At 51.5% G+C, this 102,691-nt stretch overlaps 2 protein-coding genes across 10 annotated transcripts; both read right to left on the bottom strand.

The window, feature by feature from the left end:
- Positions 1-7,980: 7,980 nt before the first annotated feature.
- On the bottom strand, positions 7,981-44,697 carry BTBD16 (BTB domain containing 16). The gene is made up of 15 exons (XM_049790446.1): positions 44,617-44,697; positions 42,439-42,587; positions 38,034-38,107; positions 37,286-37,429; positions 35,499-35,588; positions 34,835-34,949; positions 33,155-33,224; positions 32,450-32,580; positions 26,851-26,970; positions 20,496-20,587; positions 17,668-17,750; positions 13,808-13,885; positions 12,056-12,157; positions 11,193-11,378; positions 7,981-8,049 (listed from the first exon to the last, which is right to left on the bottom strand). Exons 1-15 carry the CDS (start codon positions 44,695-44,697, stop codon positions 7,981-7,983), a joined length of 1,584 nt encoding a protein of 527 aa, XP_049646403.1.
- A 4,236-nt stretch (positions 44,698-48,933) lies between these two features.
- On the bottom strand, positions 48,934-95,099 carry TACC2 (transforming acidic coiled-coil containing protein 2). 9 transcript variants are annotated; one of them, XM_049764415.1, is made up of 17 exons: positions 95,010-95,099; positions 78,053-78,198; positions 74,852-76,154; positions 73,391-73,426; positions 71,013-71,073; positions 69,037-69,292; positions 66,033-66,084; positions 64,794-64,922; positions 63,706-63,871; positions 62,549-62,689; positions 57,783-57,926; positions 56,851-56,927; positions 55,919-55,962; positions 51,650-51,810; positions 51,252-51,358; positions 50,923-51,043; positions 48,934-49,469 (listed from the first exon to the last, which is right to left on the bottom strand). In XM_049764415.1, the coding sequence occupies exons 1-17, from the start codon at positions 95,075-95,077 to the stop codon at positions 49,404-49,406; spliced, it is 3,078 nt and encodes a 1,025-aa protein (XP_049620372.1). In that variant the 5' UTR covers positions 95,078-95,099; the 3' UTR covers positions 48,934-49,403. The 9 variants fall into 9 exon arrangements, 8 of the variants coding, with proteins under 8 accessions (XP_049620372.1, XP_049620375.1, XP_049620378.1 ...); XM_049764418.1 differs by having other exon boundaries at positions 69,091-69,292; positions 95,010-95,093; XM_049764421.1 differs by lacking the exon at positions 73,391-73,426 and adding an exon at positions 61,689-61,781 and having other exon boundaries at positions 69,091-69,292; positions 95,010-95,093.
- Positions 95,100-102,691: the final 7,592 nt, after the last annotated feature.

Raw genomic sequence — 102,691 nt, 5'->3', positions numbered from 1 at the left:
GACACAGTCTCCAGCATGGCTGCAGACTCGGGATAAAGAATGTTTTCAGGAGCGGGACTCGGCAGACAAACCACAGATCTGTTCATTCATCAGGGATCTTTGCATGCGTGGGGGCTGCTACAGAGCCTGTATTCACTGTTTGAGGGGGCAGGGGGTACAGACACGTGCAGAAGCTGCCTCGGCCTTTAGAAAAGGCTCCAAGGGTGGGACCAAGTGTTCCTTTATTTCTCTAGTCACCTACTTTCCATTGTGTGTTCTGCAAGTCCCAGTCTGAGTGGGACTGGGGGGAAGAAAAAAGACTGGGGACCCCATCACCACCACCTCTAGAACAGCTCAGTTGCTTCAGGCCCTGCCACACCTAAGACCCATTTGGGGACTGGCACAGGTTGGAGGAGGAGGAGGAGTCCTCACTCAGCTACTCACTGTGGCTCCTGTCACTGCCCTCCCAGTGGGCCCACACATCTGCATATTCTAGAAGAATACAGCACATCCCCTTGGGGTACCCTCTGAGTAAGGGGTGTGAACCATATTAAGAGCCTCCTGGGCATCTTTCTCTGCTACAGGTGACCAATAGGTAGATCCAAGACATCCTTAGCCCTGGGCTTGCAGAGCAGGAGAAGAAAGTGAGGCTAGAGGGAGAGGCCAGAGAGATGCTACAAGACAGGGCTGAGGAGGAGAATGGGAAGAGAAGGACCCTAAAGGAGGCCTGTCCCTACTCCCTCCTCCCTGACCACGCCTGGCTTCTTCTGCCTACAGAGAAGGGAGAACCATATAACAGTATGACTCTTTGGGCCCCACAGAACTTTCCACTGAACCTTTGACAGGCCGTCTCCGGGGAAAATTACTTCATGAGCTTTGAACCTTTTCTAAAATCTCAGCACTTTTCCAAGATTCCTCAGCCTGGTGAGCTCAGTGAGCAGCATAAGAACAGGAATCTTTGTTTTAGGGGGTCATACATGGGGTGCTCAGGGGTCACTCTTGACACTGGGCCTCAAACCCAAGTCAGTCAGACATGTGCAAAGCAAACGCTGTCCCATTGTACCATTGCTCATGCCCCAGAAGAAGGAAGGTGAGAGAGGGAGAGGCTAGAGAGGTTCAGCAAAGAGCCCCCCCAAATCCTGAAGAGGGTATACATGTGCCTGGAAGGCCAATTCCAGGTTGAGCTGCAAAGGTTCCATGTTTGTAGCTGAGCATGAGAAAGGGGCTTCATAGGGTGTGGTGAGGAGCAAGAGGATGCCTGAACCCTATGAACAAATCGTGGCAAAGGAGGTGCTTGTCATGGTTGACATTCTAAGGAAGCCCAGCCTAGAGTAGGGTTTAGGGGGCCTGGAGCCCTTGACAACACTGGCACATGGGCCTGTCTCAGTATGAAAAGAAGAAACTCTCTAAAGGCACCTAGGGAGCTTCTAATTTCGGGCCATACTCAGCTTGCTCTTGGTTCAATGCTCAGAATCACTCCTGGTGATGCTTCAGAGACTCAAGAGAATCTGGGGATCAAACTCAGGTCTGCTGCAGGCAAGGCATGTGTCCTCCCTGCTAGGCTGTCTCCCTAACCCCTCTCAAGGCCATAAAGAGTCCTGAAGGGAGAGGAGGAGGTGATGAAGGATAAAGTAGAAAATGAGGAGGAGGGGAAAGGAAGAAGAAAAGGAGGAGGAGAAGAAAGAGGAGGAAGGAGAAAAGGTGAAGGAGGAAGAAGAGGTGGAGGAACAGGCAACTCTGGCATTTCTCATACAACTACCCTGAAGCAGTCCTGCCAGGTGAACTGGGTTGGGCTGCCTTGATTCCTGTGCGGCCTATTGAGCCCAGATGTTATCAGTCTTGAATCCAGAGCAGTGTGGAAAGATGAAGGCCTGGCAGGCCACCCCACACCGTCCGTGGGTGCCATGAGGGGGTGTAAGCTCAGTGAAAGATTCCCCAGTGTAGGAGCAAAGAAAACGACTTTCTCCATGACTTTTGGCAAGAGGGACCTTGGTAATCGCACGTCCCCCAACCTCTTCCCCCCACTCCCCAGCTAGCTTCTAGAATTTCCCTCACAGGAGGCTGAAGAAGCCCCAGGACCCTGAGCTGTGATTCTGCCTGTCTAGATTCAGGGAGGGATCCTGGAGAAAACACAGGGCTCCCACAATTGGGATGTCAGGTCTGTTTTAGGTCCTGTTTATACTAAAAATACTACACATCATACACCTTGAATTCTAGTTTTCCTGAGGTGCCTGTATTTTTTTTTGTTTGTTTGTTTTTGGGCCACACCCAATGGTGCTCAGGGGCTACTCCTGGCTCTGCACTCAGGGATCACTCCTGGCAGGCTCAGGGAACCCATAGGATGTCAGAGATTGAACCCAGTGGCCACGTGCAAAGCGAACACCTTTCCCTCTCTGCTATTTCTCTGGCCCCACCTGTATTTTCCTTTGCCAAATCTTTTCCTGAAATAAGTTTCTTATTTAGAAGGAGAATTTTAAAGCCATCTAGGGCCAATCTGACCAGAATCTCTGTGCTGGAAAGCTGTTTTTTTTGAACAGTGAGAATGGGGTGAAAGGGAGTGAGCAAGAAAATAAATAAATACTGAAGATGACAGGGAGAAGCTCATGTGGCTGGCAAGGGCTAAGACCAGAGGCCGGTGTGCCCTGCCCAGGGCCTGAAGACTGAAGGCAGCCCCAGAGCAAATTCCCAAACTGGCTGCTTCCTGCGGGCAGGGTTCCTGGTCCCTAGATGTGGAGTAACCAAGTGGAGACACTGGGGACTGTGATGGTCTGTAATTCTCTTGGCCATCCCTGGATGGGTGCTCCAGGACACATTTCAGTTACCAGAGGAAGCACTCCCCAGGGTCACGTGTGAGTTTTATGTGGACCAGCCATGTTAGTCCAGGTTAGGCGTGGTGGTGAGGGTGAGGGCGTGGCAGGGCCTTGGGGCAGGAAACCCATCTGTGATGGCATAAAGACTGGACTTGATTGATGGCACAGCAGGGAGGGCATTTACCTTGCATGCAAGCCAACCTGGGTTCGATCCTCAGCATCCTATATGGTCCCCTGAACCTGCCAAGAATGATTCCTGAGCACAGTGCCAGGAATAATGCCTGAGCACCACTGGGTGGTCCATAGGCTTGTCTCAGAGCATGGGTTGCCCATTGCTGGCTGGTGCCCAGCCCATGGACTCCCCACCCTACTCCTTGCACTCTCCACCTTATCTCTGTGTCTGAGGCTAAGTGCCCAGGGCCTCCTGACAGGCCCAGAAGGCGGCATTTCTCCCTGGCCACCTGGGCAGGGAGCCAGGCGGAAGCTGAGGTCGGCAGCCATGCCAGGATGTGCCAGGCAGTGCTGCCTGGGAAACAGCCCCGGCTCCTTACCCCGCCCCGAGCCCTGCCTTGGCCTCGAGCTCCAAAAGGCAGCTGGTGGATGACCACGTCCCTGTAGTGTCTGAGTTGGGGCCTCTCCTCTCTAGCCTGGGTGGAATCTGGGTGACCTGCAGCCTGGGGCCATGGCAACCCCCCCCCAACTCTCAGCCACTCATAGCCCTGCTCAGGGAGTTTCCCTCCCTGCAAACCAGTTTGTGCAAAGAGACACCCTCAGGGACTCCCACCTGCTTCCTTTCCCACCACACCCCTTATCTGACTGACATCAGCTCTGAAAGCCATTTTTTCCAGCTGCAGTGCAGGTCAGCTCTAAGGTAGAGCTGAACACACACACACACACACACACACACACACACACACGTTTGGGAACTCCCACAACTCCTATCGATTCCAGGGATCAGGGCACAGAGACCATCATTCCCTTCATCCTTGTCAATACTGTGGGAGGCTCAGAGAGGCTGAGCGATTTGGTGAAAGCCACACAGGTAGAAGTTGCAGGGAGGGGAGGGGACTGAAGGTCTGGACCATTCCAAAGGGATTAAGGGAGTAGAAGCCAGTGAGCTGGGAGCAGAGGACATGTCACCCCTCAGTGCCTTTCTCCTCCTTGGCCTTCCTGCTCCTCGTTCCCAAGCACTTCCAGTCTGTCCTACCCCCTTTGGCAAGGCCTGAGGCTGCCCTAGTTCAGGGGTGACCCACTTTCAGGGAGACAGAGCTGGCAGGTCACAGCAAGACCTGACTCCCTTTAGCCATGCTCATCCGCTCCCGTCTCCACACAAGGGATGCCTAGCAGCAAGACCCCTTGATCTGTATCCCACACCCAGGAAATGGGAACTCAGCTCTGCACAGCTGAGAAGGCAGGGAATAGAGCCACGAGGGAGCAGAGACCTCCACGGTCATCACAGAATCCAGGGAGCCCAGAGTTGTACCCTAAGACTGGGTCCATCCCTTGGGGGATGGGGAGCCTAGTGCCGGCTCTGTCATTCTGGGATACACAAAGCATTGAGTCACAGAGTTCCAGATGCTCTTTGTGGGGCTCCCAGCTGGGACAAGGAACCAGTTCCCCAGACCCCAGCTGAAGCCTCTACCTAGTATGCTGAGGATTTTAGCCGGTCTCATCTGTGGCCTCCTGCTGGGTTTTTATCAAGCTTAATGTTCCCAAGCATTCCTTCTCCTAAAAGGAGCCCAGAGGGGAGCCAGAAGCCAGAAAATCCTGGGGGGAAGGTAAACCAGGGGGTTTCTGTCTTAATTCAAAGCCCCATATTTCAGATTGGCCCACCTGTTTCTGCAGGAAGAAGTTGAGCGGGTGTGAGCAGCAGACACCCACCAGAAAAGATGCACTTAGAGAAGTTTGTTACCAGCTGAAGCTACGAGAGACTTGGGCCATCTGGATTCAGATAAGCATATCTGAACTTGGCAAAATAATTTTGCTGGCTGGAAAGGTCAGTGGTTTTTCTCCAAGGGCTGAGTCCTGGTTGGTTCTTTGTTTTGTTTTGTTTTGTTTTGTTTAGTTTGTTTTTGTTTTTGGGTCACACCCGGCAGTGCTCAGGGGTTATTCCTGGCTCCAGGCTCAGAAATTGCTCCTAGCAGGCACGGGGGACCATATGGGACATTGATGACCTCCTGCGTGAAAGGCAAACACCTTACCTCCATGCTATCTTTCCGGCCCCATGGCTGTTTCTATTTCTATTTCTAATTTGTTTCTTGGGACAGCTGCACCTGTCAGTGCTCAGGGCTTACTCCTAACTTTGTGCTCAGGGATCACTCCTGGCTCTGTGTTTAGAGATCATTCCTGGCAGGGCTCCACACATCTGCTGGGGTGCTGGAGATTAAATTGGAGTCAGCTGCATATGAAGCTATTGCCCTACCCACTGTGATATCACTCTGACCCCCTTGAGTTTGTTTTTTATTATTTACATGAACACCTCTAAATCAGATGGACCCGAATCCAATAAATATCAAGTATCAAGAGCCTCGTATGACCCACCCCAAATTTTGGAGCTTAAAATAAGAATGAATTCTTTCCTGTGATGGGGTGGGGGGGGGGGCAGTTGGAGACCCTCTGTGGTGTGATCTGCCTTTGGGGTGTCTGATGATGTTATTGCTGAATTCTTTGGTTCATAGGAAACTTGGGCTGCCCCAGGCTACAGGGGGCCTCCCCCCTGCATGTCCCCGGCATCCCATAGGGTCTGTGCCTGCCAGGAGCATTTTCTAAGTGCAAAGCCAGGAGTAACCCCTGAGTGATGTCTGGTATGCCCCCCCCCAACAAAACAATAAAAAGGCAATTTTTTTGGGTGCTCTTCTGTTGAATTCTGTGCCCCAGCTGTGTTTCACTCTAATCTATAGCAACATTAGTGGCCTTAGGTCTTAGTGTGGGGATCTCCCACACATACCATAACTGCCCCCCAGAGCTGAGTTTTGCTTCTCCTTCCTCTATCAGTGGCTCCTACTCATGGGACAAGACCTTCACTTTCGGTGTAGTCAAATATCAGGGGTGACCTCAGGCTGAATGGTGCCTGGTCCATCCCCTCGAGACAGGTGGGTTCTCTGAAGGCCTTGAAAATTTAGAAAGATCAAGTCTTGGTCCCAGTAAGGACCATGATCCCCACCCTGAGTCCCAGCAGAGTATTTTAAGCTCTGTGTTGCACAGCTAGTGGCAAAATGGGCCTTTTCCACCAGTGCAGACACTTTGGGACAGGTCCCAGAGGCCAGCAAAAGCATATTTCACCTGTGTCTTTTTTGGAGTTCATCCTCCAGGCCTGCCAGTTCTCAAGGAAGCCACAGAAGCAGGAGGCCATCCTCTACCAGCCCTTCTAAGAACAAAAGGGTACAGGAGTCCACCCATTCCCTGGGCTAGCCTGACTTTGGCTCCAGTGGCTGGACATGACCCCCAAGAACCCTCTTATCTTTATGATCAGAGGCAGCAGCTTTTCTAGGGAAGGAGATGAGAAGCCCATTTTCAGGAAGGATGGGTGGATATAAACTCTGGGTAACAGGGCACCCATGAACTCGCTCAGGGACCGATCCTCTGAGTACACTTCCTTTGGGACTAATAATCAGAATTTCTTTCCTTTAAAAATAATTGTCTTGGCCCCACCCAGAAGTGTTCAGGGCTCAGCAGTACTTCTGGCTTAGCTTGGGGAACCCTATGGGATGCTAGGGATCGAACCCAGGTTGACCATGCCTGGAAAGGCAAATGCCCTTTCTACTGTTCTATCACTCCTATCCCCGGAGGTTTCTGATAGAGGTTTCAATCCTCAGATCCTTTAGGCCAAGATTGGGGGGGGGGGCATTCCCCAATTTTCAACCATTCTTGTCCAGGCAGGTTTTCCGGTTTTGAATCCCAAATTCAGCTTTTCATTTCTTCTGTCCTGTTCCCCACCTTTCATTGGGCCCAAGGGGGAAAACTCTGAGAAGGAAAGACATTTATTTGGTCAAAATCATACAGCTCCCTTCTCATCTGCAAGGAGTACCTGATTTTAAGCATAAGGACTAAATATACTGTAGAAAGGGCTTTCATGCATTTTATATCAATTTTTATTTTTCTTTGTTTTGGGGCCACACCTGGCAGCACTCGGATTACTCCTGGCTCTGTGCTCAGAATCACTCCTGGCAGGTGAGGGGGACCCTATGGGATGCCGGATGAAACCCAGGTGGGCCCCCTGCAAGACAACACCCCCTCCCCCATCGTGGTATCGCTCTGGCCACTTAGATAAGTTTAAACAGTTACTGCAAGTCTTGGGGTCAGTTTCCGATAAGATCTGGAGATTCAGAAAAGTTTGGTCAACTTGCCTTAGGCCACACAGTAAGTAAGGGTCAGCCTTAGCATCCAGAAGGAGTTCTTACTGGGAACTTTCAATTTCCTTGTTAATCACATTCAGGACTTTGGTCTCAAGACGCTTCCCCAGTGTGTGAATGACCAGTGCCTCACCCAGAGCCTACAAAATATCTCTTCCAGCCACCACACCAAGTGGACTTGGCCCAGGAGAATCTAGGCTGCAAATTTCTGCCCGCCCCACTGGCTCCTGTTTGGGCGCAGTTATCGCCCCCTTCTGGGCAGGGATGGACATGACGGGCTCCCTAGGTCACCTCCCAGTTTTCTGTGTTTCCCAAGAAAACACCCTTCAGAAACTAAACCAGCCCCTGTGGCCAAGCTACGAGTCCAGGGTCTTCTCTGTGATGTTAGCCAGACTCTCAGACCACATTCCTGGTGACAGTGAGGCTGGAAAGAGCCGTGTTGGGGTTTTCAGGCAGCAGTGGGCCCGGGAGGAAGGATATGTGTATATGGGACACCAGGGAGTTGAACTCATGACCATATGTTTGGGGTTGCTTCACACTGAACCTTGGGAAGAGGCTGCCTCTGAGTACTGTGAGTGACCCAGAAGAGGCTGGGAGGTTTACCCACCTCATGGGTCTGGGGAGAAGCCGCGTTGATAAAGTGGGAGGGCATCCCCATGATGTGGCATCCCCAGATGCCACACTCTGTCCCCTCCCAGGCGGCAAACTGAGCCTCAGTTTGATAACCCACAGTATAGGAAATGGCTAAAGTTTGTGTGGCAGTTTCAGTTATGGCATTTTATTGTCTTTTATGCAGTCTGGGGAGAGTGGAGAAAAATCCCACAGAATCTTCTGAAAACTTAAGATAGTGGGAAGAAGAATGAGAAGCTTGCATAGATAGGGGTGCCCACAGTTTGGATTTTCAGGATCTAAAAGAGGAAACAAAACGAAGTAAAATGAGAGATTTCAGAGTTGTTTCCCCTCCCCCCCCCAATTGCCTTCTAGAAGCAGGAAGGGGCTAGAGAGGTCGGATTCCCACAAAGAGGTTAGGAGAAGCATGAGCCACATAGGTAGGTCTTCTCACCCTGGCTCCTTATTTCCTCGCCTGGGGGAGACATTTTAATTCACTTAAAAGAAGCTGTCTTTTGGGGCCAAAGAGATAGCACAGCTGTGGGATGTTTGCCTTGCCTGCAGTTTGATTCCCAGCATTCCATATAGTCCCTCAGCCAGCCAGAGGCGATTTCTGAGTGAGAGCCAGGAGAACCCCTGAGTATCACCAACAGCTAATCAGTCAATCAATAATTTTTTTTTGTTTGTTTTTGGGTCATAACCCAGCGGTGCTCAGGGGCTACTCCTGGCTCTATGCTCAGAAATCGCCCCCGGCAGGCTCCAGGGACCATATGGGACGCTGGGATTTGAACCACGGTCCTTCTGCATGCAAGGAAAACGCCTTACTGCTGTGCTATCTCTTGGCCCCAATAAAAAAAATTTTTTTTAAAGATATTGTCTTGGGGCAGGAGCGATAGCAAAGTGCTAGGGCGTTTGCCTTGCACGTGGCCGATCCAGGATGGACCTTGGTTCGATCCCTGGTGTCCCATATGGTCCCCCAAGTCAGGAGTAATTTCTGAGTGCTTAGCCAGGAGTAACCCCTGAGCGTCAACAGGTGTGGCTCAAAAAGTAAAAAAAAATGATATTGGTTATTGGTTTAGGGATTACACCTGGTGATGCTCAAGGTTTATTCCTGGCTCTCTGTGTTCAGAGATGACTCCTAATAGGGTTTGGAGGACCCTATGGGATGCTTGGGTCAGCTGTTCTATCTCTCTGGCCTTACGTTTATTCTTTTTTGGGGGCACACCTTGTGACGCTCAGGGGTTACTCCTGGCTATGCACTCAGAAATTGTTCCTGGCTTTGGGGACCGGATGGGGCCATGGTCCTTCCTAGGTCAGCTATGTGCAAGGCAAACGCTCTACCACTGTGCTACCACTCCAGCCCCTTGTGTTTATACTTAAAATCTTCTCTATTTTCAAAATAAACTTTAGGAACCAAGAGATAATGCATCAGGGAAGGCACTTGCCCTGATATGGCCTCAGCTCAAATCCTGGCACCATATCTGGTTCCTGAGCACCACTGGGATCCTCAGCACAGAATCAGGAATAGTTCCTGAACTCCTTCAGGTAGAATTCCAGCTCCTTGGAATCTATTTATTTAAAGTGTATAAACTTGAACTTTTATTTATTTTAAGTTTAAAAATTTAAATGTAGTTTATTGAAAGTAAATAAACTTAAAATAAGTTTAAATCAAGTTGAAAATGCATGTCCTTTTCTTTTTCCACACCTGGTGATGCTCAAGGGACCAGAAATGGTGCTGAGAATCAAACCAGAGTGGATTATGTACAGTGACTTATTTACTGCATGTTTTGTTTGTTTGTTTTTTGGGGTCACACCCGGCAGCGCTCAGGGATTCCTTCTGGCTCTACACTCAGAAATTGCTCCAGGCTGGCTCCAGGGACCATATGGGATGCTGGAAGATGAACTACGACCTTCTGCGTCTATGGCAAATACCTTACTGTTGTGCTATCTCTCTGACCCCCCAAAGGGATATTTTAATGAGCCCAGGCCTGGGTGGTCTCAGCCATTGACTATGCAGCCCCAAGAACTGCCCAGGGACTCCAGGTAAAATCCAATCCCTGCAGAACAGTAAGAACCCTGATGTCCTAGAACCCAGAGCCCCCAGGACCACAGAGAAGATTCTGACAGTTCTGCATATGACCTTCAGGAACCAAAACATCCAGATGGCAGAGGAGGAGTGGCAGTCTTGAGTCCCAGCCCTGCTCCTCCACTGCTGCAATTGTAATTTCCCCCTGACCAGCCCAGGCTAGCAGGGAGTCAGTGGGTTTAGTGGCCCTTTCCTCATTTTTCCCTCCTCTCCCATCATCTCCCCTTTCCCCTCCACTCCTTTCGGCCTCTCCCTTCCTCTCTCCATTCCTTTCCTTCCCTCCCTTTTCCCCTCTCCTCCTCTCCTACTTCCCTCTCTTCTCCTCCCTCTCCCTTCCCCTCTCCTCCCCTCTTCTCTCTCCCTCCCCTCCTCTTCTCTTCTTTCCCCTTCTCTCCTCTCCCCTTCCCTCCTCTCTTCCCTCTCCCCTCCCTTCTTTTCCCCTCCCCTCTCTTCTCCTCTTTTCCCTCCCCTCTCCTCTCCCCTCTCCCCTCCACTCCTCTTCTCTCCTCCCTCTCCCCTTTCCTATCCTCTCTCACCTCTCCCCTCTCCTGCCTCTCCCCTCTACTCCCCTTCTCTCCTCTCTGTCCTCTCACCTTCCCTCTCCCTTTCTCTCTCTCTCCTTTTCCTCTTCTCTCCCCTCCCCTCTCTTCTCCTTTCCTCCCTTCCCCTCCTCTCCTATCCCCTTCCCTCTCCTCTCATCCCTCTCCCCTTCCTACCTCTCCTCTCCCCTCCCCACCCCCTCCTCTCCTCTGCTCTCCCACCCCCTCCTCTCCTCTCCTCCCCTTTCTTCCTTCTTCTCTTTTTCTCCCCTCCCCTCCCTTCCTTCTCCCCCTCCCTTCTCCTCCCTTCCCCTCTTCTTTCCTCTCCTCTCCTCTCTTTCCCTCTCCTCTCCTCCCTTCCCCTCTTCTTTCCTCTCCTCTCTTTCCCTCTCCTCTCCTCCCTTCCCCTCCTCTCTCCTCTCCTCTCTCTTCCCCTCCCTTTCTTCTTCTCCCCTCACTTCTCTCCTCTCTTCTCCTTAGGCAGAGGGATTGTGCTCAGCTGTGCTTCAGGGTGACTCCTGGCTCAGTGCTCAGGGATCACTCCTGGCAGTGCTCAGGGAGCCATACACAGTGCTGGGAATTGAACCTAGGTGACCCCATGCTGTTCAAGTGCCTCACTCCTGTGCTATCCATCCCCCAGGTTCCAGCCCAGATTTTCTTTCTAGAAGGTTCCCTTAAGGTATCCTCTGGGGCAGAGACTGACAAAGACTCTTCTTAGAGCTTTCAAGCACCCCCCCCAAAGGAGTCTGTGTGAGGAGAATAAATGACCAGTGGAAACAGGGGCAGAGAGCAGAGGGGAGGGAGAGGGGTCCCTCACGTGGCTCCTGCAGGAGGGCGGGTGGAAGCCGAACTTCTGGGTGATCTCTCTGGTCCGGAAGGCCTGCCACACGCCACCAACCTGCGTCTGGGCACTGATCTCGTACCTGACCAAGCGCTCCCTCCGCAAGCTCACTGTGCCCGAGTCGCAGGCCGAGCTTGGCTTCAGGTCCCTGTGTCTGACTCTCTGCAAGGAGGGGGGCACGTAGGGGAGGCCTGGGAATCAGGAAACCAGGCCTTGTGGAGTGCCAAGGTCCAACAACCGCCCTGTCCAGGTCACAGGGCCATAGGTCCTGGTATTCCCTACGCCCCGGCTGGTCCAGGGCGACCCCAGAACAGAACTTGAGCAAAGCTGATGGAGTCCCAAGGTCCTGGCTCTAACAAAATCAAAACCCTGTGCAGGGAGGGGCAAGGCAGAGAGGACAGCGGGGAAGGAGCTTGCCCCACATATGGCAGAAATGGGCCTGATCCCCAACATTTGAGCCCTGCCAGGAGTAATCCCTGAGTATGGGAATGCTCCCCAAGTGCAGAAATGATCCCTAAGCAGGAGTGCTCCCTGATAGCAGGAGTGATCCCTTAACGCAGGAGTGATTCCTTTTTTGTTTTTTGTTTGTTTGTTTTTTTTTTTTTTTGGTTTTTGGGTCACACCCAGTGGCACTCATGGGTTATTCCTGGCTCTGCACTCAGAAATCGCTCCTGGCAGACTTGGGGGACCATATGGGATGCCGGGATTCGAACCACTGATAGTCCTGGGTTGACCATATGTAAGGCAAATGCCTTACCGCTGTGCTATCTCTCCAGCCCTAGGAGTGCTTCCTGAGCACAGAAATGAGGGGTGTGGGCTCGTTCTTGGGTGCTCCTTACATGCATGATGAAACTGTAAGAGGTCGGGTTGTGCCTGATTCCCTTTATCTCGAAGAAGAAACCGTAGAGGGCGACCGTTTGGGAGTGAGCCACATCTTCGTCCTCCTAACTCAGCAGGGGGAAAACAGTGCTCCAGTATCCCAGCAACAGGGCAGGATGACACACAATCTTGTTATCACAACAAAGATGACTCAGTGTGAAGGGCAGATGGCACAGCAGCTGGGGGAGCCAGACGGGGGTAGTCCCGCCCACCCCACGGGGTGGGGGGAGGCTCAGTGAGGGCATTTTTCACCCTGCCCATCTCCGGCAGGGGAAGCACCCTACCCACTCTGCTACCCCTCCCAGCCCTGTTTGGGTGCAACTCGGAGGCCTCCAGGGATGCTCAAGGAACCACTTGGTGTCAGATGGACCCGGGGATAGACCACTCACCTTCCCCACTGTGCTTTTCTTTGAGGTCACTCCCAGGGAGGCTTTAAGGTGAACTGCAGATGAGGTCCCTCCCCCTTGGGAAAGATTGACCCCCACTACAGACAGCCCTACTAGTGCCCAGTGTTTATGGGCTCAGCCTAGAAGCCCTGTCGTTTCCTGCAACCTTCCTGGGAATGTTGTGCTGTGCCTGTCCTTGAGTCTGGCCTTCCGACTCCCCAAAACACCAGGACAGCTGGTGACGCTGATGAGGAGCGGTGGGTAGAACATCCCTTTTGAGGATTTTTTTTCTTGACAAAACCGCCACCTAAAGCACCCCTTTTGCCCTGTCTGGCCTTCCTGCACTGGGGACAAAGGGGTCAGAGTTGACATGTAGGTCCCATTAAAAAGTGTGTGGGTTCTTAACTGAGCACTGGGTCCTCAACCTAGAACATGGGCCCTTAACCTAAAACGTAGGGCCTTAAACTAGAACATGAGCCCTTAAAATAGAACATAGATCCTTAACAAAAAACATGAGCCCTTAACCTAGAACATAAGTCCTTAACCTAGAATATGAGTCCTTAATCAAGAACATGGGTTCTAACTCAAGAATGTGAGTTCTTAATTGGGCAGAGTCCTTAACAGAGCACTGGGTCTTAACCAAGAATGTGGGTTCATTCCTTTTTTTTTTTCTTCTCTTTCTGCTTTCTTTTTTGCCTTTCCCCTTCCTTTTCTTTCTCTTCTTCTTTCCTCTTTTTTCCTTTCTCTTTTCTTTCCTCCTTCCCTTCACCCCTTCCTCCCTTTTCTCTCTTTCCTTCTTTGCCTTCTTTTCTTTCTTCTTTCTCTACTTCTCTCCTTTCTTTTCTTTTTTTTTTTTTTTTGGGTCACACCCGGCAGTGCTCAGGGGTTATTCCTGGCTCCAGGCTCAGAAATTGCTCCTGGCAGGCACAGGGGACCATATGGGGCGCCGGCGGGATTCGAACTGATGACCTCCTGCATGAAAGGCAAACGCCTTACCTCCATGCTATCTCTCCGGCCCCTTCTCTCCTTTCTTGTCTCTTCCTTGATTTCCTCTTTTCTCTCCTTCCTCCCTCCCTCCCTCCCCCCCAATCACTTCCTCTCCGTGTAATGATGCTCAGACCTTACTCCTGGCTCTGCATTTAGGAATTACTCCTATTGGTGCTCAGGGATCTTATGGATGACGGGGATCCATGTAATGCTAGCCAAGCACCTTACCCATTGTACTATGTGCCAGCCCCAAGCATGTGGTGTGCCCCTAACCCAGCACACAGGTCTGTTATCAAGCGAAACCAATGCTTGTTCCCCTAGTCAGGCCTAGTGTTGTACCTGGTTGAAGAGCAAACCAAAGCGTACAGCCTGACTAGTGAGGTCCTTCACATAGCCCATGTCGCCCCCATTCTCCAGCTGGAAGAGAAGAAAGGGAAGTGCATCCACTCATCTCAGCAACCTGACCCCACCTCACTCCTATGGGGTCATCATCCCATGCTTTCCATTGTCATTATATGGGGATGTCTTATTTCAGCTCTGAAAAAACATTAACTTGGAAACATGGGAAGTTAATATAAATTCACAGAGGAAGAAATACCCATGGAAAAAAATTATATTTCTTGGTCATCAAAGATATGCTAATCTGGGACCGGAGAGATAGCATGGAGGTAAGGTGTTTGCCTTTCATGCAGAAGGTCATCGGTTCGAATCCCGGCGTCCCATATGGTCCCCCATGCCTGCCAGGATCAATTTCTGAGCGTGGAGCCAGGAGTAACCCCTGAGCACTGCTGGGTGTGACCCAAAAACCACAAAAAAAAAAAAAAAAAAAAAAAAGATATGCTGATCTTTTTTGTTTTGTTTTGTTTTGTTTGGGGGGGTCACACCCAGCACCACTCAGGGGTTACTCCTGACTCTATGCTCAGAAATCCCTCCTGGCAGGTTCGGGGGACCATATGGGATGCCGGGATTTGAACCACGGTCCTTCTGCATGCAAGGCAAATGCCTTGCCTCCATGCTTTCTCTCTGGCCCCAGATATGTTGATCTTATTGTGAGATGCCATTGGGTCAAAGGAATCTCAGTGAGATACCTGCCAGGTGAGGCTCATTACCAGGGGTGAGGAACTTGGTTTCTGAGGTGCTAGCATCATCAAGAACAAAAATGAAAAAAAAAAAGAACAAAAAGAACAAAAACGACATGTTCCCTTGGGGGGTTGTATTTTCTGATCTTGAGAGTCTCCTATGGAAAAATAATTCTAAGTGCAACAAATACCCCATTCCATGGTGTTTCCCATGCAGCCATTTCTTTTTTTTTTTTTTTTTTTTTTTTTTTTTGGTTTTTGGGCCACACCCGTTGATGCTCAGGGGTTACTCCTGGCTATGCGCTCAGAAGTTGCTCCTGGCTTCTTGGGGGACCATATGGGACGCCGGGGGATCGAACCGCGGTCCGTCCTAGGCTAGCGCAGGCAAGGCAGGCACCTTACCTCCAGCGCCACCGCCCGGCCCCTCATGCAGCCATTTCTAATAAGTTCTTAGAAACACCAAGTTTCCCGCATTACAAAGACATGACAATGTGGCAGTGTTAGAAACACATGTTTTATGGGTTGCATTAAAATTAGTATTTATTAGGGCTGGAATAACACAGCAAGTAGGGCATTGACTTTGCATGCAGCTGACCAGGGTTCGATCCTCAGCATCCTCAAGCACCTCCAGAAGTGGCTCCTGAGCACCACCAGGTGTGGTCCCAAAACAAAAAAATGGTATTTGTGGGGCCAAAGAGATAGTACAGGGGTTAAGGCATATGCATTATCCGTGGTCAAGCTAGGTTTGGTCCCTGGAATTGTCTGGTCCATGAAGAACCCCCATAAATGGTGCATCTAAGTCAAGTTTATCAAGGCCCCCATGTTCCTCACAGCATTATACATTGAAGCAAAGAGAAGGAAACATAAGGGCTGGAGCACTGTACAGCAGGCAGGATGCTTGTCTTGCACACAATCTAGGTTTGATCCCAATACCTCATATGTTTCCCCAAGCACCTTCTAAGCGATCTTTGAGTGCAGAGTCAGAAGCAAGCCCTGAGCATTATTGGGTATGACTTAGAAACAAAATAATGTGGCATATATGTATGTATGTATTTATTTATTTTTGGTTTTTGGGACACACCCAGCAGTGTGTGGTTACTCCTGGCTGTCTGCTCAGAAATAGCTCCTGGCAGGCAGAGGGGACCATATGGGACACTGGGATTCGAACCAACCATCTAAGGTCCTGGATCGGCTGCTTGCAAGGCAAACACCTCTGTGCTATCTCTCCAGGCCCCGGCATATATGTATTTAATAGAAAACTATTCAGCCATAAAAAATAAAATCCTGTCATTCTAATAATATATATGAATTTGAAAGAGCAGAATAAAATAAGTCAGATGGAAGAGCAAAAACTCCATGTAATTTCACTCATACATGGAAGATAAGGAAAGAAAAATTAAAAACAAACCAAATAAAAGCAAATACAAACTGTTATGTAAAAACCACAATAGTAGTTTCTAGTGGGGCAGAGGGTCTGGGTGGGAGAAACCCCATTAATAGAATTTCATTGTATAAAGAAGGATGGAAACAAGATTTTGGAGGATAAACATAGTTACATAGATGTGGATTTTTTTTAACTTTTGGGCCACATCCAGCAGCACTCGGGTTACTCCTGGTCTGCACTCAGGAATCACTCCTGTAAGGCACGGGGGACACTCTGGGATGGCAGGGATCCAACCTGAGACAGCCACTTGCAAGGCAAACACCTTCCCTAGCGTGCTATCACTCCAGGCCCATATGTGGATTGTTAATACTCTACCCCTGACTCCTATTATAATGCCAAGAATTAATGTTATTTCAACCAAAATTTTATTTAAAAAATGGTGTTTTGAAGCACATCTAATTACATTTAGCTTTAAAAAGATAAAGCCAGGGCCAGAGCAATAAAGCAGCGGGGAGGACTCTTGCCTTGGATACAGGCACCCCATATACACCCTTGCACCTACTAGGAATGATCGCCGAATATGGCCAGATGTGGCCCCAAAATAAACAAACAAAAAACTAAAACCTTGAGGCTAAAGCAATAGCACAGTACATTTTAGGAGAGATCTTGCATGCAGCCTACCAAGTTTGATCCTTGGCATCCCATATGGTCCTCTGAACCCTCCAGTGTAACCCTTCCCCCTAACTTCCTTTTATCTAAGCTTTCTTTTGAGATATTAATTTCACCTGGATGATTAGAACCTGCCCACACCTGGGATAGGACAGGCTGTTTCAAATAAAAAATAAAAAAAAGTCTGGCTGGGGGAAGTAAGAGAGAAGCAAAAGGGGGAGAAGGAAGGGCAGCAAAAAAATAGCAGAGAAAGCAGATGTGAGAAAATGCACATGGTGAACAGAAAAGCAAAGCTGACTACGATGAAACTTTAACTAATTGCTTATGAATTATTTCTCAGCTACTACCCTTCATCAGACCTGTTGACCAAAAGAGTTAGAAACACAGTGCCTGGGACAATCTCACCCAACAAGTGAATCTCTGTCTGTCTGTCTGTCTGTCTGTCTGTCTATAATTTTTTAACCCCCTGGTTTTTGGGTCACATCCAGCAGCGCTCAGAGGTTACTCCTGGCTCTACACTCAGAAATCACTCCTGGCAGGCTCAGGGGACCATATGGGATGCCAGGATTCAAACCACTGTCCTTTTGCATGCAAGGCAAACTCCATATCTCCATGCTATCTCTCCGCCCTATACTTATATTTTTATTCTACACTCCAGGATTTACTCCTGAGCACAGAGCCAGGAGTAACCTCTGAATGTCCTTGAGTGTGGCCCAAAAACAAAAACAAAACTTAAAAAGAGAAAGTCTATACCAGGCAATGAGAAGTTAGTGGTGCTTGAGTGGGAATGATGATTCTGGGCTTTTTCTTTTCTCTTTTCTAAATTCTCTCTTTGGCGTTTTTCCCTATCATCAAGTTACATTCGTGTTGCTCGAGTTGGCAAACTCAGTATGCAGAGCAGTCTGGCTGGTTCCCCTACCCTGTCCAGAACGAATAGTTCAAGCACCTGGTTCCAAGGAGGCTGGGGGGTCTTCCCCTCCCTCCTTCCCTCTAGTGGGCTCCCCCAACTGTCCCAGCTCAAAAGGATCAGGGGTGTGAAATATAAAGCACATTTCCAGAAGACTCACCGAGTTGTAATGGTTGGCCATGACCCTGCCCAGCCAGGACTCAGGGAAGAAGTTCATGTATTTAAGCTCTTCCAGTTCCCTGCCTGTGAGACATACATCAGACTTTATACTTCATACTTCAGACATTTGCCCAAGCTCACTCATGGGGAGGAAGAAATGATCATGGAAAAGGGGAGGATATGATTTCCCTTTGGTGGTTTCAATGGGAAGAAAACTTTGTAGAAGAGATAGGGCCATGTGACTAGTTCAGGATTTGGCTTTCTAAGAGAATGCCTTTATTTTTCTTTTCCTTCTTTTCTTGGTCACACATGGTGGGGTCAGCTGCATGCAAGGCAAATACCCTACCTATGCTATCTCTCCAGCCCCTTTAAGGGAATGTCTTAAGAACACTGTAGGGGAGGAGGGAGTGGTAGTTGCTCTCGTAGTGCTTACTTTGCTTGTAGCCAACCTGGGTTCAGTATCTGGCACCACCATGTATGGTCCCTTGAGCACCGCTAGGATTGATCCCTGAGCATAGAAGCAGGACTAAGTCCCTGTGCTCAGTATTTCCCAGATGCCCAGGGCAAAGTCCCTTCAGGAGTTGAGAGCAGGTCTCACTCATCCCCTGGGATGCTTGTTGATAGGCATTTTTTTTGTTGTTTTGTTTTTATTTGAGGAGACCACATCCAAGGTGCTCAGTGGTTAACATTTTTTTTTTTGTCTATCAACAAACATCCCAGGGGATGAATGAGACCCGCTCTTGACTTCTATTTTTATATTTTATTTTATTTTGGTTTGGAGGCCATACCCAGTGGTGCTCAGGGGTTACTCCTGGTTTTGTGCTCAGAAATTGCTCCTGGGGCCGGAGAAATAGCATGGATGTAGGGCATTTGCCTTGTATGCAGAAGGACGGTGGTTTGAATCCCGGCATCCCATATGGTCCCCTGAACCTGCCAGGAGCGATTTCTGAGTGTAGAGTCAGGAGTGACCCCTGAGCGCTGCCGAGTGTGACCCAAAAACCAAAACTAAAACAAAACAAAACAAAACAAACAAACATAAATCGCTTCTGACAGGCTCAGGAGACTATATGGGATGCTGAGATTCGAGACAGCATTTGTCCCAGATTGAACTCTTACAAGCAAGGCAAATGCCCTACCACTGTGCTATTGCCCCCTCAACCCCACTTCTATTTTTTTTTTTTTTTTGGTTTTTGGGTTACACCCGGCAGAGCTCAGGGGTTCCTCCTGGCTCTATGCTCAGAAATTGCCCCTGGCAGGCACAGGGGACTATATGGGATGCTGGGATTTGAACCACCGTCCTTCTGCATGAAAGGCAAATGCCTTACCTCCATGCTATCTCTCTGGCCCCCCAACCCCATTTCTGTAGGGACTTTTCTACCCTGGGTATCCAGAAAATGCTGGATGGATACAGTAAGTTTCTTTTGCTGTAGTTGAAATATTCCCAACTATTTCACAGGATGTCAACGTTCGTCCATTCCTGGAAGGTCCCTGGAAAGAAGCTTCCAAAGTCACCTTCACCAATAACTGTAAGACAGTTTCTGCTCTTGGATTGGTAGAGAAAAGACAATAATACCCCCAAGTAGGAGGACATTGAGGCTACATATTGGGCCTCTCAAAAATTGCCCACGGTCATGGCAATAAGACAGCAGGGAGGGCATTTGCCTTGCACGTGGTTGGCTCAGGTTCAATCCCAAGCACCTTATATGGTGCCTTGAACGTATCAGGACTGATTCCTGAGCACAGAGTCAGGAGTAAGCTTGGAGCACTGCAAGTGTGGCTACCCAAAAAAATCCAAAAACAAAAAAGGGAAGGAAAAGACAAAGGGAAGTGGTAGGAGCCAGGCAAAGTACCAGTGGACATGCATATACTCGAGTATGCATGACTCTGGAGTTTGTTTCTTTTTTTCTTTTTTTTTTTTGTGGGGTGGTCACACCCAGCAGTACTCAGGGGTTCCTCCTGGCTCCATGCTCAGAAATTGCTCCTGGCAGGCACGGGGGACCATATGGGACGCTGGGATTCGAACCGATGACCTTCTGCATGAAAGGCAAACACCTTACCTCCATGCTATCTCTCTGGTGGGGTTTGTTTCTAATGCATGATCCCCTCAAATCCCAGCTGTGCCATCACCCAAATGCCTCTGATCCTTGACCTTGTGCTTGTGGGCCGAGAGCCAGAAGCAAACTGGACTTTAGCCTTGCCATGTGGGACCTGCTTCAACCCCTGACACAGCAAGGTTTCCTGAGCACCATCAGAGCCCAGCGAAGCTTTTGAGCACCCTTGGGTGTGGGCCCTTTCCAGACAGACAACTCTTTGTATGTATGTTGCTCCTTACTATTTTCTAAGTGCTAGGAGTCACTGGTGGGGCCCATGGGTGGCATGGGGAGGGCTCTCAGATACTTGGTGTCCTTGAAATATCACAGCAACTTGGACAAAACAAAACTCCAGCCTGTCACCTCCCTGCCTGCGAACTGTGCGTACCTTCGGAAGTTCTCAAATGTCTTTCCTGACAGGTCAAAGCTTGCGACTTCCTCATTGCGCCAAACTCCCCCATCACTCCCACCTCTTTGGGAGTCTTGGTGGCTTTGGGGGCCCAGAGCATGGTTGGCAGCGCTCAGGGTCAAGCTCAGATCAGATTTTCAAGTGTGGGGCACCCAGGGCTTCTGGGGAAACTTTCCACAGCAGCTATGATGAGCCCCAGTCCAGACAAGGAGTGGAACCATTAGGGACAGAGGGACACCCTCCAAGCAGTGGAGGGTGGAGGGCACCCTGGAAGTAGGGTGCCTAGGGAGGAGGATTCCCATGGAAGAGGGTGCCCAGCTTGGAGCTCACCTCGGGTGACCCCGTGCAGGCGCAGACAGAGGAAGATCGGCAGTAGGCCCTTCCCCAGGTCCCGGTCCAGAAAGGCAAGATTCTTGGGGAAGCTGCAGAAATGCAACAAGCAGAGGAGGAGTCAGAACCTCATGGGGTGTCTGGGCTGGAGAGAGCTGCGCCCCATGGGTGTGGAGCTATACAGACTAGACAGTATGTTAGAGAGACAGCCGGTTTTGTTCCCTGCACCCTGCGTTCAGCTGGGTTCCTCTGACAGGAGGGGAAGGGACACATGATCCATGTGAGGCTCTCAGCTTCAGTTGGACCCGGGGCCACATGTCCAGCACCATTGTACACACAAAGGAGAGGCAGGGACAGTAGGACTGAGACTGGGAATTGAGCTGCGGGTCTGCCAGAGGTCTGGGACTCGGTGAATACATGCGTACACATAGGCAATGCTCACACCCACACTCACATACACACATGATCCCATACACATTCATAGGCTCAAACATGCTCCTGCACACTCATTCATATGTGCAAACTCATATGCAACTCCTTCATTCACTTGCACACACAAGCAATACCACCCGAATGGCAGGCAGACTTGCACACACTTCTCCACAGAAGACCTGTCAATGGCTCACAGACCCTGAGCAATGCTCCCTTGTATAGTTCAGGAAATGCAACTGAGTCCCGTTGAAGATACAATGAGATACCCCAGGACATGGTGAGAACAATCTAGGACAAAAGAATGGTCCCTGTGTGTGGTGTTGGAGAGCAGGAGCTGTCTAATGCAACTGGGAGGAAGAAAATGGATGCAGCCACCACAGAAAAGGTATGGAGGCATCTCAAAGTCTATAAACATCCTCTGCATGCCCAGGAGTGGCCCAGGGCCCCCTCCCCAAATACTCTGAGTTGTAGCCCCTATTGAAGATGAAGAAGCCTTGTGCCAGCCCTGGAGGTGCCAGCACATCTTTGAAAGATGTTTGGTGCCACTCTGCCTATCTGTGTACTACTCCCTGTACCCGCTGGTGGGGAGACACAGGGACATGATGGGTCATGACTGTGTCCAGACACCAAAGGGGGCTGTTTGCAGAGCATGAGAGCCAGAGTGGCTGGAGCTGAGTCAGTAGGTAGGAAAGTGGAACAGGCCACAGAAGCAAGGCCATGGCAAGGCCAACTCTGCCCCAGTGAGAATGTGAAGTGAGAGGGGCGGGCAGAGAGGGATCCATCTGGCAGTGAACTGGAGTTGAACTTGGGATGCGGGGAGCTTGTGTTGAATTTGATTGAGGCTAAAACAGGCAGAAAGAAGAGATCCTAGTCCCAGTTTCTTTTTCTTTTTTTTTTTGTTTTTGGGCCACACCTGGCGGTGCTCAGGGGTTACTCCTGGCTGTCTGCTCAGAAATAGTTCCTGGCAGTCACGGGGGACCATATGGGACACCGGGATTCGAACCAACCACCTTTGGTCCTGGATCGGCTGCTTGCAAGGCAAACGCCGCTGTGCTATCTCTCCGGGCCCTAGTCCCAGATTCTTAGAGACTGTCAATCACTGCTCCATCCACACAATTCTAATTTCATTTTATTTATCTTATTTACCTTTTAAAAACATTTTTGGGTTCGGTGGCGCTCAGGGATTACTACTGGCTCTGCATTCAGGAATCGCTCTGGCAGGCACGAGGGACCATATGGGATGCCGGGATTCGAACCACTGTCAGTCCTGGATCAGATGTGTGCAAGGCAAACACCCTACCACTGTGCTATCTCTCCCGCCTCTATTTATCTTAAAATTCCAGATTTTATTCATTTGTATTATTACTTTTGTAGGGCTGAGGGGTTCATTCTAGCAAAGGTGGGGGAGTCAGATATCAAACTGAGGCTGGCCTCATGCAAGTCCTCATGCCTAACTTCTCTCCAGCCGACACTTTCCATTTTATTTTACTATCATTAGAGTTTTATTTTGCTGTTGTTTTGGGGTCACACCTGCTGGTGCGTAGGGCTTACTCTTGGCTCTGTGCTCAGGGGTCAGTACTGGTGGTGCTGACAGAATCAAATGAGCTGCTAGGATGAAACCAGGTCAGCAGGATGCCCGGCAGTGCCCTCTTTGGGACTCTGTCACTCTGGCCTGTAGTTTTCCTTTTAAACGAAGCCTTCAAGTGAAAATTTCTACTGCCTCTGGCTATTCTCTGTGAGTGATTTTTTCCAGCTTTCCTGAGCTGCCCAGACAGCCCCAGGAATCTAGAGTGGCTTTTCTATCCCAGGACAAGGCTACACTTTCCTCTCATTTCTGTTTTTCCTGCAAAGAAATGTCAAGTTTCGTTCTGGACAGTCTGTTTTTTCAAAATGAGTCACTGCCAGGAAAACAGGCTTGAGGTGTGTGTGTGTGTGTGTGTGTGTGTGTGTGTGTGTGTGTGTGTGTCTGTGTCTGTGTCTGTGTCTATTTGTGTTCGTGTGTGTCTGTGTGCCCATGTGTGTCTGTGTGTTTCCATGTGTCCTTTTGTATTCATATGTGTCTGTGTGTGTCAATGTGTCCATGTGTCTATGGATGTCTGTGCTTCTCCCCCCACTCCTGCAGTTTTCAGCCCCTCTTGGACAGACTTTCCCCCTCAACTTTCCACTTGGGAGGGGAGGAATCCCATTTATTGGGTTCACTCCCACTCCAACATCTCCTTTTAGGACACTTTACAGTGGTGGTTCATTCCTTCCCATGCAACTATCCCACTGCTAGGGAGACCCTGGGAAGGCATCATACCCTGAACCTCCTCATCAATAGAGGCAACTTCCAAAGTGGCCAAATAGCTCCTTAGCTCCTGCCCAGACCAGGGAGGTCCCTGAGGGCCAGCTTCTCTGTCTTCCATCCTGTAACTGCTGCTGGGGGTCTCTGTGGACCCAGCCAGGGCAACTGCCCCTTTGACCTAACTGAACTGAGTCTTCAGTCACCCTAATTGCTGGCTCTGGCACAGGAGGCCTCACTGCCATGGGCTCTGTCCTCTTCCACCATAGAGAACTACAGAACCTCCTAGAAGCAAATTCTTCTGGAATTGGAGCCAATCCTTTTTGAGTCAGATCCTTCTAGAAGCCGAGCCTTGGGCCCTCCAGCCTCCTAGACCAGCAGCTCTGAGACCCAGTCTCACTCTGGTGAGCCCCAGGATGCTCAGGGGTGGCCAGCCCATGGAAGAGAGGCCTGATGGTGCAGAGGGGACACCATGACTGAGACAGACCACACAGATATTAGAGAAGTGTCTAGAAAGAAAAGTTCCTTGGCCTCAGGGGCCACCAACTCCACCACAAGCAGGCCCCTGCCAGCCACCCTGCTCCTTCACATTGGAGCCCTCACAGGAATGGGGTGAGGTCACTGAGCCATCAGTAAGCTGTTAGGGTGGTGGAGGGCAGGGAGGAGTGGCCCAGCCCTGCACCTGGACATTCCAGAAACTGGTCAGAAGGCTCCTGGGGTGCCTCTACAGAAGGCAGAGTGGGGTGCTTGGGTCAGCTGGACCATGAGGTCACCGATAAGGACACAACTCAGCTGCCCACTGTGCTGGCCAGGGAGAAGCTCCCAGGCTCTCCCAGTTGGGATGACAATAGTGGGCTGAGAGCAAGGGAGTGGGAGAGTCAGGGGTCAAGTTAGCCCAGCTTTTTCCCTGGGGACACATAGCCTGCTTGAGGCAGCTCTGGGGAGGGACTCGTGGCTGTCGTTGGATAGGTCAGTTGCAAACACGCAGGCACTGAGGGAACTGCTGCGTGGAGGTATTTGGGGGATCTGGAGGGAACCAGCACAGTAGATGCAAGAGCAAAGATGCTTCAGCATTGAGCCATGTCATGGGCCTCCCCTGAGAGCCTACCTCAAACAGGCCGTGGAACCCCACTTTCCAGGAGCAAAGCCTACACCTTGGTCCCCGTGCCCTTGAAAACAGGGTGATGACTCACCCCAACTCCGGCTCATTTCCTATCTCCAGGGCTCCGATGCTTCCAGGACAAGCGCAAACTTGGAGCCAAGGAGCAATTTTTCCTGGGGTGCATGAGTCACAGGAAAAAGTGTCTCTGGGGCTATTAAAAGAATGGTGGGGGGGACTGAAAACATTTGGGTTCCAAGCAAATTATATAGAAGCCAAGTGAAGAAGCTGTAATTCTAGCACTGAATACCGCTTTCCCCAAATAACAAGCCACGGGAGAAGGGCGCTGAGGTCATGTGCGTGTATGCTCCGGAAAGGCGCTGACTGTATCAGACATACAGATGCAACTTCTCTGGGCTGGGTGAATTCACTGAGGGCTAGTGGGAAAGTCATTTAATCAATGGGTTATTGGCAGATGTGCCAATAAAGTGGTGATTGAGGCCCACGAAATAGTCCAGAGGCTAAGGCATTTGCCTGACATGCAAAGCAGCCATCCTGGGTTCAATTCCTGGCATCACATATGCTCCCTCGAGCAATGCCAGGAGCAGTCCCTGAGCACAGAGTCAGGAATAACCCTGAACTACCACTGGATGTTGCCAACCACCCCTGAAAAGAAGTTGGGGCTTGACTTTTCTGAACAGGACTTGCTGTGTGTGAAAGTCACTTCCGTTGACTGGGGGGACCATAGACATAAACTTGATCATACCACTTTCAAGGGCAGAACCATTCAGGGCCACGGGACTGCCTAGAATCTACGCCTCTGCAGTTGGCTGCATGACAGGGGTGTGTCAGAGCATGTGAATAGAGGGCATGGAGACCAAAATGGAAAACTCTAGCTTCAATCCAACGCTGCCATAGTCAGTCCATGTTGCCCACAAGCAGCTCTGGGCTAGCTGGAGAGAAAATGTCCACAGGGAGAGAGAGAAGGGTCCACACAGCAATTTTAGGGAATAATCAGCCACATGATCCTCACAGATGCAGCCAGGATCTTTGTGGCCTGGGGAGATAAAAGGGTCCATGGAGGGACCCCATTGCCCATAAACAGCAGACAGACTCAAGATTTAGATCTAGCAGGGCTGGGTGTGAGCCATTACTTTCCTTCTCCTCTCTACTTTGTCTCAAGCTCTGTTTCTCCCTCTGTAAAATGGGCATGAAGCAGCTGCCAAGCAATAAGCAGAATGAATGAGGTCACATAGTGGAAGCAGGTGTGAGGCAGGAAATTTCTTTTTACCACTGCTCTGCCATCTCCAGTTTTCACCACAGTGTTGAGAACTTACAATTAAATGTTTAGAAAGTAGGAGAAGGGTTTGAAGGCACAATCCAGGAGTTAAGGGCTTCCCTGCTGTGCAGCCAACCCTGATTCCAACCCCACAGAGTCCTCTGAGCACCACCAGCAGTGATCCTTCAGTATAGAGCCAGGAGTCAGCCCTGAGCACTGCTGGGTATGGCTCAACCTCTCCTCCTCCACAGTTTAGAAAGTTGGAACTGGATTAATTTAATGGGATCTTTTGTCTACTCCATTGCCTGCATTTCTCCAGAAAGCTGAGAAGTTCCTTTTGCTTACCTGCTTACCCCCTGAGACTCAAACACCATCTGACTGATGGTAGGACCACCTCAGAAAGAAAACCCCAGATTCATTCTGGTGCTGAGAGAAATCCCATCCCCATTTTATCAAAAGGATCTAATTTCAATATAAAATTTGGTGTTTTTTTCTTTCCCCAATAAATAGATATGCTTGTCCTTAAAAAAGAAAAGCAAGGGCCCGGAGAGATAGCACAGCAGCGTTTGCCTTGCAAACAGCCGATCCAGGACCAAAGGTGGTTAGTTCGAATCCCGGTGTCCCATATGGTCCCCCGTGCCTGCCAGGAGCTATTTCTGAGCAGACAGCCAGGAGTAATCCCTGAGCACTGCCGGGTGTGACCCAAAAACCAAAAAAAAAAAAAAAAAAAAAAAAAAAAAAGGCAGAGAGATAGTACAGCAGGTTGGGCATTTGCCTTCCACATGGCTGACCCAGGTTCAACCCCAGCATCCCATAGGATCGCTTGAGCCTGCCAAGAGTGATTCCTGAGTGGAGAGCCAGGAGTGAGTGTTGAACACTGCTGGTGTGGCCCCCCAAAAAGTCTGTTTTATACCCTGTGTTTTCTGGCACATGGTAAATTCTTAAAGGCACATACTTGTAACTTGTCACTGGCTTTGCACTTTGTGTTCATGAAGCTAAGGAAGTGTGAGCCAGCTGTGTCCCACGCATGCTGAGGTCACCAATTTTCTCAGATACCTTCCTATTATCCCCCTTTTTCAAGGAATCAATCTCAGGGTTCTCAGGTATCCTGAACCCTTAGGCCCCATGAGAACCCCAAGTTCTCTGCAGCCTGGCAAAACTGAGGAAAATCTCCCCCAAGAGCCTTTCTTCCCTCCTACCCTCAGCTTTCTCCACACAGCCAGGCCCCAATGGTTCTCCCCCATGGCCTAGCCAGCTTGGTTACCTGTGGAAAAATGCCAGCATACTCTCGTGGACCGGAACTGTCTGTGTTCTGTGGTTGAGTTGCAGGTAGACCCACAAGATCACAGTTTTCAGCAGGTGGTACTCGCTGAAAGTGAACAGGCTGAGCAAGAAAAGGTGGAAAAGTTTTCAGACAGGACAAACAGAACACCCGGGCCAACTGGTAGAGACATGTCGGGGGGCCAAGGAGCAAAGCTGTTTCAGCCCCAATTTCATAGGTACTTTGGAAGTGAACCCTATGGTCTGATGCACCCCATAGCTTGCCACCATGGTCCTTCATCTTTCTGTGGGGAGAAAAGGAACTGGCCAGACTCAGATCTCTGGGCCCTGCAAAGTTGGGATGTTGTCCCTTCTTTCTATAGGTTGACCTTGTATTTCTCAGAGTCTCAGACTTTGTTCACATAATCATCCACATTCACTTCTTTTTATTTATTTTTTGTTTTGTTTGTGTGTTTGTTTTTGGACCATATCCAGTGGCACTCAGTGGTTACTCCTGGCTCTGCATTCAGAAATCACTCCTGGCAGGCTTGGGAGACCACATAGAATGCCGGGGATCAAACCCGAGTTTGTCCTGGGTTGTCTACAGCAAGGCAAATACCCTACCACTATGCTATCACACCAGCCCTCATTTACTTCTCTTTCATTTATTGATTTGGTTTTGGGGGCCATACCTGGTGGTGCTCAGGGCTGACTCCTGGCTCTGTGCTCCAGGAGCACTCCACTTGGGAACCCTAGTGGGTGCTGGGATTAAACGCAGGCCAGCAAGTCCAGTGCCTTCCCTACTGCACTCTCTCTTTCTCCCAAAATTTTACAAATTTATTTTAGGCTGGAGCAATAGCACAGCAGAAAGGGTATTTGCCTAGCATACAGACAACTGTAGTTTGATTCCTGGTATCCCATACAGTCCCCAGAGCCTACCAGGAGTGATTTCTGAACACAAAGCCAGGAGTAATCCCTGAGTGCTACTAGGTGTGGCCCCAAAACAAAAACAATATATTTTAAATATCCTTGGTTTGGGGGTCATACTAGGCAGTCAATACTCAGGGCTTCCTCCTAGCTCTGTGCTCAGAGATCACTTCTGGTTGTGCTCAGGTGCACCAGATGTGAGAAAATGCCTTCAGTCCTGTATTTTCTCTCTAAACACCCTCCAAAATTTCTTTGAGACCTTTCCAAAGAGGGGCTAGTAGCAATGTGGAGTAGCAGAGATCCCCAAATGCGAAGGACTCTGGTTCAGACCTTACGTGGGAAGCCAGGGAGGCAGGGTCTATCTTTTTGTTGTTGTTGTTGTTGTTGTTGGGGGGTCACACGTGGCAGCGCTCAGGGGTTACTCCTGGCTCTACGCTCAGAAATCGCTCCTGGCAGGCTCAGGGGGCCATATAGGATGCTGGGATTCAAACCACCGTCCTTCTACATGCTATCTCTCAGGCTCCAGGGTCTATCTTTATTTCAAGCCCCGGCCTCAAAGGCGCTGGTTCTGCTGGCAGTGACGTGGCTGAGACTCAAAACCCATGGCCCATACTCAGTGCTCTGCCTGCCTCTCCAGACCAACCCACCACCATGTTCATGGCCCCTCAACAGCAGAGTTCACCCAGGCTGTCCTGCTCACTTGTACATCCTCCCCATCTTCCTCCATACAAGACCACCATTGAGCAGTGCTGCACCTCAGAATGGAAACCATGTGTCTAAATAAGATGCTGTTTGGTCTCGATTTTTTTTCTTTTGGTGAAGACAATTGCCTTTAAGTGACAAATTTAAATCAATAATAAGACCCAGTCCAACCCCTACAAATGAGACAATCAGAATGGTTTGAAGGAGACCACAGCGTACAGGGTAATGGGGCAAGGAAATCTCAAATGCCCGTCAGACACGCAAGGACCTGAAATAACATGCCTGCCAGGCCAGGGCCAGAGCCCAGGACCAAACAGCGTGGCCATGGCACAGCTCTGTGCAGATTTGTCAAACAAGGTGGCATGTTCCCGATACACAGAGGATGAAAGGCTTATCCCAAACCTGCCAGGTATTTTCATGGTCTTGGGAGGAAGGAGAGATGAAGGCAGGAACCTTCTACTGGGGTGGGCAGGTAGCTGCTTTATTACAACATCTGGGTCTTTTGTTTGTTTGGGAGCTTCGCAGGTGGTGCTGTCTATGGGGGTACTTCCAGCCAGTGCTCAGGGCACTCCTGGGAATGCCCAAGGAGACCATTTATGCCCCAGGCAGGACAAGCCCTTTGGTTCTTCTGCTTTTATCTCACCTCAACATTGTATTTGTTGTTGTTTATTTTGGGGCCACACCTGGTCATGTTCAGGAATTACTCCTGGCAGACTCTGAGGACCTTATGGGATGCTGGGGATTGAACCCAGGTTGGCTGCATGCAAGGCAAACACCCTTCCCTTTGTACTATTGCTCTGGCCTACAACATTTTAGTTCTTAAGTTACAATAAAATATTCCCATTTTAGATCCAGAAAAAAAAAGGTTAATATCCTTGCCTTGCTTGCAGCCAAGCTGTCAGGGCAAAGGGTCCCCTGACTACAGAGCCTTTAGCAAGCCCTGAGCACTCCAGGTATGGCCTGTATCTACAAACAAAAATCATCATTTGTTCCTTGGCAGTTTCTAGGTGCCTCCATCTTTAGTAACTTCTCTTTTCTGTTTTTGTTTTTGGGCCACACCTGGTGGCACTGAGGGGATAGTCCTGTATCTGCACTCAGAAGTTACTTCTGGTAGGCTTAGGGGATCCTATGGGACGCTGGAGGTAGAACCTGGGTCAACCATGTGTGAGACATACATCCGCCCTGCTGTGCTATCGCTTTAGCCTTAGTAACTTCTCTTTTAACAATCAAAAACATAAATGTCAACATCCTTTGGCCTTCCATGAAGGAAAGAAAAGTCTTGTGGAGAACATTCCAGAAGGCTGGAGATGTGGGGCTGTGAGACACTCAGCCCTGGGCCAGGTTCAAGCTCTTTGGCCTCAGTGGGGCCATGACCAATCCCTCATCCCTGTCACTGCCTTGTCGCAGGTTGACCTGGGTGATGGTCACAGTTGCTTTGGCAGGCAGAATCCTAGTCTTAGAAGCAAGGCATTGAGGGGCCTGGACCTGCCTCCACAGAGGTTCAACACTCCCCTACCTTGACGCACTTGACTCCTCTCTGCTCTGCCATGGGGTCATGTCATAGCTACCAGCACAGCTTCCCTTACACTGCCTGGTACCCTCTTATCACCACAAAAAGAGGGAAGAAACACCCCATGGGCAGCTGTGGGGGACTAGAAGAAGCCCGATTTGAGCAGTATTTGATTTGAGCAGTATCCTTGGATCCCACTGGGGTCCTGAGTTGGCAACTTTGGTTTCTGCCCAAGACCAGATCCTGCGTTGCCAACCTCCATCTTCCACCCCCAGGCATCACTGCCAGCTGCTGAGTAAATTCTCCCCAAACAGAAAAGCACTTTCCAGACTGAACTTATGAACTCAGGGGGTAAGGGAACTCAGGGTGTATTCACAACCCCTCCAAGCGGGACATGAGTTTGGGAGTTCACACCAAGCGTGGAAAATCCTGGTAACTGGGTCAGAATCTTTCACAGCTGCTAGAGAGTCTAGTCAATGAGAACAGTGGGTGACCGTGAGCAAGAACCCATGTGGGAGGGAAAAGGTTAAACCCTGTCTGGGTCCGAGACATTCGGACTAACGCCAATGCTTCTCACGCTGAGATCATGGCTGCACTTGTAACCATCACGGAAAATTATCCTTTGTGTGAAAATATTTTTCTATTAGCAAGTAAACATCCTAATAAAGGGGGTAAGGGAACATGAACTATAGAACCTGCTCTCCATGAGTTCAGAGAAAAATAATCCATGTATGGGGCTGGGCAGACCATTGCATGGTCAGAAACACATCAGCTGGAGGGTTATTATTGCTACTATTATTTTGATTTGCCTCGCAGGCCATGCCAGGCAGTGCTCAGGGCAAATGTGTGGCTCTGTGCTCAAGGATCACTACTGGTGAGGTATAGGTCTGCATAGGGGTTCTGGGAATGGATCTGGGGTGGGTCAAATGTGAGTCAAGTTTCATCTGGAGAGTGTAAGCCCTAGAACCCCATTACTGTCCCCACTTCCCACTGAATATTACTTGAGAGCACCCCCAAAAAATACCCTCAATGGGGGTTCTGACAGGCAAAAATGAAGAGAACTAAGAAAATTGGAGTCCTAGCTTCCCCCTGTTCCCCTGACTTCTTTGTTCACATTGTCAAATAAGATTATTTTTAAAAATATGAATAAGAGGGGGTGGAGAGATAGCATGGAGGTAAGGCATGCCTTGCATGCAGAGGGACGGTGGTTCAAATCCCGGCATCCCATATGGTCCCCTGAGCCTGCTAGGAGCGATTTCTGAGTGTAGAGCCAGAGTAACCCTTGCTGAGTGTGACCCAAAAACCAAATGTATGTATGTATGTATGTATGTATGTATGTATGTATGTATGTATGTATGTATGTATATATATATATATATATATATATATATGAATAAGAACTACCAGAAGGTAAGCCAGAAAGAAACCCTAGTGGTGGGTTTCTAAGGATTTGATCTGAAGAAATCATCTATACTGAAGACATGAAGGAGGTCACCCAGCTGGCCCCTTATCCACAGACCTGGGAACCCATGGTGAGGGCTGTTTCCATGATGACATGGAGGAGAGGCAGGGCCAGGTCAGGCACCAGCTGGGCAGCCACAGGGCAAGGCAGCAGCGAGAAGCTGGGGCTGAATGCTCGGTCTAAGGCCTAGGCTGGAGATACCACAGGGGTCCAAGAACAGAGGAAAGATCCTGGGAGAGATCCGTGACTGCCAGAGAGGGGAAACAGTGGGGACCTCTGGGACAGACCTCTATGAGAAAAGAAATGTCCACATTTGGGGAGCAGGGAAGGAGTGACCAGAAAAACTCCCAAGCTGCTGGCAAAGGGATGCTGTGGACAGGCAGACAGTGGAGGCCAGGATGGGCGTCTTGCAAGCCCAAAGATGCAGGTTCTGAAGAGGCTGAACTGTTCAGATCAGGGGTCCCACTCCACAAGCAGATAAACTGATTTAAAGTGGATCTTGGTTTTCCCTGGTCCTAAATCTTCCCTGGGGGACGTATTATCGATCCTGAGGGAATCTTTGGTCTCTTCTTGGTGGTGCTCAGGGGTAGGGCCAACAATGCTGGAGCAACAAGCAATGCCAAGGTAGAACAAGATTTCTGCTTGCAGAGCTGAGCTCCAGCCCCTTGCACATCTGCTGAACTCCAAATAGGTCTCTTATACCCCCCAATTTCTGTAGGGTTTGTGATACCAGGGGCCTCCACGTGAGCTAGGCCACTAAGCCACAGGGCACTTTGTTGTCTGTGGCTGCTGGGCACCAAGAGTAGCCCCTTCTGACCCTTTTGCATCCACCAAGCACAGCCAGGCCAAGGAAGGATACCCACGAGTGCAGAGACTTTGGATGGAAGAGGTGCTGCCCATTGCATGGCCCCAAAGCAGGCTCCCTGGCCCCACATCCTCCCCAGCTCCTCGCTCCACCCCAAAATTCCTCCCTGAAACAGCTCCCTGGAAAACAGCCCTGACCTTGGGGACTTCAGCACTTTGAAAAGCAGCTCCTGAGGGATTTTCCGAAGGTAGATCTTCGTTCCCACCAGGGGGACCAAGTTCATCTCCAACCACTTTTCGCAGGCAGCGACCAGCTGCTCTTCCCTGTACTAAGAGGTCAAAAACTGAGGATGGGTGGGAAATTACTGGGCTCCCAGCACCCCCTGTCAGCTAGGGCTGCCACTGCAGGCAGCTGGTGGCAGAGGGTTGAAATCCTGAGAAAATACCTGAGCCAGGGGCCAGAGTCATATAGTATGCTGGCCTTGAACACAGCAGACCCAGACCCAGGTTTGAACCCAGCATCCATATGAGCCCTTGAGCCTGCTAGGAGTAATCTCAGAGCCAGGAGTAACCCCTGAGCATGGGCAGATATGCCCCCCACCCCAAAAACACGTCTAGACTCCTAGCCAGGCTGGGGATTGAGCACAGCCTAGAGGAGAGACACTAGCACTATTGCTTGAGCAAAACAGCACTTCCAGGCTCAGATGGCCAATAAAGACACCAGGAGGGGCCCCTGGGTGTCCCAATCCCGCCTAGGGGGAACACACACTCAAAAATAAAAATAAAACAAAATGCTTAAATCCATTCTGTAGTCTTTCACAAGTCTGGGGAGAAGGGAGTGTTTGAAACTGGGTCCAGTGCAGAAAGTCCTCAAGTTTGGGGCACCCCTTCCTCTGTTCTCACCTTGCAGCCAGCCTCATAGAAATTGTTGATGGTGCTAGGTGCAAGCTCATTGACCATCAAGGTCACACACCTGCGGGGAAGAAAATGTCCATCACTGGGCTTGCTCAGGGCCTACCTGGGTTTGATCCTTGGCATCCCATATGGTGCCCTGAGCCCACCAGGAATAATTCCTGAGCATAGAGGCAGGAGTTATCCCTGAGCACCACTGGATGCACCCCCAAAACCAAAACAGAGGGAAAAAAGAAAGAAAAGAAAATGGCCATTATTGTACCCCAGGCAGCAGTCAGAGAAGGGGTGGCCTGGGGTTCTTGAACCAACCCTGGATCACCCTCTTTGGCATCTGGGGGAGAGTTACAGGTGTCTGCCAGGTCTGAGAGGCCCATCATGAAGAACTGGAGACTAAGGTTGAATTCTTGGGTAGTGAATATGGCAGTCCCAGGCCTGCACCTCCAGGGCACCTTCTGGCTGTCTCTGACCCAGCGCTTCTGTCTGGACAGATTTCTCAGGGGGCCTCTCTCCCCCTCTTCTTGCACAAGTGATCGAGACTCAGGCAACCTAAAGCCATTCTCACAAGCTGGTGTCTGCTGGGTGGTTCCTCTTTAAGGAGCAAGTCACTGGCACGTACCAGTGTCAGGCGCAGAAGGCCCTGGTGCAGAGAGATAGCAGAGATTGGGCAGCAGCCAGGCGTGAGTGGACAGGTAGCCTCACTGACCACAGCGCTGGCTCCTGGGGGATGTGGGATAAGGAGGTATAACCTGGAGAGAGGTGGACCAGGGAAGGGCAGCTTAAAGCCAAGAGGGGGCCCTGGCCAGAGAGACAGAGAGAAGGCACTTGCCTTCTACAGGGCTGACTTGGGTTTGATCCCTGAATGAAGAATCAGGAGTAACCCCTGAGCACTGCCAGGTATGACCAAAAACAAAACAAACAAAAAACTAAACCAAACAAAAAAACTACAAAAACAAAACACAACAAAAATACAACACAATGACGACGACAACAACAACAACAAAAAAAACGTAAGCAGGGACCTGAGGGCACAGGCTTGCCTGGTGGGAGGTCCGGGTTCCATCCCTCCTGCACTAACCCTGAGCAGGCGTGATCCCTGAGCACTTCCAGATGTGGCTCCCACAACCAACAAAATACAAAAAACCAGCCCAGGGCAGTTGACTATTGCAACCCCATTCAATCTCCAGATTCCTCTATGGTCCCTGCAGCCGTGCCAGGAGTGACCCCTGACCGCAAAGCCGGGAGTATTTTTCTTACTTTTTATTAGCAAATAATTTACTATATTTACTATTCATAAGTTGCCAATTATAACTAACCAATTGTTGTCTTGATATAAATTAATGAGTCCTAGAGTTGGTAGGGGGATGGTGAGGACTTTCTGGGCTCCACCAGGCTCCTGCAGCCCCTATTGCCTGGCAGGTCTGAGATTGCAGGATAAGGTCGGAGAGATTCACAGAGCAGTCAGATGAAGTTCCAGGAGTCAGCCGGCTTTATTTCACTGTCCCAACCACCATGTACACCTCTTCACATGGCCTCTATACGAAGCCCAGAGAAGTTCTGGTGGTTCCACAATGTCGAGGTAGAACCTCTGACTCCAGCACCAGGTGCACAGCCCCCAACATCCCACCAAGACCTGCCCAAACCCTGAACCCCACTGCCCAGTCTGTCACTCACCTCTGGAACAGCCTGTCCAGGCGCAGAGCATATGCCGAGGCCAGCACGCTCACCAGCTCGTCCACCTGCAGCTCCATGTCCTTCCCATAGAGGTGCTTGAGGGCCATGGCGAAGCCTATGGCACCCCGAGACCCCCATCAGCTCTGACCCTGTGCCCTGGCCTGCAGGCGCCCTCCCTGCGGGGCACTCAGGGTTGGTGGGCAGGAGGCCATCCATGCCCTGCTCTGACAGTGGAGTTGGAACCCCACCGGGGGCTAGGGGAGTGGCAGAACCCCTGCATCCCTCAAATCCCTGGGGCTCCCGGTCCTGGTTGAGGGTGCAGTGCCACCCTGGAGGCCCCTTGTTTCTCTGAGCTGACCCAGAGCTCACCAGTTTCCCCTCTGAGTCAGGGGTCTCCCAGCACTTGGGACCCCTGGGAAGACCTAGGATATAGTGATCACTTAGGGAGTTCCCAGGGGAAACAGATGCTGTCCCTGTGGGCCAGGCCGAGCCTGGAGTGGCCACTGCACCAGAGATAGGGTGATTATCTGGGTGCTGCTGCTTCCTCCCCAGGGTCAGTGCTGCTCCCTATTGCCCCCCTTCCTCTTGGTCAGCTTCTCAGAGCCCCAACACCCTCTTGTGTTGATCTGAGACCTGTGGTTCCCATCTCCACCGTTCACTTTACCCACTCTGGTGACCAGCGGGTCGTTGAGGTTCAAGGAAATGATGATCTTTCTCACTGGTGAGTTTTCTTTCTTCTTCCTGGGCTCCTGGGCTGGGAGAGAAGAGAGGAAGGGGTGTGGGTGCCACAAAACTCAGCTGACTGGGCTGAGTGTGTTGGGAAGGGATACATGAGCCAGTGGGAGGACATGGGCATGGAGGTATGGAGGTCATACCTTGGCTTGAACAGGGCCCTTGCACACCCCAGATCACAATGTGCTGGGGCATATTTTGTGGGGCATTTTTTAGTTTTTGTTTTTTGTTTTTTTTTCTTTGGGGGGGGGGTCACACCCAGCAGCGCTCAGGGGATACTCCTGGCTCTACACTCAGAAATCGCCCCCAGCAGGCTCAGGGACCATAAGGGATGCTGGGATTCAAACTACCGTCCTTCTTTATGCAAGACAAACGCCTTACCACTGTGCTCTCTCTGCAACACCTTGTGGGGGCATTTTTATTTGTTTTGTTTTGGAGGACACATCCAGTGGGGCTCTGGGCTTCCTCCTGACAGGGCTTAGGGGACTATATATGATACATAGGATCCAAGAGGGATTGGCCACATGTAAGAGTAGTGCCCTAGAGCCGGAATGATCATACAAAGGAGAGGGTGCTTGCTTGGCACAAAGCAGACCCAGGTTTGATCCCTGGCATCTCTTATAGTCCCTCGAGCTCACCAGGAGTGATTCCTGAGCACAGAGCCTGGAGTAACCCCTGAACACCACCAGATGTGGCCCCCAAACAAAAACAAACAAACAAAAAAGGATAAATTCCTTAACACTGCCCTAGCTCTCCAGTTTAGGGGGTCATCCAAGTTAAAAGACGAAGTGGCGGGGCTGGCGAGGTGGCGCTAGAGGTAAGGTGTCTGCCTTGCAAACGCTAGCCAAGGATCAGGACCACGGTTCAATCCCCCGGTGTCCCATATGGTCCCCCCAAGCCAGGGGCAATTTCTGAGCACTTAGCCAGGAATAACCCCTGAGCACCAAACGGGTGTGGCCCGAAAAAAAAAAAAAAGACGGAGTGGGGCTAAGGGACTGCCTTGCATGAGGCTTACTCCCAGTTCAGCCCAATTACCACAGGGTCCCTGGGCAACACCAGGAAGTATCCTTGAGCATTGAGGCAGAAGGGAAAAAGGAGAAATGGAGCTTGCTGGAGCCTCGAGTGCATCTGTAAGATGCCATGAGCCTGGAGTCAGGAGTAGCCCCTGAGCGTAGAGCCAGAGAAGCCCATGAGTATGGAGCCAGGAGAAGCTCTTGATAATGCCACCAATGCCCCCTCTGCCCCCATGTTAAAATTAAAATTAATAAAAGAAAAAGAAAATAGAAGCATTTGCCTAGGACTATTCCAGAAGCAGTACCCTAGGGATATTCTAGAAGCATTACTCAGAGGGACTATTGCAGAAGCATCACTCTAGGCTGTTCCAGAGACATTACCTTAGGACTATTCCAGAAGCATTACACATTCAGAGGGACTGTTCTAGAAGCATTACTCTAAGACTGCTATGGAAGAATTACTCAGAGGGACTGTTCTAGAAGCATTACTTTAAGACTGTTGTGAAGCATTACCTAGAGAGACTTCTAGAAGTATTACTCTAGACTGTTTCAGAAGCATTACCCTAGGATTATTCCAGAAGCATTACTCAGAGTGAGTGTTTTGGAAGCATTACTCTAGGACTGTTCTGGAAGCATTTCTCAGAGGGACTGTTCTAGAAGCATTTTCCTAGAACTACCCAAGACATCTTGCCCGTCCGGCCATTACCTCGAAGAAGCTTCTCCAGCTCCTTGCTTGGACTCGTCGAGCTGCGAGCCAGGGCTGCCAGGTAGATCCTGGCCAGAGTCTCTGACTGGAAGAGCTGCCGCTGGTGTAGCTCCCATCTGATGCCCAGGCACTCCAGAATCACATCTGCAGAGACACCCCCCCCCCATCAGCCTCGCATCCCGAAGCCTCACCAGGCCCACAGGGGTGGCCACCTTGAGGGGGGCTGTGTGGACCACACCTCCTTGACAGAAGAAGAGATGCTGTCACCTATGGGGTTGAGTTCCAGAGATGCCTCCCAGGAGGCCTCAGGATGGGGGTGCAGGGAAACAGGGGACTGTAACCAAGCTTCTCACTTGAGACACATTAGCTTTCCAGTCAACTGGAAAAGCTTAGCAAACAACCCCCATGTCCTCAGCCCTGTGTTTCTCTCTGGTCCTTGTTCTGCCCTGGGACAGTGTCCAGATCCAGGGCTCTCGGGTCCCCTTGGTCCCTTCCCTGGGCTGCCCAGTTCTGCTTTTCTTAGGCAGGAGCAGACAGACTGATAGTACCAGAACTCATTCCCTGGCCAAAGGAGGCAGGGAACAGAGCAGTCCTGGGAAAGGGGGACACCTGCATCCAAGCACTGACAGGCACCTATGGTCTTCTGTCCTCTGCAGGGAGGGAAACTGAGACCCCGGTGACCTTCCCTCCAGAGAGGCCACTGCTGGGGACAGCTACCCTCTGAATGAAACTGGGTGGTGGAACTCACCTGACCTCCCATTTTGAGCAGCCTTGTTCTTCAGGTTGTCAGAGAAAATCTTCTGAATTTGGGAAATGCACCACCTCCAGGAAAGACACACAAAATCCAGAGTGAATGTGCGCACTTGGGGGGTCAAGAGACAGAACTTGCCTTGCACAGACAGGGATGACCCAGGTTCAATCCAGCACCACCTGCGGTCCCCTGAGTACTACCAAAAGTGATCCCTGAGCACTTTAGGGTGGGCCCCAGACAATAACAACAACACACTTTTCTCCAACCACACTTGTGGGACTGATAAAGACAGCTAATAGTCAGCTCTGTCATGGGCATGAGCCAGTCCAGGGGCCCATGTTACACATCTAGGGGCCCCCTGAATATTCTGAGATGCTGCTGCAAGGGCAGGTGTGACCCCACATTCTTTGTGCTTTCTGAGCTACAAGACCCTCCCATTTCTAGGAGGCGTCTTGGGCGGATATTACGTGTATCATTGCCTGCAAGGCCCTCCCAGGAATGGGAGGGATCTTGGGGAGATTATAAAGGTGTGGCCTCAGAGTCACAGGGAGGAATTTGCATTTACCTGGATGGAGAGCTATGGCTGAGGGAGAAGCGAGAATGCAGGGTTGAATGCTTAAATGGTTAGAAGCCACAAATGTTGGCTAGGGCATGAATAAAGCTGATACTTCCTGAAGCCTGTCTGAGTAAGTCTGATTCCTGTCGCTCTCATGAACCTTTAGACCCGCCGGCTGAAGGGAGTTGCAGAGCCACGTGGCCTGGGATGGCAGAGAAAGGCACTTCCATGCATCTACCACCATCCAAGGGGCTGTAACTCTACAGGCAGGCATGAGATTGGAAACCCTATGAAAGCTTCTGGGCTTTATTCCAGGAGCAGTGCAGGGACAAAGATGAGCCTCAATGAATGGACAACTTGTGGAAAATTGCAATGAAGAGAAGCCCTGAGTCTGTTGGGTGCCCAACAATAGGGTGTATGTGGGTGGGGGAAGCCGGCCAGCCTGGGCAGAGAGAGGACAGTGGTTTTGCCCCTGGCCCTTTGAACTGCATGCAGAATGCCTCGTTGGCACTGTCTAGCAGGGAAAGAGCATTTTTTTGCACATAGATGCCCCCAGCTCAATCCTGGCACCACTAAGAGTCCCCAGAGCCACACTAGGGTATAGCTCTCAGATTAAAAACAACAAACCTGGGGGCCGAGGAGATAGCATGAAGGTAAGGCATTTGCCTCGCATGCAGAAGGTCGGTGGTTCGAATCCTGGCATGTCATATGATCCCCCGAGCCTGCCAGGAGAAATTTCTGAGCGTAGAGCCAGGAGCAACCCCTGAGTGCTGCCAGGTATGACCCAAAGAACAAAAAACAGAAACAGGGCCCGGAGAGATAGCACAGTGGTGTTTGCCTTGCAAGCAGCTGATCCAGGGCCAAAGGTGGTTGGTTCGAATCCCGGTGTCCCATATGGTCCCCCGTGCCTGCCAGGAGCTATTTCTGAGCAGACAGCCAGGAGTAACCCCTGAGCACTGCTGGGTGTGGCCCAAAAACAAAACAAACAAACAAACAAAAGAACCAGAAACAAAAACAAAAAACAACAAACCTGCCAGGGGGCCAGAGTGATAGCACAGCAGGGAGGGTGTTTGCATGCAGCCAACCTGAATCCACTCCCTGGCATTCCAGATGGTCCCCAGAGCCTGCCAACGGTAATTTCTGAGTGCAGAGCCAGGAGTAACTCTTGAGTGCCACTGGGTGTGACCCAGCAAGCAAAACAAACAAAAAGAACTAAACTTCCATATTGCTGCCTTCACTGGTGCCCAAGGCCGCAGCACAGTTGGCTGTCAACTGTCCAGATGCATTTTCATAAACACTGGTCTCATGGCATTGACAAGGAAGTGGAACAAGGCTTGAGTCACATTCAAACCTTGAAGGGTGTTACCCCCAGGAGGCCACCCACCCAGGGACACCAGTCTGGGTCTGGGCATCTCTGCTCTGTTGTTTTCCTCCCGTGATTCCTCCTGTACTTGGGGGTTTGGGTGGGGACCCTGATCCTGAGTAACATTGGCCACCAACTGTGCTTTCTCCTCAGAGTGACTCAGCCCGGAGAGCAGTGGGGACTGAATTGTTTACCCACTAGGAGCCTCCAACTTGGCCCTGGGTACTCCAACCTCTCAGCAGGGCTGGGGTCACCCGTCTGGGAAGGGCCAAGCTCAGGAGCTCAGACGAAGTCCACGATCTCAGACCCTTGCAAACATCAGTGCCCATAGCAGTGGGCACAAATGCCAGCTCTTCTATCTCTTCAGTACCTTCCTGTGTTGCCAGCCAGGGGTCCCTTGAAGCATGCAGGGGTTGGGGAGTGTTAAGGTATTGGGAGTTAATAAAGTGACCTTGAGAACCCTTCCTGTTCTGCTGTGCTTTCTGGGTCCCCGCTGGACTCCACTTGCCTAGCCCCATCTCCCACATGTGCTTTGGTGAACACGCCAGGTCTTTCTGGAGCTCTGACCAAACCAACTAGAACATGCATTCAGGGGCCAGGAGACCCTCACAGGTATGAGTGTGGGATCAGCTGGCTGAGATCCCAGCACTGCATAGTCGCCCAAACCCCAAGTAGAATAGTAAGATGATCCTGATCATTGGAGATTCTGACCAGTCAAAGCCCAAAGCAGCAAGTCTCAGCTTTCAACTTTCAAAAGCTGGGGCAGAGGGTGGGATGGAATGGGGTGGGGTGGGGTGGCATTTTTGGAGAACCTAGACCCTCCCCACTAAATTTGGATTGATCCACATGGTATCATGGGGGGACAATGAGACAGCACTGGCCAGTAGGTCCTGAGAAAGTTTGCTTAGAAAACACAAAATGATGTCAGACCCATTTTTCAAAAGTCTGTAGCTTGTTTTTCTTTTTTTTTTTTTTTTTTTGGTTTTTGGGCCACACCCGGCAGTGCTCAGGGGTTACTCCTGGCTGTCTGCTCAGAAATAGCTCCTGGCAGGCACGGGGGACCATATGGGACACCGGGATTTGAACCAACCACCTTTGGTCCTGGATCGGCTGTTTGCAAGGCAAATGCCGCTGTGCTATCTCTCCGGGCCCTGTAGCTTGTTTTTCTAAGCATGCACTAATGCCTATTTAGTTTTTAAATGATTCATCAAGATTATTTCGAACATAAATTAGAATTTTTTGAGGGGGTCACACCCAGCAGCGCTCAGGGGTTACTCCTGGCTTTATGCTCAGAAATTGCTCCTGGCAGGCACAGGGAACCATATGGGATGCCAGAATTTGAACCAACGTCCTTCTGCATGAAAGGTATTAAATGCCTTACTTACCTCCATGCTATCTCTCCGGCCCCCCCTTTTTTTTTGAGAATTTTTTTATAATATAAATATTTTTCTGTTAGATTAGAAAAATATTATTGACTTTATTACATTGTCATATATTTTTCCATCAATGAGTAGATTGAAAATTTATTTTATTTTTTCTCTTTTCTGGGTGAGAAGCACACCTGGCAGCACTCAAGGTTGACTACTAGCTCTGCACTCAGGAATCACTACTGGCAGGCTCAGGGAACCATATGTAATGCCGAGGATTGAACCTGGTTCAGACACATGCCAGGCACATGCCCTTCTCTCAGTGCTCTGGCCCCAAATATTTTTAGTTTTATTTTGTATTAATTTAATTTTTTGGTTTTGGGGTCACACCCAGCAGTGCTCAGGGGTTACTCCTGGCTCTATGCTCAGAAATCGCTCCTGGCAGGCACGGGGGACTATAAGAGTGAGTCCTGAACACCAAATAAAAAAGAGAAAACACAGAACCATGAACCTTTAGGAGCGTGTGCCCCGGAATAGTTCAGGACGCCCATTTGGGGAGCCACTCTGGAGGGCAGTGGCTTTGGGCAAGGTTCAGAGCACCAAGGAGGTGCCACATCTCTGCCACTATAGGGCCCAGCCCAGTGCCCCCAGGAGAGGCAGGAATAAAGGGAGGCCTGGAGCTCAGACACCTGAGTTGGGGTGCAGGGGTGGTAATCCTGCCGAGAAAGCTAGAGAATGTCTACTGTCAGCAAATTTAGGGCCAACTTCAAACAGAGCCTTTTAGGGTACCAAGGAGGGGCCATAGTGACAGCACTGCAGAGAGAACACTTGCTTTGGACAGGGCCAACCTGGATTCGATCCCTGACATCTCATATGGTCCCCCGAGTCTGCCAGGCGTGTTTCCTGAGCACAGAGCCAGGAGGAAATGAGCATCACTGGGTGTGACCCAAAATAAACAAATCAAAAAACTCCAATCTCATGCCAAGGGGATCCAGAACAGACCAGCGTTCTCCCAGGGACCACCCCCCTTGCCCATGAGGCCCGAGACAGCACCTCTGAACAATCAGGGGTGCACCCACCTGCCATCCACCTAAGGCCAGGTCTGAGAGCTCTTACCCCTCCGGCTTCCTCAGAAGATCGTCGAAGTCCACATTGAGGGCCTTGCACACCTGGGACAGCCCCAGCAGGTCCCCCGAGAACTGCTCCTTGTGAAAGCGCCAGCGATTGGAGTTACCGATGCTGTAGCGGTCCCTCAGGGGTCTGGGCTGCAAGGGACAAAGGCCCATTCCCAGCCTTGCCCTGGGCCTGGGTCTGGTGTCATCCTGCCCTTCTGGGACTGTCCCCTGCTCTCCCACACGAAGTTAATCAGTGGAAGCAGAAGAGTGGGTCCCTCCACGATCATCCACTGTCCTGAACCCTTCTCGGCTGCTCACAAAATTTGGTATTTTCGCGACCCACACGCACACAGCTCTGAGCCTCACTTGCGAATAAATGGTGAAGTTGAGCTGATGGGGGCCCTACTTTCCTGGCTATGGGGGTCACACTAGTTCATGTCATATGTATTCACACCTCTGCTTGCTGTGGTCACACCATGCCCCCAGCCAAGGGTTCAAATCTGGCCCTAGTATCTAAAATTAGGCTGTAAGCATCCCCCAAAGCATCACTGTTCAAAAAGCCTTTCTAGGATCAGGAGCCCATTTCCGGGGTAATGAAGTTTGTCTTGCATGTGGCCAGTCCTGGTTCAATTCCCCAGTACCACATACAAACCCTCACATACAGTCCCCCGAAACCTGCCAGGAGTGATCCCCTGAGCATAAAGCAAGAGTAACCCCTGAGCACTGCTGGCTGTTCCTCCCTGAAAAAATGGTTGGTTTCCAAATAACTTTCTTGACGATTTATTATCAGTAAATGTGATTTCTTTGCCTATCTGTCTACCCAGATTATGTCAAAGTACGTTGGGCCCATTGGCAAGACCTCCACCCCATCCTCTACATGACCTCTGCTTGCCCTGTCAGGACCCCCACTCAACCCCCCTACCAGTCACTGCCCTGCCATCTAGCTGGGTTCATTTGTCTCTTGCCTTGTCTCTTCTTGCATTTTGTTTCTTCTCATTTCCACACAAGTGAGACTATTTAGCATTTGTTGTCCTCCTCCTCCTCTTCCTCCTTTTCCTCCTCCTCCTCCTCTTCCCTCTTCTTCCTCTTCCCTCCTCCTCTTCCTTCCTCCTCCTCTTCTTCCCTCTCCTTCTCACCCCTCTCCTCCCTCATCCCTCCCCTCCCCTTCCCCCTTTACCCCTCCTCCTTCTCCTTTTTTTGTTTTTGTTTTTTTTTGTGCCACTCCCACTGGTGTTCAGGGTTACTCCTGGCTCTGCTCTCAGAAATCACTCCAGCAGGCTCAGGGGACCATATGAGATGCTGGGGATTGAACCCAGGTTCATCCCAGGTCAGCCACGTGCAAGGCAAACGCCCGACCACTGTGTTATCACTCTAGCTCCAGGTTTGTCCTTCTTAAAGTTTAAATTTTCAAAAAAAAATGTGCAAAGACTCCTTAGCATATATAATATTGTGAATTGGCCTAAAGAAGCAATATTTTTACCATGTAAGCTGATGTGAGTAACACTTGGGCTTTCTGTCTGTCAAACCCAGACATCATGCAACTCATTCTTTCACCTGAGGCTACACCCAGCAGTGCTCCAGGGAACCCTGGTGCCAAAACTCTAACCTGAGGCCTGGCATCTGCCTACCCCCAGCTCTCCAACATCCAAAGGTTTTCTTCTGTTTTTATTTTTTGGGGGGGTAGTTAATTGGGAGGGACCCTCTTACAAATATTTTGAAATTTCCAACTGACAAAAAAGGTGAATTTGTATATAAAATTGTGTTAGGGGTAGGAGAAAACAAAACCTTTCCCTTCTCTGCTCTACCCCACCCCCCAAACCTGGGTTGCTAATGTAATGAGGGTAGGTGAGTCGCTTCTGGGTAAGAGTTGAGGAAGCTCTGAGGTCCTTGTAAACCAGGATGAACCACTGAGGCGGGGAGGGGGGCACCGACAGAGGATGGTGCTGTGGATCTGAGCCCAGAAGCTCCTGGACCCCTTAGCACCACCTAAAAGCTGACTAGAAGAGCCAGGGCCTGTCCCCAGAGCCCCCACCCCATGTCTCAAGGAGCAGATCTGGGGCCATACTGTTCTGAACCCTAACCTGGGGCTTGTCAGGGGATGATCTCAGTGCATTGGAACTGGATGGCATCAGTGGGGACACTGGTCACTGGCAAGCAGAAGCTTGAGTGTGTGTCCGACATCTGGGGGTCCCCTTCTCCTTCCCGCCAGGTCTTTGGCAAGGAAGTTCTCTTGGGCCTCTTCAGAAGTTGTGGGCTCCATGGTAACATTGGGCGGGTTCCGAGCACTTCCTGTTCAGGGTTCAGCACTTCCTGCCATCTGAGGGGAGCTGGCCCAGAGGCAAGTGGTGGTGGGGAGCTGGCCCAGAGGCAAGTGGTGGTGGGTGAAGCTGGCCCAGAGGCAAGTGGGGTATGATCTCTGCCTCTTGTTTCCCTCGTGGGGAATCCTGTTTCTATGCATTCCATTTGTCTGGTCCCCAGAAGAGTCTCTGAAAGGTTGAATCTCCATGAGAGTCGAACCCCAAATTCTCGGCCATGATCATGGGTTGATGAGATCATGGGACATAGGCTTCAGGCCCTCCCAGTGTGGAGGTTTAGGCTGCCCTTGTGGCCTGGATGTGGCTTGTGAGAGCAATAACTGGGCTCAATGGTCTATTTTATTGATAGGTATTGGGGGTGTTGGGGGGGCAGACAGTTTCAGCTGGGCCCAATGGTCTAGTTTGTCAATGGATAATTGTGGTACTGAGGCCTGTTTCAGGCCACACTTAGCAATGGTTAAGGGCTTTGTATTTAAAAAATCACTACTGGCAGAAATCTGGGATCTGTATATGGTACCAGAGACTGAACCCAGCTCGGTTGCCTGCAAGAGTCCTCCCTATGATACTGTCTCTTGGGCCCTTAGTAGCTCTGGAATTAAGAACCATGGCAAGTCAGGACCTTCATCTGGGAAGGGCCAGTGAATGGGATTTCCACAGCTGATCATATAAAGCAGAACATGGGGATTCATGCCTAGAGCTAGAGCAGCAGGTCTGCGCTCAGAACAGGTGCCTAAGACATGCCAGCACTCACCTCCCCACAGCTGTGTTCTAGAAATGTTTAAACACTGCGCCCTGTGCCCAGGGCTGCCCAGACCTGGGTTTCCACAACTCTCAGCACACAGGCTCTGTTGGGCAGATTAGCTGGGTGCTACGGAATATTCTCAGGCCGCTTACCTAGCCCACAATGCCACTCAGAACCAGCACACTCAAACTTTAAGAGGGGCTGTCCCCAGAATGGGGTATAGCAGTCCCTACCCACCACCTTGCCTCTGCAGGACACAAGCTCTGGGCAAATTTCCACATGCATGTGTCCGTGCATGGAACTACAAGAGCATGCAGGTTGGTAGCACGCATACACACATTTTTGCATGCCCGTGTGTCTCAACTGCCACCAGCAAATATCTGTTCAAATACATTTCCTCCTTTTGCCCATCTCCCGCATCTCCCAAATGGCCCAGCCCCTTGTCCCTGGAGTTCATAATCTTTCACAGATCCTCATGAAAGTTAACAATTTTGTCCCAAACCCAGACATGACATCTGCCCTCAGAGATGCTCCCTGGTGGAATCCACGGACACACCTGCTCCGTGAGAGCAGCCCCTCAGGCACCCTCTGTTGGCATCCAAGAGTATAACACCTTTTCCAAGAGAGCACTTGGTCTTAGGGCACCCTCTGGTGGTGCCTCAGGGTTTCCCAACTGCTCCTGGGCAAGATGGTGATCTTGGATACATACCTCACTTTTGAAGGTGTCTGAGTTAGAGATCTAAGTCTCTGAGGCCATCCCCAAAGCTCTTTGTACCTTGGGCGCTCTCAGGAATCAGATATCAAAGTCAGCAAACAAAGTGACCTCAGCATATCTCCCCAATGATCTGTCCTAGGTGCAGCCCAAGGAAGCCACTGACCCCAAGAGCAGTGATATTGGTGGCTTAGATACACATTTTCATTTTTTTCCTTTTCTTTTTTTTTGGGGGGGGGGGTCACACCCGGCCGTGGTCAGGGGTTACTCTTGGCTCTATGCTCAGAAATCGCTCCTGGGATGCCGGGATTTGAACCACCAACCTTCTGTATGCAAGGCAAATGCCTTACCTCCATGCTATCTCTCCAGCCCCAGATACACATTTTCTTTTTTTGTTTTTTGGGCCACACCCGGCGGTGCTCAGGGGTTACTCCTGGCTGTCTGCTCAGAAATAGCTCCTGGCAGGCACGGGGGACCATATGGGACACCGGGATTCGAACCAACCACCACCTTAGGTCCTGGATCGGCTGCTTGCAAGGCAAACACCTCTGTGCTCTATCTCCGAGCCCCAATTTTTTTTTTTTTTTTTTTTGGTTTTTGGGCCACACCCGGCGGTGCTCAGGGTTACTCCTGGCTGTCTGCTCAGAAATAGCTCCTGGCAGGCACGGGGGACCATATGGGACACCAGGACTTCAACCAACCACCTTTGGTCCTGGATCGGCTGCTTGCAAGGCAAATGCAGCTGTGCTATCTCTCCGGGCAATACACATTTTCTTAAGAAGCTCTTGGTACCAGAGAGCATAGAGTGTGTGAAGGGGCTAATTTACTGTCATCAGGGTGAATTCGCTATGACATCGCTGCATCAGTGTAACAGGCGGGAAGTCTACGATACATATGAATCTCCTAGGGACCAGAACCATAGTACAGTGAGGAGTTGCTTGCTTTACACATTGCCAAACCGAGCTCCACCCATACACCACATATGGTTCCCTGAGCCTTCCAGGGGTGATAGTGGACTAGAGTCTAGTCATTCTTGCTAGGTGGGGTACATGCAGGTGGACAGAACTTTCTCTTGTGGTACTGCCCACCCATGGATAAGCCTCCACTTATCCAGGCCCCCATGGTTGAGGCTAGACAGAAGTAAAAACCTCCAAGCACAATGCTCAGGCCTGGGAGCCAAGGGCTTTGGGGAATTTGAGCGTACTTTCCAAGTTTGTATCCCACTGGCACGTCTCCCCCAAACATATGCTCACACCAAGCTGCCACCACCTGCCTATGTGATGTGTTTGGAAAGAGGCTTTTTGCGGGAAGGTGGGGGTGAGGCCAATCTGGGATGTGGGCTGAGGCCTGATATCCGAGGAGATCTGAGACACAGAAATGCCCGACAGCTGGGCACCTCCAATTCCACATGAATCACCAGGGGAACCACACCTGACAGCACTTGATTTGAACTCAGATTCGGAGGTTTGTGGTTTGCTTTGGTGGTTCTAGCAAATGAAGACACCCCCACTCCTTCAGACTTCCTCACCCTGTCCCTGCCACTGGGGCAGCTGAGGTGAGGGACAGTAAGAGACCCTACTTGTCTAACCCCCAGTAGAATGACTTGCTTCTCTCATTTATCTGCTCCCTTTCTCCAAGTCCTTCAGGAGAGACCAGTTAGTGTTTCTGGGCAGCAAAGTGGAAGACAACCTGTTTCTTCCTACTGCCCAAGTAGGGGGATTGGAGTTGACCCCCAATATGAGAGATTGTGTACAAACAAAATCTGGTGCCAGAGCAATAGCATAGTAGCATTGCGGGCACTTACTTGCCTTACATGAGCTGACCTGGGTTCAATTCCTGGCATCCCATATGGTCCCTGGAGCACAGCAGGGAGTGATCCTGGGCAGAGCCAGCAGCAACCCTGAGTGCTGGAATAACCTGTCTCCACTCTATTCAGAATAATTCTTTTTTTTTTTTTTTTTTTTTTTTTTTTGGTTTTTGGGCCACACCCGGCGATGCTCAGGGGTTACTCCTGGCTGTCTGCTCAGAAATAGCTCCTGGCAGGCACGGGGGACCATATGGGGACCAACCACCTTTGGTCCTGGATCGGCTGCTTGCGAGGCAAACTCCGCTGTGCTATCTCTCCGGGCCCAGGATAATTCTTTTTGCTGGTGCTTGTAACTCATTGGATGAAAGCATCCTTTGGGTTGGTCTCTTACCCACCCTGTTCTCCACCCCAGGGTGTGGTCTTTGGCCTCCTAATAAAGTTCTGGGTCTCAGGGAGAAACTGCTCATGGTTTTGGTTTTTCCACCACTGAGCTATCTACTTCTGAGGAGCGGAAGGCTTGCGTGTGGGAGTTCCTGAACCTGTTTTATCCCCTTAACCATGTGTGAATTGTTTCCCATGTTGGTATTTGCTTCCAGACCCATGTCTCTCCAATCCCCTGGGATTGAGGCATGAGGCTTCTGATTCGCCTGAGTATTCTTAGATGTGCCTCCCACCGCCTGGCAAAAAATAAAATAAAATAAACAGCATAATTCAAAAATCCCCTTGAATTAATAGGTAGCAGCAGTAGTCCTGCTTACAAAGGCACTGAGGAAGTGCTATTTAAACCCTGGGACCCAGAAATGCACTGAGACTAAGAAGCAAAAAAAGAAAACAAATTTGATAAAGGGTTAAGTAACAAAAGTGAGAGAAAAAAAAGAGATCAAATCATCTCCCAGAACACAAACCAGAAGCTCACTGACTGCCAAAGAAAAAACCATTTATTTACAATAGAGAATTTTATTCGAAACATGCGTTTGTGTGTTTTTTTTATTTATTTAAACAAATCAACAAATGCAGATCAAGTGCACAATCCTTAAGGCAAGAGTTCCCGTGTGACCTTCCCCGTGTTCATGGTTCACCCAGGAGCTGGGGCCTGGGAACTCGTGGACCAAGGGCAGGCAAGTGTGTCCTCGAGCGAATCCATCTCCCTGATACAGGAACTCGGAGGTCAGCTTGCTGGGAAGTAGACCAGGAAAATGCAAATCGAGAGCAAGAACTTCGGATGGTCTCCCGAGCCCGGCAGGCAGTGAGAGCGACCCTTGGCAGGAGACAGTGGTGCTCCGGGAGGAGGGAGACCTGGACTGGTCTGGTCTGGTCCGAGCTGGTGGGAGAGCCTTGTGCCCATGTTCCCAGTGCACACAGTGGTTGAGTCCCAACACTGGCTCCGAAGTTAGCTTTTGCCCATCTTGGCGATCAGCTCATCACAAATCTTGGTAAGTTCTTCTATCTCTTTGTTCTGCGGGGAAGAGAACAGAAGAAGGTGGCTGAGACTGCCTGGATAGGTGAAATCGAGCCAATCACAGGGGTCCTGGGGCTTCAGAGACACCGGGGGTCTCGGTTCCCCATGAACAGGTCTGAAGGAGTGAGAAAAAGGATGGGGTGCCCACCCAGTAAAACAACCAGCCCAGTTTGTGTCGTGTGAGCTTGGGCAACACAACTCCTCTGAGCTCTGGTTTCCTCATCTCTGAAATGTGGGTGCTGAATGAAATGGACCTTCCGTGTTCACCTGCTAATGATGCTTCCATCCCTGCCCACCAAGGCAGAAATGCTGTTGTCCAGACTTATGGTGACCCCATAGACGTGGTACATATCTGGAGACAGGTCTGAGGAAAGGCTGGAAGGGGTGACATCACAGGGCTGAGCACTGCTGGGCTCAACAACCCCTTTGGCAGCCATAAGGGAATCAGTATCTTGTGTCTCTAACCTGCATCAGTCAGTGTCTCTGTTGGGGAAACTGAGGCAGGGTTGCTGCAGATCTCAGCAGTCAACAGGCTAGAGCAGGGGTCTCAAACTCAATTTACCTGGGGGCCGCAGGAGGGAAAGTCGGGGTGAGGCAGGGCCGCATAAGGGATTTTGCTTACTGAATATTCGCAATAAAAAATCGCAAAAAAATTGCATTAAACATTAACATTGCATTAAACGGAACTGCTCAGGGTATGCGAATGTTTAATGCAATTTTTTTCTTACTAATGCGATTTTTATTGCGATTACTCGGTAAGCGAATAAACGCGAATACTGCGATATTTGAAGGCCAGCCTCGGGCCACAAAATGTTGTACAGAGGGCCACAAACGGCCTGCGGGCCGCGAGTTTGAGACCCCTGGGCTAGAGGTTAGCATTCAAGTATGGGCAGCATCAAGAGGGCCTGAGAGATGGCCCTCTGGGTAGAGCTCAGCTTGTGCACATAAGGGGCCTAAATTCCACCCCATGGGGTACTCTGAACGCTCCCCCAGAGCAACCCCTGGACAAAGAGTCAGCAGTAGGCCCTGAGCACTGGCAGCTGTGGCCCCCGAAAAACAGGTGGGATAGAGAGATAGCAGTGGCCAGGGATTTGATTTGCCTCACACACAGCTGAGTTGGGTTTGATCCTCAGCATCCTCAGGTCCCATGAGCCTGCCAGGAGTGATTTCTGAGTACAGAGTCAGGAAGAACCCCTGAGCACCGCCGGGTGTGGCCCAAAACCAAAAACACCTTTTGCAGCTCTCAGAGTATTGGAGCTAACAGAGCTGCATGGCCAACAGGGAGGTGAGCTCCCAGCCAGGAGAGGACAGAGAACGACTCTGACTGAATGTGAAACTGATGGCCCTAGCTGGCATGAAACTATCATGTTTTGTCCCCAAGAGCAGAGATCCGCCACTCTGTGCTGTCCCTCACTGTCCCCTTTCCACCCCACCCTATCTCCAGCCTCACCTTCTGTTCCAGGGTCCTCTCCAGAGCGTCCACACGCAGCTGCTCCTTGCGCAGACTGGCCTGGTAAGCCGCCTGTTCCTGCTGTGCTTTGCCTCGGACCTGAGCAATCTCAGCATTGGCCCTGCAGGGAAGAGACAGGCTCAGACATGCTCCCCAGTTCTGGGATGGGCAGCACCAAAGCTCAGGAGGCTCCCCAAATCTGCCCATGACAGTGAGGTGCTCAGAGAGGCTCCCTGAAGACACCCAGACTCGCTGATCAAGTTTGTCCAGATCCCTGAGTGGGGGATCTGCACTCCTCCCTCTCCATCAGCAGATGCCAGCTATCTCACCTATCCAGCTTCTCCTCGGCATGCACTTTCAGGGCCTGGTACCGCTGTTCCTCCTTCTTCACCCGTGACAGGTACTCCTGGGCGCACTTCTTCAGTACCTCTTCATTCTGCCGCCGAGGGCAGAGGTTGAGACAGGAAAGTGCCAGAGTGAGGGGGAAACCCAAGAACCCACCAGTGCAGGTGCGACCTCAGACCATCAAGGTGAGTGAGGATGGTCAGTCAAATACCTTCCAAGCCCGATGCATCCCCTAAGCATGGACACCGCATCCAGCCCCTGGCCACCACCCTGCTCTGGCCTATGCCAGGGGCACCTCATCCTGTCTGCAGCACCCCCTCTGGCCTGCACATGGACAACCACCCTGCCCACACATAGACACCCCGTCCTGCTGCTCACGCACCTTACGGAACCCCTCCAGCACCTCCTTCATCTTCTCGTACCTCCGGAAGAGGTCGGCCAAGGACTTCTCCACTGAGTTGAGATCGGCCAGTGCCTGCTCCTTCTCCAGCAGCAGCTGCTGCACCGTCTGGTGCGACACCGACTTTTCCCTCTGCTCATCCTCTGAGGAGAAAAGGACAGAATGTGGGGCCCCTGCACTCAGGACCTGACTCTCCAAATCAGTCTGGGCTCTGTATATGATTCCTAGTCACCTGCCTACACCCTCTAAAGCAAAGGTTCCCAAACCTATTCAGCCTACCCAGAGCTTTGGAATAAAAATAAAAATCAGAGCCCTGGAAATCCACCTGCTTCCAGTGAACAGAGCGAGCCCCCCAACTGCCCCCAAGACCACTAGTGCCCCCCAGATTGTTCCAGCAGACTCATTCCACCCTGTGTGGATATAACCATGTGAGCAAAGGTGGCTGCCAGCAAATAGGACATGACAGGGACGAACAAACATTTCCCTGAGTTTCCACAGTCTTTGCCTTAAAAGGCCCTTAAATTCTACAAACACCGATGCAGGAACTTTGTCTCTGCTCAGGCACTGAGAGAGAACAGATTGCCCACAGGAGTCAACATGTGTGATATTCTATGAGTGGCAGGAGAGGAAGGAGGGAAGGAAAGAAAAAAAGAGGAAAGGAAGGAAGCAAAGAAAGGGGGGCTGGAGAGATAGCACGGAGGTAAGGCGTTTGCATTGCATGAAGGACGGTGGTTAGAATCCCGGCATCCTGTATTGTCCCCCGAGACTGCCAGGAACGATTTCTAAGCATAGAGCCAGGAGTAACCCCTGAGAGTTGCCAGGTGTGACCCCCATCCAAAAAAAGAAGGAAGAAAGGGAGGGAGGGAGGGAGGGAGGGAGAAGAGAAGAAAGGGAGGAAGGGAGGAGAGGAACGAAGGAAGCAAGAAAAGAAAGGTAGGAAGAAAGGATGAAAGGGAGGAAGGAAAGATGGAAAAAAGGCTGGAAGGGAGGGAGGGAAGAAGGAAGAAAGATAGAAAAGAAGAAAAGGAATGAAGGAGGGAAGGAAAGGGAGGAAGGAAAAAAGGAAGAAAGGGAGGGAGAGAAAATGGTAGGAAGGGAAAGAAGGAAAGGAAGGAAGGAGGGAGGGAAGAATGGTAGGAAGGGAAAGAAGGAAAGGAAGGAAGTAGGGAGGGAAGAATGGTAGGAAGGGAGGGAGGGAAGGAAGGAAAGAAGGAAGGAAGGAGTGAGGGAGGGAGGCTTCTGCCTTGCCAGGCCCTGTACTGCAGCACAGCTGGTCATCGGAAGACAAAGACTTCTCACCCTTTCAACATGCCAAGAACCCAGAGCAGCTAGATGCCACCTCTGAACCCCAAAGTCTCTCTGTGCCCCCCAAATAAGCAGCTTTTCTCATCAGTGGGTGTGTCCTGACTCTGGTCCCACAGAGCTGCTAGGGGGGCAGGCCGCTCCCCAACTGCTATGGCTGGCACCCCTTCCCACTGGCCCCCATCCCACTGCCACTGGCTGTCTCCAAGGGCTCTCCAAGGGGTCCCTTCCCACTGCTGGACCTCAACTTCTGTCTGTTCTCATCTGCCTGGTGCTCCTGGGGGAAGAGATGTTGGCCTCCCCCAAGGGAGCCCTGTAGACCTGGCCCCAGGGGTGGCTGCTATGGAACAAGGTTGGCAAGGACCAGACCATGGTCACTGAGAGGGTCCCTGACAGCACATCCCACCAGAAGGACAAGGTACACCCCAGGAACATGAATCAAGCTCATCTCTGGGCTGTCATGTCCTCTCTGTTTCAGCCAGGGGTATCCACAGGGCTTCCCAGTACCCAAACCCTCTTCTCCCGCCAGGACATCCGGTATGGTCCAGGTCGAGGCTAGAGCAGACAGATACCTTCTGGGGGGCAGATGCCACATTGGTGCAAGCCCTCTGATTCCTGCAGTGGGAAGGCCAGGTGCTATCAAACCATTCTCCCAAGTCCTGGCATTCAGGATAGCTCCTGCCCACCCCCCAAGCGGTGAGGCTCTCACAGGGCACCAGGCTGAGTTGCTCACTTGGTCTGATTCTGAAGGGCCAAGACCCCACTGCTGTGATCCGCTTTCCCGTAAGTGCACACTGTGGGCCGTGGAACTGTGGCTTCAGGAGAGAGGGTGACCTTAAACCCTGCCTGAACCCTGAGTCAGGGAGGCCTGGCCCATGCTTGGCACTGTTTACAGCCACCTCACCTGAAAAAGGGGGTCACAGGTCTTATGGAGTATCTGTGAACTGAGACATGGCTCCAGTTCAGGATCCATCAGTATCCACAGTACCACTGACTCCCCCCAAAAGGGACCTTTAAGAAAATAACCCACTTCTAGGCCCAACTGGGAACCACTGGCTTATTTTCTGCCATGTTATTTTTCAGTGGATTCAGGCTTTTGGGATATAAATAGCACACCTATGAATAAAACACACAGCCCACTCTTTCTTTTTATAGTAATAAAACTTCTTTGGCAAAAATATGTGGTTAAACTGTAATAAAGTTTTAAAACATTTTTAACAGGAGCACTATTTGTTTTTCTGCTGAAAACCTCTGGTTTTCTTTTTCATTTTGTTTTGTTTTTGCGATGCTGGGATTGAACCCAGGGCCTCACATGGGCAAGTGCTCCACTGTGGATTCCAGTGGCCATTTCTAAGATGGCTTATTTATAGCCAGCCGTTCCTACACACTTGTTTTTCTTCTTTCCTAAGTTTCCAGTCCCTGGGGTCTCAGCTTTGAACCATTCATTTATCAGCAAGTTCCTCCTCTTTCGGACTCTAAGACCTTAGATCCCCCTTTCTACCCTATCTCAACCTTTTAAAATGAGGATTGCCCCATTCCCAGGAGGCAAGAAGGTGAGAACACATCTCGATTTTTTTATTTGACGAAACTACAAATGGAACTTGGTTATTCAATGAAGGCGGCCAGGCCACAGAGCAAAAGGAACTCAGAAATAAAAATCAGTGCCAGCAAAGATTCTGGCTTCTTTTTCCTTTCTTTTTTTCTTCTTTTTTTGTAGGCAACATGAGACTAAAGCAAGGAGGGAAGAATACGGGAAATACACACAAAGGAAGAAAAAAACAGAGACAAAAAACAACAACAGCAACCAAATCAAAAGGGGCAGGAGTCAAACAAGGTGAAGACTGTTCATTACTTACCAGGCCTGCCCGCTGGGTTTTGCAAGCAAAGGGCAAGAAGCAACAGAAAATAAAGCAAAACCAGAGTCAGGGCAGTGGTCAGGGAAGGGTGCAGGGGGTTGGGAGGGGTGGGCTCACTCGCAACAATGGGGAACAGCAGAAGCAAAATTTCTGTTCTGAATTCTAGATCATGTGCAGGGGAACTTGGCCTCTTCCTAAGAGCCCATAGCAGGAGGGGTGCTGGAGGAGGGGAAACTGAGGCAACAGAGTCACTTGAGAGCAGACTGGAACACTTCAACAGATGATTGGCAGGTGACGCCTTGGGGTGCCTAACAGTGGCAGGGCTCTACCGGGACTGGGTTTCTCTCAGACCCTTCTAAAGATATTTCTTTCTTTCTTTTTTCTTTTTTATTTTTTTTGGTTTTTGGGCCACACCCGGTGGTGCTCAGGGGTTACTCCTGGCTGTCTGCTCAGAAATAGCTCCTGGCAGGCACGGGGAACCATATGGGACACCGGGATTCGAACCAACCACCTTTGGTCCTGGATGGGCTGCTTGCAAGGCAAACGCCACTGTGCTATCTCTCCGGGCCCCTAAAGACATTTCTTAAAATGGGGGATCCCGGGACATTGCAGACTGAAGCCTTGGACTCTGAAAGGCCCCGGCTAGCACCCCAACATTAATTCACCCCACCCACCACCCCCAGGACTCTTTGCCTCAAAGAGTAAGAGATTTAGCAGTGTTGGGTGTGGGTTGAATCAAATCCCAAACTCCTTGTCTAGTTCAGACCCAAGAGGCATGAGCCATTTCCACCCCTGGCATTTCCCAGGACAAGGTGGGATTCGAGGCTGCCGGGCCAGCTGCCTCCTGCCCCTGCCCAGCCAGCATTGGCTCCTGCCTGCTCTGCCCTCAACCTGGCCCTGAGTCCTGGACTCAGCTGCCCCTCCCTCCCCACTCTAGGCTGCTCTAAAAAGACCTTGAACCTTGAATTCCTATTTTAACTAACGAGAGAAGATATTGCAGACGTTCCAAGCCCGCGTTTACTTCACCAGGAGTGAACAAATTCAGTCCCGGCGGAGCCCTCCCCACTGTGAGGCACCCCAATGCGTCACCCACCGATCATCTGTGCGATGGTCTTCTCGTACTCAGCCACGATTTTCCTGCAAGAAGAGAAAGTGCATCAGCGCCATGACCTAGACCCACCATGAGGGGTTCACCTGGGCAGTACCTGGGGCAGGAGCTGAGCACAAGTGTTCTACTGTGTCCCCAAAGTCACAGCTCATAGGGTTCATGAGAGGCCCCAGGTGCAGGGGATACCTCCAGCCTCAGGCCTCTCCATGCATGCCACAAAGCTGTTCTACTTATTTAGTGCAAGGCCATACATATACACACACATACACCCCAAAAATAACAGAGGGTAGATTCACATACAAATATCACAGTAAATTCTCTCTCTCTCTCTCTCTCTCTCTCTCTCTCTCTCTCTCTCTCTCTCTCTCTCTCTCTCTCACACACACACACACACACACACACACACACACACACACACACCCCACATCACAGATAGTAAATTCACACATATCCCAAAAATCAGATGGTAAAGTCATACACATCCCAAAAATCACAGGTAGTAAATTTACACACACACACACATACGTGTGCGCGCCTCTCGTCACACCTTCACAAGTCCCCATTGTCTAAGGTCAGACCTTCCTACTAAGGAAGGTCGGAACCTTCTACCACCTTCACAGCCTGCATCACCTTAGGCCCAAGATCCCTCTTCCCTCTTTCCCTCCCTTGCTTCCTCCCTCCCTCCCCCTCCGTTCCCTTCCTTCCCACCACCTGAACACAGACTTCAAAAAAAACAAGCGTTCCTTGTGTGTGCTGGCCACCTGCCCCAACCCTGTTCTGACCCACTCTGTTAACTTCTCAGGATGTCAACCTCTCCCAGCTTGTCTGTTTCTCAAAGCCCGATCCAAAGACCATCTCTTCCAGGGAAATCTTCTCTGACTTCTCCCAAGTGCAAGCCCTACCCTTCCTGCACTCACCTCATTTCCATCACTTCCCTCCGGCTTTCTTCATATTTCTCCTTCCACTCGGACACCTCTCTCTCCTTGGTGAGTATCTGGCATTAGGCAGAAAAGCAAAGTGAGTCCCAAGAAACAGCTTCTGCTCTGAGTGAGGCACAGATGAGGCCAGGAGGTTGAGGGCAAATGAGGAGCGAAAACTTCCTACATCTGGGCCGGAGCAATGGAAAAGCAGAGAGGGGAGCCACTGGCCTTGTATGCGGTGACCTGAGTTCAATCTCTGGTGTCCCATATGGACCCCTGAACTCCTCCAGGAGTAATTCCTGAGTATTACTGAGTGTGGCCCCCAAACAAAAACCAAACAAATAAAAAAACCTTCCTGGGGCCAGAGCAATATCACAGAGGGAAGGGCATTTGCCTTGCATGCAGCCAACATGGATTTGATCTCTGGCATCCCAGATGGTCCCCCAGGCCTGCCAGGAATGATTCCAGGAATAACCAGGTGTGGCCCCAAAATGACAAAGCAGGGGACTGTACCCCCCATCCCACAAAACCCACTTTTACCCAACACCAGAGAAAGCCTGAGTGGGTCTTGATTTAACTGTGACCCCAAAGATTAAGACCCATGCTATGGAGCTGGAGACATAGCATGGAGGTAGGGCATTTGCTTTGCATGCAGAAGGACGGTGGTTCGAATCCCATCATCCCATATGGTCCCCGAACCTGCCAGGAGTGATTTCTGAGTGTACAGCCAGGAGTAACCCCTGAGCGCTGCTGGGTGTGACCAAAAAACAAAAACAAAAACAAACCAGAAAAACCAAAAAACCAAAAGACCCATGCTAGGGTCTGGGGAGTTTACTCAAAGAAAGGACCCACACCAGATGGCCATGTGTCCCCCATCTTCAGACCCATGGGGAGGGATATCACTCCTAGGCCCCTTCTCAGCCACCCACCTCTGCCCTAGCCATGTGCAGCGCCGAGTCCAGATCTGGTTGTGGGAAGAGGAGGCCCTCGGGCTTGTCCACCTCCGTGGGCCCCATGCGGGAGTACAAAGCGGTTTTGGAGATGGTGACATCTGTGGGGTGAGCCGCTTCCCTCTGCAGGCAGGTTCCAAGGAGAGAGAAAATAGGTTGTTAGTGTCCAGATGCCAGCAGGGGATAAGAATGTCCTTGCACAGAGGGAGGGCGGTCTGGATGGAGTGGGGGACTATTGGGACAGGGACTGGGCATCTGTGGGACTCAGGACAGGCAAAGAGACACTCTCAAGCAGAGCCTCTGGGTACTGGGCTTGTTTATCAGACACACAAGCCAGGGCCCAAGCCACAAGCCTCCAGCTCCCCTCCTGAAACATGCTGGGGTATAGCAATGCTGAATTCAGGTCTGCGTCAGCCTTGTCTTCAAAAACTGTGTTTTTAAAACTGTCCCCAGTTCACTGCAGGGCACAGAGGAGACTTTTAACTCTGACCAAAGAATGCAGTTTGCTCAGAGCTGAAGGCCTTGATGTGGTCTAGTGTCAGCACCAGCAAGGAAGCAGTTTCTGGAAAGGAACATCCTGGGTTCTAGACAGAGCAGTGTGTGAGCAAACAAGCTCCAGAGGATTTTCAGTCCTTTGCAGGACCTTCCCCATAGCTCCCAGCTTGCGTTCTGGCAGACTTTGGTTTCTATAGAGGAAGTTTTTAGACTCCAGGAGGACAGAGTTGGGGTCCCTCATGCTCCCCACACAAGGCCTGTCCTGTCCAGTGCACAGCAGACAGATGCAGGGTTAGGACATTGCGGGTGGCTGTGAGTCTCAATGGCAGAAACACATGAGCCTCAATGCTCTCAGTCCTGTGCAGTAATCGCCGCAGGGGGACTCCAGCCTGGCTGGATGGCAAATGTGGAGGCCTCCGCAGGACAATTTAGAGGAAAGGAAGGAAAGTGATTCTGGGAGCCCAGTGGAGAAGAGGGGGCACTCAGGGACGCCTGTAGAGGACTCTGGGCTGCAGAGAGAGCAAAATGTGTGAGCAAGGGACAGGGCTCAGGAGACCCAGCGGGACTGAATGGAGGACTGGAGACTTGTGATTAGGCCCAGTTAGTGTCACACATGCAGAATGATTCAGTGGTTTTTGGGGTCCTCCAGGAAGTGTGCAAGTGGCTGGGGATTCACTGCCCCGACTCCTGCTTGGTCTTGAGAAATGTGAGCCTGAAGATTGCTGCTGGCCTGAACCCCACACAAACCCCTCAAGAAGGGAACATGGTCTGTTCAGCCCAAGGGTGTACCCGAATGCTGCCCTAAAATTGAGGCTGCTAGCACCACAGCTCCAGAGTGAACCCCAACTTCAGACTACAAGGGTAGATGCAGCTAGCCCCAGCCCGCATGGGGGTTCACTCTGCTGCTGCTGAGACAGAACCAAGTTCATCCAAAGGGGTGGAGTGTTAGTACAGTGGAAAGGTGTTTGCCTTGCACGTGGCTGACCTGGTTCTGATCCCCGGCACCTCATATGGCCTGAGCCCATCAGGGGTGATTCCTGAGCACAGAGCCAGGAGGAAGCCCTGAACACAGCCAAGAGTGCCCCTCCCACAAAATACAGAGAAGCAAAACAAAAGTTTATCCAAGTCAAATTCTGAAAAGGGCGGGGATACAAATGTTCCTATCTGTTTCTTTGTTAGATAATATATTAGCTGATAATATTAAACTATGGGGCTGGACTGGGGCCGGTGTGATAGTACAGCCAGTGGTAGGGCATTTGCCTTGCACTCGGCCAACCTGGGACTGACCTGGGTTCAATTCCCAGCATCCTATTTGGTCCCCTGAGCCTTCCAGGAGCAATTTCTGAATGCAGAGCCAGGAGCAACCCCTGAGGGCTGCTGGGTGTGGCCCCAAAACAAACAAAAAATATAACAAAACATGGAGGTGGGGTGATAGCATAATGGGAGCCTTACCAACACACACAGCCAACCTGGGTCCAATTTCATCCCATATGATCTGTGAGCCCTACTCAGGAATGATTACTGTGCACAAAGCCAAGAGTGACCCCAGGGCACTCTCAGAGATGGTGGCCCCCAACACATTACATATAGAAACACACAATTTCAAAACAGAAGAACCAGGATATACCAGCTAACTTCTCAGATATGAAAAAAATTATTTCCGGGGGCTAGAGTGATAGCACAGTGAGTAGGGTGTTTGCCTTGCATGTGGCCAATCTGGGTTCAATCCCCAGAATCCCATAGAGTCACCTGAGCCTGTCAGGAGAGATTCTTGAGTGCAGAGCCAGGAGGAGCCTCTGGCTGTCTCCAGGTCTAACCCAAAAAACAAAATAAATAAACGAAAAGAAAAAAGTATTCTTAATGAAAGGGCTAAAGGATTCCCTGACCCTAATATGCCACCAACAAGCTGAAAGTGCAGGAGAAAATGAGCAAATGAAATATGAACCATACAGAAACCAATGCGCTTGAGCTGCCCAGAGTTAAGCAAGAATGGGATGGGAAAAAAAGAGAGAAAAGTGTTCCTAGTGAGAGGAAATGGATCCACCAGAAACAGAATCCCAGTAAGGCCCATCAGCAACATTCATGTTGCTCTGGACGAAGACACACAGGTGTCTGTGTTTGTCACTGGTGCTGAGGACACAGAGAGATCAAGCTCCATTTCTCTCATACAATCCCTACCTGCTACTCACTCCAGAGGGGCCCAAAGAGCCCCCAAATCACAAACTCAGTCAAGACAGAACAGTGGCAGCATAAAGGCACAAAGCCCGGGTGCCTGCTCCCACTGCCTTGATCCTGGGCCCCAAATCTCCATCCCTTCCTACAGCCCAGGTAAGGTCGCTGCAAGGATGGGGCCACCGTCATTCTGTCACACCACACAGCTGTCCTTGCTGCATTCACACCTGCTGTCATTGCATGGGACCAGGGCCAGAGTCTTGCCTGGGTCATGCTGGGGTGATGATAGAGAGGAGGGAGGGCCAGGAGGCAGGGAGAGGCTGGCCATGGAGCATGGGGGCAAGCCAGGCCAGACAAGGCCAGAGTGCCAGGCCTGGTAAGAGCCTCCACATGGGACTCTGGAGTTCTCTACTCACATGGTAAATGAAGGATGACGGGTGACCACTTCCCAGTGGCAGCCTTAACTTTGGCTTGACCTCAACACTGCCAACCATGGCCATAGAGCCCCTGTACCTCTTCAGCCATCGCCTTGTAACTAAATGTCGGAGGCTTTGGGCATCATGTGTGAAGTGAGGAGGGGCTGCATTTGCTGAGAACAGTATCAGCTTCTGGCCAGTATCTGCACCCCCTTGCTAACCTGCTCTTGGGGGGTACAGGTGGGTCCCCCAATCCTTTCCACCAATAGGGAGCCCTGGTTGAACCCCGAGGGGCTACTTCATCAGTAGCTCAATGCGGGGAAAGGAAATTACCCCTATCTAGAAGCAGGAGCTGGGGGTTAGGGGGCAAGAAGGCAATCACAGGGGATGCCAGCAGGAGGCATCAATTTACTTTTTCTCATAGGGAAAAAAAGTTTTGCAGGGAAACCACCAGCCACTGGTTAAAAGAAGCAAACAATTTTTGCAGGGAAAAGAAGGGTTGGATGACTCAATTTAGCTGCACCATTTTCCAACTACTGGGCAAGCTTCAAGCCTTCCTTTCTACTCTTCCCTGCTTCCCCATTTCCACTCCTCCATCCCCTGCTATGTCTGCACCTGGGGTCCTTTTTCTTGGGGTGATAGGATTTCAGACACAAGCCAAGACCTTCTGCCACCAGCACAGTGCTCTGGTTCTGCGCCTTCTAGAAAAATCACACGGGGTGCACCCCACACATCAACCCCGGCCGGTGGTTAGCAAAGCTGCGGGGTCACACACAGCAATGTGGCAGCGGCAAACCGGTACCTTGGGGGGTTCCTGGCGGCAACGGGAGGCCAGGGCCAGCTGCCGGGCCAGCTTCAGGGCTTCGATCCGCATGACAGCAAATTCTAATTCCTCCTGAGATTGGGGCATGGGGGCAGACCATGGGGAGCAGCGGGGCAGCACGAGAGTGGGTGAGGGCAGGCCCTCTGCGAGCCCTACCACATTTTTGCACCCCCCATTTTCTTAGGAGAGAAATTTCTGCTTCTTTGGGAATGTCTGTCAGGATGGAGACCATCCCGCAAAATGGAGCCATTCTGTTGGGGTTTGGGATTTTAATGGGAGTAGACACTTTTTCCTGCTCATTTTCTTCCTGATTTCTGTCCTTTGTGTGGAGGACACCTAGCCGTCCACAGCCCGGGACAGGACTGTGTCTCTCTAAGCCAAAGCTTGCTCTCAACTTTCTAGCTGGAGGCTGTGGGCTTCAGCTGGCCAAGTTCAAACTCGGAGCAGACAACTGTTTAGGCTGCAGACGCCAGCCCTGGTCCAGATGTTCCTTCTGGGGGCCCCCCAAGAGAGCACTGAAGACATAAATAACTTGGCTCCACGGTGAGGTAACATGCTCGGTGGCATGAATGAATAAATTCCAGAACCTGCGTTGAGGGTTCTGGAAACTTCTGAAAAATGGCTGGGAGGGAGGGAGGGAGGAATGGTCCACTTCCACCACCACACACCCAGACTGTGTCTCTTATGTAGGCCACATTCACAGCAGCCCTGTATGAAACCTTTGGAGTTTGAGGTGTCTGGGGATGGTTCATTCTCTACTGAGGTTTCTCACAAATTCCCCGAAGATCCCGGAGGGATATTGTGGAAGGGATATTGAGTGGGGAGGGGAAGCTACAAACCTGCAGTTTCTGAGCAAAGACTGGGGGATTCTTTTCTGCTAAGTCGGGTTCCAGATAGTCAAGTGCACCACAGAGCGCGGCTGGATGGGCCAGCCTGCTGAGGAGAGCGTCAGCAGAGGCAAAGGAGCCCTCGGGAGCTGGCTGCAGGCAGAGCACCGGAAAGCAGAGGAGAAACAGATAGACAGAGACAGGTTCAGGAGAGGACCCTGGTTGGCGAGACTAAGGGCAGCATCAGCTGGTGCAGAACTGTTCTCCCGGCTCCATCCCCCTTTGACTATCCTGGGGCACCCCCACGTGCCAGCCCCCTTACAAAGGACAGCTCTGGGGTCCTCCCCACCCCCACACCACTGGACACCTTCATCCCTTAGCAGGACCAATGTTCTTAGATTTTACTCATTTAGAAAAAAAATCTTAGTGTGCTGGAGATGCACTCGTTGGTCCAACAGGATCCACCAATCTGATGCCTCTTGGGGCAAACAACAAAGGAAGTTAAAGGCTGGGAAACAGCATTTTCTGAACAAGGGAAAATGGGTTTGAGTAAAAATAGGACTTGGGTAGCTCAAAAAGATGCATGAACGATGCAAGGTCCCCGGACTCTCTGAGGGGGAGGGAGGCCAGAATCCTGCCATCCAAATGTACCACGTGGTGCCATTTATTCCAAACCCAACTGCCAGTCACCCCATAGGTGCACCAGATGCTGCCTGAGAGAAGGGAATGGCTACTAATATGGACCAAAAAGAGTAACATGCTAAAGTCCAGAAAAGATTCTCCCAGGGGTGCTAGCAGGGAGGTCAATGAGACGGAAATGAAATCCAAAAAGTTCAGCCCATTTCAGACTATCTGGGTGTGCAGAGAAGAGCGAGGGGGTCCTTGATCCTGCTCTCCAAAGAGGAGGACCATCCCCCTGGCCCAAGAAAACTAATGACCCTGTCTTCTGCTTTTGTGTATGGAGAAGGGTTGAGCTGGCCTGGTCCAAGCCCACAAGGCAGGCTAAGGATTTCAATGAGACTCAGTCTCTCCCATTTCAGCTGTGGGGCTCCTCGTTGAGATCTGGGGTTCCTAGGGCACAAGCCAGGCCCAAGGTGCTAGAGAGGAGAGCTGTGAAGGCTCCCAGTGCTGGGTCCCCCACTCCGCCCCACCTGTTCTGCCCCACTTACGATTTCCATGGCCTCCGAGGGGTCATCCATGGCCTCCAGGTCTTTCCGGGCCGCTTTCCCAGGGCCCTGCAGAGGTGACTCCTGCCCGGGGAGCAGCGGTCGGGCTGTGGGCTGCTGGGTCTTCGCCCCCGCATTCACCAGGGCTTCCGTCTCCTCGAAACTTGAGCTGAGGAAGCAACAGGCACCTTGAGCCTTCTTAGTGGGGTGAATCTGGGTCTTGGCACTCCTCCCGGTCCTGGATGCCCAGGACTGACTCCTGAAAACAGGTGTGGAAGGCCACAGGACCACCAGGCTCATCCCAGGAGCTGCTGTCAAGTGACTAAGGGGCAGAAACTCCGAATTAAGCAGAGTCAGCCACTGGGTTATGTGTCCAAGGCAGAGCCTGATGTTGTCTCCCAGTGTTTCCAGTATGAGCAGACAAGGAGCCTCTGAAGACCAGGAGATGCTGCTGGTATGGAAAACTTACCACAGGTCTAGTAAGGGCATTGCCGTTACTCTAAGTATGCATCGTTCTCATCATCATCAATGCTTGCTCTACCATCATCCCCATCATCACCATCACCCATCATTCCCCATCACCATCACCATCATTTGCAACCATCCATCATTAACAGCCCTACTACTACCACCACCATTAACCACCATGACACGACCATCATCCTTGTCACCTCTACCAACATCCATCCCTCCATCACCACCATCTTCTCAATAGTATCACCACTACCACCACCACCACCACCTCTAGGGCACAGGGTTCCCCATGTCTACCACACAGACAGGAGAAGTTGGTGAGAACAAGAGCCTCATGCAATCACCCTTAAATCCCATCAGGGTCACTTGTTTTTGTCACTTTCACCTTTCCCACAGGACACTGCGGCCCAGAGTGTCAGTAAATCTGGTCAGATCACTTGCAGTCAGTGGGGGCCCCAGCCTGTCAGTGCTGCCATGTGGCCTCCTGAGGGACAGATGGTAGCACGTGTGGTACAGAGGTCACATGAGCAGGGCTCATCTATGCAACTGGCCAGGGTGGGGAGACAAGGATGGCAGTACCTGGGCAGTACCTGGGACCCACCTCCCAGGAGACTCACCCTGAACATGGCGTTGGGGACTCAGAGATCCGGGCGGGCGGAGACTTGACAGGGCTCTCCTGAGACGCATCAAACATAAGGTACAAGGCCTGCTTCTTGGGGGCCTCGTCATCCTGCTGGGGAGTGCAAGTACATGTCAGTGTGGCCAGAACATGGCTCAGAGAAAAAAAATCAGAGCCCTCCCTCCCAAGAAATAAGCAGCTTTGGAGTGGGGGGGACCTAGGAGCCTCCTCCAGAGGAAGCAGTTCCAGGGAGCAGAATGCATTTTTCTCCAGCCTGTGTTGCCAACAGAGAGAGCATCAGCATAGGGGAGCATTGAAGGGGAGAACAGAAGGGAGGACTCAGTGTGGCTAGAGTGAGTCGGGGGTTGGGGGGCTGAGCCTGAGCAGAGCCAGGAGATGGAATGGCCCAGTCTGCGGCCTGACACAGAGACCCACAGTCCCTGGGCCCATGATCGAGATGGAAAAAGACAGAGGTGGGGGCACCATGCCCAGTTCCGCCATGTGTTCACCATCCGGGGTACAGTCCTGCTACTGTGACAGCCATGGAGCAGCAAGGGCCTGTGCAGAACTGAAGGTTTCAGTGCCAGTGGCAATTGCACCAGGGAAGAGTCTGCTGTGGCCAGCAAAGAGAATAAAAAGGGGGTACTCAGGGGTTGCCACCCTTGGTGGATCACCATGCCTCATGTGCTCATAGCCCCCACAGGTAGTAGAGTGGTTAGAACATACAACATGTGCCCAGCCAGGTTTAGTTCCCAGTTCCCAGAATTCACTGGGTGCAGCCAAGGATCAAAGACCCCTGTAATCCTGACCCCGATATACTGTAAGGTGGTCAGGTGATTTGGCTTTGCAGTGGCATAAGGGCACTCTCAGGCCCCAGCATTGAATCTTCAGCCCAGTTAGCTGAGACGTACCAATGGGGACCCCATATGCCTCCCCATAAAAGTAAGAAAACAAATGTTGGGAAAAGGCTGTTTGTCCAACCTTCTGCTGTGACCCAAAGCAGCAAACTGAAGAAATGGAAAACAGGTAAGAGTGGACAGACTAGAAACATCCAACCACCATCTGCCTACTTTCTCAGAGTAATCTCTGGTGAGTTCTCGGACCACAGTCATCCCCACTCACTCCACATCTAGGCCCTAAGTGGAAGAGGAGGGAGTCCCAGCTCCCCAGGATGCCTCACACGTGGGAGGAACCTGTCCCTTGCTGGGCCCAGGCCAAGGGACTTACAGGTAAGGAGGAGCCGATCTTCTCCATATATTCGATTTCATATGCGCTTCTGTAATCCAACTCTGCAAAGGGAACCAAACGGGAGGTGAGGCTAGAGGGAAGGGCAAAGTGGGCTGAGAAGAGGCACTGAGCTTCTCAAGAATGGCCCCTGGCTGGAGCTTTGCAATCTGGGCAGGAAGGGCGGCTCCACCCAGCTACCACAGGAGCCAGAACTCCTGCTGTTCAGAAGTGGGAGCAACTCAGCAACATGTCAGGGCAGGCCCAGATCTCTGTGTTGAGCATGAGCCTTCAGACCAGTGTGCATATGGCATGTGGACTGTATGCCTGACCGTGATGTATGCATGTGATATGCTTGTTGTCTGTGCATGTATTCCATGTGCACATGGTTTTGAGTGACACAGACCCCTTATAGACCCTGGATGGCCATAAAAGGGGTCTGTCCCTTTAAGGGCTGAGAAATTAGTTAGAAAAGATCCCCTGGTGACTGAGAGGCAATTGCCAGGGGGCTGGCTATAAAAGTGGGTTGGGGGGGGGGCTATTTCTCCCAGATGCTGGCTACATTTCCTGGACAGCTTCATTACAAAAACTTGTTGGCTGGACTCGACTCTTTGCCCTGGTCCCAACTTCAGTTCCCTCTCTCTGTTCAGGGGTTGGCTGTAAGGCTCTGGCTTCCCTACCCTTCTTATTCCCAGTCTCCAGAAAAACCCTTTTTTTTTTTTTTTTTTTTTTGGTGGTTTTTGGGTCACACCCGGCAGTGCTCAGGGGTTATTCCTGGCTCCAGGCTCAGAAATTGCTCCTGGCAGGCACGGGGGACCATATGGGGCGCCGGGATTCAAACCGATGACCTCCTGCATGAAAGGCAAATCCCTTACCTCCATGCTATCTCTCCGGCCCCGAAAAACCCTTTCTTGTCAGAATTGTGCCTGGCAGATGGCTCTGGCACACGGCATGAATGCATCTGCATGTATGTTTGTGATGCATGTGCATATGGCTGGTTTTCTCTGACCATCTCACGAGTGACACAGAATCTTCCCACAGCTTAGGAACATGAAGAGCTGGGTGCGATGCTGTCCTGCCTGAGAAGCCCCCCAAGCCATACCCTGTGCCACGGAAGAACAGACACTGTTCCTATCCTGTGGTGTCTGCGCAGGAAAAGCTCAGTGACATCCAGAATATTTCCCAAAATGCTCCTGCATCTCTGAGGCCAGTTCATGTTTCAGCCACCAAGAAGTGAAGGAAATCCAAGAAGTAAAGGAAATGTCCATTTCAAAGGGATTAGAGGTTTTTTTTTGGAGGGTAGGATGTACATAATACTCCTGGCTAGGCTCAGAAATTATCCCTGGTGGGCTTGGGGGATCCTATTGTATGCTGGGGATCTAAATGGGTTAGCAGTTGCAGTTTGCAAGGCAAATGCCCTCCTGGCTGTGCTATTGCTCCAGCCCCAGACTGGCTGGAGACTTATAGTTGCAAAGAAACTCCAGAGCTCCCAGGGAAACCCACATCTGTCTCAAGGATGGACTGTCCTGGGGACCTAGCTCGGCATCCAGTTGAGACCCTGGGGCATCTACTCTGAGTTTCCAACAGTCCTGGCACAGCAGACAAGCTGATAAGCATGTGCAGGGGCTGGAGAGTCTGGGGTTAAGGTCTCGCATGTGGCTGATCTGGGTTACACCCCCAGCACCACTAGGAGAGACCCCTGAGCTCAGAACAAGGAATACTCAGGAGGCCTGAGCAACACTGAGTGTGGCCCTAAAACTAAAACCAACCAGTGCCCCCCCCCAAAAAAAAACTTCCTGAAAACTATGAAAACAAAACAAAATCCAAAAAAGGACAATAAATAACCAAGTGTCTGTTGAGTGACAGCAAAGATGCTGCCCCATACCCTTCCCTCAGAGAAATTAAGAGATTTTCAAGGACCATCCAGGAGGTGGATTGAAGTCAATTGCTGTCAAGGGGTTTCCAGACAGTGGCAGGAGCAGTCTTGGGGGCCATGTGGCCCCCACACCATGGCTATGGTCCTGGCACCTGGTCCCTCTCAGCTTCAGTCCACAGCACTGATGAGGGAGTCCTGAGTAGCCTCACAGCCACTTCTCTAACCTCACCTGCTTCCCCTCAATATGAGAACCCCAGGGCCTCACTGCCAAAGGACCCTTAACAGGCCTTAACCAGGCTACAGATTAGCAATTTTTCTTGGAGCCAGAGCAATAGTGCAGGCTAATGCAGGAAGTTTGAAGGGGACACATTCTGAGAGGAAGAGACTGAACCTGCAGGCAGCTCCCTCCACCCACCCATGTAACACCACAGGGCACCCAAAATGGCCAGAGGGGAGGGTGGAAGGTCCATGAAGAGAGCTAAGAGTTCCTCATTCCAAGCAAAGAAGTGTTCACACTTGATCAGTCTCATCTCGACACCCACCCCATTCTCAGTGACTGCAAGAAAGCAAACAGAACAGAGAACAGCTCAAGTACAGGAATGAGGGCTGGAGTGGGGTCGAAGACCTCACAGGAGGTGGGTGTGGGGCGAATGGCAGGACTAAGGGCTCCGGGCTATTTCTAATCCCCTTCTCCCTTCCACTCTCCTAATAGGAATGGGACTTGGCTGACAGAGTACAGAAGCGTAGGAAGACTGAGTCCATCAGCACCCAAAGCCCCAGGCATGCTGCACTCGCGGAAGCTGAACTTATTTCTGGCCAAGAATCAGGCCAGATGCTGAGACTAAAGCCAGGCGGAGGTGGTGGCTGCAAACAGGATGAAGCGAGGTGCCCTGAGTCAGCCCTGGTTTAGGATTTGTGGGTCAGACAGGGGGAACCATGGACAACAAACAGTCTCCCTAGGAGCTCGGGACCTGACAGTCTGCTCCCTCGGAGCTGTGACCATCTACCAAAGGGCAGGGCCAAGGGTGAAGGGTGCTTACAGTAGGCAGGGGGTGTGCAGCGCAGGCATCTTAAGGATCGAGCAGGCTGGGGTTCTCAGGCCGTGCGGAACACTGCTGGGCAGTAGCCCTGAGCATCTTACCTGGCTGAGAGAGGCCTCTCCCGGCCTGCAGCTCCCTAGCACTGCGGTGCTTACCCTCCGAGGGGGACTCGAACTTGGTCTCATTGACAAAGGTGGACAGGTCTGAGGGTTGTGGGTAGTCCTGCTTGTCGGCCTCCAGCTCCACCGTCATGCACGTCCACTTCTGGTGGGTGACGGCCAGTTTCTCTTCGTCCGTGGCATGCACCACGGCAGAGATGACGGGGGGTGCCTCTGGGGTCCCCGCTGGCGTGGGTTCCTGTGATGACAAGGGAGGCTGCTTCAAACCTCACCCCCTTCTCCAAGGCCCCAGTCACCATGACAGACACGACTCAAAGTGGACATCAGGCAACAGTATCATTCCAACCCCCTATCCTGCCCATGACTATCTTTTCCTGCTGGTTCATTTTAGGGGATGACCACGGCTTTAGGGAAATGAAACTAGAGCACAAGCCTGCCAGACAGGAGACCTGGGTTCCATCCCCAGCACTGCAGGACCCCTTGAGTACTGTTGAAAGACATCCCCAAACACACCACTATGGTCCCCAAACAAAAAACAAAATCAGGATTTGCTTCTGTTTTGAGAAAAAGGAGCAAAGCTGATTGATCTACAGCTACTTTCACAAACAGCTCTAGCTCGTCCCCAACACAAAAGAAAAAAAATGAAATGGTTTTGCTGGGTATCAAAATATGCATTTTGGGGGCCGGCGAGGTGGCGTTAGAGGTATGGTGTCTGCCTTGCAAGTGCTAGCCAAGGAAGGACTGTGGTTCGATCCCCCAGCGTCCCATATGGTCCCCCCATGCCAGGGGCAATTTTGAGCACTTAGCCAGGAGTAACCTCTGAGCATCAAACGGGTGTGGCCCGAAAAAACAAAATATATATATATATATGCATTTTGTTCATTATGATCTAAGAGTGTTCTCAAAGAGCCTAAAGGGGGAGACAGGAAGGGGAGAGAAATTGGGAATCTCATTGTGGACTGAAGGACAGAACCCCCAAAAGACTGTAACTGAGATATTTCAGTTAGTTATTGAAAGGCAGAATGGTCTATTGGTTGTTCCAGCCACTGAAATACGTAATTTGGAATACTGCACATCTATGTCAAGAAAGCCTTTTGTAGGGCCCGGCGATGGCGCTAGAGGTAAGGTACCTGCCTTGCCTGCGCTAGCCTTGGACGGACCGCGGTTCGATCCCCCGGTGTCCCATATGGTCCCCCAAGCCAGGAGCAACTTCTGAGCGCATAGCCAGGAGTAACCCCTGAGCGTTACCGGGTGTGGCCCAAAAACCAAAAAAAAAAAATATGTTATTTGACAAAAATGAGTATAACGATAAGTTTCCAATATAGAATCTTATATGTGCATTATAGTTCAAGTATTTACTTAAAAAAAAAAAAGGGGCTCCAGCTATGGCGGCACCCATAGGAGCTGTACTAGGTAGGGCCTTCACACCCTCGGCCTGTCCTGGGGGTCCAGGAAAAGTGCTCAGCTCCTTTTCCATAGAATGGGGCCCCTGACAGGACATTCTGGGTCTGTGACAGAAAAGTAGGGGCCCCTTTCTTGAGTCCTCACCTGGGCCAGGGATGCCTAGCTGTGCTCAGGCCTCAGGGCGACAGAGCCCATCTGCTTTCCTGAATGAGCTAGCATGGATGAGGAAAGTGCCAAAGGGCTAGCTAATGCTATCTTGGGGTGATGAAGAGTCACCTCGAGTGCTCTGCCCTCTCCCCTGCCTCACTGGGCGAACATGGATTGTGGAATAGAGATGGGTCAGTCTCACCAATGGCCAGAGCTCACAATTGGACAGAGCCACGGGCCCCATTGGCCCATGTTGGGGGTTGGGGGAGGCACCGTGGTTTCCATGCATGAGGGGCAAACACTGAGAGACCCTCCGTGGGTGAAGAGGAAGATGGAGACAGGGCAGAGAGGGAGCACCCTGCCTCCAGAGGGGGAAACAATAGAAACCTGAGGTGAGTGTGCTGTACCTGAGAAGGTGGGTCAGACAGAGGAGACCGTTTTGGCGACTTTTTCACCCTAAATGTGTCACTGGAAGAAAAACAGAAAGTGTGAATACAACCAACAGGTAGAGAACTTTTTCCAGAACTTTCCAGAGCAGCCTGCAGGAAGCCCTCACAGAGATGCCAACTGATAAACTGATCCAAAAAAGCAGGATCCATTGAGCCCCGTGGTCTGAAGGTGGAAGGTCAGAACCCACCGAGGTGATGTGGGGAAAGGGAAGCAAATAGGATCCCCTCAGACCTGACCCCAGCAGCCTCTGCCAATAGCAGGAGTCTCACAGATGCAGGGAGATAGTTCTAGACTGCTAAGTGGGAGCCCTGAACTTCATTAAGACCTGCTTCATCCGATTTAGACTTCAAACTATCTGGGGGTGTGGCGGTGGGGCGATAAGCTAAAACTATGGCAAAAAGAACCATGTAGCACCACTGTTAGTGTTTTTATTTTATTTTTATTATTTGGAGGGGAGACACTGTTGGGTCACACCTGGTGGTGCTCTGGGGTTGCTTCCTGTATCTGTGTTCAGGGGTAACCCCCAGAGGGATCTTATAAACCATAGGCAGTGCTTGGGACTGAGCCAGGATTGGCTGCATGCAAGGCAAGCGCCTTAATCCCTGTCCTATCTCTCAGGCCTAAAATGTCTCTTTGGAGAAAGGCACCTCCAGGGAGGTGATTCCTCTATCTTGTCTTTTCCCTACCCAGGTGGACAGCCCTGTTCATGTCCAGTCTTTTCCTTCTTCTTTGTCCAAGAAACTGGGAGGGGAGGGTGACATCCGGCCATGGAGGCCGCAGACTGAGCAGAGGACAGAGAGGGTCTTAGAACCCTGCTGGGGGGGCCGGAGACATAGCATGGAGGTAGGGTATTTGCCTTGCATGCAGAAGGATGGTGGTTTGTATCCCGGCATCCCATATGGTCCCCCGAGCCTGCCAGGAGCGATTTCTGAGCATAGAGCCAGGAATAACCCCTGAGTGCTGCCGGATGTGACCCAAAAATATAAAAGAACCCTGCCGGGACCTGCTGACCTTTTAACCTGGCTCCTACCCCCACAAAAACCTAGGCTTGTGGGGGGGGGAGGGGGAATCCCTGACTTGAGACCACCACAGCCATGTGCAGTGGTCTTCAAATTATGGCCCACAGGTCAAATATTGTATTTGTTCCCGTTTTGTTTCTTCACTTCAAAATAAGATATATGCAGTGTGCACAGGAATTTGTTTATAGTTTTTGTTTTTACTATAGTCCAGCCCTCCAACGAACTGAGGGACAGTGAACATTTAAAAAGTTTGAGGACCACTGCTCTAAGGCATCGGCTGGGCAATTGGGAACTCGGCAATTGACTTCCCACAAATAAAACTCAGTGGCAGGGCTGGGGGCAGAAGGTTGCATCATCCACCACACAGTGGTTGTGGGAAACATGTACATATTATTATTCATCATGCACATAGACATGGAGCTTAGCGGGTATGTAATAGCCAGGAACAGCTTCTGGGGCAGCTGAGATCCATAAACAGGCAAGAACAGGCAGCTCTGTAAAAGTGGCACCCTGTGGGCCCGGAGAGATAGCACAGCAGTGTTTGCCTTGCAAGCAGCCGATCCAGGACCAAAGGTGGTTGGTTCAAATCCCGGTGTCCCATAGGGTCCCCTGTGCCTGCCAGGAGCTATTTCTGAGCAGACAGCCAGGAGTAACCTCTGAGCACCGCCGGGTGTGACCCAAAAAAAAAAAAAAAAAAAGTGGCACCCTGTGGAGATGTCCCAGAACCGTACCAGCTGAGGCCCAGGGAGATATGCTCTGCTCCAACCACACTTAACAGGACCACAGCCCCTTGTACTCCCCCAAATGCCAGCACCTAGTTGGTCCCAGGCTCTGTAAGGGCGACACTGGCTCACACAGTCCTGAACTGTCCCTGCGTGGCAGGTATTTTTCCCAGGCTTTGATCCACTTGGTCCCAAAGTACATGACAGCGGTGACCAGAATCAGGTCAGTCTGGGACTGCTTGGGCTCTGTCTGCGAGAGATTTTAGCATGAGGCGTCATGGGGGGTGATAGCCAGTGGGTTCCAGGAGAAGGGAGGGTCAGGATGAAAGGGAGCCCAAACCAGGGTCTCAGGTATGGATAGACAGCCAAGATGTAAGGGAAGAGAAGCTGAACTCGCAACCAGCAGGCAGAAGCAGGCTCCATAGACAAGCAGGGTCACAGCGCTCATCACCAAGGGATAGACCACAGAACCAAAGAAGCAGGTGCCAGCAGCCAAGGGGGTGGAGGAGATGAAAAGCACCCAGGAGGCAGAACTATGGAGGCTGGGGATATGGAGGGGAGAAGGGGCCAAGCAAGTGCATTGACTTTACTTACAACAGAGAACACACAGACATCACATCTTCAACCATCCTACGACAGAAGACAAAGAGAGACAGACAGACAGAAGCCACTGATGGAAGCTGCATCTGTGAACCCGCCCAATTCAAGGCCTATGTGACTCCCAGATTCAGAAGTCACTAATGGAAGCTGCATCTGTGAACCCGCCCAATTCAAGGCCTATGTGACTCCCATATTCAGGGTCAGAGGTCAGGGGTCAGAGAAGTAGCTGCCCTCTCTGTTCCTCAATCCCGTCAGACATTGCAGCCAGCGTCACCTGAGCTACAGGTGATGTGGAAAAAAGGGGACCCCAGTCATGCTAGCTGGGACAGGGGAGAAGAAGCATCCTTTGAAGGAAGTGGACACCCCCCCCCCCCCCTCAACTTGGTTTTCAGCCTTAGATGGAGCTTCTAGGCTTGGGTCTGGGCTGGCAGACTTGGCAATTCCAGGCTTGGAACTAAGCTCCCTGTAACCCCTGCTGAGATGTCTCAGAAAGGCGATCCAAGGGGTTGATATATGGGGTCTGCACATTGGGCCAGGACTGTTCCCTGCACCCCACAGATTGAGACAGGCCCAATTCCACCACGAACACCCCCGTTCAGACTCTTCTCTGGGAAAGCTTTGAGAGGCCTACAATGGCAGAAAGAAGCTGTCCCTCTGCAGTGCCATCCTGGTCCACTGAATCACCCCAAAGCCTACAATAGACCACAAAGTCTTGCTCAGCCCTGATTTGTTTGACATGAGTGCAAAGGGAAGAGCTGGAATTCAGAAGAGGGTCCCAGGTTGGAGTAGGGTCTGAGGGTGGGTCCCGGAGAGAGAACAGTCAGGAACCAGGCCATGAACTTGCCCCAACTCCTGACATAACCTCCCAGGCCTGTAGAGGGCTCTGGACTCACAGGGGCAGAGGCCACTAGAGAAAGGGCTGGAGAGCAAGGAATGTTTCTTGAGATGTCTGGGCAGTAGGAAGAGTTCCCTCCCTAGAGAGCCTGCACTTTGAGACTAGCACCCCAATAATGCACAGGTGTGAATCTTGCCTGAGGATCCTCCCAGCTCCTGGGTCAGCTAGAAGGTGGGGTGTGCCTGCTCAAATTGGGGCTCCCATACCCTTGATTGGTGCTCATTCATGCTTCCACCGGAAGGGACAGTGGGATGAGCATTTCCTCAATGAGAGGGTCCCTGTACCCTCTGCCATGGGTCCCCGGAATAGAGGTGAAAGTCACATAAATGGGGGGCTACAGCATGCGGGTATGGGTTCAGTCAGTAAGAGCTGGTAAGAAGACACTGACCACGGACTGACTGAGGCAGAGACTGAGGGTTCGAGACAGAGAGGAAGCAGGGGCTGTCCAGTCTGCCAACACAAGGGGCCAGGACAGCCAAGGCAGGTGGGGTGCAGGCCTCTTCGTGTCGGGGTGAGCACACAGCCCGCCTCCCTCTGGCGCCCCACACCCTGGAACTTACGTCTTCAGGGGCGCCTTCTTCTTCTTGGCTGGCTTGCTCGGCCCGTCCCCATCCATGCCGTTGGCATCCCCGCTGCTTGCCGGGATCTCAAAGGAAGCTGGGGACTTCGGGGGCGAGCTAGGGGGCTTAAGGGGCGGCTGGCCAGACTCGGCGGCCTCGTCCACGGTGTCGGGGCCAAAGCCGTAGGGCTGTTGGGGTAGTTTGGGGGACTCCTGCATTTTCGAGGTGGAAGAAAAAGGGTTAAAGTTGGGGTCGTCCCATTTGTCGATGTCAAAGGTGTAAGTACCTTTGGCCAAGGGGATGTCTCCAGGGTCTATGGGGGAGTGGCTGGGTGAGGCGGGCGCCACCTCCACCTTCTCCGCTGCGGGCACAGGTGCCGCAGTCTTGGGCTTCGGCCTCCGCAGGGGCATTTTGGCAACCGGCTTCTTGCCAAGTTTTTTGGCAGGCAGGGGGCTTTCCTGTGATGTGTCCCAACTCCCCTTGTCCTCGGAATAGTCAAACTCCAGCCTCACGGAGAGGCCTTTGGCCGGGGTGTCCTCGTGATCCCCACTCTCTGCTGGGGTCTCTGCTTGGGTCTCGGGTGCAGTGGCTGGAGGGGGAGGCTTCCTGCCCACGGGGGGTGAGTTCTGCACCCGACCACCACCAGAAGGAGAGGGGGCAGCCTCCCTCGCGTCCCCCGAGTCCTGAGGGCAGGCGGTTGAGGGCACGGCTGGGGGTTCTGGGGCTACGACCTCTTCCAAGAAGGCTGACTCGGACCCTTCGGTTCCCGCAGGTTCCGTGTCTGTCGGGGCCAGACTCTCCTCCTGCTCAAGGGCTGGGATCCCCTCGGAGGGCGTTTGCGGGGTCTCCTTCAGTGGGGGACTGTCTGCGAGCTTCCTGGCGGCAGGTTTCTTTTTGAGGGATGGTGGCCTCGGCTTTTTAGTTCGCTTCAGGGTGCCGGTGCTTGGGGTCTCTGGGGCCGGGGCCTCGGCACTGGCCAAGCTCGAAGAAGCACCATCGAAGTCGCCAGCTTGCAGGCTGAGCGAACGGGACAAGGCAGCCTTAGCTACAGGCACCGACTCAGAGGACTTTCTCCGTGCGCCTGCAGGGCATTCCTGGTTCTTGGGCTCCGAGGCCTGCAAATCATCCACCAGCTCAATGCTGTCGAAGTCCAGGTTGTAGGCGCCGCTGCTGGCTATGGGCTTGTCCTCATCGAAGACGGCAGAGAAGGAGTGGGCTGGGGGCCGGAACGGGCTGCTTTCTACAGAGCCACACCGGGGACTGTCAGTAGCAGGGGCAGGTGGTACAGGCTCAGCACAGCATCCTGGGGATGTGGAGAGAGAACTGTCACACAGGGCCACAAAAGGACACATGCTAGGTCAGGCAATGACCCCTTTACCAGGGGACCACACACACACACACACACACAAGGCGCCATTGGCATACCTTCACCTGGCCATCCTTAGTTGTAGACCCAACAGGGAATCACCCCTGTTCCCTCTCAACTGAAAATGGGGTGATGGAAGGACCAGTTCATGTGGGTTTCCCGCCAAAAGTCACGTGCCAGGGGCTGAAGCAATAGCACTGTGTGTAAGGCATTTGCCTTGCATGTGGCCGACCAGGGACAAACCCAGGTTTGATCCCTGGCATCTCATAGGGTCCCCCAAGCCTGCCAGGAGTGATATCTGAGTGCAGAGCCAGGAATAACCCCTGAGAACTGCTGGGTATGGACTATAAACAAGCAAAAAAAAAAAAAAAAAACATCAAAAGCCATGTGCCAGGGGCTGGAGCATTGGCCCAGTGAGGAGGATTCAATCTCCTGCATCCCATAAAGTCCCCTGAACACCGATAGGAGTGATTCCTGAGTGCAGACACAAGAGTAAGCCCTGAGCACGGCAAGTTGTGAACTAAAAATGTAAAAAAACAGTGCCAGGTCATGGGGGTGGGGGGTTTGGGGGTTCAGCAAAGAACAAAAGGCCCAAATCCTCGCCACTTGAAATTCTCACTTGTACCCCAGAACTGACAAGAGACCCCAAACTTACCTGGACCATCTGCTTTTTTGTCCTTTTCAAAGACAAAATCCATCTTCTTTAGGATGTGAATAGAGTGCTCCCCAGTGGCACCCCAGGCTATTACTGACTCCTAGATTGTTCCAGTACCCCAGTGGGACAGAATACCACCTTGGGTAGGACTGGAGTAAACCAGCAAGTAATAAGAAATAGAAGCCAGAGATACAAGACAACGGGGAGAGCGTTTGTCTTGCATGTGGCCAACTCAGGTTTGATCCCCAGCACCACATAGGGCCCCAAACACTGCCATGAATGATCCCTGAGTGCAAAGCCAGGAGTCAGCCTTGAGCACCAGGGTGAGGAGAAAGAAGTTACTTTCTGAGGAACCTCAATGGTCCCTCTGGCTTCTGCAGCTTCAAATCAAGTAAAAGCCTCCTCATGGGAGGCCAGAGCTGCTGCTACACTAAGTCCCCAGCAGAAGTGAGGGGAGACTGCTGCCAGGGGACAGTGAGCAAGTGCACATGATAGACACAGCTCTGGCATCCGCAGTCCCTGAAAGTGGCCCATCCCTCCATCCACCCCTTAATCCTGCCCTTCTATCCATCTCACTGTTTCTCCATCCCTCCATTTGCCCCTCTGTCCCTTTGACCTGCACCTCCATCCGCCTCAACGTCCATCCATCCAATTCCTCTGTCCCTTCATCTTCCCATCTCATCCCTCTGTTCCTCCATCCTTCTGTCCCAATCTTCTGTCCCTCCATCTACCTCTCTGTCCTTCTGTCCACCTTTCTGCCTGCTGGATCCAGGGCATGTACCAGGTTCCCTCCCACTGCCCCCTTCACCATCCACCCCCCCTGCTGTCCACCACCATCTTAGGGAGGTACAGAGGTGCTATCTGAGTGCCACCGTGGGGAGAAATGGGACATGGCAGATGAGAAGGGACAGACTCACTGACTGTCACTCTCTCTTCTGCCAGGTTCCTCAGGATCCTGGACCCCAAGTCCACGACCATGAGACCACAGAGTCACTGCGGTTCTTACTCCAGATACTGAGGGGTCCATGTTGGCCTCTGACCTCTAACAGAGAGACCTCAAGGGCCAGCAAGCCCCTGAGAGGTTTAAGGAGCCCCCCAAGCCTTCTCTAAACAGTGAAGCGAGCCTCCCACTGGCCTGCAGGGAGAGAGCTGGGGACCGGCTGGCAGCTGGGTTACTCACCCTGGTTACCTGGTTCCTCTGGGGCTGGCTGGGCGCTGACCTCGGGCTCTGGGACGACCTCGGGAGGTGGCGGGGGTGGGGCAGGCGGGGCTTTGACGGGGGTCGTGGACTCTGGGGTCTCAAAGGCTTCTTCTGAGTCAGAACTCCTGGTGGTGAGAGGGGAGAGGCACAGGGTTAGGCAGCTCCCAGTAGGGCCTGTGGGAGTGAGGGGTCTCCGGGAAGTCACCAGGCCCCAACCTACCCCCAGTTCCACACCCAGCACAATGCCCTCTTGTGGCTGGTGGTTGGCAGCAACCAGGTTCCAAGGAATGTTTTGAGTTTTGGTTTTATGGTAGATCATACCCAGCAGTGCTTAGAGCTCACTCCTGGCTCTGTGCCCAGAGACCACAGTATTGGGGATCGAACCCCGGTAGTCAACATGCAAGGCAGCATCCTATCCACTGTACTTTCTCTCTGGCCCCAAGGAACACTCATGGATGTGGTTCTGACACACCTACAGGGACCACAGGTGTCCCTGAAACCACACCTGCCTCAGCACATCGCTCCAGATTCTGTATTTTTTTCCCTAGTCACATTAATTCTAGCTCCTTTTCAGATCTCCTCCAAAGGCCCAAAGGACAGTCAATCTCAGTCGTGGCCTCTTACACAATATTAGAAGGCATGAACATCAGCAAAAGAGTGAGTGAGTGGACAGACAGATGGACAGATGGCCGAAGGCAACACCCCCTCACGGGACGTCAGTCTTCAGGATTAGCTGCTTTCCCAGATCCTCTCCCAGAGAGTTGAAGATAAGCTCACATCACTGGAGGAGAGAGGCCCTGTGCCCATGATAGAGGGAAATATTGTCTGCAGATCCCACGCCCACTGTGGAGAAGTAGGGGGAACCCTGAAACCTAGAGGTTCACTATTGAAGTTCCTCCAACATCAACTCTGAGCCCATTTCCATGGCTTGTTTTTTTTGTTTTGTTTTGTTTTGTTTTTTTTGCGCCACACCTGTTTGATGCTCTGGGGTTACTCCTGGCTAAGCGCTCAGAAATTGCCCCTGGCTTGGGGGGACCATATGGGACGCCGGGGGATTGAACCTTGGTCCTTCCTTGGCTAGTGCTTGCAAGGCAGACATCTTACCTCTAGCGCCACCTCACCGGCCCCCATTTCCATGGCTTGTTTGTGAGACTTATTGATCCATGCCAGTGATTCCTAATCGCTCCCCTCCCCATGCCACCCTACACCCTTGATCAGCCACTAAGCCCTCCGGGGCTCAGAGAAATAAACAGGAATCTCCGTTGAGCACCTTTGATGGAACCTCCTGGATTGTAGGTGTGCAAGGCAAATATGCCCCTTGGTCCTAATGAGGTCACTCTTACTGCAGCTGCCTGGCCAGCCACATCTGCTCCCAGGAGACCCTCTTCCCTCTGCAGGGGAATAACCCAACATCCTTTTGGGCCTCTGCCTATTGACTATCAACTCAGGGTTACTCCTGGCTCTGCAATCAGCAATCACTTCTGGCCTTAAACCAAACCCAGGTCAGCTGTGTGCAAGGTAAATGCCCTCCCGAGCACTGTGCTATTGCTCAGGCCCCAAGGGTGGCAGTCTTTTTAAAGAGTTCTTTCCTTACCGAGTTTCTCCAGGGGCTCAAAACATTTCCATGAGCAGGGAATTTTGAGTCCCCTTACAAAGAGAAGGCCCCTATAAATAAAGCCCCATTTCAGAGTCCCCACACAGAAAGGCAGTTCCCAGCTGCTGCTGGGTTTTCCTTTTAGTGTTTCCTCCTACAGAAAAGCTAAAGGATGAGGAACATGTGGGGGAGGGGGAAGGCGCGCTTTCCAAAGGAAAGAAAATGGATTTGCTCTAAAGTGGAATCAGAAAGCAAAATAGACCTCTGAGAGTTGGAGGGGGGCTTCAGAAAAAAGGAAATTTATTTACCAGGAGACACTAATGCATTTGCTATGTGAGTAAATATGCAAATATATGAAATAAAATATGCAGATACAGGAATATGCAAATGATGTTTTCACAATAAAGAAAGCATATTGCATGGCAGAAACTGAATCTGGTCCCCTCATTTTCTAGCATGGAAAGCAGTGGACAAGCAATCCATGACAAACATGAATCAGGCACCGAACGAGGCCCATCTGGACACCGCTCTGCTCTGTAGTTTCCAAAAGGCCCTGCCTGAAAGGCAAATCAAAACACCAAGGAGCCCTCAGCTCACAGCAGGGAGAATGGTTTGGCTGAAAAATCAAACGGAATTTTCATACTTTCATTCCCTTTGGGGACTGTAGCTTGCTTGGATCAGCCTCTCTAGAAATGGGTTTGGAGACGTCTCGACACCTATCAAGAGAACTTCCATCTGACCCATGGATTCGACTTGCAGGCTTCTTTTTTTTTTTTTTTTTTTTTTTTTTTGGTTTTTGAGTCACACCCGGCAGTGCTCAGGGGTTACTCCTAGCTGTCTACTCAGTCTACTCAGAAATAGCTCCTGGCAGGCACGGGGGACCATATGGGACACCGGGATTCGAACCAACCACCTTTGGTCCTGGATCGGCTGCTTGCAAGGCAAACGCCGCTGTGCTATCTCTCCGGGCCCGACTTGCAGGCTTCTATCATGAGAGCTTACATACCCCCTTTTGTCATTTGGATGAATTGCATGTGTGTGTAAACATCTAAGAACTATGGTAACAAAACAAAAGCGAATCAGCACCTACAATAATGACCTAATAATGCCCTTAACCATAATAGAGCTAATAGCATGCAATCATAAAAATGTATACACCTGTGACTGCATGAGTATAAAGCCTGGGTGTCTCTGAACAGAGATACCACAAATACCTTTAAGGGGTGACATCCTCAGGTTTGACCAGACACTTGGGAGAATAAAACTCAGACACTACAGACCCCTGTAACCAGTTGTCTATCTTCCCCCACTTTCCTCCCCTCTTGCTATTATTGTGGGGGTCAGCAAATCCAACTGTGGTGGCACTAAGAATGCCACCAGAGGGCAGAGCTGCAGGACCCAGGCTCAGGGGCATGTGAGCAGTGCAGAGCAACAAGCTCAAAAGCTCACAAGCTCCAAGCTGTGGCTTATAGCACTGAGACCTGATTCTATCTGGGGATGGAGGTGGCTATAGTCAGGGGTCACTACAAGCTGTGTTTGAGGGACGATGTGGTACAAAGTACTCAGCCCTTTGGGTTGTCTCTTGACCCCTCCTAGTTCTTCCTTCTGCACTGATCCTCAGTGACTGACAGGACTTGCCCCCAGTTTGGTTCTCTCTCCCCTCCACATCCAACTTTCATGAACCCTGTGAGGGAATAAGAGCCTGACTTGAAATTGGACCTAAGTGACCTGGCAGGAGACTTCCCAGCAGAGAGGGCCCTTCCTCAGTCTCACCACCGGGCAAGGGCCAGATCTGAGACCAGTTTCTCAGAATTTCAGCTTGCAGTTGCCCAGGAGGAAGTGCTCAAGAAGGCAGAAGCTCTTGCTCCACTACCCACGCTGCTCCCCATTCCTGCGTCAGAAAGGGTGGGGTACAGGGGTTAATCCATGGCCCCTTACCCCTGCAGAGACAGACTGGGAAAGGCTACAGCTCACCCACAGCTGTGAATCCCGGAGCAAACCTCCTGCCCTCCAGACCCAAAGACCATCTGGCATCCCAGGGGTGGGGGAACCTTTCAGAAATTCAGCTCTTGCTCAGAGTGCTGGACAGAGAGATCTGCATGTAAGCAGATATCCTGGGGACTTTTGTGTGTTCTCGAGCACTAGTGTGGCCAGACACACACACACACACACAAAGACACATACATTTCCTGCAAGAAATTAACACAAAGATACAAACACATACAATCTCTGCAGGGAACCAACAGATAATACACAGACCCTTCTTGCAAGAAACCAGCACACACACACAGAAATATAGACACACAGACACCTTACACACATACACACACACACACACACAAACACACACACACACAAACTTCCTGCAAGGAACCAAAACATATAGATACAGACACACATATACCTACACACATGCATCCTTCAAGGAACCAACGCATACCACACCACACACACACACACACACACACACACACACACACACACACACACACACACACACACACACACCCCTCCCATTCTTGCAGGGGAGAAGCCATAGAACTTGTGACACTCCCTAGGCTGAGAGACTTTGAGACCTGGAGGACAAGAGGCCCTGTCAGGCACCTTTGGGAATATAGAGTAGCTGCTGCAGGCCAGAGTCCACTGCTGGCCCCAGGGAAAACAGAGCAGCTGATGGTCTGCTGATCACAGAATCCAGCACCGGACCTGGTGGGCTATGAGACCAACCCCATTCAGAGGAGTTGAACCAGTCAGTAGAACCCAGGCCTGCAGTCCCTGGGGAGGGATCGAGGATGCCCAAAGACAGAACAGACAGGACCCCAGTGCCATCCCTGAATCCAGCCCAAGGAAAAGGATGCAGAGCTAAGTGGACTTCACTGGACCAAGCAGCTTTGAGCAGCAGAGACCCTGTCAGATCATGCGCCCATCTGGGACCCAGGAGGACCGGGAACATAAGTAACTCGGCCTGGCTTGCACCGGACTGAGTGCAAGCTTTGCACATGAGAGCACTGGGCTTGAACCCAGCACCGTGAGGTCCTCTGATCGGAACCAGGAGCCAAGCTCTTGGGTCTGGTCGATGCAGTTTATCTTTGAGCAGGACACCCACTTTTGGTTACAGGCAGCCCTTATCATGGGGCAAACCCTGGTGCCCAACACTCAATGGAGATGATACGTCCTGGGACAAAGGTGCGGTAAACAGGAAGCTGCCTCATTTTAGAGACCCCGAGCACAGTTGGGACCTACTTCACCATGAAGATGAGGCAATCTCCAGCAGCCACGAGCTATGCGGACACCGGGACCCTAGACCTACCAGGCCATCGTAGTGCATGAGGCGGGACCTTTGCAGAGTGAACCCCAATGCAGCCCTGGTGTGTGGGCTCCTGATTGGACTAGGACAGGAGTGGGCAGGCCCTGGGCCCTGAAACCACGCCCACCCAAGAATGGGAGAAGTGGCTTGACTATTGTTGAATTTACTCTATAATTCTGCGCTGGTCCTGGGAGCTGGTTCAGGGAGTGGTGGGGTGTGTGTGAGGCATTAGTTTGTCACCCCCAAGGCTGCAAGTTCCAACCCACGCACATCCTGCAAAGTGATCCCTACAACTACAAGTGTGACCTACTCATACCACAACCAAGGTTGTGTGTGCGATCCTACCAATGGTGCCACACCCGGAAAGCACAACACTGTAAAAGCACAGCAAGGAGGGCGTGTGATTTACACATGGCCACTCCAGGTTCAATCCCCGGCATTCCTTAAACGAGCCACCAGGAGTGATTTGGAATACAGAGCCAGAAGTAGGTCATGAGCACTGCCGGCTGTGGCCCAAAAACAAAGGAGCAAGGCAGACAACAGCAGTAGGACCGGCAGGGAAGACCAGACTTTAGTGCTTTGCAAATTATTCATAATTGCCAGAAGCCAGGATCAGAGGGTCTTCACTGAGGTCTGATACTCATCTCTGCTAAGGCCTCAAGTCGGGGTACATGCACAGCTCAGCACCCTGAGAAGTCCTCTTTGGTAACAAAGAACAGACACCTGGCACGTCTACTTCCGGCAGCTTGTTAAAAGCCCAGTTGAGCTTCTGGTGAGATGCGAGGGACTTGATTACTCAGCAGCAGCCGCCTGGCTGTGCTTGGGAGGAAGCAGGCAAACATCAGAGACTCTGCGGCTCCACAGATGGGAGAGGACACGCTGCTCGGCTGGCTAGGGTTTCCTTATCTGCAGGCGGTGCCAGCCCAGGGTCAGCGCCCCGAGACTCCCCGCAGCTGCTCTCCCAGAATCAGACCATCTCCTGCCAACTAAGAGTAAGTGGCCCCAGGAATGCCCCTCATGCTTTTCGACTTTGCTCATAAAGCAAGAAAACGCATGATCTGGATGTAGGATAGTGTGACCAGAATATTTGGAGAGGAACTCTGACATATAAAAGGTTCTCCGGGACCGGGCGGTGGCACTAGAGGTAAGGTGCCTTGCCTTGCCTGCGCTAGCCTTGGACGGACCGCGGTTCGATTCCCCGGTGTCCCATATGGTCCCCCAAGCCAGGAGCGACTTCTGAGCGCATAGCCAGGAGTAACCCCTGAGCATCACTGGGTGTGGCCCAAAAACCAAAAAAAAAAATAAAAATAAAAATAAAAAAAATAAAAAAATAGAAGGTTCTCCAAGCTTGCTTTCTGCCCATTTCTGCTAACATTGCACTTGCACAATAAAGGAGATCAAAATCGAGGGTTCCTTCTCTTCCCATCTCGGACTAACGGAAGAGAAGAGAGTGCAGCAGACCCCAAATTCTGTGAGAACCATGATGTTCAGCTCTACAGAAGCTTTCTCGGGTCTCAGCAATAACACAGTTGGGAGCATACTTGCCTTGCATGCGGCCAACCTGAGTTTGCCCCTGACATCCCGTATGGTCCCTTGAGCCCATCAAGAGTGAATCCTGAGCCCACCAAGAGTGAATCCTGAGCGTAGAGCCAGGAGTAATAACCCCTGCTGAGCACTGAGCACTGCTGGATGTGGCCAAAAAAAAAAAAAAAAACAACCCAAAAACAAAACAAAAAAATAAGACTCTCTTGGGGCCAGATAGATGGCTCAAAGGTGCTGGAGTCTATTGGTGCTTTGGAAGCACAAGGCTCTGGTTCATTCCCAGGAACAAAAAGGCCCCACCAGCAGGAAATGCTGGTAGTTAGGTGTGACCCCAAACCAAACCCAAGGGTGCATTCTCTGAAGGCTTCGCTGCTTTGATTGCCTTCACATCAGGCTCTGCACCATCCGCTCAGTCTGTGTCCCACTTTTTTAGAATCCGGAACTGACAGAGTCACTAGGAAAGCACTTTTGTTCCTGCATCGCAGGAAGACACAGCACTCACCAAATGCACGGGTCCGAAATTCACATTCTGTTCCTGGAAAGGAGCAACTTCCCCAGGCTCCTAGTTTTGTGGGGACGTGGGTGGTAGTTGGCAGAGAGGAGAGCAGATGGGGCCCCTTTCAAACGCGGCACTATACAGAATAGATTTCCTCTTCAGACCGGAAAGGGTTAAGGCCCCAGGAGGAAGCGTGGAGCAGTCATATTTTCTCAGGAGACAGCTGTACCGCGATTCCGGAGTGGACAGATATTTAGGCACGTCCCACACCCTGAACACCGCCCCCCACCACACACACACACACACACACACACACACACACACAGATACACAAATACCGTTACCACGGCTGCGGTTGAGAAGCTATGAAATCCAGCCAGACATTGAGTGAAATAATTACAGGATTAATTCTCAGCAACTGGAGCAACAGAAATCAGCAAACAAGAAAGCCCAGACCTCGGGCTGGGCTGGGCTGGGCTCCCGGGAGCTGGGGTGGGATAAGCTCTGGGGTACCCTAAAAAGGCTCCTCAGAGCAGGAGGTGTCAGAGGCAGAGAAGGGAGGTTCCCAGAGGAAAGAACCGCGGATGAAGAATTCTGCAGTGGAAGCCACAGGCAGAGGGCTGGAACTGGGGAGCTCCCTAGGAAACCATGAGTGAGGAGAGGGGTTACCAGTCCGGGAGAAGAGATGATGTGACTCACTGACTCGCCTTAAGTCTTTCTAGTAAAAACTATTTTATTTCAGCGGGTCAGGTGCTTGCCTTGTACATGGCTGACCCGGGTTTGATCCTTATGGTCCCCAGAATCCCAACAGGAATAAGACCTGAATACTGCTGGGGGTATCCAAAAAAATTGCAATAAATGACCCACTGCTCTGAGAACTCCAAAAGTGAGTTGTGGTGAGCAATAGCGTAGTGGGTGGGGAATTTGTCTTGTATGCAGCCAACCCTAGTATCCCATATGGTCCCTCGAGCCTGCCAGGAGTGGTTTCTGAGCACCACTGGGTGTGGCCCAAAAACAAAACAAAACAAAACAAAAAAGGAAAAACAGTGAGTTGTGGGGATACGGGGGTATGGGTAGGGGAGTGTTGAGTCCAGGGGAGAGGAGATACAGAAGTATCTGTGAGAGATCACTGGCCTTGCAGGTAAGAGGCTGTGAATTTGCTTGTTTGGGTTTGGGGCCACACCAAAACAAACACATTTTGTTTGTTCAGTGTTTGCTCCTGATTCTTCGCTCAGGAATCACTCCCTGAAATTTGGGCTCTTCCCCTTCCTATCTCTGACATCTCTGGCTTGCACAGGGGACCAAATGTGGTGCTGAGGATTGACGTGGGTCAGCTGCACACAAGGCAAGCTCCATCACAGCTCCTGTACTAGCCTCCAGCCAGAACATTGCTGTTCATCTCAAGGAAAATAGTTACCTCATATGTGGGTTGATGTGATGATAACCAAAGTAACAGCAGCAGCAGCAGCAGCATTTAAACATGACTGGGCTGGTTGGTCAGCTCCAATTTCACTCCCTTAGGACAAAGCTCTGATGAACAGATACCCCTGCCTGCATAACGGAGGCTGGCTCTAGCCTGGGCTCACTTAGATCCCAGCTCCCTGACAACCATCCATTGGCTTTAAGATGAAAGGAACTAGGAAGGACAGAGCTGACAACAGACACCTACCCAGACGGACTCTGGCTCGCAGATATGCAGCCCTAGTTCTCTGCCTTGGAGCTGACCACAAAGACCAGCCTTCACCTACACCATCTTCTGTCTCTGTATCCCAAGCTCCATTTTTCCACCTCTCCAGTTTCCTGCTAGTATTTTAATGACACTTGAATTTCATCACTTGGGCCTTTTTTTCTTCCTTCCTTTCTCACCCCACAGGTAAAGGAATCTGCATAAGGACTAAGACAGGGAAAGAAGATCCTGGGGGTGGCTCGAATGTGCTGGCCTTGAAGTTCAACCCCCCAAATACCACCCAGATCCCCAGAGCTACAAACAAGCACAGAGTCCCCTGCTGGTAGTAAACACACACACACACACACACACACACACACACACACACACACACACACACACGGAAATTTTGTCCTTCAGTCCTTCCTGTAAAACCAGATGCTGGAGTCCCATGAGCTTAGATCTGACCATGCACTTCGCAATCACGGCCCAGAGAGAACTAGCCATAGGCACACCAACCATTCGCCAAACCCTCACCCACAGTCCCTCCACATCCAGAAGCCGAAATCTGGCTACCAAGTCTGCAGGGTTGGAAAAATGAGACTTCAGGGCTGGAGAGTTGCTCCAAACACTGGACAATCAGCCTTTGTTGCGCAGTCCCACCTTAAGGCCCAGTCCCTCCATTTCTGCCTTTAGCACCACAAGCACCCCAGGAATTGGAAGCAAAGTCAGGTAGGGAGTTGTGTGATTTACAGCAAGAATGCCGTGAACTGGGCTCCTGGACACAGTGGTCACTTGACATCCTGCAGCACAAAGTTCCTGGCTCGGTTCTTCCCAAACCCTTCTGGCTCTGACTGGGCTCCAGGACCTCTATAGGGGGCAGGTGGGTCTCGAAAGAGATGAACCACGGTTCCTGGATACTTTCATTTCCAGGGGGGCTGCTTCTCCCCATGTCTGGAACATCTGGGCATTTGGGGAAAGATAGTCCCAACTTCTGCTCCCAGGTACCTCACAACCCCACACTGGTCCTAAGGCTGGGCCCTGTCAGAGGCACTGCTTGGGCACATGGTCACAGCTTCAGCAGAACATTTGTGCCATACATGCAACTACACAAGCATGTGAGGTCCAGACAAACAACACCCAGGTTCTACACACAAAAGGTCTGTGTTCGAACCCAGGTACCATGGGATCCAGGGGAAAAATGATCTCAGGAGAGGCCACAGAAAGCCACCCCCTCCCCCCAACAGCCACACATAGGATTCCAGGCTTTATGTTTTTTTTCCTCTGATAGGGCAGAGGCTGTGCTGACATGGGGCACCAAGGAGCAAAATCCCAGCCCGCTCAGACTCAGGAAGTGTCACATCTCTGCTCCCCATATAGCCCGGAGTTCCTCACTCCTTTTGCAATTGAAGGCGCTTTGCTCAAGTCAAAGCAGTGTCCTTCTGAGATGGGGACATTCGGTGTGGCACTTTGGAGCATGGACTTGAGTCACGACTCTGCCGGACTCAGAGCATGTGGCCACCATTGGAAGGGGCCATGTGGCTACACCTGGTCTTACCACCTCATCTCCTATCCCTTCAACCACTAGCACCCCTTTAACCCTTCTGCACCTTCCCCGAGTCTACTGAGAGCCACGTTTCGAATGGAGACCTAGCATGCCCTCCCAAAAGGACCTTGCCTGCCCAAGCAGTCCAGGACACAGGGGTCCCAGCTCATCCTCTGAATTAGGCTGAGCCCAGAAACCTCAAGTGAAAGTACATGTTCCCCTGTCTGCTGATGATCTGGGAAGAGAAGACCCTGACTCTCCTGCCTTCTGTCTGGAGGCCGGGTGCTTCTAGTCTGTTCCAGATATTTCTAAACTGTTTCAGAGGCGTCCAAACCATTCTGGGTGTGCACCCTGTATTGTAGAAGAATGAACAATGAACCCCCGCAGTCACAAAGCTTCTGAAGTTCCAGAGGCCCAGAATGTGAACCCAGCAGTCAGGGCACTGTGTGGGGACAGTACATCTAAGGGCCTCTGAGAACTGCCTTGACTCTCCCTGCTGGTCTCCATGTGGGAGGACACAAGCAGGCCCATCTACCAAGTGTGGGGCTTCCACCCAGATGCATGCCTGTGAAACCTCTGGCACTGGGGCAGATGCTCTGGGGACCCCAGTCACATTCCCGTAGCACTCTGGATTACTGTGCCCAGATGTGGGTGGACTGAGGCCAGACTGATATCAATGGGGTTTTGTCTGACCACCTCTGACTTGTTGGGCCCCAGGAGAGATCAGCTTCTCCTACCCTCTAGAGATATAAACACCCCATCCCCCTGGAAACTGACTGCTGAGAACATCCCTGCAGAGGTGCAAGGAACAGGGGATGGGAGGAGATGCAGGTGAAACTGCAGAAATGACTGGATGTAGCCCCACTGACTTTTGGTAATTTCTATCCCCACTAAGGTGCTCCTGACACTCTTCAGGGAGAGAAAACTAGACAAGGAATTTGCAAACTACACTACTTCCTTGTCTAGAAGGATGGCTGGGATTTCAGGGGCTTAAGCTTATCCAATGACAACATTAGCAGAAAAATGTCCTTTTTTTTTTTTAACCAGGATGAAAGTTAGTGGGAGGAACTGGCTCCCTTGAGCCACAGAGAGCAGGGAAGTATGAATGAGCCGAGAAGGTGTCCAGAAGTTCCATCCACTCCTCAAGTGGGGTGCTGAAAGCCAGCAGTGCCCAGCAGTTGCCTGGGTGGTCAGTCCTGTAAGGACACAGAGCTCTCATACCTGCAGAGAGCAGGGTGGGAGCAAACAGTGGGCAGGGACTACTCCTCCGGACTCCTTCTCATTGCCAGCCCCTCTGCGCTGTCTGAGCCACAGCCACTTCCATCTTCAGGAGGCAAAGGAAACCACAGGGGCCACCCACCCAGGGGAAAGCGCTTTTCTTGTGTTACTGTTGTTTAGTTTGTGTCTCAGGACTTAATCCTGGGTGCTGGGGGTGTGAACCTGGGTAAACTGCAAGCAAGGCAAGTGTCTTACCCATTATTCTATCCCCTAACCCCCACCTCTCAAGAGCTTGTCTAAATACAGGAAATCAAACAGATGAAACCAGCCACGCCCACATATCAGTGACAGTTGGTCCCGCCTAAGTATCACTGCAGGTCCCGCCTACATATCAATGCAGCACCATCCATAGGTCAGTTGTAGCCACGCCCACATACAGTGCAAGCTGGCCCCACCCATGTCAATAATGACTGGTCCCGCCCACAGGTCATAGAATAGGCCCCGCCCACATGTCAGTGACAGCAGGCCCCGCCCACAGGAAGCCCTGACTGCAGCTTCCTTGGGTGAAATCCACCTGCCTGAGTTTGATCACAGGTAAGACACTGGTCCATTCGTTCCCCGGCTCATTGGTGCTGGAAGCACTGAGCTAGCAGAGCGCCCTCCAGCTGCTCATTGGGAGGACAGTGAGAAGAAAAGAAATGGATCCACTAAACTATATTATAAAATCTCCAAGGCGAGGTGAAGAAGGGCTGAAGGGACCACTACAACAGTTACACAGTATCGGGAGTTCCCTGAGATTACAATACAGGACAGTTTACATGAGTAGAAACTTCCACTTCTAGAAGCACCACTCACCCCTCAAAGGTTGGACAGATCATGTGGTTAATGGGTACATGAGGGACAGTGCAGACTGGAGAATTTCTTATCAGCGGGAAAGAGGTAGAAGGTGGGAGGGACGCACTTCTGAATAATGGCAGTAAAGTAGAACTGAAGGTAGAATGCCTCCTGACAGACCTCAGAAAGAGCAGAGGCCCTGGGGCAGGCAGAGTAGCAGGTTCAAAGGGTTATCAGGTCACCCAAGACCAACAGACCAGGGAGGGAAAGGACAAAGCCCGATTTGCAGAGCCTGGACATCCAAGCACCTGCTGCGTGGATCAGGAGGATCTGCCTTATCCAGAACAGAGAAAACTGGTAACCATTCTCCATAGAATCGGATTCCAACAGTGAGGTGACTGGAAGAAACCCCCACACCACTCTTTATCCAGCTCTGCTGTACCATCTAGTTACCAAAACAGCCCTGCTACCCCAAAACTGCAAAAGGGCATAAAGGTTTAAGAAACAGGGCAGGGAATGGGAGAGAGCAGGGAAGGCCAACCCGGGTCTAATCTCCAGCACTGTCTATGGTCGGTTCCCTGAGCATACCAGGAGTGATCCTTGAGTATAAAACAGGAACAAGCCCTTAGCATCGCTCAAAATCAGAACCAATGTCATCTGATCGGTCCTGGTGGCCAGACAATGCCCCCACCCAGGTGCCTGTCCCAGCTGCAGCCAAAGCACGTGGCCATGACCAGGGCCTCTCACAGAAGCACTGTTGCCCTCAGAGCTTGGCCAAGCACTCCACGTGCATCCCTCCAAAGGAACAGGATGCAAATGTTCGGCCTCCTGCACTGACCCGGCATCTGCCCAGCTCAAGAGAATCCAGCTGGCTAGAGTGGTTCCCTGGCAACCAAAATAGGAGAGACCAGACGGGCATGGAGCTCAGCAAGAGTCTTGGGTGGAGGCAAGTGACGGGACAGTAGTTTGGGGAAAGAGGAGCCAGGAGAAGAGAAACTGCCTGTCAGCATCCTTCTCCCAACCTTGGCGGAGCAGCAGAAAAGTGCAGGGGCCCCTCTGCATGCAAGCATGGCCTGACTGAGATTCATGCTGGGGACCCCGAGACCATCAGGGAACATGCACAAGAGTGTGCCTCCCCAGATGTCTATGCTGAAACCCTGAGCCCTGGGGACAGTAGGAGGTGACGAAGCCATGAGAAGTGACAAGGTGGGAACCTGGAGGTGGCTTTAGAGGCTTCCAGAACCTTATCTTGGACTTGTCTCTGCCAGGTTAGGGCACCCTCACCTCTGCCCCAGAGGAGGCCTCCCAGACTCAGCTTTGCCTTCCCCCAGCCTTGAAGCTGGGAGAGGTGAGCGTGGCTAGCACTGTGCATCAGTGGGGAGAAGCAGAGCATACCCTACCCCAAAATACTGGTAACAGAGGAAGCCTAGAGCCACTCAGCCCCCAGGGAGTGTCAGTCACATTCTCACGGGCTCTTCTACAAGCTTCAGCCCTTTGGGCCACCTCCCAGCCCCCTACCAGGCTGACAGTTTTCAGGTACAGAGTGTCCGTCCCCGCTTGTCACCATCTAGTGCTTTGTCTTATGATTCTTTCCAGACCTGGCACCTCGCTTAGGAGTCATGTGTAGAGATTGGAGTGGGGGGGGGGGATCCAGGTTAGTGGCTCCCTGGTTGGAGGAGGGTTGGGGCACGAAGAAATCCAGACCCCAGTGTCTGCAGTCATAGAAGTGGGGTACTCCAGCCCCCTGGGGAACATCCAACCCAGGGGATCCAACCCAAGACTCCCCCTGTCCTGACTACTCTTTTGGTCATAGCCCCCACCCCACCCCCACCCCCAGCAGCTCCAAACCCCCTCTCCAGCTCTAGCCATATCCTTCTTGGGGCAAACCACACTTGAGGTACCAGCAGGAAGCGACTTCACCAGCTCAAGGCAAATCATGCTGCCCCATCACAAACCCCTGGGGAAGGAGTGATGGAGGAGACTTCAGGGGCTGTGGGCCTCCAGCACAGATCACCAAGCTGGAAGGACCTCCGAGTACCACTCAATGTGCCCCCTCCAAACAAAACAAAACTAGCCAAAATCACTGATTAAACAGAGATTTGAATTTATTCAACTGCTTGGGAGGTAAGTGGTCAGTAGGAGGTTAGAGAGTTGCGAACAAGGACAGGAGATTCTAGGGGTTTTTTGTTTGTTCTTGGGTCACACCCAGTGGCACTTAGGGGTTATTCCTGGCTCTGTGTTCAGGAATCACTCCTGGCAGGTTCAGAAGACCGTATGGAATATGGAAGATCAAACTCAGGTCAGCCGTTGTACAAGGCAAACTCTCCTGCTATTGCTCCTGTACTATTGCTCTGGCCCCAGATTCTGCATCTCTAACTAGTTCAGAGAAGGGAGATGCGGGGTGCCGACAACCAGGCCCAAATCTTCAAGCCTCCCAATCTTTATGCATCTGTTCCCCAAAGGAACATCACTCTTCCTCCCACTCTCTTCGGTTTACCAAGTCCTGTTCCAAACAAAGCTAGCAGTAGCAGAAATGCCCCAAAAACCTGGACCCAAATGAAAGTTAGTCTAGCACCAAAAACAGGCCTATTATGCAGCACTTGCACTTGCAAATCTCCCATCTGGATTTCACTGATTCTCTGATTCCCGTTGTCACAGACAGGGCAGGGCCCCAAAGCAGAGGCCTGACAGCGCCTGAAGGCAGATGAGTGTCTGAGCCCATTCCAACCCCATCGCTCTGACACTACCTCCCAAGTGGGTTTTTCTCTCCAGCCATGTGCCAGGGCCACCACTGTCCTGGTGGCTGATGTGGACTGTGTATGTTTAAGAACATAAAATCACACACTATCAGCTTTACTCCCGAGCAGAAAAGATGTGTGTAGAACATTTCCCAAAAATCTCTGGATTAGAAACGAGCAAATATGAAGCGAAAAAGAAAACAAAGCAAGCATACAAACAAACAAAAACAAAAACCCAGGCTGGGATAATGTAGAAGCAGAGACCACACAGAGGAGTTGCCAGGAACAGTGGCATGGTCCCACACATTTCTTCTCAATCCATTTATCTAAACAAAAAGAAATAGAGGGTGGGATTTCATAAGTGAGTCCATACAAGGCTGTGAAATCTCTACTCAGACACTGTCACACCGGGGAGAGATGCCCTGACTGGCCCTTCCAGAGGCAGCGTTCACGAAATTGCTTCTATCAACCCCAACATTCAACACAATGAGTCGCCCCCACAGGCAGAACTTTGAGGGTTCTGGATCTCCCAAGGTGGCTTCCTCCTAACAGAGCCTCTGCAAACCCGTGGTCGGTGTTAAGAGAGGGAAATGAGTGAAATCAGGGGACCAGAACGAAGGAGTTCAGTCATTGAAGACACATCCTTGTCCCACATCTGGCTACCATGGCCCCTTCCAAAGCCTGAAGCTGCCCCAGAAATGTGTTACTAATTCTCGGTGAGCTTGGGATTGCCCCCAATGAGGAGGATTTCCAGCTACTTCTTAGAAAAATTAGGTTAACATCATTTCTCTGCTCAGGGAAGAACATTGTTTTCCAAGCACCAAACAACGCTGCCCAGGAACAACAATCAAAAAAGCAGAAGAGGCACGGCACAAGACTGGCAGTACTGAAAACAAGATCCTCTAACATGCCAGTGGCTCTATTGTAAACTGAAGCTCTCTTTGGTGACCAACAGCTACCGGGGGCCCACCTGCTCCCCTGGAGATCAGGAAGCCCGGCCTGGCATGACATCACCTCATTGAAGCAGCAGCGTGGGGACAGCCTGGGAGCCCCACAGGGTACCCCACCATACTACTGCGCATGGCCCAATCCCTGCCATCCTGTCATCCACACACCAGCGGAGCCCAGCCCCATCCCCACCCCCCACACACCCCCAGGGGAAGGAAAAGGCTCCTCTAAGAAAGATGTTCTTCTCCTGGGGCAGAGGAGAGCAGAAATGGCTGGGGGTGAAGGGTGGGGGGCCAGTGGAGCCAGGCCTGCTGGGCTGACCCTATGAAATAGGACCCGACCCCAGATGGACTCGGTAAGTCCCATCCCCCAAACACAGGAAAGGAGAGAACCCCCAAACAGGCCAGAGGAGGAAAATGAAGAGTTGGTACGTCCCATCCCCCAACATGCCTGAGGAGAGATTGCAATAAAGGCTGCTTCTACCACACTCACTTCCTGGGTTCTGGGGAAGGATCAGATTCCCCGATGGATCGATCGATCGATCCCCAGCTCAGACAGACATGCTGGACCCATCCAAGAGTGAGGCAGTTGGGTTTGACTAATAATAGCAGGAGGCCTCACCTGCCTTGCGCCTGGCTGGCAGGAATGAGGGGATGAGATCTTGGCTGGCCAGTCAGACACTTACAGACCCAGTCTCCCCTAGTGTCCCGGGGCAGCCCCTAGCCCGGCCGGCCTGTCTGCATGGGGCGCTGAGCCGCCTGCCTGTTCTAAGTGGCTACCCATCCGGGCTGGTCCCTGGCAGGAAATATCCCTCAAAGTGCTGGGGGTGGGGTGGGGTGGGGTGGGGTGCAGAGGGACGGTGCATGCACCAGGCTGCAGAGGGGTTTGATTCCTGAGGGCCCCTTTCCTCCCCGGCAGCCAGAGGCGCATTCCAGAGGAAGCAAGACAAGCGAGCAGGGCAAAGGTTCAGGCCAAGCTGCAGGCGGCAGGGCCAGCCCAGGCCGGGCTGGACAAGCAGCAGGAACAAAGCTGATCCCGGGGACTTACATGGCCTCGGAAGCCTCCAGGCTCAGGTCGCTGATGGGGACGGGCTGCAGGGACTGCGACCCTCCCATCCTCGCTGCTGCCGGCTAGCGGGCAGGGCCGGCGGCGTCTGGGCGCAGGGGCCGGGGCCGGGGCCGGGGCCGGGGCGCGCCGGCCGGGCCGGGGCTGCGGCACTGCGGAGCGGAGCGAGCAGCTGCGGGCATCCGTGTGCAGCGGCGGCGGCGGCGGGCCCGGAGCTGAACCCGGGAGCGAGCGGCACGGCACGGCGTGGAGCGCGCCCGGGGCGGCGCGGGCACGAAGGCCCGGTCCAAGGCGCGCACGGAGTGGCCGGGACGCAGGAGTGCGAGCGTACTGGGTCCGGGTCCGAGCCCAGCTCCCTCCCGGGTGCGCCTCGGTGACGTCACCGCCCCCCACCAGCATCCTCACAAAGCTCGGTAGCAGCTCCGGAAAGGGGGGGGGGACAGCTGGAGACCCTCCCCTCGGCTCAGAGTCACCTCCCCCAGCCTCGCCCAGCGCCCCATTGTGTGGCTTTGAAATGCAAATGCTCAGGCAGGCTGAGGAGCGCAGGGTCCCAGGAGGGATGGGGGGCGTGGTGCAACGAGCTGCCTATAGAATGCCCCCCCCCCCCCCCCGTATGTGCCAGTGTGTGGTGGGTCTCCGTGGACAATTTCTCCTGTATGTGTGGTGTATATTGTGTACACACGTGTGTGTGATTATTGCTTGTGTGTGCTAGGCGCTGTGCATGTCTTCATGTGTGTGTCTGCGTATAGGTGCATGCCTCTGTGTGCAAGTGTATGCATTTGCATGCGTGTCTGTGTACACACGTGTATGTGGGGGAGTGCATCGCATGGCATGTGTGTGCGGTTCTGTGCACATGCATGTGATTTTGCATTGTGTGTGTCGGTGTGCATGTGGATGGGTTTGCGTGGCCAATACCCTTGAGTGTGAATGTTTGCATCTGGGCCTGCCTATGTAGTGTGTGTGTGTGTGTCTGTCCATGGACAATTTCCCATCTCCTGCTTCTGCCCCCTGCGCCTGGTTGCCTGACACCAGGATAGGGGAGATCCAGGGCTTGGCTCCCCCTTATGGAAGCCCAGACCTCCCAGGCTGCCTTTGTTCATCCGAGTTAAGATGGGGGTTTATGAAACCTAGAAGAGATTGCAGGACCCTTTCTGGCCACTTTGGAACTCTTCCAGGATCTGTGCTAAATGCTCCACCAGACTGGTTATGGAGTCGATGCCACGTGGAGGTGGGTAGGGGAAAGAAAGATGATCTAAGACATTACAGCCTGGATCATCCAGGGATGGGGCAGCTGCAAGGCAAACACCTCCCCGCTGCACCATCTCTCTGACCCCAAGATTCTTTTTTGACCCAGATGACGCCCCCACTCTCTCCTTGGAAAGTTCCTTTCAAGCAAGCGAAGCTCCAGAGATTTAATATTTGTGGGGGTGGGAGGCATGTGAGGAAAGTCTTTCCATTTTGCTCCGAAAGAGGGAAGGGCTTAGAGTCTGGGATGGCAACCAGAATGTTCTAGAAAGGAGTCAATAAAGGGAGATGAGACTCTGGCTGAAAAATGAAGAATCCAGGCCCAAAGGGAAGGCTCCGTGGCTCAAGTGCAAGCAGGAGGTCTGGGTTCCCTTTCTGGCTTGGCTTGGTCCCCTGAACATTGCCAGGGGCAGCTCTGAGAACCACCAGGTATGGTCCCCAAGCCAAAAATGAAATAAAACGCTCAAGATACATTTGAAATCCTTGGTCTAAAAACAAGAAAGTGAGGGAAGAAGAAAGAGCAGGATGGAGGGAAGAAAAGGAAAGGAGGAAGGAGAGGAGATAAGGCAGGAAGCAGAGAAGTTGTATGGATAGGACTTACCAAGAAATCAAACGATGAGACTAGAGAAGCACCTCAAAATCTCCCCCTCACTCCCCTACTCCTTCTCTCCCTCTCTCTCAACTGAACTAATCCAGGTGTTCTAAACAGAGAATGGGAGAGACATCCTGGAGACCACTTCAGAGAAAACTCAACCAAGCTAACCCCAAACAGATGTTCAGCTTGAAATGCAGCGAAGTGCACCAAGTGACCCAGGTAGCAGAGGGGAGAGGCCAGGCAGGCCAGAAGGTCTCATCCAAGTCAGGATGGAACAGAACTGATATCAGCAAGGCCCTCTCTGAGATCCAACAGTCCGAGACCCTCCCGCAACCCCAGAGACCATCCTTGATGGCAGCTTTTCTGGGAACACATCCCTGCCTGCTCTGTCTGGGCACCTTGGGCAGAAGTAGGCATGGCTGGCATTCAGGCCTGAAGCACAACCTTCCCCCGCACGGGAGCTGCTCACAAGGACTTGAGTCAGGGAGCAGCTGGGACTCAGGTGCTCCAGCACTAGCAGGAGTCAAAAACTAAGTCTGGGCTAGAGCGCTAGTCCAGCAGGGAAGGTGTTTGCCTTGCACTTGCCCGACCCAGGTACTATCCCTGAGTGCTCTAGGAGGAATTCCTGAGCACAGAGCCAGAAATAACCCCATGAGCATTGCTGGGTATAGCCCCTAAACCAACCTGGCCCCCAGGGTCATCCCCTCCTTCAGAGCTTCCCCCATTCATAGTCCCAGGGTGAAGAGGCTGCACACAAGAACCAGGTGATAGATAGATAGATAGATAGATAGATAGATAGATAGATAGATAGATAGATAGATAGATAGATAGGAGAACTTGGTAATAATATCCAAAGACAATAGAGAGGAAGGCTTAGGAGGATTCAGAGCTTCCCCCATTCATAGTCCCAGGGTGAAGAGGCTGCACACAAGAACCAGGTGATAGATAGATAGATAGATAGATAGATAGATAGATAGATAGATAGATAGATAGATAGATAGATAGATAGGAGAACTTGGTAATAATATCCAAAGACAATAGAGAGGAAGGCCTAGGAGGACATAGGTAGGCTTAGGTAGGAAGCTTGTCACAAAGAGCAGGGAGAACAGTGAGGACAAAGGAAGGACCACTACAACTAGAGTTGGAAATAGGTGCTGAAGGGAGGTAAAGTGATATGCAAAATACCCCTTTAGTAACAAATGTACAAACTACAGTGTCTAAAATGGAAAATGGAAGAGAGAGAGAGAGAGGAAGAGAGAGAGTGAGAGAGAGAGAACCATAGAGACAGGCAGAGGGAGGATAGCAGGGAAATGGGGACATTGGTGGTGGAAAAGGAACACTGGTGAAGGGTGCTGGCCATTATATGACTAAAACTCAATCATGAACAACTTTGTAACTGTATCTCAAGGTGGTTTTATTTAATAATTATTTAAAAATATAAAGTAAAAAAATACACAACTGGGTCCCAGCCTAAACTTAGCCCTTCACAAGCAACCCCAGCAGGCCCTGTTTGCTCTGAACACCCACAGGCTGCCTTCCAGGCCTGTCTGTCCCCAGGCAGGGCAAATGACACACAGCCCCACAGAAAGACAGCACAGCAGAAGGGGTGGGGACCACCAGGCCAGTGGAACCACTGTCCAAAGCCACCAGGCAACCCAGCAAGGTGGCTCAGGAGCCCACTGAGGCTTCGTGTGGGTGAGGCCCTGGTTTTGATCTCAGTACTGCAATGCCAAGAATGAGGAAGAAAGTGAATTTTCAAAATCTAAGGACCGGGAGCCAGAGAGATCGTACAGGGGAAAGGGCACTGGGATTGCATGCAGACAACCCAGATTCAATCCCCAGCATTCCATATGGTTCCTGAGCCATGTCAAATGTGATCCCTGAGCGTAGAGACAGGGGTCAGTCCAAAGCATCGCTGGGTGGTACAAAAGAAAACAAAAGATCAAAGAATTGAGGGCAGAGAATGTAGCTCTGCGAGGAAAGACTTGCAGTGTCTGTGTGAAACCATGGTTTCAAATCTACACAGAGAGAGAGAGAGAGAGAGAGAGAGAGAGAGAGAGAGAGAGAGAGAGAGAGAGAGAAAGAGAGAGAGAACTTTCAGAAAACTGTAGAAGCCATACAGATCTCTGGAAAGTGATTTAATGCTAGGAGGGGTCCTTAGGAGCCCCAGTACAGCTATTGAGGGAGATTGTGGTCCTATGAGGGAAAATGCCAAGGTGCCCATCTTGTGGCTTCAGCCTCTGCTCTCCCCTCACTGTGAGACTGTGAGCCCATAGCTCAACACCAGGGACCTGGCCTGCTACAGGGCTGCCTGGTTGGTGTGCAGGATGGGTAAAGCAGCGGCAGACGTGAGCCTAGGACTGCTGAGTCAAGGCTCTGAGACAAAAATTCAGAACGCTGCAGCCCAGAATAGCTTCTGTGGCGTCTTGAAGAGGTTGGTGAGCAGAACTAGAGGCTGAGGGCACAGCAGGGCAGTGTGTGTGCACACTGAGCCCCAAATTCCAGCTCTCTTTCATGACACTCCCAGAGAAGGGTGGATGTTGCCCCCCGCAGACAACCTCACCATGACCAGCTGCAGTGAGCGAGTATATGTCCCAGGTGAAGAGAAGGGACAAGCTCTCAACCCCCAGATGGACTTAATTCTGGTTTCTCCTGGGAGTGTGATGGCCTTGGGATTGTCAGTGGGGGTGGAAACTGCTGGAGAAAAGCACTGGAAACATGAGGTCACCCCTCTAGCAGGAGGGAGGAGGCAGCAGGAGGTGAGCATGGAGAGGAGGTGGAGGTCTCACAGCTCCCCACTCCAGCCCAAAGAGAGGACAATGGAGTCCCCAAGATGAAGAGACCACTGCCATGTTTGGTAGACAATTCTGGAAGGTGCCGAGGTTTAGGGAAAAGCCAGACAGGAGACAGATGGACAGGTGGAGTTGGGGTGACCTAGCCTGTCTGTCTCTGCTCCTCTTCACATTCTTTCATTCATCTTCCTGTGGGTTCTGTCCCTCCCAAGAATCCCACTGGAGCCACGTGCACACAAGGATTCCCTCAGTGTGATACAGCGAGACTCCAAACTCGAGGCCAGTCACAGCCAGAGGGTCACAACCAGCTGGAAGGGCCGTACCTGGTAGCTGAACTGTGGCCCCTGGGAAGGGCAGATGCTACTCAGTCAGTAGAAGGGACAGAGGACAGATATAGTGGGTGGGCTGAGGGTGCACAGTCAAAAGCTGGGGACATGCTGGGGATGTTAAGGGGTGTTATTCCCAGGGAGACCCACTCATGAATCTGCATGCCATTTCCCTGCAATGCACTATTTAAAGAGTAGCCTCTGCCGGGAGAAAGTGTGTGTATGTGTGTGTGTGTGTGTCCACACATGTGTTTATGCATTGTGCAGATGTATGCCCATCCATGTGTATACATGAATATTCATGACTGTACATTTGTGCTTATGCACACATATGAGTGCATACATATCTGTGTGAGTGCACTGTGAGATTCTTGTGATGTATGTACATGTATGTTTGTGAGCATGCACATATCCATATGTGTATGTTTGTCTCAGGCAGGTCGCTGTAGCCAACTGGCCGAACCATGATCCCTTCCGCACTAGACTTCAGAACCGGGGTTTCTTTCTTTGACAGAAGCAGTTGGGGTGCTCAGGATGTACCCTCTCAGCTCTCTGCCTTGGATTTTTAGGGGTGAAGGAGACTTATACAATCATTTCTCTCTTTTGGCTGTATGAGGTAGTGCTTGGGGGCTGCTCCCAGCTCTGTGCTATGCGGTTGCTCCCAGAAGTCTTACAGAGAACATATAGTGCCAGAGATGGTGCCTGGGACTCGCACATGCAAAGTAAACACTATTCCTGGCTCTGTGCTCAGAGATTGCTCCTACCTCTGTACTTAGGGATCACTATGCCTTTGTGCTCAGGTATCATTCCATGGTGCTCAGAGGACCATGTGCACTGTCAGTGGTCAAAGCAGGAATGGCTGTGTGCGAAGCAGGCAGGCCCCTTAGTGTTTGCACTATTTCCATGTCCCTTCTAAACACTATTTTATAGGGGCCAGAATCCAGCAGGTTGGGTGCTTGCCTTGGACACAGATGACCTAGTTTCAATCCCAGTACCACATAGGGTTCCCCCAGCCTGCCAGGAGTGATTCCTAAGCACAAAGCCAAGAGTCAGCCCTGAGCACTGCTGGCTGTGACCAAAAGAAAAAACAGAACAAAATTAAAAACGAAACGAAACAAACAAAAAAAAAACTCTTTACAGACGATGAAAACCTATGGGCTAAGAACTAAAATACAATTTTGTAAATGCAAATGAGGTTAACCGCCCAAATCCAAGACTGGGAAAAGTCACGGGGAAAAAAGCAGGAGTGGGGCTGTGGCTCACTGCATCAGCATGAGTGTGAGGTTTGCAAATCAGCATCCTGATCTCAGTGGTTTCAGAGTACATGGCCTCTGAGTACCACTTGGAGTGACCTACAAAAAGACCCCACGCCCCTCCAGCACTGCAGGGCTCTCCTTGTGCGGGGATGCCCCTGCTGGACACACAGGGAACTGCCGGGTGCAAGAACCCTGGAAAGAGGGCAGAGCCTGGACTACAGATGCCCCTTCCTGGATTCTCCCTGGGTGTGGTTAGCAACACTCTCTCGGCTCAGCCAGAACTGGAGAGCTACCGGTGGTGTCTAGAGGAATTATGTAACTCAGAACCCAGGGCCTGAAGCCAGACTGGGGGGGGGGGTGGGTATCACAGTGCTGGGGTAGGGACCCCTTTCAGACACCTGCTGAATCTCTTCAGACGAAAGGATTCTGTTTCCCAAGACCCTTGCTGAGCAGGTCCTAGGAGCCAACCCCCCCAACAATGCACACAGTCTTCCGATCCTGTCTACACCCCTTCTGGTTCACAGCTGAACCCTTGGGAGTCCTCTTTGCAGGGGGAGGGCATGACCAAGCTGGGGGTTCCTGACCACTATGGCCAGTATCCCATGTTCCAGTGCCTCATCCTGTGCCCAATGCCTTTGACTGTAGTAGTTTTAGGGGGCTACACCCAGCAGTGCTCAGGCATCACTCCTGGCAGGCTCATCCATGAGGCTGGGGATGAAGCCAGGGTCAGCCATGGGCAGGGCAAGTGCCTTTTTTTGTTTGTTTGTTTGTTTGTTTTTGGGTCACACCCAACAGCGCTCAGGGGTTAATCCTGGCTCTATGCTCAGAAATCGTTCCTGGCAGGCCTGGGGGACCATATGGGATGCCGGGATTTGAACCACACGACCTTCTGCATGCAAGGCAAACGCATTACCTCTATGCTATCTCTCCGGCCCCAGGGCAAGTGCCTTAACCTCACAATATCCCTTAGACCCCCAACTCCCTTAGAGCAGAGAGACCAGCACCCCACTCACAGAGAAGGACTGGTTGAGCCATGAATACGGGCTCTGAGTCCTTCATAGTGCAGGGCCTTCTAACAGAGACACTCAGGGTGATCTGGTCGCCCCACCAGGGCACAAGAACCACTGGGACCAAGAGCAGAGGACAGCTGATTATGGCCTGTGTCTGTGACATTCCCATTACACCCCTTTACTAACACCCCTGCACCCTAATTACCTAACGTTCCCACACCTCAACACTCCTATACCCCATCACTTACTCCAACACTCCTAATATTCCAATATCTCAACACTCCGTTATCCCAAAATCCCACACCCAAATACTCCCAAACTCCCACACATCCCTATACCCAAATAATCCAATATTCCCACCCCCCAAAACTCCTATACCCCACACCACTGTACCTCAACACTCCTAATATCCCAGTAAACACCACTCCATTAACCCAACA

The sequence above is a fragment of the Suncus etruscus genome, chromosome 17 (assembly GCF_024139225.1).
Source record: "Suncus etruscus isolate mSunEtr1 chromosome 17, mSunEtr1.pri.cur, whole genome shotgun sequence".
NCBI lineage: Eukaryota > Metazoa > Chordata > Mammalia > Eulipotyphla > Soricidae > Suncus > Suncus etruscus.
Note: the sequence above shows the minus strand (reverse complement) of the source record. Positions and strands in the feature narration are given on the sequence as shown.

Bases quoted from the DNA above. Each gene is read 5' to 3' on its own strand.
- BTBD16 (XM_049790446.1), bottom strand. From the start codon at position 44,697: ATGGAGCCCACAACTTCTGAAGAGGCCCAAGAGAACTTCCTTGCCAAA. The intron at 17,751-20,495 runs GTGAGCTCCAAG...TATGTCTCACAG, and splicing joins CCTGCACGGGGTCACCCGAG to GCAGGGAACTGGAAGAGCTT. The intron at 12,158-13,807 runs GTACAACACTAG...CTGAGTTAGGAG, and splicing joins TTGGTTTGCTCTTCAACCAG to GACGAAGATGTGGCTCACTC.
- TACC2 (XM_049764421.1), bottom strand. From the start codon at position 95,077: ATGGGAGGGTCGCAGTCCCTGCAGCCCGTCCCCATCAGCGACCTGAGC. The intron at 69,293-71,012 runs GTACAGCACACT...TTGTCATCACAG, and splicing joins TGTCTGACCCACCTTCTCAG to GAACCCACGCCAGCGGGGAC. The intron at 51,811-55,918 runs GTGGGTGACGCA...TTTTCTCCTCAG, and splicing joins GACCATCGCACAGATGATCG to AGGATGAGCAGAGGGAAAAG.